Raw genomic sequence first — 127,625 nt, forward strand, 5'->3', positions numbered from 1 at the left:
ACCTGCCCTAAGTAGACCTATTCCCTTACCACTTCCAGTGCCTCGCTACCTATCGTAAACTGCTGTTCTCTTCCGAGACTGTGAAACATTACTTAATTTTTCTGCAGATAAATTTTTAGACCCACCCTTCTGCTTTGCCTCTCTAGGTCAGTGAGCATGTATTGCAACTGGTCCCCTGAGTTACTAAGCTAAGCAATATGATCAGCGCGAGTTACTAAGGTATTCTCAATTAATTCTTATCCCCAGTTCTTCCCAATCCAGGTCTGTGAATACCTCCTATGAACACGCTTTGAGTAGCATTGGAGAGATCCTATCTCTCTGCCTGACGCCTTTTTCATTGGAATTTTGTTGCTTTCATTATGGAGGACTACGGTGGCCGTGGAGCCGCTGTGGACATCTGTCAGTATTTTTACATAGGGCTCGTCTACACCCTGATTCCGTAATGCCTCCATGACTGCTGACGTTTCGACAGAATCAAACGCTTTCTAGCAATCAATGAAAGCTATATACAAGGATTGGTTATATTCCGCACATTTCTTTATCAGCTGATTGATAGTGCGCTCGAAATCACCATATATCTACGCTAGCTTCCTGCATGAAGCCAATGGCGCTGCTCAACACCGCGATCACTGTGGTTGTTGAACCAGCATGATACATATGTAGGTGATGTGCTTCAGCATTGCCTTTTTTGCCCTGTAACGTCATAATATACGAGGGGGATTGCATAAAAAGGATGCGATGGCTATTTTGGAGGAGAAAATTTTCGTAATATTGTGTGAGTGCGGCGTAGAGCACGGAACGAACACAACCGAAAACAAAAGGTCCCTTATCATCCTCTTTCTCGAAAAAGAAAGAGAAAACGGACTAACGCCGCAGTATGACTTCGCATAGAAGCCCCGCACAACGTTTATAGATCTATAAACGTTGATGCCGCATGCTTGAAGCAAGCGCTATAAAGAACACCGATATCTTTATTCTAGCACCTACCACTGCTAAGGATGCTCGCGCATTTCGCAAACGGTCGCATCGCTGGACAAGTATAGTTTACACTGTAAGGTATTAGTAACCAAAATTATTCTATTGATCGGTGGAAACCTCATCCACTGAAACGAATAGTCACGCAATATTATGCAGCTAGCAGCTTCAACGCTTCTCAATGTATAACTGCACAGCTCTCATATCGTAGCAGAACGGTACCCACGCTGCTACGATCGTCACGTATGTTTCATTGCTCCTAAACTACAACACAAAGCTAGAGCATAATACTGCAGTAAGGTAACATTAGTGAACAGAACTTTCAGAAATGCACAGTCATCTCCGAGGCTAATTGTAGGCTCAGACATGCGCGCACACATCGCGCTGCGTGCTTCGTCCACGTCAAGGTCAGGAGAAAGTCCGGCCATGCTGACCTGCAGCACTTCAGCACGTCTCACGGAACCATTTTTCACATATAAGACGCCACGTCACACTAAATAGACAGCGCATGCGCGAGAACAAGCACCAAAAAAGCAGCGCCAAGCGTACACCTGACATGCAAAACGGAGTGCTCGCCCAAGCCAGCATGCCGACTGCTCATAGATTGCGCTATTGAGTAGCACTATGGTGGCGGCCACGAAAGAACGGTGTATACACATGCTCTGAACCACCCCCAACGCAGTGTGCACGACAGCAGCAGCAGCAGCATCAGTGGGAAAATTATAGCAAGAGGCAAATAAAGATTTGCTTTCAGATAACCGCTTCACCGAAGTTCATATACGGAAGCACTCCAACATGTGTGATGAATTTTCTTAATTTCTTATGGGTAAGCTTATCACAGTGATTAGGATCCCACGTAAATTAAACCCATTAACCACAATTACTGCTATGGTTACCTGCTTTGTTTACGTGTCCTTCCCTTTTCACGTCTGTTGATTCTGCCGTGCAGAATCTCTTTCATTTGATAGTTCTTGCATATCTACAGGATGTGTTTTTTTCGGTCTACTTGAACGGAAGAGACGGTGCGGGCCAGATTACGGTGAAATCAGCATTTCGCAAAGGCCCACTCGCGGTGTCGGTGTCCAAATAATGGCCATATCACAAGGGTTTAAGTTCGCATCACGATGGTGCTCATCATATACCTGTTTTTCTGTTCGTTAGAAGCAGCAGGACGCAGTCAGGCAATCTAACATTCATCTACAGCCCTGAAAATGGCGACGTGGGCGTATTCTGACGACGTGTCAAGAAATGCGGGTAGGAGCGTGTCAAATGGTAGCGCGGTGTTTCTTCCTTACAAAAAATCAAGTGCAGAAAATCCTGCAGAGTCAGGTAGGGAGGAATTATAAGCAAATGTTACGAAGGGCAAAGCGATGTCCTATCCACGATTATTGGCAGAAACATACATAACAAGCATGTATTTAATAGTGCTATGAATGTGCTCTGTGAGGCTGTTGGCCTTAGGGTGGTACGCAATTATCAACTTGTGTTTTGTAGCGCAAGAAGCGCATGCGGTCCTGGACAACTGTTGAGATGAAATAACGGTGCCGGTCAGTGAAGAGCTCTCGGGAAGAGCCGTGGTGAACTATAACGAATTATATTAGGAAGTAGGCGACGTCGGTTCCACAGCTGGTCCAAGAAACCCGAGAGGACGCGCACTCGGTCATGCTATTGGTAGCGACTGGTATCCACTTATATCCGCCGGAAGGTATCGGGAAAGGGTCAATAAGGTCAAGATCATCCGTAAAGAATGGCTCCGATGGTACAAGAGGTTGAGGGCGCCCAGCTAAGGGTGCTGTAGGTTTCTTATAGCGCTGGAATTGTTCACAGGTAGCGACGTAACTGCAGACGAAACACTAAATACCGGACTAAAAGAGCAGATGTCCAACGCGGTCATAGATACTATCGACTCCGAGATGACCTGCGGTAGGAACATCATTGGATGTATGAAGGGGGTTTGACACAGATTTGTTGGAATAAACAAGAGCATTTCACCACCGTCAGCGTTCATGCTGTAACGGTACGAGACACCATCCTGTAGCACAAGCATACGCAGTAAAGAGGAAGGTTTCTCTGAAGTCAGCCGGAGAATGACGTCTTTCAAGTAGAGATCACGGCGTTGCTCATTGGAAACGCAGAAAACGCATGAGACGCAGTAAGCTAATACATGCAGCTATACTCGCAGCTGTCGGCAAGCGTCAACGGGGCTACTTAATGGTGTGACATCCTTTCAGCGCCTTCATGCGATCTGCCACTCTTATGCACAACTGTGCATGAGTACTCCTGCAATCTTAGAGCCAACGGACTAAGAGGTCCAGTAGGCTGAATAAAGCCAGCATAAGGCTCGGCGATAACTGTGAATGGCCGGCCCTACAAGTAGCGATATTTACTCAATGTCGAAACGACATTGCGCTTCGCTTGGGAGACAAGACCGCTAACGTGTGCAATAACACGGTGGCGACCTTGCTGGCGCTGAACCAAAAGAGCGCATGTTCCATCACCTCTGGCAGCGGTGAGAACTTGCGTTGGATCGGCCACGTCAAAATGCGCGAGGACTGTAGTGAAGTGCGCCGCATGGTAATTCAGTGATTACCGTAGATTGTTCGGGACTCCAGACAAAAGGCGTGTCTCTCTTGAAAATTTCAATGAGGGGACGTGCATTGTTAACAAAATTCCGCATGAACTTGCGGAAGTATGACCAGAGGCTCACAAAGCTTAGAATGTGGTTGCCACAGGTAGGCATGAAGAAATTCTTGACGGTGCTAACTTTCATGGAATCGGGATGGGCGTAGGAAAACTTGATGAGGTGCCCGAGCACCGTAGCTTGCTGGCGGCCCAAATTGACGTTTTCATTAATTGAGCTGAAGCCCAGCCGTACGAAAAAAAAAACATGTCGAAAGGCGATCGAGGTGCGTTACAAAACTTTGCGAAAATGCGATAACGTCACCGCAGTAGAACCGGCAGAGTGACCACTTCAAACCCGGGAGGAGAGCGTCCATTATACATTTATATATAGCTGGGGTAGTGCATAACCTAAACGACGTCACTTTAAACTGATAGAAGCCATCAGGTTTAAAAAAAAGCGTTCTTTTCACCACCCATGTCGCCAACTGCAATCTCACAAAACCCGGAGGAAAGGTGTATCGAAGAAAAATATTTTGTAAAGTATGAGCAATCGAGGGCGTCATCTTCATGTGGCAGTGGATGCACGTCCTTTTTCTTACTTTGTTTAGTTGACGATAGTCGACACAGAAGCGCCCAGGTCTTGTCTTTCTTTCTGACGAGCACGACCGTGAATACCAAAGGGTTACAAGAAGCGTCAATGATATCGCAGGCGAGTATGTTGTCGACTTCCTTGGGCGTTGGCGTCACCGGCGTGTTCTGACGACTTGTGAACGTCAACACGCAGAAACATGTCAAATGGCAGCTTGGGGTTTCTTCCTTACAACAGAAACGGAGAAAAACCTGCAAAGTCAAATCGGGTGGAATTATGAGCAAATGTCACGAAGGGCAAAGCGACATGCCATCCACGATGCTCGGTAGAAAGATGCATAGCAAGCATGTATTTGATAGAGCTATTAAGATGCACTGTGAGGCTATTGGTCTTAGCGTATGCAATGACACGGTGGCGATCCTATGGACGCTGAACCAAAACAGCGCATATTCCATGACGCCTGACGACGGTGCGAACTTCCGTTGGAACGGTCACGTCAAAATGTAGAGAACTGCTCCGCACGGTAATTCAGGGAACTTCGTAACTTGTTCTAGACTTCTGACAAAATACATGTCTTTCTTGAGAAGTTCTATGAGGGGATGTGCAACGCTGACGAAATTGAGTACGAACTTGCGAAAGTATGAGCGGAGACTCACGTAGCTTCGAACGTTGTTTGCACTGGTAGCCGCGGAGAAATTCTTGTCGGCGCTAACTTTCTTGGAATCCGGATGGGTGCCGGAAAACTCGACGAGGCGTCCGAGGACAGTAGCTTGCTAGCGGCTAAAATTAATTTTTGTTTAATTGAGCTGAAGCCCAGCCTCACGGGAAAAAAAATTGTCGAAAGGCGATGAAGGTGTGTTACAAAACTTGATCAAAATACAATAATGTCACTGAAGCAGCCCCGGCAAAGTGGCCAATTAAAACTCGGAGCTCCGCAGCGGCGTCTGCGTCAGCTGTCGTTTGTGTGTTGCGACACCAGGTGCTCGAGCACACGAGGTTTGGACCCGGCAGCGTGTAGCCATGCGCGGCTTAGCCGTGTCCGGGGAAAAGAGGATCCTGAGGGTTGAACCGGCGCCGAGTGCTCGGACCTTTAAATCCCCTCGACGGAGGCAACACACTTCGTTGGCCTCCCCTTCACGTAGACGGTACCCTTGGGCTGACCCAGCCAGGGTAAATTGGCTGGTTGCCTTTTCCTGTCCCCATCTCCGAATTTTCCTTTAGTGTATACTTTCTCAACTGGCCTGTCTTCTTTTCTCTTCTGTTATTTCTACATTTTCGCAGGCGGCTTGGGTTAACCTTGTGTATATGCCCTCTCTTGGGTATGTTATATCAGGTTATAGCAGCAATGCACGGCTGGCGTCTGCAGCCTTAACGTTAAGTGCTGCATCGTACACTAATTACGTTGTCGCTATTGCCGCCGAAAATGACAGGAGTATTATGGGAACACGTGCCTTAAACACGTCTACTTGATCGTCACTCTGAAAAAAGGGGACGCACAGATGAAATTCTAAGCCTCTTCAAACCGAAAGAAATTTTGCCCCGATTTGAAATTGTACACAGTGAAAGAACTAAAAAACTAGGTAGAACCGTATCCCCAATTCTTGTTGTAAATGGCTTGACTGACGCCCTTGGTCCAGGTTATAAGGTAACCAAAATTGCGAGTGGCAACCTCCTGCTTGACATCTGTGATAAAGAACAGCAAAATAAACTAAACAAATTTGTGTGATTTGGAGACATTCCTATTACCGTTTCACCTCATCGGTCTATGAATACAGCACACGGAGTAGTGTCTGGTGCAGATCTGATCAAGTTGACAGAGACAGAATTATTGGAGGGCTGGAAAGAGCAAAATGTAACCAACGTACAGCTCATCATTATCAGACGAGAAAAATAAATTCCTACAAATCACCTCGTCCTGACCTTTGCCACTAGCGATCTGCAACAAACCATAGAAGCTGGATACACAAAGATAGCTGTCAGACGATACATCCACACTCCCAGAAGATGTTTCCAATGTCAAAGATTTGGCCACGGATCACAGAGATACCGGGGCAGACTCACATACCCGAAATGTGGAGTCCAAGGTCACGCCTCAGAGAAGTGTGAAGCGACACCTCACTGTGTAAACTGTGATGGTGAATATCCAGCGTACTCTCGATCTTTTCCCAACTGGAAAGAAGAAAAGGAAATTATCACTCTAAAGGTACACGAGAACATCTCTTTCAAGGAAGCTCGTTAAAGGGGCTCACCATTCCATACCACAACGTATGCTGATGCGACGCGTCAGGGGGCAGCGCCGCACCGACCTGCGCCACTTGGCCGACCCGCGCACAGCGATTCGGTGGCTGTGGCACCACGCGCCCCCGAGGTGGCAGCAGTCAGATATGTTCCACCCACCAAGACCATACCGGGTATGGCGGGCCTAAAGACCACGCGCCAGCAGGCGAGGTCTGACAGAAAAAATAGCAGCCCACACGCACAGGCATTCAGTGCCTCCCAGAAGGCAATGGACACAACACCGGTAGGTTTGGTGCCGAAAACCGGTGTGGCTCTCTATAGCAGGCGAAATCAAACAAAAACCCATAACTGGGCCAGGCAACAGTCCTGTCACCTAAAATACACAACACCACACCTGAACACAGAACATTTATCATTCTAACAAAATAATAATTCAAATTAATAATTGAAATACTCGTGGCATTCTAAACAACTTAGATGACACGAAGCAAATAATATAGGAGTTTACCCATAGGCTGTTCTGCCTTCAGGAAACACACTTGAAAACGTCAAATGCAAATGTTCTAATACAATACACATTATTCTGCAAAGATCGCGATAATGGCCATGCTGCGTCTGGTGGCGTGGATATTATGGCTCAGAGGTCAGTTCCTTGCCTACACCTGCATCTTCAAACTAATTTAGAGCCAGTAGAAGTTTGGGCAATCCCATTGGACAGGCTGGTTACTATCTGTTCACTTTACGTACCACCCGAACATCGTTTGCAACTTGGGGAAATAGACACGCTTGTCGATCAGCTCCCTGAGCTGTTCATTTTAACCGGTGATATGAACGCCCCTAATACGCTGTGTTGTGACTGGCGCTGCGATGCAATAGGGCGTACAGTGGAAGACTTTCTTTTATTTACCAGTGAAGTTTTTTATCACCTTTTATAGCACCACACATAAGTCATATTCTTCATTAGACTTAACCACAGCCTCTTCATCTCTAATGTCGTACCTTGTTTGGAAGGTCCTAAAAAACTTTTACCATCCTATCATTGTGGGAAAACTTGATTTTCGTGTCATCAAATAAGGGTTCACACTGGCATTCGAAGCAGTGGCTTGCCAGGCTTGTAGATTTCTTGCCAAGAAAAATTCTCGTGATTCGATAGCCTTCCATTATTGCGTTTGCCTATCTGCCCTATAGACGAAATGCCGCATTTAACGATCTGACACTGACATTCAAAGATGTGCTTAGTGGATTCGTCCTTTTGTGAATAAATGTAAAAAAGCTGCCACAAATAAGATAAAAATCTCTCATTGCATTTGGAGCATTTCTTGGTCATTGCTTTAGCTGTTGCCGAGTGAAAGCGGCGTAGCTAAACATGAGATTCGTTGCAAGCTTCTGGAAAAGAAGAACGAATGCATTCAAAAAAGCAAATAAATTGCCCTTCATAACATTCCCAACGAGACCTTAACGATAAGCGTCACAAGGACATCACAATTTTAGCGCCAAGAGGCAGTACGTCATCTGCCATAGGTCGAGTATGTCTTCATTGGCGTCGTGTAAAAAAAAAAGATTGATCATAAGTCTATAGCCATGTCGCACAATTTCTAGCTCCATATATGGATTTGCTACATTGGGCCATGTTTAGCCCGGTTTTATTTCATCGCACTTAATCAAATATACGTGAACCCACCGTGTACACACCCACACACACACTCGCACAGATATACACACACATATATATATATATATATATATATATATATATATATATATATATATATATATATATATATATATATATATATATATATATATATATTATTCATTTCGGCGTGTGGATGCTGTAGACGGTGTGGAACGGTTCTTGCAAAACTTGGCGGTTCTTGGCTAAACTATCTGGCACTTCGAACATTCTCAGGTTTACGAGTTATTCGCATATTTCGTAGATAATTTTACATTGTACTTCTACTAGATGCTAGACGCTATCGGTATCTAATATTTGCCGTATTTTCCACACCATCCATCGTGACACAAATCACAGATAACCATTAGCCCAATGAATGCAGAAATATACTCCTGAGTGTTATTTGGAAAAAAAAAGAACATCATGAACTTTACTGAACCTCAATAAATGTTTTCACTCGAGTAACACTGCGCTCAGCGCCCCTAAAGGGGCATGCGACATGGTAAAAATTTACTTGCCCATCACCTGTACAAGACACATTAAAATAAAGATGCGAGGTGAAATTTTGGCCTTTTATGCGCGACCCTTTGGGGAAGAAGTTCATGGTTTAATGTATTTCTGTACATTGCGTTTTGCATATTGCGTATACAGTATTGGTGGTGCCTTTGCGGCCATACCGTCATCGTCACGCGGTCGTGGTGATTCCAGCGTCTTTACCTGATTGGGACCATGCCGTCGTACCAGTGTACGGTCGTCTTCCCTCCGTCAGTGCGATTTCTTCGTTCTGAGATGCCGCATCCGTATGTTCAAGCAATAACCATCGCTCTTTCTTGGTTATAGACATAAACACTGCACGAGTTTAATAACAGAGAGCTTTAGTTTAGGGGACGCAAACGGCGTGTGCACGCATGAGCTAGGGGCGACGGTAACGCTCATGCGCAGGCCCCTACATCCACGTCAGAGCATGCGTAGTGCCGAGGACCCTGGTTCTCGCGTGCGCAAGTCGCTTGCGTCCACTAAACTAAAACTCTCTATTGTGACCTTTCCGTGAACTACCATAAATATTGTATAGACTATTGCAAGCATCACCATCAATTTCATAACACGAAAAAACTGCATATCCCACGCACTGTGGTAATTTATCTGAGCAAAGCTTTCCGTGCTCGTTGTTTTGATTGACGATAGTTAGCGGTGATGTTGACGGCTGGAGCTTAATTTCTTCAACGTTTAGGCTAACACGAGAATGGTGTGCTGATGTTAAATGTTACCTAGCGCGCACCACTGTCTGCGTAGTACTACAACACACAGGGAGAGGTATTTGCTTGAGGAGTTGGACATTGCCTCACATGGCACATCGCATCGCGGTAGAAGTATTGAACTTGAATTGAATTATGGGTCTATACGTGCGAAAACCACACTCGGATTGTGAGGCACGCCTTGGTGGCGGACTCCGGTTTAATTTTGACACCGTGGTGTCCTTTAAGGTGAGTCAAAATGTAAGCGCACGTGCGTTTTCTATTTTGCCCCCGTCGAAATGCGGCTGGTGCGATAAGGATCAAATCCACGACCTCTAGCAATGCCACAGCCGTAAAGCTCCCGCGGCGGGCACAGAAGTGTTAATTTGACTGTAGACCGCTTCCATAGGGTCTTCTGGACCTTGCGGTGCGTTTCATCAATGCGGCTGTGCTTTTGCGCGCCTTGCGTAAGTTGCCCGCATGACATATTTGCATGGCGCTTATTTTTCAGAAATAGCAGCAACGTACTGTACCGTACCTTGAACTTAACCTTATCCTGTGTCCCCGCAAGCACTGTCGTATAGTAGTGGGGTTCGCTTGCCTTCCCGCGTCACCTCCGCACCGCCCCCCCTCCCGCCCCCACCACATCTCTACTATGGGAACTGCCTCTTCTCGTACTGCACCTTCTATTCTCCTCTCTACAGCTCTAACTGCGTCCCCTCTGGCCTCGCAGGTTAGTACAAAGGGAAGAGCTGCAGTTTCTGCAATGCTTCTGAGGGGAGTGACGGATAATTACAGCTGTCAAGCGGCTAAATGTCGACGGCCAGGGAGCTCCAGAAGTTATTGTGCACAGATGGTTTTGATGCGCAGGGACAAACCGAGCTTCTCCCGTCGCCTTTCCGTCCTTCCTCGCACCTGTCAACTATAGACATTTTCATCGGGCGAGGAGTACAAGGCGCGCGGCGAGCCTTTCCTGCTCTCTGTCTTGTGCGATCCGGCGCTGCACTGCTTGTAAGTATTGCTGTCGCGTTCTGTGGAGCGATTTCGAGATGTTTTAGCTCATACTTTCTGAAATTTACGCAATGTCCGTTCATATAAGATCGTCATGGAAGCCTTTCGGTGCATCGGTAAATACAGTACGCGGAAATATCTCTTGTTAATGCGCGCCAACGTGTGACGCGCATTATCAGCCCCGGTGTGTGCTAGTGTTGTGAATAATTTCGCCGTGTTGCGAGTGCTAATTTTGCTAGTGTTGTGAATAATATCGGATTTAATACAACGTAGTGAGCCTGCGTCTCTGTATCGCCAGCAGGAAGTGATAAATCGGCTCAATATCAGATCGCTTTGCGTTGGGACTAAAACAAAAGAGCGCAGGCTCGTGTGCGGCCAACCTAAAGCACTCACGAAACATCTAAGCTGCAGGCGCTATCAAATATTTGTGGTGCACCGGCATTGTTCTCACGCATTTCAAGTCTAGTGTGTTTGAAATCACTATATGCCTACGCTAGCCTCCTGCATGAAGCCGACGGGGCTGCTGAACACAGCGATGACTGTGGTTGGTGAACCAGCATTATACACATATAAGCTATTTGCTTCGGCATTGCTTTTTCGCGCTGTAACGCCAGAATATCCGAGAGGGATTGCATAAAAGGAATGCGAAGGCTATTTTTGTGGAGAAAATGTCCGTAATACGTGTAAGTTCGTCTTAGAGAGCGGAACGAACACAACTGAAAGAAAGTTCCGTTATCGTCCTCTTTCTGGAAAAAAAGAAAGAGAAAACGGGCTAACGCCGCAGTATGACTTCGCATAGACACGTACCGCATGCTTGCACCAAGTCCTATGAAGACGAAAGATATCTTTAATCCAGCGCCCACCACTGCTTAGGATGCTCGCGCATTTCGTAAATGGTCGCAATGCTGGACAAGTGTAGTTTACATTGTAAGGTATGCTGTTATTACTAACCAAAACTATTTTATTCACGGTTGGAAACCTCATCCACCGAAACGAGTAGTCAAGCAATGTTATCTGCAGCTAAAGTTTCAACGCTTCTCAAAGTCTACCTGCAAAGCTCATATCGTAGCAGAACGGTACCCGTGCCGTTGCGATCGCCGCATATGTTTCATCTCTTCGAAAGCAAAGCATAGATCTAGAGGATAATACTGCAATAAGGCAACATTAGTGAATAAAACTTTCAGAAATACACAATTCAACTCCGAGGCTGACTGTACTCTCAAACATGCGTGCAGACATCGCGCTGCGTGCTTCCTCCACATCAACGCCAGCAGAAAGTCCGGCAATACCGACTTACAGCACTTCAGTACGTCTCACAGAACTATTTTCCACACATAAGACGCCACGTCACATTAAATAGACAGCGCAAGCGCGAGAACAAGCTCCAGAATCCAGTGCCGAGCGAACACCTGCTATGCAAAACGGAGCTCGCGCCCAAGCCCGCATGCCGACTGCTCATAGATGACGCCACTTCGTAGCAGTTTGGGCGCGCCGACAAAAAGCGGTGTATATACACGCTCTGAACCACCCCCGACACTGTGTGCGCGACAGCAGCAGCAGCAGCAGTGGGAAACTCAAATGTAGAGGCAAAGAAAGCCTCGCTTTAAAATAACCGCTTCACCGAAGTTCATCTTCGGAAGCACTCCAACGTGTGTGATGAATTTTCTTATTTCTTATGGGTTAGCTTATCACAGTGATTAATGTGCCACGTAAATTAAACCCGTTAACCACAATTAGTGCTACGGTTACCTGCTTTGTTTATGTTTCCTTCCCTTTTGACGTCAGTTGATTCTGTCATGCAGTACCTCTTTGATTTGGTAGTTTTGCATATCCGCAAGAGATGGTTTTTCGGGCTACTTGAACGGAAGAGACGGTATGGGCCAGATTGCGTTGAAATCAATTTTTCGCAAAGGCCCACTGGCCATGTCGGTGTCCAAAGAATGGCCATATCACAAGTATTTAAGTTGCCATCGCGATAGTGCGCATCATATAAGTGTTCTTGCTGTTCATTACAAGCAGTAGGACGCAGGCAGACAATCTAGCATTCATCTACAGCTCTGAAGATGGCCGCACGGGCATATTCTGACGCCGTGCGTAGAAATGCGGGTAGGAGAGTGTCCAACGGCAGCGTCGGGTTTCTTCCTTATAAAAGATCAAGTGGAGAAAATATTGTTGAGTCAAGTCCGGAGGAATTATGAGCAAACGTTACGAAGGGCAAAGCGACGTCCCCTCCACGATGATCTGCAAAAACATTCATAACAACCATGTATTTGATAGTGCTATTAAGAGGCTCTGTGAGGCTGTTGGCCTTTAGGTGGTACGCCGTTATTAACTTGTGTTTGGTAGCGCAGAAGTGCATGCGCTCCTGGACAACTTTCGACACGAAATGGCGATGGCGGTCAGTGAGCAGCGGTCGGGAGGTGCAGTGGTGAGTTATAAAGCCTTCGATGAGGAAGTCAGTGATGTCGGTTCCATAGCTTGTTCAAAGGACCCGAGTTAACGCGTACCGGGTCATGCAATTGCTAGCGACTGGTACCCACTTATATCCGCCGGCAGGTGTCGGGAAAGGGTCAAGAAGGTCAAGATCAACCGTAAAACATGGCTGCGATGGTACACGAGGTTGAAGGTGGCCGTTAGGGGCGCTGGAGATTTCTTATAGCGCTGGAATTGTTCGCTGGCAGCGACGTAACGGCAGACGAAACGGTAAATACCGGACCAAAAGGCAAGATGGCCAACGCGGTCATAGGTACGAGCGAGTCCGAGATAAAGTGCGTTAGGAACATTGTGTAGATGTATTATGAGAGTTTTACCCACATTTATTGGAATAACCAAGAACAATTCATGACCGTCAGCGTTCATGCTGTAACAGTACGATACACCATCCTCTAGCATAAGCATACGCAGTGAAGGGGTAGGTGTCTCAGAAGTCAGCCGGAGAATGCCGTCTTCCAAGTAGTGGTCACGGCGTTGCTCATCTCCTGTTATGAAACGCAGTAAGCTAAACACGCAGCTATACTCGCAGCTGTCGGGAAGCTCCAGTGGGGCTACTAAATAGTGCGACATGCTTTCAGCACCTTAATTCAATCTGCCACTCTTATGCACAACTCTGCATGAGTACTCCTGGAATCTTAAAGCCAACGGACTAAGAAGTCCAGTAGGCTGGTTAACGCCAGCATAAGGCTTGGCGATAACTGCGAATGGCCGGCCCTAGAAGTAGCGAAATTTACTCAATGCCCAAACGAGGACAAGACACTCGCGTTTAGTAATGGTGTAATTGCGCTCCGCTTGGGACACAAGACTGATAACGTATGCAATAACACGGTGGCGGCCTTGCTGGCGCAGAACCGAAACAGCGCAGGTTCCATGACTCTGCCAGCGGTGAGAACTTGCGTTGGATCGATCACGTCAAAATGGGCGAAGAGTGGTAGTGAACTACACCGCAGGGTAGTTCAGTGAACGCCGTAGCTTGTTCTGGACTCCAGACAAAAGCCGTGTCTTTCTTGAGAAGTACTGTGGGGGGGCATGCAACGTTAACGTAATTGCGTACGAACTTGCGGAAGCGTGAGCTGGGTCTCACAAAGCTTCGAACGTTGTTGGCACAGCTAGGCAGGGATAAATTCTTGACACGCAATCTTTCATGGAATCGGGATGGGCGTCGGAATACTCGACGAGGTGACCGATCACAGAAGCTTGCTTCCCGCCCAAATTGAGCTTTTGGTGAATTCAGCTGAAGTGCAGTCCTACGGAAAAAAATTGTCGAAAGGCGATCGATGTGCGTTACAAAACTCACCGAAGTAGCACTGGCAGAGGAACGACTTAAAACCTGGAAGGAGAGCGTCCCTCACAGGTTCATATGTAGCAGGCGCACTGCGTCACCCGAACGGCGTAACATTAAACTGATCTTATCCCAACTGGGGAAAAAGAAAAGGAAATTATCATTCTGATAGTATTCAAGATCATTTCTTTCGAAGAAGCCAATAAAAGGTGATCACTATTCCATAGCGCAACGTATGCCGATGCTACGCGTCAGGGGCCGCGCCACATCGGCCTGTGCCACCTGCCCGGCCCGCGCGCAGAGATTCGGTGGCTGCGGCACCCTCCGCCCCCGAGGTGGCAGCATTCAAATATGCTCCACCCACCAAGACACAGAGAACAGCTACCCCGGGTATGTCGGGCCTCAAGGCCACACGTACCAGGCGAGGTCTGACAAACGAACTAGCAGTCCGCAAGCGCGGTCATCCAGTGCCTCGCAGGAGGCAATGGACAAAACACCGGCGCGTTTGGTGCCGAAAAACCAGTGTGGCTCTCTCGAGCACGCAACAAAAATCCCATTAAGTAGCCAGACGACCGTCCTGTCCACTAAAATACACAATGCACGCGAACACAGAAAATTTATCGTTCTAACAAAATGACTGTACAAATTATTCATTGGAATGCCCTTGGCATTCTAAACAACTTAGATGACACCAAGGAAATAATACAATAGTTAAACTGTAGGCTGTTCTGCCTTCAGGAAACACACTTGAAAACATCAAATTCAAATTTACTGACGCAATACACATTATGCCGCAAAGATCGAAATAATGGCTATGCTGCGTCTGGTGGCGTGGCTATTATGGCTCAGAGGTCTTTTCCTTGCCAACACCTCCACATTCAAACTAATTTAGAGGAGTAGTGGTTAGGGCAGTTCTATTCGACAGTCTGCTTACGGTCTGTTTACTTCACGTACCACCCGAACATCGTTTGCACCTTTGGGAACTTGAAACGCTTGTCAATAAGCTGCCTGAGCCATTCATTTTAACTAGTGATGTGAGCGCGCCTGATACGCGGTGGGCCGACACGCGCTGCGATGCAATAGGGCGTACAGTAGACGGCTTTCTTTTATTTACCGGTTCGGTTCTGTTGAATACAACGAACCCACCTTTTATAGCACCATACGTAAGTCATATTCTTCAATGTCATAAGTCATAGTCTTCATAGCCTCTCCATCTCTACGGCCGTACCTTGATTCGAAGGTCCTAATAAACCCTTGCGGAAGTAACCATTTCCCTATTTTCTTAACTTTGAAAAAATGATCTGAGTGCCTTTCACAGATTCCGCGTTGGAAAACTGACTCGCCGAAGTGAGAACTCTTTGAAAAGATTACGTATTTACGGGGCTATGATTTGGTTTCTTTAAAAATAGAGGATGCTGCGGCATATTTGACACGTTTTATTATTGACACCACTGAAAAATGCATTAAGCAAACTAACGGACTTGCTAATAAGCGTCGTTTGCCTTGGTGGAACGACGAATCCAAAGAGGCACGGAAAAAGCAAAATAAAGCTTGGGGTCTCCTTCGTGGCTCTCCAACTGCGCAGAATCTAATTAATTTCAAGAAGGCAAAATCACAGGGCAGGAGAACACGTTGACGTGCCAAGCGAAAAAGCACAGAAATGTACATATGTAGTATAAGTTTGTACAAGGATGAGGGTAAGGTGTGGAAAAGGGTGAATAAATTAAAGGGCAGGAAAACACAACCGCTTCCTTTAGCAAACGCTCAAGGCGACACCATGAAATATCAGGCAGATTTCCTGGGCAAAGCATTTTCAAAATATTTCTTGTGCATCAAACTATGTGCCAACTTTCCTAAAGGCCAAGGAACGCTTATAGCGAGTGCGCCTTGAGCCAAAGTGCGCAGCAGATGAACTTTACAACCGTCCGTTTAGTCTCGCTGAACTGAATCCTTCTCTCAATTCCTGCAGCAACTCAGCACCACGTGATGACCGCATAATGTATGCAATGATCAAGAATATGCAAGCAGACACATTGAACACATTTCTGTCTCTTTACAACACCTTGTGGGTATCTGGCCATATACCAAACCTTACGGAAAGAAGCGATTGTCATGCCAATTCATAAGCAAGGCAAAAAACCCAGCATTAGCCAACAGTTATAGACCAATAGCACTAACAAGCTCTATGTATAAGTTATATGAAGAAATGGTAAATCGGCATCTAATATATTTCCTGAAAAGCAACCGTCTGCTTGTTCACATTCAATGTAGTTTCAGGGAAGATTGGTAAACAATAGGCCACATTGTTCGCATTGAGGCAAACATTAGAGATGTTTATATACACAAACAATTTTTTCTCGCTGTATTTCTCGACTTGGAGAAATCCTATGACACAACATGGCGATTAGGAATCCTTCGAGACCTATCTGGGATGGGCGAACGCTGCAATATGTTAAACGTGATCGAAAACTGCTTGTCTAGCAGCACGTTCCGTGTTAGAGTGGGCAATGCTTTGTCCAGGCTTTTCACTCAAGAGACTGGTTTGTCACAAGGGGGCGTGCTTAGTTACACCCACTTCATTGTGAAAATGAATTCCCTTCACACAGCCATTCCAGCCTCAATGTGTTATTCAATATATGTTGACCATGTGCAACTAGGATTTAAGTCTTGTAAGCTTATAGTCTGAGAGCGCCAAGTCGAACTCGTACTGAACAAGGTCTCAAAATGGACTAATAAAATGGCTTCGAGGTAAACCCCCTCAAAAGCTCCTGTGTACTTTTCCGAGAAAGACAGACTTTATAGAAGATTCTGATATTTTGTTACGTGACAACACATGCCACTCAAAACTGAACATAATTTTTAGGCAAAGTACTCTGCTTAAAACTAATCTTCATTCCTCATATCAAGCATCTGAAAGCTAAATGCCTAAAAACAATGAACATTCTGAATATAGAGAGTGCGGGAAAAAAAGCTGACAAGTCAGCTTGACTAGTTCCCTGCTCCCCGGAGTACAAAACAGAACAAACAGAACACTTTTGGCATGGCAACATCAAAACCACAAACAAATAGTAATAGTAATGCAGCAATAACTTGTCCATAATAGTGAGAATAAGTAACTGTAGAAATAAAATTTTCTTTACGGCGTGATGAACCAATGTTAAAGAAAACGTACAAACTTGAAAAAACGGCAAGTAAGAAGCGGTACATAACAGAAGGAAAAAACAAAACATAAAATGGCACGCATTTGTGTAGTATGAAACTGTACATTTGTATATTGCAATGCGTATAGCGTACATGCGCAGAGATGAAAAACCATATGAAATTCTGTCATGAGAAAGAATTTTTCCACAGAAGAACAACTTCAGTTTCTGGTTCGATGCTGTTTCGGGAGTGAATCCGTTGTTATGGCAGAAATTTAGCAAATGCGGTAGCGTTCTGTTTACCATTTGTTGTCCGTATCCGGCTCTGCACGTTTTGATTAGCCATGGCTGTGCCTGACGAAACCCGGAGGGAAGATCTATCGAAGAAAAATAATTTGTAAATTTAAATAATCGAGGGCGTCATCTTCATGCGGCAGTGGATACATGTGTTTTTTTACTTTGTTTAGGTGGCAATATTTGACACAAAAGCTCCCAGCTCTCGTCTTTCTTTCTGACGAGTACGATCGAAAATAGCGAAGGGTTACCAGAAGCCTCAATTATATCGCAGGCGAGCATTTGTAGACTTCCTCTTGTATGACTCAGTAGGGAAGACGCAGCAGGCCCATCAGTGAGTGAGGCTGACGTCGCCGGTATGTATCCGATGTTTCACAAGGTATGTTCGAGCGAGTGACCGGTCATAGATATATAAAATGTCTTGGTACGAATCGAGAAAGCAACGAAGGGTTTCTGCATGGTGGGCCAGCACGTCTGGAGCGACCATTGGCGAGAAAGGTTCTAATATTAAGCTTTATTGTATATCATATTGGCCGCAAATAAAGACGGGGACAGCGGCAGACAACACATAAACAACACGGGTGGTATGTGTTCTTTCCCGCTGTCTCTGTCTTTATTTCCGGTCAATACCATAAACAAGTACAAGTAAACACTGACTAGGCCAAACTGAAATTCGTCTAATACTCAGCTTGTAGGCCCGAACCGGCAGAGGTAGGCGACAGCAGTATCACAATTTAAGGCAGCAATATGATAGTCGAAAGTGGAGGAGAAGGTTCAAAACGATGTGCTCTGGGGTAGCTCTCGAGCGTATAGATCGAAATTCACCACAAGAATACAGGTTACAATCTTTTTTATAGGGACGACCATGTGGGGGAAGGCGACGTTCTAAGACACGACAGTGAGGTTGGGTGACACTACGCAATCGCCGTTGTAACAGGTGGATCCGGTGAAACGGCAATATTGGTCACGGCTCCCTGAGGTAGGCGAACGTGATCGGTAGAACATAGCCTACAGGGCGTAGGATCAGAAGGGTCCACGGGATGCGGAAAGGCGAGGTGGACAACACCCGCAGAGCAGTGAATAACGGCTGTATGTGATAGCAAAAATTCAAACGTTATGATTAATTCCCGTGGCCACCGCTCCAAGATCTAAAGCAAAAGGGAAGTATGGCGTCAGCCAACTGTGAAATGAGCAGCACAAATCTCAGTGACAGCAGGAGTTCAACAGTCGACTACGCAGACGACAGCGAAAGGGGCAGGAGTTGAGACTTTTCTTCAGCGCCTACAGAACTTCCAGTGCTTAACCGATATGCACGCTCCTGCGTGTCAGTGCTAATAAAGGTATACCGTCCAGGTCCAGGTTGATACATCGCGATGGCCAGGCAGTGTAAGCAGAGCGATTTCGGATCGGCTCGTCATGGTAGGCTTACCTCTCGGAGCTGTGCCCGTTAGTTTTCTTAATATCGACGGGAGTGAGAAGGAGACAGAGAACGAGAAGGCATAGGCGAGCGGGAAATACGTGGGCGAGGTGAAGGGGAACGTTTAGTCGTTCGGGCAGAGTTCTTGGAGCGGTGGTTTTGATGTGTGTCGCCGGCTAGAGACCACCTGGTGGGCGACAAGTATTTCGAAAGCTCTACCAAGGCTGCGAGTTCGAAGAACTGCGACAATGGCGGAAAACATGTCAAACACGTCACAAGCAGAAGCAGGTAGGCCTGTCAACAGAAGTGTGCCATTCTTCCAGGTTCCGTTTCGGCAACGAGGACAAGCGTAATTCACGTGCCTGTCACGCGACGTCACAAAACCGCGAAAGCTCACCGCGTCAAAATGATGTGTACGCGCTAAAGATGCATTAATATGTAGAACAAAACAGAATTTTTTCTGCATAGCCGCAGGCTTCCCTGTTCCAAAAGGAATGAAAGATGGCTGCCGCCTATCTTTCAGGCACTGGCTGCTCGCACCTGCCTGAGAGCATTGGTTCATTTGTGCAAAATAAAGGTTTTTGAGTGGCCGTGCAACGTTTTCTAGCAATTCCGGAACATTTACGACCTGGCTCTGCCAATACTTCCTTGCTGATGATATGTTGTAGCAGCATTTTTAGCCTTCCATTGCAGGCAGCCGCGACTTTCGACCAGCCACCACAAGATATTAAAAGGAAAGCGGCCTAATCGCAGACGCTCGCACCACCCCCTTCATCCGCTTATGGATTTTCAGTCCACTGGCTAGGCCCCATCGAATCTATCTCCACTTGAGCGTGCTCCTCGTCTCTTTTCAGTCAATTAGATAAGACAAGGCGCTCACTGTGTGCAAGGTTATTTCTTTTTAAAGCAAACAAAAGTGTCGTCCTAAAGTGAGCAGAGCGCGTGATTGGTCTCTTCAGACAACCCTGCGGTTCACCGCCGACGCTTGTGTCGGCAGTTACGCAAATTTGACGTCAGGAGATTGGAAGAAAAACGTATTCGAATAGTTTTACCTTATAGGGCCCCAGTTATGGCTTCCGATTGATTTTTCGTAGGGGCACCCTAATGATGATTTCTTGAGTTGTAAGTCAAGTAAGTGTCACACATAATTTGAAGCGCGTCTACTAAATGTCGATTTACCGCACCACGCTTGCCACTGCGTGCATGCTTCACACCGTAATCCTGGAGCGTCCTCTGCCGAAGGGCGTACTCCAGCGACGGCATCGGTGAGACAAGGGTGCGTTCTTCCTCGCAAGCCTTTTCTCAGTCGGGCAGAGTATATTTTTTTCCGGTGGATCAAAATATCTACGTCAGACGTACAGCACAAAGCCTCATCGCGCTAATCGGTCTCAAACACATTTTTTCGCACGGGAAAAAGCATTCCTTGTCGCAAAGCGCAAGATCACGAGTTTTTGCCTTGAGGGCTCATGAAAGTTGCTTCTCGATTTGCACTGCCTATTACCTAATATTTTGGATAAACATGGACGAACTATACCCGCTTTCTCCAATTATGACATTTTTTGAGGCATCAACAAGCGGCGATTATATCAAAAAGCCAGCTGATGGATATACGGTGTAATGGTTAAAATGGCTAATAGGTTGTAAAAAAATTTGCAATCGCTTAGCTCGGCTATGCCAAGATATACGTAGCAAAAACTAAGGCATAGCATGGTTTAACCTTTGTTAATATTGATTGCAAGTCCAGGATAGTATGATTGTCTAGCTATGTTACGGCGTTTAGCCAGTCGTTCGGCGCACTGTTCGCCTCTTTTCTGGGCGATTCGTGTCCTCTTCATCTCCTTCCGATGTCGATTCCAGACCTCCTCCTGCTTATCAGAATTGTCACCGTGCATATTGCCGCCTCACCTGTGGTTGCGACGCACACGAGCTCTCCTTTTCAGTCCTCCGACATGTTATCAGGCATGCGACGCAGCTGGCTAAAAGAGCGGAGGCGAGCGCGACGACGAGGAACGTGGTGTGGTATCATACAAAACGGCGGCGAAACAACTGTGGCTCGGTGCTACCAATGGTGCGTGCGCAGTTAGGGACTAGGGAGCGAGAGAGAGACAGAAATATCCGCGGCGAGGCGGGTGTTGTGACATCATGTGCCTCATCGGAGCACAGCCACGGCGAAATGGGAAGTTCGTGGCCAATAAAGCTTTCGCCTTAATAAGGCTGCGGCGTTGGGTGGACCGAGTTTTATTCCCACATTCGAAGAGGTAATTCAATTTTTTCACGTGTGAGGGATTCGGCAAAAGCGCCACCCCAGCCGCCATGCTCGGGCATGTCCAGGTGGCTTCGCCGCGAAAGATTAGCCTTGAGATTTCATTACGTGACGTAAGGTGGGATCGATCCTCACTCAAGCGCAGCAGCCCTATGTTCTAGCGACTAGGCCGCATTTGCACATATGTGTCTGTTTCGCGAACGCCAACCACTTTCAGGTAATCCGCAAGTGCGCCACATTGAATGGCACGGCTGCACTAGACCACATGCGCACACAGCCGTTTCCTCTACGCCAAATGCCCAGGGATGAAATGGGCAAATTTACATAATTTAGTGAGCCACTTCACGAGTTCTTCGCTTCACATAGATACCAAAATGTAGGTCGGATGCAAATTACATTTATTACATGTCCCGTCGGAGATTCCAAGTTTATTCGTTGTTACTCGCGCATATTCGAGAAGGTACAACATTATTCGTAACGCGTGTGCAATTTGTTCTGACAGAAATGTTTTGCTATTGTACTGTCCGAAACGTACAAGTAATTTGGGAAACAAATATCGGGGCTTTTCGCTGAATGACAGCATGCCTGAAGCTACAAGGAATTGTATACGACCTAGGCCTCAAAGTAAAAAAAAGGAGCTCGTCAATATTTCATGTTTATGCGTATTCTTTAATATTTTATCATTGCTTTCACTCCTTTGGCACAAGGAAGCCAACCATGTTCTCACCCGTTAGCACCATGACATTTCTTTGCTCTTTATGTTGATGATTTGTGGTCCATGCATGTGTATTAGCTCTCAGTTTGACATGTTTGTAGAAGTAATTCGAAATAAATCTCACAATAAATGCGGTGTTTTGTGAAGAAAGATGTTTAGTCACACATCTTGCATCTGAAACATTAAGCATCCAATCATGGCTGTACCAGCTAAATTAAAATATTTCTGTAATGTGGCTGTTTGGACTCGCAGATACAGCACATTGCTGAATTGAAGCGCAGATATACGCACAGAGATAAGATACGCTCGTCGGTCGTCTCCTTTCATCTGTACTTGTGCACATCTACGCCGTTATCTACCAGTGTATTTAAATTTTAAGTTACCTCTTCAGGAAAGAACATATTCGATCCAGACGCGGCACCACAGTGCTTGGCCTTGCTGGCATTTCCAAGGTGCCCACTAAAGTACAGTACGTAGTTGTTTACAAATTCGCCTGTATTTCTTCTCTAGCCATATTGCCCTTCTACTCCATTTAAGGAATATTTTTCGCAATGTTCACGGCGGAGACGGTTTCACAAAAATCACTAACATTTAACGATATGCCCGCTGGTTTCATCTTTCTATGATTAAAATATGCAATGCTCCTACAAATAACATGAAATCTGCCACAGCACGTGCAGCTTCTCTCTTTGTGATTGCTTTAGCTTTCTACAACGGATTTGTTTCCAGTTCTCGAAGGCCTGTTTACGCTCCATGAAACATCATAAGACACGCACACATTGGTCAGCAAAAGAAAAAAAGTCCGAAATCCACACGTAGATATTTTTGTGGCCACATTGATTATTTAGAAGTGTGTACGTTCAATGCGACCCGAGAGAAACGACGTGTTTTCTTATTAAATAATAAACAAATATTGAAGAACGGCAGATTGGGGTAGTTTATTTACTTACTTGTTTATTTACTCATTTATTTATTTATTTATTTAGGCCCGAATGCATTACAGAGGGGAGTGGGAAAACGGGAAGCATAATAATGAAATAGCGAAAATAAACAATGTAGCATATTACTAATTCCTAATTATACAATACCATGCAATATATTACCTAATGTTTGTAAGTACGACAGCTTATTTAAACAAAATTGCATATTTGCATATTTCATATTTGCATATATGCATATTTCATGTTAGCACAATGTTAACTAGTGTCGTCCTTACTCGTTTACAAGAACGACAAATAAATAAAATACATGTTAATAATTCCTAATTATGGAATGTTAGCTAATGCCTTACGAAAGAGTTTGTTGTCAACAATAGCTACTATTTCACAAGGAAGGTGTTCCACTGCAGTGATGATCTGGCAAAAAAGAATAACTGAAAGTGTTAGTGTTGCCTGTTTGAAGTCCTACCTTATGGCGAAGATCGATGCGGCTCGACAGGTAATGAGGCTGAGAAATGAAGTTACTGTAAAGGGACAAATGCAATAAAATTTGTGAAACAGCGTCAAACGTGCTATTGTTCTACGAGATGCAAGTGATGGAAGAGGAAGATTGTCCTTCATTGATGTTACGCTAGCGGTACGCTTATAATTTGAAAATATGAATCGGACTTATATATTTTGGACAAGCTCGAGTGAAGGAATAAGGTTTTCATGGTACGGGTCCCACACAGCTGCAGGCTATTCTAATTTCTAACCACATTAGGAAGGCCCACAAAACTTCAACACGACACTCCCTGACCAGATCAGGAATTGGGCTCCCTGGTGCAGTATTCGGCCACCACCTCCCAAATGGCTGACTCAATTACCCAATGGTCCTCAGTCCCCATCAGCAGCGGAGCACCTGACCAAGGCGGCGGCGAGACCTGTAACCTAGCGGAGGGTGCTAAGTCTCTGATTCCGGACAGGCCGCCACTGGAAACTGACCCTTGCAACGTTTAACACCTGAACCCTCTCGCGTGAGGCTAGCTTAGCAGGATACTTTGAAGAATTATCAGACATTGTTCGGGATATTATCGGCCTTAGTGAGATATTCATCACTGACTACATTCCAAGTTTCCACACTCGATCGGTTGAAGAAAACTGGTCAATATTCAAAGAAAAAGCCAACGCCTTAATTAACCGGTACATCCTGCAAAAACGTCTTTATTCTAATTCTCGCGCACCCTGGTTCAACTCGCGTCTTAAACGTTTACTGAACAAAAAGAAAAGGCTTTTCCGAAGAGCAAAATTAACTGCAATCATGATCGTTCGAATGCTCACACAATAGCACTGAGCGACTACAAGAATGCTGTAGCAGAGTCCAAAACAACATTTTATGAGCACACGTTGCCTTCTTTTTTGAAAGACAACCCACAGAAATTTTGGAGTGTGGTCAACGGTAAAAATCTAGTGCCATTGAACTGTGTGATCTTAACAACGAACCTGTTGATCGGAGTGTCTGTTGTGAAGTATTGAATGACGCGTTCATCTCGGTATTTTCGGATTCTGTGCTGTGCGCAAGCGCTGTTTTTTCTGATGTGCATTATTTTCCAATGCTTCCTATTACCATTGACCTTGATGGCGTTGTAAAGTTGATACAGACCTCAAAAGTTTCTGCATTCAGTGGAGTACCTGGTATCAACACGAAATTTCTTAAGGGAACTATTACTTATTCATCTATAATTCTGAGCGAAATCTTTGCTCAGTCACTTCAAACCACCATCCTTCCGAATGATTGGAAGGCAGGGATGGTGATTCCCTTACATAAGTCTGGCAGTCGGTACTCCCCACTTAATTACAGACCTATATCCCTAACCAGCGTTCCCTGCAAATTAATGGAGCACATAATTTACTCACACCTGGAGTTTCATTTCTCGAGTCAAACTTATTTTACCCCCCTACCAACATGGATTTAGAAAACACTATTCCTGCGAAAAACAGCTTTTGTCATTCACTAATGATTTAGTCCAGGCGATGTATGCTAACTTTATTATTGACTGCATTTTTTTAGACTTCGCCAAAGCATTCGATACTGTTTCAGTCGAATTACTTTTAAATAAATTAAGTAACATCAACATTGATCCTAACGTGCTTTGGATCAAGTGCTTTTTGTCTAACCGTTCCCAATTTGTTAATGCTAACGAATACTTCTCTTCCACTGGTCGAGTAACCTCCGGTGTACCGCAAGGCTCGGTTCTAGGACCATTAATATTTTTAATTAATATTAATGACCTCCCAGACCAAATTAAATCATCAATTAAGTTATTCGCCGATGACTGTGTTCTCTATCGTGTCATTTCTAACTCTGGCGACTGCGATACTCTTCAATCAGACATTGGCATAGTAACATCATGGTGTGCTAGATCCCAAATGACGCTCGATTCTAATAAATGTAAGGCGATGCGTGTGTCCCGTGTTGTGAGAAATACCACCCTGCCTACGTGCAATATTAACAACATACCTGTAGAAAATGTATCATCATATAAATATCTTGGTATCTACATTACGCACAATCTTACATGGAACATTCATATAAATTACATTTATGGTAACGCTAATCGCATGCTTGGGTTTTTACAGCGTCATTTTTCATCGGCAACTGCAGCTGTCAAGTTATTTCTGTACAAATCCTTAGTGATGCCTAAACTTGAATATGCATGCTCCATTTTCGACCCTTCTGCTCTAAAGCTAAAACCACCATCTAATCCATTCAAAACCGAGCTGCTCGTTTTATTCTTTCGAATTATTCTCGTCATGCAAGTGTCTCATCAATGAAACTAACCCTTGACTTGCCTAACCTAGAGTTACGTCGTAAATACTTTTGCCTATGCATTTTTCTAACGAAACACTTCGGGATGAACTAATCTCCCCGCCATCATACATAACGTCACGCACAAATCATCGTTACGATTACGACTAGGGTAGCCGTAGTCGTAATCCAACTTAATAATAGGTATAGATTAAAGGTAGTACAAGCGTACGCTCCAACATCCACTCACGATGACGAGGAAGTAGATCAGTTTTATGAAGATGTTGAATTAGCGATGAGAAAAGTGCAAATTCAGTATACAGTAGTAATGGGCCACTTAAATGCAAAAGTGGGGAAAGGGCGAGCTGCTGAACAAGCAATTGGCAACTACGGCTTCGATTCTAGGAACACCAGAGGAGAGATGTTGGTAGAATTCGCAGAAAGGAATAAGCTTCGAATAATGAAGACCTCTTTCAGGAAGCGTAGCAACAGATAGTGGACCTGGAAAAGCCCTAATGGCGCAACAAGACATGAAATCGACTTCATACTTTCTGCTGACCCCAGCATAGTACAGGATGTAGAAGTGATAAGTATGGTAACGTGCAGTGATAATAGCTTTGTGGGGGCTAGGATTCACTTCAATTTGAACAGAGAAATAGCTAAATTGGTCAAGAAGAAACAGGTCAACCCAGAGGCAGTAAGGGTAAAAGCAGACAAATGCAGGCTGGTACTTGCAAACAAATAGTCAGCCTTAAAACAGAGAGATGATGATGACATAGAGCTAATGAATGAAACCATTACTAGCTTGGCTTCATAGGCAGCAATTGAAGTGGGAGGGAAGGCACCATGGCAACATGTATGCAAGCTCTCCCAAGTAACAAAGGACCTAATAAAGACACAACAAAGAATGAAAGTATCCAACTCAAGAGATATGATAAAATTCGTGCAACTGTCAAAAGTGATCAACAAGGCGAAAATAAGGGATATTCGAAACTATAACGTGAGAAAGACTGAAGAAGCCGCAAAAAATAGACGCAGCCTGAAACCTGTGAGAAAAAAAATGGCATAGGACAAACCAAGATCAATGCACTGAAAGATAAACAAGGTAATATCATCAGCTATCTCGAAGATGTAGTGAAAGGAGCGGAAGAATTCTATACGGACCTGCACAGTACCTAGAGCAGTCAGGATACCTCAATTAGAAGCAGCAATGAACAGGGTACAAGTGCTCCTCCTATAACTGGCGATCAGGTCAGAACGGCATTGCACGACATGAAACGAGGAAGAGCTGAAGGAAAAAATGGAATAACAGTCAATTTAAGCAAACATGGAAGAGAAATAATGTTTGAAAAACTGGCGGCTATTTATATGAAGTGTCTATCGACTGCAAGGGTCCCAGAAAACTGCAAGAATGCAAACAATATACTAATCCACAAAAAATACAAACATTAAAGAATTGAAAATTTATAGGCCCATTAGCTTACTCCCAATATTATATAAAATATTTACCAAATAATCTCCAATAGAATAAGGGAAACACTGAACTTTAGTCAGCCAAAGGAACAGGCGGGCTTCAGGAAGGAATACTCTTAGGGGGCGTGAAACCGGCCCCACTATGGCTGTGCCATTCACGTCTTTGCTGCTCTTCATGCAGGTTGGGGCTGACTCACTTATGAGCCGCTGCCCCGTTATCAGCGAAGTGGACATCGTTTAAGAGCCTTCGTCGCAAGTTACCAACTCGTAAGCGCAGCAACACTGTGTTCGTAAACACCGAGTTCAACATCACCGAGGAATACTGCAGTTCCGCTGTTCTTGGACGTTGCGCAACTCGGGTCGAGCTGCCATGGACTGTTGGAACGTCGTGTTGGCGTTCATGTTGTACACTTCTCTTCTTTTGTGTCCTGTCTTCACGCCTCACCTCTTTCTTGCATAGTGAATCCTTACCAATTAGCTCAGCTTTCTGTCGTTCTAAGCAAGCACCACTTCCATGTAGAAAAGGTGGCGAGCTTCAGCGTGGATTGTTGGCGTGAAACCGGTACTACTATGGTTGCGCCATTCACGTCTCTGCTGCCCTCAATGCAGGTTGGTGCTGGCTCACTTACGAGCCACTGCCGCGTTATCAGCGAAGTGGACATCATTCAAGAGCCTTCATCGCAAGTTACCAACTCGTATGCGCAGCTGACACTGTTTCGAAAATACCGACTTTACATCACCGATGAATGCTGCAGTGCCGCTGTTGTTGGACGTTGCGCAACTCGGGTCGAGCTACCATGGGCTATTATCAAGCACCACTTCCATGTAGAAAAGGCGGCGACCTTCAGTCTGGATTGGGGGCGTGAAATCGACACTACTATGGCTGTGCCATTCACGTTTTCGCTGCTCTTCATGCAGGTTGGTGCTGGCTCACTTACGAGCCGCTGCCCCGTTATCAGCGAAGTGGACATCGTTCAATCCCTTCGCTGCAAGTTATCAACTCGTAAGCGCAGCTGCAACTGCTTTCGAAAACACCGACTTCACCATCACCCAGGAATACTGCAGTGCCGCTGTTTTCGGACGTTGCCCAACTCGGATCGAGCTACCAAGGGCTGCTAGCAAGCACCACTTACATGTACAAAAGGCGGCGAGCTTCAGTCGGGATTGGGAGCGTGAAGCCGTCACAACTATGGCGGTGCCATTCACGTCTTTGCTGTTCTTCATGCAGGCTGGTTCAGATGATTTACGTGCGCAGTGTGTTTTTGCCTTGCCAGTTTCACCACCTGTACTTTTCGCGAGTGTATGTTCGCGATGAGGGGCTAGGCGGCCTTCTCGAGAAAGGAAGACTCACTTTTTGCTGCTTTCTTTGCGCTGGATTTTACTTCCTGCTGTTGTTATGCGGTGATGTTAAAACCCTGGGCCCAGTGTCGCGATACTGCAGCAACATTTGGATGGCCGAAATGAAATGAAGCAGAAGCTAACCGCTATTGAAAAGTCCCAAGCAGACAATAAAGCTGCTATGGCTAGTATGAATGCGCGTATGACTAATATTGAAGCAACTATTTACAGGTTTCAATGATTACGGAATAACGGTGCAGATTATAAGTCAATCTGTGATTCCTTCCAGGCTAACATAGCATCGTTGGTACACAAGTTGGACGATCTTGAAAACCGCAGTCGGAGGTGTAACTTAATTTTTTTGTGGCGTCGACCAAAATGACGCGCGGGAACCATACACAAAATCTGAAGAGCGTGTTGTCAATTTCTGCACTTCAGCATTACAGGTCGACCTGGTAGAAATAGGGAGGGCATACCGACTTGGCAAATTTAACGCTCACAAGGAACGCCTAATAATTGTCAAATTTTGTACATATTACGAAAAACAGAAAGTTTGGTAGCTGCGGACAAATTGAAAGGTACAAGAACTTGAATTTTGGAAGACTTTTCTGAGCCGTTACGAAAGAAAAGAACAATGCTTCTTCAATATGCGAAGGAACACCAGACTGAGGCAGATAAAGGGTACGTTAAGCGTGACGTACTCTACTTGCGTAAAATGACGTATGTTTATGATGAAACCACGGGGAAGATTGTGGGTTAGAAGGGATGGACGCTATTAGGAATGATCTTTTCACCTTGTAGGCGTACCTGGTCTACAAATATATCCCAATATGACGGGAGCGAACAGTTCTCAAAATCAACAAAGAAGTTTGAATAAATAACCATAGTTAATTGTTAATGGCTTGAAAGTTGGCCTTCTTGTAATCGCGTATAACTTCTTTAAGTTTTGACTTTTTGGGATAGCAGACTTTTAAGCCAAATGTTAGTAAGGAATGGTCACTAATACCAGGTAGGTATGTTATAGAGGAAGCTATTTGTGGTCGATTATTTACGATCAAATCAAGCGTGTTTGCGGTGTTGATTGATGATATCGTTGGATGAGTAAGCAGTTGGGGAAGTGAAAACATGGAACACAGTTCACAGAAATATTTAGACTGAACGGAGAAAGGCTTTACTGTTGGTGGATGCGTAATTCATAAGGAATTTGGAAAATGAAAATCAGCGAGTAAGAATAAAGGTGTTGTGGGAAAATTCGAAAAAAATTAGATTAATAGCATCGCGTAACTCTTCAGTGAAAGTGGCAGATGACAAGGGCGAGCGGTAGCAAACGCCGAGGATTATCTTCGTGTGACTTAAAGTTAGGCAAGCGTACGTGGTTTCAAGTTCAGTGTTAATATCTATATGAAGTGATGGAATAACTGTAGACATTGCGAAATGTACGCTTCCTCCTCGACGTGCTGCTCAGTTGCAGAGGTAGATAGCGAAATTGCCGGCACCACAGAAAGTATCATATTCGCTCACATGTGCAGGAAGCCAAGTTTCTGTCAAGGCCATAGTTTTAAAGCGAAAGCTTTACCGGCCACGCCTTGCAATTTCGCCGTGGCGGTGCTCAGAGGAGGCACATGACGCCTCAACGCACGACTCGCCGCGGATATTTCTCGCTAGCTCCCTAGTCACTACTGGGCATTCGCCACTAGTAGCCCCGAATCACAGGTGTTCCGTCGCTGCGCAGCGCCTTACCCCGTTGCCGTTTGGTATGACGTCACACCACGTTCCTCGTCGTTGCGCTCGCCTCCGCCCGCTTCGCCAGCTGCGTCGCATGCCTGATAACCTGTCGGAAGCTTGAAAAGGAGAGCTCGCGTGTGCCGCAACCACAGTTGAGGCGGCAGTATCACGGTGACAATTCTGATAAGCAGGAGGAGGCCTGGAATCGACGTCGGAACGAGATGAAGAGGAAACGAATCGCCCAGGAAACGGACGAGCAGCGTGCCGGACGACTGGCTAAACGCCACAACATAGCTAGACAACCAGAATACCCTGGACTTGCAATCGAGACTAATCAAGGCTAATCATGCTATGCCTTACCTTTCTGTGTATATCCTCGCATAGCCGAGCTAATTCATACTTCGCTAATTTTATACTAAGAAGTGTGATTCTTCTATTATGCTCTGCTTTCAGGCTTTATAAGCTCTGTCTCCACCAGGTCGGCGAATTTTTTAGCATCGCACGTGTCGATTGCCGAAGATAGAGAATGATATTTATTCAGAAGACTTCTCATATTTTAAAAAAGAATAGGCAACTAAGGTAAAGCTGCTTGTAATGTTAGGCCACTACCCCTTACACGTCCCTATTGAAACTCACGTAGCCGAACCGAATGATTCTGTAATGTTCCAGATGCATTCTGCGCTCTTTCATAGACGCTATCGGTAGAAGCGTCGTAAATATAGTATGCTAAGACATGCTTGATCTTAGTGAGGAAAAATTGCTTGAAGGTTTTGCAGAACAGAATGTGACCAAAGTTCAAAGAATCATGATCCGTCGTAATGACACCGAAATTCCCACAAAACATGTAATCCTAACATTCGGCTCCACCACACAACCAGACTCAGTCGAAGCAGGCTATGTGAAAATCCGTGTGAGGCCTTATATCCCCAATCCTAGACGTTGTTTCAAATGCCAGAGGTTCGGGCACAGCTCTCAGACATGCAGAGGAAAATTACCGTGTGCCAAATGCAGTTCCAACGATCATCCATCTGATAACTGTAATGCTGTATCACACTGCACGAACTGTGAAGGGGATCATCCTGCATTCTCACGGTCATGCCCAACCTGCAAAAAAGAGAAAGAAATTATTGCCCTTAAGATCAATGAAAACATCACCTTCTCTGAAGCGCGAAAGCGACTTACATTTCCTCGCAACGAAAGTTTTGCCGCTGTGACGAGGCAGGGGGCGCTCTCACAACGGCCTAAAGAGCCCGCTCTGGTCACACGCAGTGAACCACGGGGGACTTCTTCTGCCTCCACAGAGGCAGCACCCAGTACTGCCAAATCCAACAACTCGCAGACCTTGCTCTCGCAGGGCTGCATTACTGTGCAAAAACCGAGGCCCGAGACACGTCTCCCAGAGCCTCGTGACCCCGCCTCCACCGCCTCTGAGAAGGAGATGGAGGTTGACGCAAGTACATCGGTGCCAGCGGCAACAAAAAAAAGCGCAGCTTGCTTGAGGAACGTAAAAACGAAAAAAAAACCCCTCGAATAATTCCACCAAAACCAAAATAATATTATCACTCTACACAGAACACTTCCAAAAACACCTTTGTCATAATGGGTGTTCAGATATTGCAATGGAATGCCAGAGGGCTTTTGCATAACCTAGATGACATCGAAGAATTGTTATCTACGTATAAGCCTAGAGTGTTCTGTGTTCAGGAGACACACTTAAAATCAAGTGACTCGAACTTTCTAACTCAGTTTGGAATTTTTCGTAAAGATCGTGATGATGAACTTGCTGCATCAGGTGGCGTGGCAATAATAATATCAAAGACTGTTGCATGCCAAAATCTCCAACTTAACACGGCTTATGAGGCAGTAGCCATACGAGCTATTTTGCTGAATAGGCTTGTTACTGTATGCTCTTTGTACATTCCACCAGACAAGCAGATCGACATTAACGAGTTTCAAAAAACTAATAGACCAGCGTCCTGAGCCGTATATTGTGGTTGGTGATTTTAATGCTCATAGTGGACTCTGGGGGGACTCACGCTGTGATGCAAGAGGCCGCGTAATTGAAAAATTCCTTCTATCCTCTGCAGCAACCCTGTTTAACAAAAAGCTCCCGACTTATTATAGCACTGCACATAACACTTACTCCTCAATAGATCTGGCGGTTGGTTCTGCAACACTTCTGCCATTGTTTGAATGGAGAGCTCTCACAGATAGCTTTGGAAGCAACCATTTTCCAGTTCTCTTAGAGGCGATACAGACGTATGACCGACCTGTGAATCCAAAAAAAAGGAAGCTAAATGCTGCAAACTGGGCAGAATTCAAAGAACTTACATGTATATCCCTTGAATCCATAAGGCAGCTTGACATTGAAGAAATGACCGCCTATATAACTGAACACATTATTCATGCCGCGAAGCAATCCATACCACAAACCTCTGGTAAAATAGGGAACCCAAGGCCCTGGTGGAATGAAGAGTGCAAGCAAGCACGAAAAGAACAAAACAAAGCATGGCGTACGTTTTCCAAATATCCAACAGAAGAAAACCTTATAAATTTAAAACGTGCAAAAGCAAATGGAAGACGTATTCGTTAGGAAGCCAAGAGAGCTAGTTGGAGAAATTATATCGGCTCAATAAACTCATACAAAGATAGCCACAAAGTGTACAGTAGGGTTCGAAGGCTGAAGGGGAATACCACACTAGCCTTGCCCGTGGTAAATGAAAGTGCTACTACATTAGAAGGGCAAGCAGATTCTTTGGGAGAACACTTTGAGCACATATCGAGTTGCGCGAATTACGAAAAAGCATTCCTAACATACAAAAAATTAGCTGAGTCAATACCCTTCTCCTTCCGAAAATCCCATAGCGATGGGTACAATTGCCCATTCATGATGCAAAAATTAAAAATAGCTTTGCGCAACTGCAAAAACTCTGCGCCAGGATTAGACAGTATTAATTATGAGATGGTCAAGCACCTACCCGAGGAAACACTTGAATGCCTCTTATACCTGTTCAATAAAATTTTCTGCAGTGGTCGATTGCCGTCCTGTTGGAAGGAAGCTATAGTAGTACCAATATTAAAGCATGTAAAAGACCCCTCCTGTGTACAGAGCTACAGGCCTATCGCACGAACAAGCTGTGTATGTAAAGTGTTTGAAAAGATGACAAACCGCCGATTAATGTACTTTTTGGAATACAATGGAATTCTGGATCCCCACCAAGCCGGTTTTAGACCAGGAAGGTGCACAACAGATAGCCTAGTTCTACTTGAGAGTTATATACGAGACGCATTTGTTCATAAGCAATACTGTCTATCAGTATTTTTTGATCTCGAAAAAGCTTATGACACTACCTGGAGGTATGGCATATTGCAAAACCTCGCGTCGTATGGCGTGTCAGGCAACATGTTTAACATAATGAAAAGCTACCTGTCCGAACGAAAGTACAAAGTAAGGGTGGGAACTGCAGTGTCGAGAGTCTTTGTGCAAGAAAACGGTGTACCACAAGGAGGAGTGCTCAGCTGCACACTATTCTTAGTTAAAATAAACACACTACAAAAAACAGTCCCATCATTTATATCCTACTCAGTCTATGTAGATGATATACAGATAAGCTTTAAATCATGCAATCTGTCCATATGCGAGAGGCAGATTCAGCTGGGAGTGAATAGGCTTTCAAAGTGGCCTGACAAGAATGGCTTTCGCTTTTATGAAGAAAAGACGACATGCGTGTTATTTTCTCGGAAAAGAGGCATACATACTGAACCGAATATTACGATGAACGGGTATGTGCTTAGTGTAAAAAAGGAGCAGAAATTTCTTGGCGTTGTATTGGATGAGAAGCTGTCGTTTGTGCAACATATAAAAAAAATAAAAATGAAATGCTTAAAAACTATGAATATCCTCAAAATTCCTTCGCACCAGTCGTGGAGAACTGACAAGAAATGCTTGCTCTCGCTGTATAACAGTTTGATTAGAACACGTATCGATTACGGGAACATTGTTTACCAATCAGCTTCAGGTTCTGTTTTAAAAATTCTGGATCCTGTACATAACCTTGGCATGCGACTAGCCCTAGGTGCATACCGTACTAGCCCTGCTCCAAGTTTGCACGTAGAAGCTAATCAGTGGAACCTAGACCAACAACGTAAGTATTGCAGTTTTATGTACGCAGTTACGATTAGTTCCAACCGAGAATACCCGTGTTACCAAATGTTGAAGAGCACAGAAACGCAAACCGTCTTTGCAAAGCGGTCATCATTAGCAAAGCCATTTCCATTGAAAGCACTGTCGCTATGTCAAGAAAACAACATATTGCTGTCGGACGTTCACCTGCATAACACTAACGAGTTAGTAGCACCATGGGAATCAGTCACCATACATTGTGACTTCTCGTTCACAGAAACAAACAAAAAGCATACACCCCAAGAAGCCATATAACAACACTTCTTATCACTACAGAGTAAGTGCAAGTGTCCAGAATTTTACACTGATGCTTCAAAAACTGCTGAAACAACATCATGTGCTGCAATCGGTCCAGATTTTGTAGCCCATTTAAGATTAAACAAATACACAAGAATCTTCACTGCTGAAGCTCACGCTATACTCCTCGCAGTTAAAGAAATAACAACAAAACAGATCAATCAGTCGATTATATAAACAGATGCCTTAAGTGTGGTCCGGTCAATACACCTTGAAAAACAAAGAAAGAATCCGGTGATAAACACTCTCATCAGCAGCTTAACCTTAGCCTACAAGAGAGGGCTACATATTATAATGTGCTCGGTACCTGGCCATACTAGTATACCTGGTAATGAAGCGGCAGACGCAAATGCGGCCTTAGCAGGTCCCAAATAGACGTAAGTTATGTTCCATATACAGATATGAAACCTGTAGTTCGAGGAATACTGCGTCACGCATGGCAAGAAGCCTGGGACACAGAAAATAATAACAAACTTCACATCATCCAACCCTACATTACCCAAACACCTGTACACCGGCATAGACAGCAGGAAGTAATCATGTCGAGACTGAGGATAGGGCACACACATGCAACCCACTCATACTTGCTAACCGGTACTGATCCACCGATCTGCATTAGATGAGGAAATCAACTCACAGTCATCGATGTTCTTATACAATGCCCTGGCATGGAAGCCACGCGAAAAAAATACTTTCGTGAACTTTACCGCACCAATTTACCTATGCATCCTGCATTTTTCCTATCGGCTGAGCCGATGTTCCCCCTCGACCGGCTGTTAAGTTATCTTAATGATGTGAATTTTTTTAAGAATATATCTTACCGCTTTTAAACTCAACCTCCCTACGCTACCCGAAATCCGACATAATCATCTTAAATTCCCCCAAGAAATGCAAGCCTTATGCTTTTAATTCCTAGGCCTTTACAGCCACCGCAGTACATCACAGGCATTGCAACCTATTATACCCACTGACATGTTTATAACATTCTACCGCACTACTAAACATCGTTGCTGGCGCTCTTTGGCCGTTGTAGCCCTTGCGCCATAAAACACCAATTAATAATAATAATAATACTACGCTGTGAAAAGATTTTTTTTCATTGGCCGTTTGTAACCTCCTTAATGAATGTAACGCATGTCATTATGAAGAATCTAACACATAGGCAAGTCCTATGCTATAAAAGTTCTCTCCTAAGAAGTACATTTCAGTATATATATATACATATATATATATATATATATATATATATATATATATATATATATATATATTTATATATATATATATATATATATATATATATATATATATATATATATATATATATATATATATATATATCAGTGCTCTGTTTGTTTCTCTCATATATTCTGCAGTTTATTACATGGGTACATGTATCTGCACCCTTCACATTGTGAACCCGGAAATTTTGTTTCATAACATTTTTTCTGACCACGTGAAACTACTGCCTTACAGCATCCTAAGCGGCATGTAACATCACCTAAGCACACTAGCAACAACCGTTCTCATTGGGACATTCACATCGCAAGGCGAAGACACAGGTGGCTTTGATAGATTTTGTCCTGCACTTGACTGGTCTTATTCGTTAAGGTTGCCTGGTACAGTGCCCGTTTTATTGCGATAGCGATTATATGGACACTTCAGACACAATACTGGCGTCGCCATCGCTGAGATATTCTGTATAAAGTCCAAGCTCAATAACACCGTCGCCGCGTGCCCTACTTTTTGTGTGCAAGTGAAAGCATCCAAGGGGAGCCGATGATCGCGGCTCCATCTCTCGCGCGCTAAAGGAATGGGAGACGGGAGCGGGCGCGCCGTCTTCCGTCGCGCGCGAGCCATACAACATTGCAAAGCAGCGGGGGGAGGGAGGAGGGGGTCGGTGTTGTACTCCGGCTGCAACGGCACATGTGGTGGCTACGCGTGGTCGCGCGGCCGTGCCTTGCGAGCGATCTGCGTTGGAGGCAGAGTCTAGGTCCGTCGACTGCTCGTAGATTTTTGCGTGTTTTGTTTTCTCGATGCTGTTTGCGCCGAAGCCATAGAAAGCACGAGAGTCACTTCGCTAACTACTGCTTTCACACTTCCTTAATCCAGTGTTTTGACCGCGAGTGTGCGCGTACATCTAGTGACATGTGTTCATGCTTCCCTTTGCGCGCCGACACCTTGTTTGTTCATTTAGTTAGCAAGCGAAGTTGTTAGGGCTAATAAAAGTGTTCTCCCTACTTGGAAGGGGGTCCTGATAATTTCCTATCGCAATCCATGCTTCGCGTTTTTCACGAAACTGCCTCTTTTCTTCTCAGTGAGTTTAAGGCAGAAATTTTATTTATACCTCAATTAAAGCGATTCACCGCACTTGCTGCGGACGTTACTGAGGGTGGTAGTATTTCTATTTATTGTGGACAAACGTACATAAATAAATAGCAAATAGTTTTTTTTTACCAGTGCCATAAAGCCCCATTTTGAACCTTGTTTATTTCATCGAGCGCCTTGCTGTACTTTTCCAAGTTATTGTGTGAGTGAATGCTTGTGGTTTTCTTAGAGTGTGTGTGTTTTCTCGTCCTTTGATCTGTTGTAGCATGTTGTTGTGAACATGTTGTAGCGCGCCACACCTTTTATTCGGCCAGCCTCCCCACCTGTCGTTAAGATTTCTATGACTAGCCCGCGCCTATTTTCTCTGCTGGTTGATATTTATGGAATTTATGAAATATTCATGGAATAAGCAGATTATTTACATAGTGCGTGGGCTACTTGGAGCGAGTTCTATTCTCTGGCAGTACATGCTCAAAATATTATTGGCTAAGGTTGGCTGCCTGCAATAGCACATCATCAGCATTCTGAGCTATTTACCTCACACGACCACACTGCAATATATCTACATTTTTGTTCACTACTGTTTATAACAGATTAACCACTCAATATTATGAAAACCATCCCTATTTCAGAACATTGTATTGTATAATGATTGTGTTCCTATTTTATTCCAGATATTCCTACGAATAACTGAGGATATTTAATACCTCGTAATCTACATCTGAACTCTGCTAAGAATATAAAATGGGGCCGTTGTTTTTAATAATCATAGCTTTCTTGAATGCTGAAACATTTGCCCTTAACTGTGAGTTCAAAATATCTATTGTTTCGCTTCTTGGAATCTATTGCAAGTTCATCGCACCTCCCACGTGTTTCGAACAATATGTATAACCTAATTTGAAAGAAGGCAGTTATTATACATTGCTTCTGAAGGAATTCCTACAATGACAATTATGGATTCACTAACCCGCTGAGGATTCAGGGAGTGTTAGGTGTGTGAGGAATTTTTACGACGACGATTATGACTTTGGCAGAATATAAGGTCCGAGGACGCCTAAGCATTTCTTATTAGTTGTGAAAGTAAAAACAATAATGTGCAGTGGAACTCTGCTGAGTGTTCCTTCGAGTTTTGCGCTGCGAGTAATGTACTACAGCTGTACGTGCTGCCTGAGCCAGGAAACAGCAGCTGCATGGAGCGCTAGCACAGCATGCCACCGACGTCCAGCGCGACAAGAGACCGGACATGCAGCAGCGGCCACCAAGGCCAGCATGGGCGCGCCGTTGCTAAGCCTGATAGTTATAAAATAGATACACACCACGCACAATCTTCCGCGAGCGACGGTGACGTGGCGTCGCGGCGATGCCCTCTCTACTAATCAAACAGCTGGCGCGCTATCGGTAACATGTGTCCCTTTCGCCCGCTTTCCTGCGTCGACGGGCACTCGTGTCACGGCATCGCAGCCAATGGGAACTCCTTTGAGGCGCCTCATGACGTGGCGTCGTAGGCCATGGGAATATAGGTTCCCTTCCACTGCTCCGGCTTTTTCACCGGCTTTGTCGGCCAAAGGGCTACTTGGAGCTTTTGCATCAAAATAATGAATGCTGATAATAAAAAAAATACTTCGGCAGGCAACAGGGTAGGGAGAAGACTCACAACTTTTGGGCTGTCAGTGTTAAATGTATCAGTCCGCCGAGGAAGCGGCCAAAGGCACTGCCCATGGTTCTCTCAGTAGGCAGTCATGGCGAGAAAGAAACCGGTCTGCAGTAATCGCTGGCAATCTGTGTAAAGGAAAGATGGAGCCGGAATGTTTAAGCCGAATTCAGCTATGCTGTCTACATTTATGTCGTCTTGAAGCGTGGACGACCTGAGCTATGGTGAGGGCTGGCGTAGCGGGACGTCAACTGGAAGGAGTAACTGCAAACCTAAATCTTCACTGGTCGCACCTTGCAGAAGTTGACATTTATGCCAGCCTCTACCTTAGCCAACAAGCCTTTTCGTGCTTCGGGGCCCTAACTTTAAAAGAGGCGAACTGAATTGGGATGTTGGCCGGCCTTCCATGTTTGTTCCGGCTGCAGGCAAGTCGGGAAAAGGAGCAGACATTAGTAATTTCTCCTTTCCCTACAATTTCATACTGCGACGGTAGTACTATCCCCTAGCAAAAACTAGCATCGTGTATGGTCAATTCACCTGCCCAATTCTTCAGGAAATCATCGCATTCACACACTACGAGGGACTGTACAAGAACCCAGCGATATTACCACAGTTTTTAGGGGGAAAGGTGCGCTCGCATAAAGAGTCACATATAAAAATATGAATTTCAAAAGTTGTGGTTTCGCCCGAAAGGCGAAGCAACGATTGCGATAGTAAATTTGTAGACAGTTACATGAAGCGACGATAGTTGTTATATTGGCCTTGTCAACTTGGAAGCATTCGCTTACTGACTTAGGCCTTTCACAAAGCTACGCCTCGCTGCCAAATGCCGCCCAGTGTTCAACGGCGCTTAAAAAGCATTCATGCGGAAAGAAGACACGCGGCACAGCGACAAGGAAGAAGACGGCGGCACGGTGATAGAGTCATGTGTTGAGGCCACCACAATAACAAGGACACGGTAAGTTGTTGCAGTTGAAAGTGCAAATTTCCGAGAACGGTAGTACGATCAGGTAAGACTGCGTTACGCGCAGTCGTCCAAAATAATTCGACGCCACACAGTGACGGAGTGCATGTCACGGGTAATGAGAAGCGCACATATGTTTGCAGATGTGCGTCCATAAGCCTTCAAAGCATACTTCAAATCATACGCACTTTCCTGTTGTGGCGCATGCGACTTACCTCTGACGCCCCATTCTTCGTGGGATATGACATTATTATACCCGCTATGTGTGAAGGAAATGCGCGTGGCCAACCCGTAATAGTCTGGCCTCTTATTGAAATGAAGCGTAGACCAAGGGGGAAACTCTACTAAAACACTGAGCTTGCTACCGTTCTGAAATAAAAGGAAAACGGTAATTGCTGATAGCTTCCACGCATCTGTGTAATGCGGCGAAGCATTCAGTGCATCGCAGTGAAGCGAGTGGGAAATTGCGCTCATATCGCGCTCTGAGCTGTCGTCGGCAGTAGCCCAACCAGAAAGCTTTTCAAGCGAAAATAGAATGAAGGTGTGTTGCCCTTGAACATTCGACTGTTCCATTCTTGAATGAAGTGGCCATACCACAATATGTGAGTTTCTGAGCTCTGTCACGGAAATAGGGGGTTGGAGTAGGAATATTATGTGCTCTCTTTACCACAATTTGAAGAAGTTTCTGTTTTTAAAATGAGCAACATTGGCATTATTGTGAAGCTGCTTTAGTGGCCCAACCACGCAAGGCAGAAAAATACCGAAGAGATGACGGCAGAACAAGCGTTTACTTCGGACCAAACCTAATATAGACGAGAACTCCTTTTAACCATCACCCAAAATGAAAAGGTATAAACGGAACAAAATGTGTGTAGCTCAAAATACGAAAACATCAAGGCATTGCAGCTCACACTGCTGTATCAACAAAGAACAAAAAACGAAACCAGAATGTCAAGCCATCATAGCTCGTCGCACCGCTTGAACCTTTACTAAGGCGAGACGTATCACGGTGATATAAGAAAAGTTTTCCACCAAAGTCATTTAGTTGCCTGTTTATTTGGGTTACACAAGGGTTATTACAAGCGCGGCTTAACTTTTTATGTAGAATGTCTCCACTACAATACTTCATCTCACCTTTGCTAAAATTGTGCTTAATTTTGCTCGAATACCGAGATGTGAAGATTAGCAGCAGCATTTAATTAAATTTGAAGGAAGGTGTCAAGAAGTATTCTTCGCTTTAGTGCAGGGGGCCTTGAGCCTAATGGTATGCCACGCCCTGTTTTTCCAATACAATTGTGTCATCTGTCTAATAAAATAGTATGCTAGGCCACAACCTCACGGAATGTATATAAAAAAGCTATCATTCTGGAATACACATTTGCTTGACGTTATCGTTTTACGTAACATACTTCTATGCTGGCATTTAGAGGCTTACCGTTTTCACTACGATTTCATTGAAGACCGAGAAAGGAAGGATTGCGTTGAAGACAAGGGCTGGTTATGCCAACGCAGCAGTGACTACGAACAGCTACTGAAACATCGCACTAGAGATAAAACCCAAGTGTCACGTCTGTGTAAGCATCAGACCATGGGACCGCGAACAGACTACGGTAACTGAGGTTTCTTAGCGCAGGAAAAGGAACGAGAGGCAGAGGCAAGACGAGGACACAGCGCTGTTTCCGCGTCTTGCCTTTTTCTCTCGTTCCTTCTCGTTCGCTAAAAAACTTCAGTTATGGAATACCCACACGCCCTAAACTACGCTCTTTCAAGACAACGGTAGACATGGCTTGGTTCTTCACAGCTAACAACTGATCACGAATGACAAGGCGCTTATTCAGAACGCTCCAGTTTCTGCGGACATTCAGTATCACTCTACAGGCCTTTTAAATTAAAGTAATCCTTCACTAAACGGCAAAGGTAAGATCAGCGCAATCATTTTCTTGTAATTTGAATGACGTTCCCGACAATCGCCACATACTGGCCTGTCTACACTGTTCATCTTTTTCCAGGCAATAATTTCTGACTGATTAACAACTGCTACAAAAAAATTCACCGCAAGACGCGCATTTATGTCTCCATATATTGTGCAATTTTATTGCCAATTGTATAGTGAAAAAATATACAAAATATTACCTGCCTGAAGCAAATAGAGTTGTACACGCTGAAACTCACGCGAGCACCAGCGATTATGGAATACACACAAATTTATGTATAGAAAACACGTAGGCCAGCCTTTGGCGACCGACGGCTTCGCTAACTGCAGTCGTCGTACTCTGACTGTCACGTTTTCCTCTGGGCACACATTCACCCAATGAATGCTTAGGCTAGTGACTTACAGTTTTGGTATTATCCGGTTCTTCACAGGCGACGGATAGGATAGGATAGGAATAACCTTTATTTGTCCAACGGTTATTGCTGTTGGTGCCCGGGGCTAGGCTGCCAGGGGTCCATCGCCCGAGGAAAATCTGAGAGATCCTCGGCAATGGCCCTGGCGCGCTCGACGGCCCGCTATTGGTCTTCGGTACAACGTTGCATAAGGTGCAGGTGTTTAGTCGTTACAGCAGCCGCCACCATTAGGTCGTAATCAAAGCACAAGCCTTGAGTGGCTTGTAGTATCTCGTAATAGTACGTTGTGCTAATTTCTTCATAGCAACGGTATCAGAGCCATAACTTGTGGCCGCTAGTGCAAGTTGGAAACGCTTACCTTTATCACTAGGTAGTCCATGGTAGCCACTATAGCCCGATCGTCTTGGAGCGCTAAAATACTGGCGCTATCACGCGCTTGCTTTAGTATTTCCCTGGATTTTTTAGGAGGAATAAAAAGAGCTTCATCAAGAGTATTTAAGTGGAAACATTTCAGTCGATCATATTTTAATGTGACCTGCGACTTTTTAAGTGGTACTTTCTTGGGTACCCAAGATAGATAAGTTAAAGAGTCAGTTTATACGAAATAATTGGCATTCCAAACGAAACACGTATAGCAGACTTGGTCGGGCGATTCTAAACACCACTTAGCTGGTTTTAGCCACCAAGCGTACTCCGTCGTTTTTAAACCATTAGTTAATTTTAGCTGGGATAGCCTGCATATACGTTCATCCATTCAACAAAGCTCTATCACGCCGATATTGGTCACTGTACATGCTGGACAAGGAAGTACCACGCCAACTTAGAACACTTGGCATGTGTCACTCGGTTTATGTTGGTCTTCAATGAACCCCTTGGATTCCAACTTGGGGTACTGGTTAGGTCCTGCAGGTGCGGACCGCTTTTCAATGAATGTATTCAAAGCCAACTTCGGTAACAAGGTATATACGACTGGAGATTTAGCATCCACAATACCAAAAAAAGAAAGATGCGTTAGGACTCCGATGTTGAGCGCAGTCGAACCAACGTTACTATGGCTTTTCATCGGGGACAGCACCGCAACAGTTTCGTAGTCGCTGCCATGTATACATGTGGTAAGGGCTGCTTTTCTACTAACTCTTTCGGCCCTGGTGTCCAATAAAAAGGGCAAAAAAGACTTTGTTCTTTATTGTTAGGCAAACAGTTAGCAAACTGGAAAAAAAAATTAAGGTATTTTTCATACAACTCCGCCAGCATAGGCGACACTATCTTCGTCTTTGTATTCCTCAGAATCGCCTAGTTGTGAAAACAAAACTGGGGTGGGCAAGAAAGACGACTGCAGCGGAATCAACGTATTTTGATAATACATTGCGTAATAAGTACTGTCTCGATGGCAATCAAATTTCAATGTGCGGTTTCTGATGTGCTTCCGGGTGTATTTAGGTAGGGAACTTTTGCCTCTCGTTTGCGTGTAGCCCTCAGCACGCTATAATTTCTGTGTCATAAATGCGGGACACAGAAATATGGTTGTCAAGGCTCCTGCATGAGTTGAATGTAGAGTGAGGGTGCTGTTCTTTGGGACATCTTCTGTTTTATTGATTTGTCTTATTATTCTAGATGCGATAAGTGAGCCGGAATTGCTGTACTCAGTGGCAAGGCGACTTCCATAGGGAAAAGTCTGTGTATCAAGGACCCAAATATGTTTGCTGCACTATAGGAAGTGTGTGCGCTGGAAGTAGAAGACGATGACGATGAAAATAAGGATATAGAGTTTGTATGTGCAGGCTTGGGGAGCAGTAATTTCTGCACAGTAGACGTGGAATTAGCAATCTATGACGGAAATACATCCGACAAAGCATCTATCAAGTAGATGGAGCACCTTCAAGTGCAATGATGAAGGAAGTGTGCGTGTTGGAGGTAAAGGACAATTAGGATGAAAAAAAGGACATATAGTTTGCTTTTGCAAACTTGGGGATCAACTTTGCTGCATAGTATAAGAGGAATTCGGCATCTACAATGAAAATACAGCTGACGAAGCGGCTATCAAGCAGATGGAATGAATTCAAGTGCTATGATGAGCTGTTTATGGCGAACCCCAAGAACGTTTTAAAGGCCTTTCACACATAAGAACCCCTGTCAGGTTTTGATCATTCAAGTTTTTTTTCTTTTACATTTACATGTTTGATACAGCTGTGAATAATATCGAACTTCGAAATAATTCATATTGCTCTTTACTATCACTAAGCCATGGTGTCCAATATATAGGACATGGCGCCAAATCTCATGCTGATGAGGTACTCCGAAAATAATAAATAGTTTGGTGTTTCTTAGGCGGTAATCAATCCGTACAAAACGACGAAGAAAAGTTCTGCACGTTAACCAATTCCAGGGCTGAAATGGATAACGTCTTTCTAGCCAAAACTTTGACGAGCTGTACAATGAATACACTGTGAACGTCGAATGTGCGGCTCTTCGATGAACCTCTCACCAGCTTGGTTCATTAGGTATGTGCCGCTCTGTGTGCAGTGAACAAGGAAGCAATTCTCAGCATTCGCAGGCACCGGCGCACGACACTTCTTGTGTCGGACGTCCCGCACGGACAGCTCGACAGCACCGCTACATGTCGCAGCCCGCCCAGAAAAAAGTCCGAGATAAGAGCCTCACTGCAGCGTCACTCGTTTGTAAGCGTTCGCGCGCACTCGTACGCCATGCATTTCGAAGTGCACGTGCAGACTTAGAGGTGTTGGCGCTTGATGGCGCTACGTGGTTTCAGGCAAGCGAGATAGAAGTTTTATCTAGCGCCGCAACCTCGAAGGCGCATCTTTATCCGCGTGTGTATGTAATTGATATTGCAATGAATGCTGGTATACGGCGAATATATTCCTCGGCGATAAAACGACGTAAGAATACACGGGCTGCGGCAAAGTGCCAGCCCCGCGTGAAGCAACGGCGCCGATTTGGAGGCATTTGAACACCTGCTACTTCACTGCCCTGCTTTCGCTGTGGAGCGCACGGACTTGTGTACATCCTGTCGACGACTGAGACTACCTTTCGATACGGCGACCGCGCTGCTTCTTCCTGCAGCACACTTGTCCATCGCAAAGCATGCTCTGTCGGCACTGCTTGACTTCTGCAATGCGACGCACTTGACAGCGAGGCTGTGGTCCCCGCACTCGCTTCTTCTTTTTTTCCCTCGCCACCTTCTTTCTGTCTTTCTCTCCGTCATCTTTTTCTCCCCACACCCCTGTCCCCGTGCAGTGCTGTTGAGGCGTCCTCCTGTGAGAGACAAATAAAAAATAAATAAATAAATAAATACGGCACTGCACTTATCTCTTCCATCTTCCATCAAAATCACTTCACACTCGACAAAACGACGACACTGACTGCGGCTACAATAAGCAGTCGCCTAGCAACAGCACATATTTTTTGTGGCATATTTATTTAGAGGTTATAGTTGACGGAATTTGCACTAGGAAAAGCGAAGCACTGAATTAAGTGTTAAAATGTTTTTTGTCTATGCCTAAGGATGTGAAGCAGCAAGTCAGCCGCAGCCAAGCTAGTCAAAATATCGTTGCAAATGGCGGCAGATGTCTTCGCAACACACCTTGCGAACACCAAAACTGCAGTGGTTTTGAGTTTAAGACATTTCGACATATTTATTGCGACGTCATTTTTCATTTCATACTTGTGCGATGTCACGGCTAATGTCGATATGAACTCTTGCTGCGTTTTAGCTCAGTAAAATTCATGTATTTGAATTCGGCATGTTCTTAGATCAACTACTACTTTTTCTGAAGTATGCGGAGCCATATTAATTTATTTAATGATTTTCGCAGGCAGTTTGGATGACTGAAAGTGCACTCTAAAGTCATCTAATGACAAGTGAAATAGAATATGCGAGATTATCAAATGTAACGCTTTGTCGTTTTTATTTTCTCTACAGTCTGCGCTCGATCAAACGAACAATATCTATTCTGCAAATATAAGAACCAGCCGTATGAGCGGCTGTGCCCGCAGGTAAAGCCGAGGCGTTGTAAGCATGTTGCAGAGCGGATGTGCATCTGTAAGGAAGGATTCTATCGGCCGAGGTTCTGGTACCCTTGCGTTGCTTTGAGAGACTGCGGTAAGAGCCTTTACATTTTCGATCGTTCAAGCGAATACCTGTATGATACATTCAAGTTTACTTGAAAGACTGCCGGTTTACTTGACAAATCACAGCTTTTAGCAGCCCATACTATCTACATATTTTCTGAAATGAGCAGTTGCACGTGGCATATTTAATAAATACAAACTGCATGCTAATAAGAATGCGCGAAAATAAATTCCTTGATGGGAGATAAACGTGATGAGCCGTTAGCAGACAGATAAGGCGAAACTTAAGATAATTGAACAGATGAATACCAAAAGTTACTTGTTCACAGTGTAATATTTTACAAGCCAAAAAGCTTGTACGCTTTCACGAGTTGTAAATTTGTATAACGTATATGGTACTTGTGTTTTCTTGTCTCCTAATCGGGCAGGGCCAATCAGAGACAGGACTTGAACAGACTGCAATACATCCCTATATATTACAATGAATTTCTTGCAGAAGACACTGCACCAAAACTTAAAGATGTATTAACTGTTGCGGTGTCATCCATTGCCGTGGGATCATTGCAGTGTATGGCCGCAGAGGATAGGGTGGTGCGACATGATTACGTTCCATTCGTATTCTGAATGCAAACGACTGGCAGATGATTGCGGTCAACACAAATTGGAAGGGGATACCTTCACCGTTTAGTCGATATAAACAGGTTGCTTTTCTTTATAGCTAAACGCACCATCTATATGTAGGGTGTCAATAAATAAATAAATGAAGTGTGGAAGACGTTTGGTGATGACCTTATAACCTATCAAAGATGCATTCCAAGAGTTTCCACTAGATTTCAAAAACGTCTTGTGCTAGTCTGATCAATGCATTATCAGATTACTATAGATGCCTCGTAGCGGTTATGAAGGAAGATGAATTCAATGCCATACATGGGATACCAGAGGTTTTGCAAAACGTCTTGGGGTCACTGCGGTTGAGTTGCGCCCTTGAATGGCACCTTCTGTAGAGTGCAAGGGATCGTCCCAAATACAGCTCGCGTCACTTGAAGCCTCAGCAATATATGAACATACAAATTTTAGCCATCTTTGTTGCTTGTATTTGTTATACTGAGCGGCATTTTGACACGTATGAATGAGAAGTGCTGAGTTCAGGTATTCAAAGTCCCAAGCAATGATGATTTCGTCTGCACATGAAGCAAATACTTCAAACTCCACGTGCGGATGTACACCGGCAATAAAATGAGAGCGGTGGTACAAAAAATTCTCAAATAACCTTCGCCCTAATGGCCTGCAGTGAAGGTCCAGTCGGGGCGTCTTCAGTTTTCTCAGACGGCGAAACAAGTCAGCACATATAACATAAATGGGTCATCGTGTGTCAACTCATGCTTGAATTCCCACACTTTCGACGCGCATTGATAGCGTTGTGGATACACTCTGCGGAAGTATTCCATTCGATCCAGTTACTGCAGCATGTTCCTCAAAAATAACAACTTAGTTTTCCGAGTGGGTAGAAGGGTCTTCGAAAAGGAGCCGGAGCCGTGATATGGGACGTCAATATTTGGAAAAGGAGCACAGCCTTGCTGCACTAGTTCTAAGCGTCTATGTCAAGAAAGTAAGCCGGGCAGGATTGTCGAGTTTAAAAGAAACATTCAACTTGATTTCTCATGCCGGGAACGCGTGTAGCGTGTTCGCGGGTTAAAAAGTGATTGCAAGACGGTCGATCAACACGCTAGGACCAATGTTAGTGCTGAGTGGGAGCGTTTGGTCTAAAGGGCTCAGTGTAGTTTGCAGCAGGCGCACGCCGCGTAGAAACTACAATGGCGGGAGCGTTCGCAAAAGCCTGTTCCTGTTCACAACATTGCACAGGACCCTTCTGGGCCATACTGCAAACCATGTGCTTCAAGTCATCCAGTGTAATGTCACTGCAGCCAGCATTTGAAGAAGTAACGCGAGGAACATGCTGGCGGGGCCAGTCGTGTCCGGACAGCTCTTTGCGATTAATACTCCAATGAGATTGTGTAGCTTATTTTTGGCACTAACACAAAATCAGTAGGCGCTCACGGTAAGCGAATGGACTTTAGCTCGTCCTGGTGCTAACAAGTAGTAATATAGTTGATGACGGTGAATTTATTTTTTTATAGCTAGCGCGGAATGCAACCGCTTTAGTCCACTGTGGAGAATGGCGCAATATTGTGGTGTTGATGCGTCCAAAAGGACAAGAATATCATAAATATGGAAAATGAATGATCCTCCGCTTGTCTATACACGCTCAGCAACATTCTCTTTTCTAATCTCGCATGGTGCAGTGAGGGCTTCGAGAACATAGCAATACAATACTAATAATAAAAACAACAGCAGCGACAACAACAATAAGCACAACCACTGCTAAACAACAACAACAACAACAACAACAATAATAATAATAATAATAATAATAATAATAATAATAATAATAATAATAATAATAATAATAATAATAATAATAATAATAATAATAATAATAATAATAATAATAATAATAATAATAATAATAGCTCCTACAATGCAGAATATATCTATTTAGTTTATATATTTATTTATTTATTTATACAAGGCTGCAGACCCAAACGGGGGCCCAATCCGGAGGGGCAGAACATATGAATACTTAAATGTATAGACATACACATGAAAAAAAAACAAATACGTTGCAGCTTATGCAATCACGAGAAAAAAAGTAATGCACGAATAAATAAGAGAAAACAAAAATAAACTGAAGTAATAAAACTTGACATATATTAGAACAGTATCAGACGGCTCTGAGGCTTCAGGATACAGGCGATTCGTACATACGAGCAGATGAACCATTCTCACCTGAAAAAAGGCAACAAGTACCAGAAGTAGGTTGACAATTCAGCGAACATTGCAGAATACGGAAAATAATCAAGAAAGATGTGGAATGTGCCAAATGAATTCGCGTGTAAAAAAACAAAGAATGAACAAGGTTTGTCAACATAGGAATACCGTTAACATTCAAGACAGATGCGTTAAATGGCATCAGTACTTACCAATTGCAATAATGGGAGGCTGTTCCGATTCCTTATATAACAGTGCACGGAAATAAAGAAAACGGAAAGTGGTTAATTCGGGTGTTATAAAGTGCTAAACAATCAACTTGATGCTGCCGTCTTCGACGCGCTGTAAGTGGTTAAGCATGAGCCTATGGATGCAGAGATAAAAGTTGTTTTTAAGCAAAAAAAATTGAATTTCAGGCTGTATGTTTTTCAAGTAACGGTAGCGGCTGAATAATATGTTAATTCATTAAGCCAGTAGGAGAGTCACTTAATCTATACCGGGTGTTCTAAATAAAGCTTTATGATTTTCTTAAAATGAGACACTACAGGAGGCACGCGAACACCACCTGCGCAAATACGGTATGTGGCCAAGGGGTCACAAAATGACATGAAAATTATCGCTGTGAGCAACCCAATTAATTAAATTGAATAATTTGCTTCATGTTGAATGCAATAAGTGGGTAGTTTTGTATTGAAAAGTTAGAGGCAGTGGTGTTTCTACGCAGTATCAGTTGGTAGAATTCTTCATGCGCGTTTGTGCTCCGAGATGTTTGACTGCAAATTTTAATTGTCGTTCGCATGATTACCCGTGCAAGACAGTGAGGATGGGCGCAAAGCTCCCCCATGATGTGACGCGGCTGTTGCCTGCGGCGTTTAGTCTTACAACGGGGCGGAGGCTTTGGCAAAGATGGTAACTGCCCGCCTTCCCCTCTCGGCTGGCGAAATAAAGAGACAACAGCGCGGTGTGCTGTGCAGTTGTTGCTCTAGATTTAAGTAAAACATACAATACTTGAAAATCAGCTGTCACTTAAGTTACGTAGCCCAGGCAAGGACCACGCCCACTAGGCTAGCCACCATTATGCATGCGCACAGCCCGTCAGCTTCTCCGCTCGCCTCATTATCTCGGCATGGCAGCTTCCGCCATGGTAGCAGGCTGTGCGTTTCCATGTTACGACAGCTATTCCGGGTTCTCCAATTTTTATTTCGCCAGCCGAAAGGGGAAGGTGGACTGTTATCATGTTTGCCAACGCCTCCGCCCTGTTGTCAGACTAAACACCACACGCAACAGCCGCGTCACATCAGGGGGGAGTTTTGTCAGGTGCCGAAAAACAGGTCTCGAACACGGATCGCTAAACCATAGAGCTTCTCGGCTGCGCTGACTCCGAGGTCATCCTTCATTGTTGTTCCCAGCCCCAGTAGTACTACAGGTAGCTTTTCCACCCAGTGCTCCTTGTGGAGCGTGGCGCTGAATCTTGCCATCAGTTGTCGGTCGAAACGTTGGAGAAATGCACTACTTAAGGCGATTGTTAAATTGGCATTGTTTGATCCTCGTGCCCAAGCAGTGTCCAAAGCGGAATCAACAAGTATGACTAACGGTGGGTATGAACAGATGCGGAAGACTAATTTCATATAAGTGGTTTTTTTTATTTACATTATTGTCTCGTCTATGGTCTGCTGAGAAGTTGCTATATGGTGACACGGCACATCAATGTAAATAATGTAAAATTATTCCACGTGGAAATTTCAAAAGCAGACGCAGGTGTACCTCGGCACACAGAGGCATAATCCACCTGCCAAATTGAATCATTCCTTAGCCCGAGGAATGCGAATAGTTTCGTTCCTTTTCTTTTATAGCGTTTTGTTTGGAAACGGATTGCTCGTAACATATACCCTGTTGCAGAAAATATAGCCTGTGTTGGGGGGTTTCAGTAAATCAGGTTTTTTGAGAATTTTAAGAGAAAGTACAAAACATCACGTAGAAAACAACGAATAAAAGGAATATTGTTCATTCTTTTTTCAAAAGAAAATTAGATGTAGCAAATATACAGCACCATTACTTTCCAAATTCTCTTTGTCATATCACATAAGAAAAAAAACACTTCTACAGATTTGGTAAAATGAATATTCGCCATAATGATGCAGACGCTTCACGGAAAAGCCACGAATTTTGAAATTTTATACGCGCGCCCTTGCGCTATATTTGCGTATATTTTGCGTATGTGCGCCTATTTTGCACACAGCGCTTCGTGCCGCTCTCTACAACAAGCATGCGGTAATTTGTTACTTTTCAGCTTTCTATATGCTTTTCCCGCATGTATAGCTGTTATAGGGTGCACCCATAATCTTCTTCATAATGAATGACTGTTCTCGATTGGCATCTGCATTAGAAGCTGGTTGTCAGGCACCTTAACCTTGCGCTGGAGCTTAACCATGCGGTGCGCAATGGTGTTGCTTTGTTGTACAGCATCTTAGAAGCTGCTACATGAACAATAAAGACTATTTTAAACAAGGGCTGTTCAGTATAGTTTACGCTGCAGCAAGGCTAGAACAGAAAGTCTATTCGAAAGAGATTACATGCTTTTGTGTAAATAATAACTCTAATAATGTATCATATTAAGTACACATGGGCTGCTGAAGCACTAATGAATAAAATGAAACCTTCGCTGCCAACATTAAAACAGGACTTCATGTAATACAAACACAAAATTGAAAACAGCCCCCGTTCTTGAACAGTACAGATGTTGGACGCTTTGTTAACGCAACCTTGACATCAGAAAAAAAAAGGCAACCGCGATAGAACTTTTCGGACATTCACCGATGCCGTGATTTTAATGTGGAATGTATGATCCGTCTAAAGCGCAAATATGGCGTTGCTTGGTTGTTGAAATTCTGGGAATACTGTGTGTGGGTTTCGGCGATGCTTCATGACGAAAATTCATTTTTTAAGACCGCCCTATTTCACGGAAAACTTGCAAAGCATATCGAAAAGTTAACGCGCAGTTTTCTTGTTACTAGAGGCTGCATGGCATTGCTGGTAGAAGTGTTCTGTTGATCATGTTTTATAGCGAATCAGGAAGCCAGCGATCACATTGATCGATACCTTTGCGCTCGGTATGAAAGAGGCAAAAGTGGCATTGGGAGGTAGATTTCTCTTTAAGACGCATGAAACTATTTTCCGTGTGTGTTGCTTTGGCCAGAAATTAAACATCCTTTAGTCATCCCGAGGGGCAGTTTTCTTTCTAAAACTATGGAGGAGGAAGAGAAGTGAACGCAGTTATATCCCCTTCAGTCACGAATAATGTTCGACTGTCGATAATTGTGTAAAGTTCACACAATGTTGTGCCAAGGTGCTGGAGGCTTCATTAAAAGCAAGTCAACGAGAACGATAATTATTGTGCATTTCATAGAGAGCTAGCATAATTACATGATAAATATATATTCATTTATTGTACCGTCAGTAATGCTACGTCTCTTCATTAAAAATATAGGATCACCCGCTCAAATTACTGCGCAGGTTAATTATTTGGCACAAAAATTGCAACAAGGGAAAATCATCTTTCGAAATTACAACCGAAACGAACCACTTCAAACGCCCCGTCATAAACACGGTAGTGCCTTCACCAAAGCAGTAGTCTAAACGATAAATTCCTCTCAGAAGTGAAGTGGGTGTACTTTAGGAAAGCAGAATGTTGAGTTTATTCAATGCTTAATTTTTATTGTCTATTCCTTGCAACCAAGGCACAGTAATGGCAAAAATAAGTCGCGTCCGCAAACGTGTACGCCATGACCGAAGATGATATAAGAAAAGTTTGGTTCAAATTACTTGCAAGAAACACGTAAACATGTCATCTATGTTAAACAAAGATGCGAAGTAAAAAGCATACACAATTGTGAATAAAATTGGCTCGACGCAAGAGCTATACACTGGACTAATAAATAAGTGCATACGGGCACAAATAAGCGCGAGCACAACGCGAACAATAAAAGGAGACGAAGTGCCTACTTTTCAATGTACAAAAAGCTGGGCAGTAGCAATTAAGCACCCAAGCAAATCTTTATAGCAGATAGTAATCACTCCACACTAAAAAACGTTTTCGTTGCCGACGTAGGGTTCAGTTCTAGAGTGCGAGAAGGACATTATCAACCTTGAAAGTCACACGAAAAGACGCACGCTATTTTTTTATTATGTATTTTTTTTCAAAATTACAAATGGTGCAGCTTAAGATGGAGCAGAAAGCAACGTTTCCCGTTTTATAACAGTTAGAATGTTTTCCGCGTAATTGGTAATCTCGCAAAATATTCCTAGTGCTTACCACACACCCAACAAAAAAAGTGACTAAGCCCTACCTTTAAACCCGATATTTCTCATTCCTCATTAGAATTTCTTTTTTAGTGCGGACGAAATACTTGCACAAAGGACAATGATGAACCTAATAGGAAGATTTGACAAATAAATATTGGTGTACAGCAAGAAATATATTGTGATCGATGAAAGTAAACTGCCTCAAAATGTAACTTAGAGTTTTATTTGACAAAACCTAGGGGTAGATAAGACTGCAAAAGAGCGTACGTTGTACAGCCGAATATGCAGTACTGTCTTATTTGTTATGCCCTTTGTGTTGCGCTCAAAATGAGCTATCCGAGCTTTTCACTACGGCAAAAATATAGCCTCCTACTGAATAGGCTAGAAATGTTGAGCGTCTGGCAATATGACTGTGCACTGGCGTGCCCATCACTTTGGTGTTAACAACATTTGTCTTTTAGCCTCGAATTATTCTACGTTTTTCATGTAGAACAAAAACTATAATAGCCAAGCAATTGTTTAGTTGAATTTGTAGAAGCTATTATTTTGTAAAGAAATAAATGATAATATTCCGTTCTCCATTGCACCAATATCAACAACTTTATGGTGATCAAACGCGCCCTAATGGTAAAGATAAATGACAGTTTGGACGATCATACTTTGTGTTACGTCAGCGTTAACCGGCTATGGTTGTGATGCTTCCGTACTTTCTGCATAACCCTGAACTATGGGTTAGCGTTACACATAGTTCAATAGTTACCCATAGTTGAAGGCGATCCAATAGCTACTAGGCCATAACGGCGTGTGCTTCAACATTTCAACACATTTGTGGCTTCCCTGTTTACTTCCCATTTTATTAGGACAAATCTTGGTTTACATCTTTTTCATGAACTTATTAACGTAGATACGAGAGTCTGAATGTATACTCTTCATGTGTTAATATGTGAATGCTTTCAGTCATACTATTGTGCTGATAATGCTTATGTGTAATGTGTTAATGTGTAATTGTGCTTTCTTTTATTGTTTCATATTGCTCTATGTTTATACGGGATTCAATATAAAGCCAAGAGAGAACTCGTCCACGCAATGGTAAGGACAATGTTTCGCTGCATTAGCGGTTAAATTAGCCCTTTAAAATGAAACAACTGCACCAAAAATACGTAGAATATGACGATAATATGGTGAAATATCATTACGCTTGGCACACAAGTTTCCACTTTCTTGTACTTACAGAAAAACGCGAAACAGCTAAAGCCATGCAGAATTTGAACGTTTCATGTCAGCAATACACTACAGTTCTGTAGCCATCGTGGGGCATGAAAGCATTCTCTGATTATGTGCAGGCGCAATCTGTATCCCCGTTCTTTTTTACCAGAATTACTTGACGGGTACAAGTTCTACGCGGCGTGCAAAGGTTCTCAGCACAACAGGTAGGAAACAATGAAGGAACCCGTCGATCTCAATGTATTGGCCAATTCTAATGGTGGAGTTGGTGCCAATTTGGGGCTCTCTCTGTAGCATATGAATAGTAATGAGAGAGTGTGGGTGCGAGTCGCATGTTCTATTGAGAAATCTAGGGCAAATTTCGAGCCTCAACCAAGCAGTGGAGCAATCGCGGCGGCTCTACGAAATCAGACGAAGCGCACCAAAACACTGCGCAACATATTTCACTGGCGCGTGCTCTTTCATTCCTTTACTGCTCAGTGCGCTTAATGGTGCTGTAAGGGCTACATGAGCACTTTCTTTCCTTATAATCGTTTTAGTGCGTTTCCCTAACAGATACTTCCCAACTCACACAATACGCCGTTCTTGTTCGCAGAATTACTCTTCGAAAGAACACCATTTCATAAAAAAACGATCGCAATGTTCTGCGCATGCATGAACTTTTTACATTTGAGAACTCAATAAGCGCAAGCAACTAAGCGGGATCAGGCTGTAGTGTATATGCGTGCACACCGAGGACCGCGAGAAACGTTGCTCGTCGTTCATCATCGTGGCTCTACGCATGCAAAGTCGGAAGCAAGCGTCGGAACATCGTTTCTAGGGCTTCTGCATGACTGTGACTTCAAAATCCTGCAGCATGTACGTTACCAAGCATGCATAAAAATAAGGAAACGTGATACAGGTTTTATGGCAGGAATCTTTGCAGTCCTACAATGGTGAAGAGACCGCCACGAACAGGTATCGGTCCCGGTTTCTTTTCCCGGAACTGTACAACTTGTTCCTATGAGTGTGATGCTTCCTTTCATAGAAAGATGTAGTGAATCATCTTAGTAGCTTTGTATACTGGCTCCATATACTGATTCGGGCTAATGACGATGTACGAAAAGCGTGCCAACACTACACAGCACAGAATATCATTCATCTCACACTGGGATTAGTTCAATATTTACTCGATCCTTCACATCACCAAGATTCTGTCGAAGCTTCCGTCTAAGAAAAAGTTACACAGGTTACACGAGCGGAGGACTTGTTTTGGTTTATTTACGCATGAGACGTAAGTAATGTGGGCCTCCCTTCCGATTGCCTGCGCTGCACGAGCCCGACGGAAAGCTCGTGACAAGCGCAAGTCGAGAGTCCTGTCGTGCGAGTGTAAGTGAAGTTGTTTTTTTTTGTCCTCAGGATTGGCGCAGATCATTTTAGCCCTCGCGATGATGAGTGACATACCAATATAGCACTTCTGTAATATATGAAGTAGAAACGAATAGCGGAGGTAGAGACCTGTGCATGTGTGTTTTAGGCCTACTAGAGGACAGCCTGACTGCGCCTCTTCCAGGACATTGGCGGCTGCAATGAATATCTTCTTCAACGGCGAATTTCGCCGCGGGTTCAGTTCTCTTCAGATGATTTGTGTAAGGCTTAAGAGCGCCCTTTTCAAACACACAGTAGAAATCATCTACATGTTGCAAGGTTGTTTCGAGACCTCATATGGAACTGTCAGAACTTCAGGTCTCAAGAGCTTTAACTTGAAAAAAATTCTGGGAACGTACGCGTGCCACAAGCACAATATGATAATGAGGTACGTGTTTGTGGGAGACTCAGGATTATTTTGATAATTTCACCAAACAACGGGTCTTTCTGCATTTCACTGCAATCGAAATGCACTCGCCGTGGTTTCATCCCGTGCCCTCGTTCTTAACAGCGCAACACCAAATCCACTACGTCACAATGGTGTGGGCTTCAGTTAAGGTTACCGCAGTGACGCGGCAGGGAGGAAGATTGCAACTTTCGTGGTGCTGTTCTGCATTACCTTCAGCAATGTGATCTCAAAAGGAAAATATAGTTCTGTGAAAAAAAAACACCGAAATCCCGTCGGGCAAATGAAGAGGTGATCGTACTGCTATGCATGCGCCTCTTTCGACAGAAATGGCACACACATCTACGGAAAGTCGAATAGAAAAACTTATTAAACAGTGATGTGGTATCAAAGAAAATGATGACGTCGCACTCAGTAATTTTTGTGTGTTCTGCCTTTGTTACATAGTCATCATCATTGCGGATGCGGCTGCCGCTTCTACTAACGAGAGACTTTGTGATGCAGTGTTAGATATTAGGGAGGGTATTTAGAAATCGTATGCATTCTTCCATGGGTGGCAACTGGACGTTTGATTTCTGCTTTTTAGGAATGATATAAAGAGCAGGGTTGGGCTCCATGTGACAAAGTAATTGAAAGCAGAGTGGCTAATTTTTTGGAAACGCCTTGCCAAAACTTTATGTAGGGTCTTGTGTAACCATCTGTACCTTCAGCGTTGGGTCGTACTGAAAATGGCAGTAGGTGTGCGGATCGTACATTAAGGCCACAATTTTTCTTCTTTTAGTCTTGTTTGTCAAAAAGAGTAGGGTTTCCCTTGTCTGCTTGCAGTATCACATATATGGTTTATTGGGCATTTTCCTTGTAGCGATGTAGTAACGAAAAGATAACGGTTAGACAGTGGTGGCTACTCCATGCTTCTCAAGGCGGTCCACTACTTTCGCCGGATTAGAATTTATATTGAAGACAAACTTTAACATCGCATTCTTTTCTTCTGTCGCATAACAGGATTAATGGTACACAGCATTCTTCAGCAGTTTCCGCACTTTTTTCATCAAGGATACGTCGTCCTTTCCAGCTCATTATCAGCGGAGCGCTCGTCTTTCAGAAAAGAAAACGAGAGCTTGCATCCAACCTTTCGTCGTATTTCCACAATGCGAACAATTTTATTCTGCTGCAGCAGTTATCCTGTAACCAGCACCAACTCCTATCAACAGTTCTGAACATCCCAGGACACTGCAGTTTTGTGATAGCCAATAAATGTTATAAATTCATCATGAAATAATACTTTGCCCTGCCTTATCTTCAAGGCTTGTCCTGATTTGGTTATGTTCACTATAGGGGACTGACTTTGTGTTTATCGATTCATGGTATTTAAAAAAGGTTAGTGATACCTGTCGCGAGCAGCAGACAATTCCCACTTGCATGCATATCTCCAGAAAAATGCTCATGTGTAAATGTGCATATAGGCGGCTTTGGCGTTCGTCACGCTAGTACAAATATCACATTTGATGTTTTCATCTAAGTAACAAAATCGCATCCGCCTCCACGCAGCTGTTGGCGATCATTGAGACAGTCTTCAGCATTTTACAAGCACCTCTTGATGTATGCACAATATTGAGTGGCGCGAATTAACCTCTGAAGCTACTTAACGGTGTAATGAAGTCCCTATTGTGTGCTGGCGGTTCACAGTGCCGAGCTACAAACTATAGCGAAAGAAAATGATCATTGTATTACATGTCAGACTGGTCTACATGACAACGAACTGTCCAATGCCTAAGCGTTGAAGACCTTTCAAAGTCTAAACCCACTGCTAGTGATCTTATTTCTTGATTGAGAGGCAACAGCCTTCTCCCAACCGGGAAGTCACTCCAGATGCATCGAGATATTGGACTATAATGTAAGATTTCAGCTGTCACCATAAATTCAGTGCCGCAGTACCTGTTTCTGCAAATGTTTGGGTCGGAGTGGCATTTATACGTCGTGACGTACAGCAGATGTGACGTAGTGGTCTCCGGACTCAACTGTGCCATGTGGGTTAGCAATGTGTTAGGCACACGAAAGAGGGAGCAATGTCTACTTATTAGTTTACATATATGACCCCTTATGACAGACAAGCTTGTCAGTTCACATATTCTTCGGCGCTTGGCTTGTCCGCATATCCAGGTTTCAGACTACAGGTAAACTTGGTGCTTCAAAAAGTGTAAGACTACAATCCAGGATATCAGAAGGCTTGCTTATTATGCTCTTGGCCTTTTCTTTATGTCGTAGTGGTCACCAATGCTGTGATTACTTTACATCGTTTCATTTCCCACAGAAGCAGTTAGGAGGCTATAGGATCGTACTTCAGGTTACCATCTCTACCGTTGCTATTGTTGAACTCTTTTTTGTGCTCTGAGTGCAGATAAATGGTTTTGGTATTCTTTCTGCATCTGCCTTGGCATGTGTTTTCTTCATACTGCCTAATTATTATTCTTTCCAACTTGCCTTTCCAAGGCCGTTCAAAAACCTAGATTTAGGTATGCAGAGCCAGAGTTTATCAAACTTGTATACACGTAGAAATGCTTGAGATAATGCAATATGCATTTTGATGTGCATGTGCACGCTGTGTCGAACAGCCGTTTATGATATATAATGCATCCACAGTGTTTAGTCACTGAATTCTTAGCCGAGAAGCTTTCGTGGCATTTCAGAAGAAAAGCTATTACTGGGTTGCATGCATAAAGCAATGAAGGTGATGCGGAAGCGACCTCATTCGCAGCTGCGACTAAGAGGGCCACCATGTCTGCCAGATGTACAGTTGAAAGTGCACTTAGAATGAGCCGTAGATATTTTAAGAGGAAGGAGCATAGATTGTGAATCCGAATGAGAGAATAAAGCGAAAGTGTGGGGAATGAAACTCTAACGAAACGTGATCTGTGTCACACACCCATTGGGCAGCACTTCACATCTACCAAATGTTCTTCAAATTAGAAAAAGAAAACAACTAGAGTAAAACGTTTGGCTACAGTCAGGTGTCCACATTTGTTCCCTCTAAAAACGATAGCTAATCTGCGTCTCCCTGCTTGATCACATTTGGACCGATGACCAGGAAGCAATGCGATTTTTTTTTTCATCGTGACGAATGGTAAGCCAAGTAAAATGTGATCCCCGTAAGGCGCAGTTTGCTGTTTATTACGTACTTTTTTATGCCTTTACTAGAGAAGACCACGATATGATTCTTACGCGCACCCATTGCACGGCATTCTTGCATTTCGCTCTCATAGAAACGACAGCGCCGCGCTCGGGATTTGTTCCCGCCATGTCATCCATAACAATGCAACGCCCTAGCCGCTAAGCCACAAGGGCGGGTGACTAAGACCTAAGAGAACTTCTTGTTTGGCAAGTTGGTATCGATTCATTATAACTATTTGAAGGTGCCAAAGAACCACACGAAGCAAACAAGACAACCGGCACAGACTGCTACTCACAACTGCTGTCTTTTTGGAGAAGATGAAGGTCTGATGTAGTGTGTGAGTTTTCGTAAGCTGACGGTGACTTCGGTTATTACTGTTCTCTCCATATTGCTGATTTATTTGATTCTCTTCCCCGTGAGGTTTTATTTGCGGCAGTCAGTTAGTGTATTGACGGAACTGACCCTGTTTGTTTTACAGCGAAGCTGCATACCTCTAACATCCAAGAAAATTTTCGTGTTGTTGTTGTTAGCAAAAAACATGGGCCCATCCAGGGGACAGCACAATGCCGGGCCGACCCGCGGCGGAGGTGAAGCAGGCGCTAAGCACTTCTCATACGTGGGCCGATCCCGGAGATTGTGCAATGCCGGGCCGATGCGCGGCGCAGGTGAAGCAGGTGTTAAGTACTGCCCATACGTGGGCCGATCATAAAGATAGTGCAATGCCGGGCCCACATGCGGCGGAGGCGCGGTTCGCAATTAAGGGGCCTGCATGCACAGCTTCTCTGGTCATCCTTCATCACAGAGAGGAAGGGCACTGAGTTTCTTGTAACTATGCCAGTTTTTTTTATTGATGGCACTGTTGACCTCTAAAAATTTTACTTAGAGTCCACTGTTGTAACACTTGACGAGGGGTATTTCTGCAGAAAGTTGGCACACCAATAGGATCCTGCATCGCGCCAAGGTTATGTAATATATTTACTTAACAAATGGACGAAGTTTTGCACAAAATTTTAGCAGCTAATCAATTTCTTAGAGTGTTTGAATATGTGGACAATTTCTCGACGATTGAAACCAAGCACGGAAGCTTGAAGATCGCACAAGTTGTGGGCAATGTTTTATCGCCATTTAAATAACATGAATAGGCTTGGATCTCACAACTGCACTGCCTCAGGGTAATGTTTTCCAGTTTATTGATCTGAAAATAGAGTTCTGTGCAGGTCTGCATTGTTGGGGTTATGCTCCGGGTGCAAAGAAAGGGCTTCTGCAATTGAGCTCCTCCCATTTAAAACTGGTAAACAGATGAATTGCTTCACTCTGCCTTGAATCCGCGCTCAGGGAATGTCTTTAAAGATACAGCAGTTGCGAGTGGCTCTTTGTCCCATTGTTTTCTCTCGTGTGCTGCGTTGTTCTTCGGTGCCTTCAAATAGTTATGACGCTGAGTATGAGTTGAAGACCTGAAAATAAATGTACAAGTGTTTCAGTCATATAACAAAAAGCCGTGAAAGCAAAGAGTGCTCGGAATTCCTAGCTCAACCGTTCATCCATCTGTGCCCATTTTACACGAACCTTCTGTTACACACCTCTAACGAAGCGACGTAAAGAGCGACCTCATGCAGGAAAAAAAAGTGGGGAAACTGTAAGTCGCTTGTCAGCGTGCTTTCCGAGAAGGCGGCTGTGAATCAGCAGTCATACATCATTCATTCGGCAGAAAACTTCGTAATATTACCACACGCATTCCCCAGAGAAATCATCAGACCACCTCTTTATTGCTGGCAATATTAACGTGGGATGGTATCAGCTGGCAAAATTTAAAAAAAAATCACGAGGACACCTATGCACTTCTCATGACTTATAAATGAGAACACATCAATGCCCAATGGAACGCAGCTGAGCAGTCCTTCGAGTATTTCACTGCGGGTATTTTACCAGAGCGGTACATGCTGCCGAGCCAGCAAGCAGCAACAGCCTGCAATGCCAAGGCCGCGTGTCACTGGCGTGCTGTGCAACGAGAGGCTCTCCCGTCAGGCAACACCTGGAGCCCTAATGCAGCAGCGGGTGTCCTCTTTCATCCGATCTGCTCAGTCGAGGCGGGCTCGAGACGTCTCGTCGCAGCCAATGGGAACTTTTTCGGGGCGAGCTCGTGACGTGGCATCGCAGGCAAGGGTTACCCAGGTGCCATTTCGCTCTTGCGGACAGTAGGCGCGGGCTTTTTGGCTCAATGAGCCATTCGATTGCTTCGCATCACTATACCACGAAATGCACAGACTGAGCTGGTAACGCGATGCGCAATAATGATCTAATTTCATGGGGGATGTACACAATAAAGCGCTGCGCGCGAGTGCAGGCAAATATTTACTACACAAAACGACAATCTGAGTGCAAAACAGCAACTGCAAATCATTGTACAGTTGAATTCACGTCATGTACTAGTTATGAGGAGTAGAATTAAAATTAGATTGATATCTGCTTACTGAGAAAATAAGTTCCACCTTTCAGTTAACACATTCTTTCTGTAAAATACAGATGCTCTGCTTCCGAGACACCCTCCACTTAGTAGGAGCATCCAAGAATGTACTTGATGCAAATAAGGTGAAATGTGTGAAGGCAAAATTTGATCGTCTTTTCGGTAAAGGATGTACCCGTGACGTGGATTTCCAACAAAAAAGTGAACGTCCCTCATCTTCACAGGTATGGTAAGCCACAATTTTCATGAGTACTTTATTTTCTTCGCATGCTCTGAAATCCAGGCTTCGAGCACATTATTTGCTTAGAAGCACAATGTGTCGTTGGTATATAATTAGTGACGCCTCGCGATAGGTGTAGCAGCATCTGGCACACAGCAGCGCTGCGACACATTGTGCGGTCTGATTATAGCTGTTACTGTCGTTCATGTATCAATCCTTTTTCCGCATATAATGTTAAAGTTGGCCCAATAGATTGTGATCCATCAACCTTCTTCAATTTACCAATCGGCCATGTGCTTCAAAACAGTGATTGTACAAGCTCACTATGCTGTTGGGGCATTGCTAAGAACTTTTTATATAACAAGCAACCTAGCCGCTGCCTGTTTCGTCCGTGGTTGTTGTTGGGTCATATAGAGGAGTTTCATTTATCAGAAAATATAAAGAAAAGTATGTGACCGAGTCCAAGCCCAAATTTGCGTACTTGTAATATTTGCTGCAGGTCGTTTGTAATAATTAACATCATATAATCACGAGCCTACAGAATACTCTTGGGTATTTTAAGAAAACCACCCAGCAGCGGACTCTTGGAAAGTGCGTCCATCGCGGTTGGCTCACGAGCAGGAAAGGCGCGCGGTCTTTGCTCTTTTGGGCTCGACCCACTCTTGCCCTCGACCCATACTTACATGTGGCATTATCCACCCTTCCGAACAAAAGCATCGTTTCGATGCTGCAAAATAGACGTAAGCTATAAACACGCAACTAGATAACGCAAAATATAACCCCACACCGACAAATTGAAAATACGAAAAAAAAGGAAACGTGCCACTGGCACAGTGAATGAACAGTTAGGCAAGCTCACGAAGATAAAGGACAGCGAAAACAAACAAGGATGAATGAGACAAAGAATATTATGAACGCGCAGTGTACGGCTTCATGCGCACAGTGAACTATGTCCGAGCTCGGTTGCCTTTGTGTCCGGGTCCGTCTCTGCGATGTTGTGTCCGAGACCACTTCGGAGTTAACGTCACTGACGCGGCGTTGTACCTTATACGCACCAAAATACCGGCTCAGTAACTTTTCACAGGGGTCACGGCGGGGAACAGGAGTCCGCACCCAAACTTCGTCTCCGGGGTCGTAGGACACGTACCTGTGGCAGATGTAGCGTCGTGCGTCCATCTGCTGCTGCTGGCCGATGTGCAGCCACGCGAGCTGCCGAGCTTCCTCGGCACGCTCCGCAAATACATCGGCGTCAGGTGTCAAGTGGTCGCCTTCTTGGCACGGCAGCATAGCATCCATCATCGTCTGGACTTTGCGACCGTAGAAAAAGCGGAATGTTGCGAATCGCGTCGTCTCTTGCACGGTGTTATACGCTAAGGTCACGTAAAGCAAGATCCGTTCCCATGTTTTGTGTAGGACGTCAATGTTCATGGAAACCACGTCGGTGATCGTCTTATTCAGTCGATTGGTAAGTCCCTTGCTCTGTAGATCACAAGCAGTCATCGTTCGATGCCTTGTGTTGCCTAATTCAAAAACATCATCCATGAGCTTGGCAGTGAATGCTGTTCCTCTGTCTGCTATGACAATGGAGGGAGCACCGTGGCGCATTACGATGTGGCGCATGAAGAGCTGCGCTACATTTGAAGCCGTGGCTCCTGGGATCGCCTGCGTCTCAGCATAACGTGTTAAATAATGAGTCGCGACGATCACGCATTTGTTGCCGTCGCAGAAAAAGGAAACGGTCCGAGAGTGTACATGCCGGCTTGGTTGAAAGGCGTGCGAGGTGCTTGGATTTGCTGAAGGAAGCTCTCGGCTTATCGGAAGGTGTCTTTCGGCGCTGTCATTCACGACAGCCTTGAACGTGCTGTTTGACGTTTGCCGAAAGGCCGGGCCAATTGTACATCTCGCTTACTCAAGCGAGTGTTCGTGAGAAGCCTAAATGTCTAGATGTGGGTTCACCACGGAAAGCGAAGAGGACGTCATCTCGCGTGTCTCTTGGGTGTACCAGGAGTTGAGCACGGCTGCTCGAACGGTCATCCTCCTTATACAGCACGTTGTCTCGTAGACAGAAGGACGTCAACGAGTGGTACAGATGGCGCGGTATGGCTGTGCCGCGGCCCTCTGAATGATGGATGATTGGTCGAATCTCATCGGCGTCACTCTGCCATCTAAACAAGCCCGACAAGCTAATGGCGCCAAGGAAGCCGTCATCGTCCTCTATTTCCTGACTGACAGGATCAATGGGGTGCATGAGACAGCGCATCAGTGTCTTCATGCTTACGGCCAAACGATAGTGACGTCAAATTCCCGTAGCCCGAAGCTCCACCGTCACAGTCGTCCTGAAGGGTCAAGCATGGTTGCGAACCAACAGACGGCATGGTGGTCCGTCACTACTTTGAAGGGACGACCGTAGTGGTAGGGGTGAAACTTGATCATAGCCCACACGACTGCGAGGCTCTCCTGCGTAGTCGAACATTTCACCTCTGCGCGGGACTGTGAGCGTTGGCATAGGTATCTTTCCACTCCATCTTGATGCTGGACGAGCACTGCGCCAAGACCTATGCTATTTTCGTCGGTATGCACCTCTGTATCGGCATCACCGTCAAAATGCGCAAGAACGTCTGCTGACTGTAGGCGATGTCGTAATTCAGTAAAAGCTGTTTGTTGCTCATTATGACAGACGAATGGTGTGTCGTCCCTTGTAAGGCTAATAAGAGGCTCCGCTATTTTCCAAGAGCCCTTAATAAACTGGCGATAGTAGACGCACACACCCAGAAGCGCCGGACGCTCTTCGCATCGGCACGAGCAGGAAATGCGGCCACAGCGACAAGCTCGTCCGGATCGGGTCGGACCCCTCGGGTCGGCCCGAGGAACTTGAGCTCTTCATAACCGAAGTGGCACCTTTGAGGCTTGTGTGTAAGGTCTGCCGATCAGATGGCTTCCAGCACAATCCGCAGGCGGTGAAGTTGGTGCTCGCACGCTTCAGAAGATACGACCACATCCTCAAGGTACACAAGACAAGTCTACCACTTCAGTTCATTGAGCACAGTGCCCATCATTCGCTGGAAATTAGCCGGGGCTCAAAACAAGCCAAAAAGAAGGACACAAAATTCGTAGGGAGCGTCTGGAGTCATAAAGGCTGTTTTCTCACGGTCTCGTTCATCTTACTCGATTTGATGGTAGCCACTTTTTAAATCGAGAAAAGAAAAATGGAGGGCACGCCATAACCTATCTAACGAGTCGTTGATACGCGGCAGTGGGTACACGTCGTCTTTAGTCACGTTTTTAAGCTTCCGGTAGTCGCTACAGAAGCAGAGCGTTCCGTCTTTCTTTTTGAGAAGAACGACCGTGGAGGACCACGGGCTATTGGAAGGTTCATTGACGCCATCGTAAAGCATCTCCCCTACCTGCACACGTATGGCTTCGCGCTCTTTTGCCGCCACGCAGTAAGGCTGCAGGTGTATCGGGCGTGCGTCCGCGAACGGGATGATCCTGTGTCTAGTGATGGAAGTCTCGCGTACATTTGAAGAACTCACGAAGAAGGTCCGGAAGGAAGGAAGGAAAAACTTTAATGCTCTATTTATAGCTTTCAGGGGCTAACAGATGTCTTCATGTTTTACTTAAGTCTCCGTCGACTTAAGTGGTCGGCGCCCCTATTCCAGAGCACCGCTGAGCCTGGCCACTTTGAGAGCGTGTTGCACCAATCGTTTTTGGAGTGAGAGTACGCCGCTGGGGATCAGGCCCTCCCACTGTTCCGCACTGTGGTTTTTTTTCTTTGTGGAAAGAGACGATATTTCTGCGCTCCCATGTTATGTGGTATAGTGTTGGGATGGCCCCACACCATGGGCATGTGTCCCTGTATTGACTGGGAAACATTTTATGTAGGATATGTAGATTGGAGAATGTTCCTGTCTGCAGCCTTCACCAGCCGACTGCTTCGTGTTGTGTTAAATATGGGTGGGGTGGTGGATATATTACCCTTTTGCCTCGTGGATGGTTTAATATTCCCGCGTACGTTGGGTCCACCGTCCTACTGGTATCCGGGTCCATTTAGTGTCCCACTCGGTATAAGAGCTCGCGAGCTAGACTGTCGGCCCTCTGGTTACCCTCTATTCCGGTGTGATCCGGCACCCAGAAAACCGTATGCAGTATCTTTTCGTTGGGAAGCCCTGCCTCGAGGAGGATTCGCAGCGCCCGTTTGTTGATTGTACCTGCCGTGTAATTTCTACATGCTTCTTTGGAGTCTGTCAGTATTATCAAGGATCTGTTTCTACGGTAACCCTCCGCCGCTGCTAGAGCCACAGCTGCTTCTTCCCCCTCTGTTACCGTGCAGCTCCTTGGGGTTGCGCTGCTTATCAGCTCTCCCATGTGATCAACGGTCACTGCCGCAACTCTATGTTCTTTGGTGTTGTGGTCCCACGGGTATAGGGCCGGAATTTATGCACAAGCTGGTGCAGAGCTGTCCGGCTGTCAGTGGACAGTTCAGAATTATTCTCGATATGGCTCAGATACGTGGCTGCTGTCTCCACTAATTCCGACGGGGAACAGTTGTTAACGTTTGCTACATGGTCTGCAAACGCTACCGAAGTGCCGCGGTAAAATTGTCGGTGCTCGTTGCTACAGTTGGTAACGAGCAATTGCGACTTGCCATCCCGAATCTGTATAACGCTTCTAGCCACACAAAGACCTTGCTTCAAAAGGTGTTCCAAATTAGTTTCGGCCAACGCTTCGTCATCGCGTAAGCCACAGCTGTGAAGTCGACGAGTACACTGGCTCGTGGAGGAAGCGTTACACTGTCTCCGGAAACACAGAGTACGTCGGCACGCCGTTGACAGTCCTGCACGTCGATTGCTCTGTCGGCCAAGAATGTGATACAACGCTCTTGAAGATTAATAACAGCGCCATACTCCTGCAGGAAGTCAACGCCAAGAATATCGTCGCGAGAGCATTCGCGTAAGACAAAGCGGCACGCTACAAATGTAGGTCGTTGAATTGCAACTCTAGTCATGAAGTATTCCACTAGGCAGTAACGACGTCGCCACCAACTGTCCCAATATGCGAGTTATGCCAGGGCGTGATTATTTTTTTCAGCTGCGTTGCAATTTTCCCACTTAGTACCGAGTAGTCTGCACCGGTGTGCACTAAAGCGCTAACTGCGTAACCGTTAATAGTCACTGTTCTATCGAGAGAAAGCCGGTTGTCCTGTCCTGTTCAGCTGTAGGTGGTTTCGGATCGCGGTCTGCCGTGTCTGCGTCGATCGGGGGTCTTTAGCACTTCGATCGTCAGCGACCTCGCCCCCAAATATCGCTTTAGTTAGTTTTCGCGGCGGGGATTGGCGTCCACGTGGTAGAATACCGCTGGGGCGGAGGTAAAAATCGTCTCGGAGACGGTGACCCAGACTGCCGCCCGGCAGGCGGTGGCAAGTGCTGCTGAGGGAGGCAGTCCTTAATCTCCGCTCGCTGTATCGGAGCAGCGGCGAGTAGGCGGAAAAGCCACGAAGTCCAAGGCGGCGATAATGGCACCGCCGGTATAGGTGGTCAGGCTCACCGCAGTGAAAGCACAGAAGGCGGCGATCGTGGGCACGCCAAACATGTGACTTCCGAGGGGACGTGCGTGTATCGTGGGTGTAGTGGGCTGGTTGCTTCGGACAATGTGCAACTGGAACAGCATAAGCAAAGGGTGGCAGCGCGTACCCAGCTTCGCAGTACGATATCGGCTGCACCGACTGAAGTAATATTGTACCGACAACTTTGTACGGACAACGTTGTACGGAGTGACGGCCGAACAACGGTGGAGAGGAAGCAGGGTGCCTTAAGGCTTTCGCGTAGGTCGCACGGCGGTATACATTAGATCATGCCGTAGCATTATCAGCTGGCAAGTCATCACGAAAGGCCTGGTGCAGCTCATCACTGGTGACACTCGTAAGGGAGCTTACCGTAGGGTGCAGTGTTGGTGTGACGCCGGCTTTTTGCAACTCTTCAGGCACTACAGAGCGAATGAGCTCTCTCAGACAGTCACTGTTGCTTTAGAATGGTCGTTAAAATGACAGCAGCGCACATGCTGTTCACGGGCTGCTGATACTGGTTGGACCGATGCAGCAGGATCAACTCCGTAGTCACGGCCTCGGACAACTCTGCCACCGACTTCGGAGGGCTCCGCACGAGACCAGCAAAGAGCTGTTCCTTGACCCCGCGCATTACATGGGGCAACTTCTTCTCCTCCGTCCTTCCTGAATCAGCTCGTCTGAGTAGGCGTGTCATGTCTTCGATGTACGTGGCCACAGTTTCGTTTGGAAACTGGCCTGAATCACTCGTTGCACTCGTTCATGGCGATCAGCATTGGTGTAGGTCTCAAGAAGCCGACGACCAAATTCGGGCCACGACGTCAGTTGCTCCTCATGGTTCCGAAACAATGTACATGCGCCGTCCTCCACGTAGAAATAGGCGTGTCTCAGTTTTGCCGCGTCGTTCCAATGGTTCAAGGGGGCCCACCGCTCGAAGTCAGCTATCTAGTTTTCGAGGTCATCGAACACTGCGCCATGGAACGTCATCGGAGCCCGTGGGCTCCCAAGTGTATACCGGTTCAATATCATGCTCTGCGTACCTGTTGGAACGGGTTGAGTGCAGGCGCTGGTCATACAGGTTGACGTGGTGGGCGTAGCGTCCACGACTTCCGGATCTAGTGCCCTGATCTTGCAGCTGGCCCGATGCACGGGAGTGTCAACTGCCACTGGATTCGTCGTGCGGATCCTTGGAGGGGTTTGCAGCATCCGTAAGAGCAACCCAGAACCTCCACCAGTTAGTTACAAGCCTTCAGAATACTCTTGGGGTTTTAATAAGCCGCAGAGCAGTGGGCTCGTAGAAAGCGCGTCCGTCTGAGTTGGCTCGCGAGCAGGGAAGGCGTGCGGACTCCTTTGTTCTTTTGGGCTGGACCCGCTCTTGCCCTCGACTCACTATCTACATGTGGTAATATATCGAACAGTATATCAAACTTGCTGATGAGAATGCCTGTGGATACAGTGCGGGTCCGTCACTAACACCAGTACTATGCTGGCCGAGTGAATGCATAAGTATGCGATGTACGGCGGCCCAACATAAAAAGGATACACGAGGCAAAAGCAAAGCGAAAATTCTTTATTAGCAGTTCTCCGCCACTGAAGAACTCTTCTAAATGTAATTTTCTTTCGGTTGGGGATCAGCGATAGCTCTGGGACTATATTCGTCGTTAAAGGATTCCTTACGTTGACTATGGTTGATTGATATCGGTATCTATATTTGCGCCATCCTTAACATTTCGTTTTTGTAATAATAATAAGTGACGCGACATTTCATATTCTTACGGAAAGATGATAGAAGAGAGAGGAAGAAGAAGATCGTGAGACGCTGGTGGCTGCGTGTTGTTGCAGGTCAGCCACCTTGACCACGTTGACTTTGCTTGTATATATACTGTAAATATATTCATTACATACTGCCAACATCCACGTAACATATTGGTGGGAGGTGCGGGCTACCAAGCTAGAAACGGAGCTGTGAAGTGGACGTCACAGCACTGTTCTCACCGTGAATCACGGTGAGCACTCGGGATCAACGTCGATGCCGCCTCCAACGTCACCATCACCCGCTACGAAGATGTCCCCTTCGGTTGTGGTTGTGCAACGCAAGGATCCCAGAACTTTCTGCGGGACTGAACGCGCCGACGTTGAAGAGTGGGTGACTATGTACGAACGTGTGAGTGGAATCTACAGCCGGGAACGTACGCTTATGCTAGCTAACCTGTTGTTCTACCTACAAGGCACGGCAAATGTATGGTTCGAAAACCATGAAGGCTGACCAGCTGGGACTGGGGCTGATCATGGGGCCGACCTGTTGGGACCAATACAAAGAGAAGTTAACGGAGTTGTGTGGCAACCTAGCCGGCCGTAAAATTGCCGCAAAGCAGGAACTGGCCTCTCGTGCCAAATCCCCCACAGCGTGCTATGTTTCGTACATCCAGGACGTTCTGGCGCTTTGTCGCGAAGCCGATTACGACATGAAAGAAGCTCAGAAGGTAGGGCATGCGCTCAAGGTAATTGCTGACGATGCTTTCAATCTTATCATGTATAAAGCTGCCCTACAGTTGATGCTATCATCAAAGGGTGCCGACAATTCGAGTAGGCCAAAAGCCGACGCGTCCTGCACCCATTCACCAGACTTCACAATAGTGCCGCAACGTCGACGTTTGAAGATCAGCCCGCACAGTAGCATGCGTCGCGATGAGAAGACGTGGTGCGAATCGTTCTACGTGAACTGGACGCGATGGCGCCCGCAGCTTTCTGTTCGCGTAGCCGTGATGTTACTCCTATTTCAGTTCCCCTCGTGCAAGCCATCGTTCGACAGAAACTGATTGTTGCCGTTGGATGCCACGCGAAGAAAGATTCTTAGACTAAAGCTCCTCTTCCGTTTTGTAAACGGAGATGTTGGTCTCAACACCAGTCAACGCCATGCGATGTCAAGACCAGTCTCAACGCCTATGCCGCTGTAATAACCTAACTGAAATTACCATTCAGGAAGCATAGCCAGCACTTGTTAAAGAAGGTACACTTTAAAACTACTTTTTTTTCCTCCTATACTCTCGTATACAGGGAAAAGCTCCAGGCTGAAGTCTTATCAGCAACTACTAAAGACACATTCTCGAGAAGCATTGAAGTTTTCTTATATAAAATCGTGTGAAATGAATTCGTTTTCTTCTGAGATTGTGTCCCTTCTGTGCGCTTTCGCGTGCATGTCTTATCTTTACCTTGTGTCCGCACTACTTTGCTATACACGTGAACATGTTTATTCATATTTATATGCCACATTGTTAGTTTTTACGTATTCCGATTTCTATGTAATCAAGTTGTGCGCACATTTCTTTCTACTATCGTAGTGTTCCCACAAGTACTGCTTAGTGAATTGTCGTATAAATAGAGCTTGTATTTTTCCAATTACTTGAGTATACTGGTTTTTATAGCGGGCGTTTTTGAGTTTCTAATCATATTACCGCGCGTTTTCTTGTTACACGTTGGATACTAGCTTCCTTGGCCTTTGGAGGGGCGCTAGCAGCGTACGCTGCAAATAAATATAGTTATCAATTCAGCAGTTTGCGCTTACTACATCATATGCAAAACTTCATACATAGTACATGAATTCCTCTTTCCCAATATTCTTTTCAGGCAAGCAATCGGCGTCAGTGGGTGCACAGGTACGTAAACCTAAAGAACATGAAATTTATAGTGAATGCGGTGTAGAATGTCGTAGAAAGAGAACAAAAATTGAGTTCGCTTTGATGACGGTTTGAAACATGTCTACCAGCGCCATATTCATATACTTGAGCTGTTCTGTCGCTTAACCTTCGATACTGTGTAAACTAATAAATAAATTTGCATGGTTTAGCTGAATTGAGGTGTACAACCTCATATTCGGCGTAAAGTGGACACCAGTAACAAGTAAAATATTGCAATTGGAAGTCCTTTTTACACTATGCCTGGTAATTACACATGAAATGCAAATTTTTTAGAGCCTCTAGCGTCGAGGAAATAATCAATGATAAGTAAATGTACGCGCTATTAGAAGAATAACAAATGGTGAGGTATTAAGATAGGACGGCAAAAAATACTAACCCAGGTATCCGTACTAACTGTATCCTAATACTCTCTGCATAGAGTGCTTAAAAAATGAGGAAGGGGCATGACCGTACCAACCTCACTTTCTTCATTCCAAAGCACCCGTTTGACCTTTAATATTAGTGGCAATGGTCCATCACAAGGCAGGATTTTATGCGGGCATTATTGCGTAACCAATTTTTTTTCAATATGCCGCAGTGAAGATCGGCGAAAAGAATGAATAAAGAATAAATAGAACATTTCTTGATAAATCGTGCTTGAGCGATACAGAATTTTTCCAGATGTTGCCAATAAAAGCCAATTGAATGGATGGTCATATGTAAAATGCGGTTTTAAGTGGCTCCGTCATTATCGACAAGGCCGTGGAGACCTCAAGGAGGATGTAAAATGAGGGCGGCTCTGTGGCTTTTGGGGAGATGAAAACATTTTTTGTGTGCGTTATCTCGTGCTCAGTGAGTGCAGAATCGCTTTTAGAATGATAGCAGAGGCGAGCGATAGGAGAAATTCGTCCATTTAAAGGATTTTTACGAACATATTAAAAAAGCTCGCGCCAGGATAGCGCCGAAAGTGCAAGCTCCTGGGCAATAGTTGCGACGAAAAAAATGATGATAGGTATGATAACTTCAAGCGACATTGACGTATTTACGAATACTAAAATGAGCAGAACTAACTGAGCAAGGAGTGCAAAATCCAGGAATAACCTATTATAAAAGACAACTAAGGAGCATGAAGCAAGAAAGCTCCTTCGTCGATGCAGTTCTCTGTGCGATTATCAGACTGAGCCTACAAACCCTGTTTGAATCTGCTGTTATGCACTCGCCCCCCCCCCCCTCACACACACCTATGGCATGAGCATGTTAAAAAAAAGAGGTGCTGTATTCAGCTTTGAACAGGGGTTTTATGGCACAGCTGCCTCATACTCTATACATGTAATCATTATTTTTATGAGATATTGATCAAGCAGAGTTGAGTTTTGCAGGAACAAATAAACCAGCTTATAAGGCCATTTTATTTGTACGCCCATGAAGACACACATACACAAAGCACCAAGCGTTACTCGTCACCCTAAACGGACTACCTAGGCAACGTTCAATCTTCACTTGAAATACCAAAACTGAACTTAAGATGAACCCCTCACCAATATAGAATAATAATCTGGACGAACATCGATTTGATCTCACACGTTTTGAAGCCACGTTTCTTAGGACCTGGTTAAGTTCTAGAGATATTTTCGTGTCGTGCAATAGTTGCAGGCAGTTTGATGCACCTGAATAAATGGAACAATATTTTATAAGCTGGAGAGATGCAATTTTTTTTTGTTGCGACAAGCTTCAACGAACAAATTTGTTAATCGACATCTTCATCCCATACGGCACCAATTGCAAAGTAGTGGCGACGATGTGCCAGATATATTCCAACTCATTAGAAACGGTATCCTGCGGAAGGCTTGCATGTCGGAGTGTAATGGCGGACCTGTAGCTTCGTCAACAACTAAGCTCATTCATTTTATCGTCCCTATAGAACAATAAACAATGGAGGCGCGAATAGAAATCCCACAATCAACTGAGGACCCATTTGATGAGGTTGCGGGAGAGAAGTGTGGTGTTGTAATCTGCGAACACCAGACGGGGAAGTTAGTGAAAGAAAGCGTAGAACTATCCCATGTCAAAGGACAGGTTAATAAGTTCACTGTACATTAGCGTTCGCACGTGGTGACACTGGTGTTGCATTGAAACGGCAAAAAAAAATAGATGCGCGACAAGAATTGGTCAGCGTCAGCTTGCCTGATGATCGAAAAGGCGAGTAATTTTTTCGAAAAATAAGCGATTCGTACAACACCACTTCGTACCATAATGTTGACCGCCTCTCATCTGTCTTCTGGAGTTACGAGTTGATACGCGCAAGTGGCACCCAGTACTGTTCCTACTAGATGTCATGTGCGCCGGCGCTGTTGATGCAGGCGAAGGCAAGTTGCGGGTCTACCCTATTTATATTGCTTTTATCATACCCACCTTCTTCCCGTCCTTGAAATGTAACCCGTTTCTTGTGTGGCCGGCAGAACGCTCCGCTTTCTTTATTTCTTTCAAGACAGCTTCTAAGAAGCGTTGTCCATAGACACATGCCAGCTCACGTGAACGCCTCAGGACGTGTCGATTTTGAAGGAGTGAGTGAAACTGAAATCAACTAAGATACAACTGAGATTGTAATTGCAAAATTACGAAATTACTGAAAAAGGCAATTGATCACATGTGATATTCAACGTGTAATTCGTTACGCACTTGTGTACTAGCTACATTGTTGGATTGCCCATCGCATTACCCTTGAAAGTGGTTGTGAGATTGGTGCATCTACACTTTTTGCACTGCGTTGTAATTGTGTGCCACAAAAATTTGTAATTGAAGGCCAAAGTGCCACAGCAGCGTCCCACTTTGCAAGCCAGAAGCATCTGAGGCTTTGTATGCGCCGCATGCCGCAACGTTGGTCGTAAGAGGACTTCCGTGTTCGGCACCATGTTTATGCCCCTGCGCACTCTACAAAAATATTTCGCGAGCATGTGTCCCGAAATTTGATCACAGTGCTTGCCCACGCATCCAATCAGCAGAATTTATCGCCTCGAAATTTTTCCCTAATACGACCTTGTTCTCCGAGGGTACAGTTTCGTAGATCTGGTGGCAATTCAAAAGGAAAACGACAGCGCTGCTGAAGCGCTCACCCAAAGGCTAATTCCAAGTGTGTGTTTTGTCTAATGGACATTATAGAAAAAAAGCCTCATTGCTTTATCTGGAGGTTTTGATATTATACTTTAAAACGTACGACACAAAGTGCATGTGTAGACATTTTAGGTAACTAGATACACTGCACCTTCAAATACGAGTCTAGTGATGGACTGTGGTCTGCGCTTCCCGAATTGGAGTGTTTATTGTGACAGAGTACTAAGGCGAGAAGACTGAATCTCGTTCGCCGCTGTGCTTCTGCGATGGTACTAAGAGTATGCGCACACACACGTAGTGTCTTCCTGCCCGAAAGTCGCCTGCTAGGCTGTTACATTAGGCGTGGTATAGCCCCCGCTGCTTATAGGCACATCTCTTACTTGCAGCCGCCTTTTTTAACCACTGCGGGCGGCGTACAGCAGGCATGGCAAAGGAAGGTGAAAGGTTGGAAATGTCAGCTATGTGGGGCGCCCACGTGCTTGCATTTGTGCTTGCCAAGAAAGCGGATACTAGGCGCGATCGCGACGTAGCGCCTGCAAGTTATTTGCATTCAATATGCCTGATCGCGCTCTATTGTTGATGCATTTCGTTACACAGCGCTGGCCGTCATGTAGTCGAGCTCCCGCGGTATTACTAAACCCTTGGAAATCTGTGCTGCCAGCACCTAACCAAGTCAAACACTAAGAACCCTGCCTTCATTACGCTTGAAGGTGAGTTCTCCATAGTGGAGATACTATGATTCAGCCACAATATAGTGGCGGTGAAATCAAACCTGCCGAAATAGTTTCCGCGCTTCAAAAAAAGAAGAAGAGGAGTTTTGCACATCCTCACTAGGTGCGACATTGCGCTTTCTTGTGTTCACCGGAGGAATAGTACTGAACTGTCAGCTTAAGTTACTCTGTCCATCCAAGTCACACAGAATCACCCACATTTTGCAATGAAAGACGCAATCTAAGAAGGTGTGAAATGCAACGTCTTCGAATTATCAAGCGGTCAACTTTTTCATCTGATTGCCTATATGCAGCAGGTAGAAGAAAGGTAAATTTAGGACTCTTATTAGTTATTGTTAGTGGCGCTACGTTGTCATCGCTTTGCAGAAGCGATGGAAACGCAGGGCTACTTCCTTTGACCTCCATTTGCTCGCGCTTCTTTCAGTGCTTGATGATAAATTCCTCAAAAAATCTTGAGGGACCACGTGGATAAGCTGGGCGTTCAGGCACCACCGCTGGTTTCAGAAGCTGATAGTCAGTCAAATTATCAAAGTAGCCTCACTTTTCAGATCAGCGCTCATTGCGTTTTCAAGTCCTCCACGAATTGATGGATATTTTCAACGCCTCTTAGGTAATTGGGTGTATTGTTATCTGATAAGACATTGAAACTTCTCGCTTCACATATTTGTTAAAAATGTAGTTCTAATTTGACCGCAATTATTTTCAGGCACTACAACATTTCCATACGGCTCATAACCATGAACTGGGGCGTGCCACACATTGAGATTACAAGTCTTGGTGAGATAGAGTAATTATGTCAAGGAAATGCATATAACGCTAATATGAAGCGAACAGCCAACAAAGCCAATGCAAAATATGACAAAGCTTTCTGCTTTATTTTAAATTGGTCATCAGGTGAAATGAAATGATAGAGGTCGAAGAAAAGGTGCTGCGGAGATTCACGGTTTGGCGGCTAGTTGTTCTTTTGTAAATTTTCATGTCGATTCAAGTTGTTATTTCTACATTTTGATTATTAGAAATAATTTCGGAAGTGCTTTTGTTGGCTGCCATATCTTTTGGCTTCATATTACAGTTACAAAATGGTAGTCCCTCATTCCTCATCCTCGCGTGCAGATATACACAAACGTCTATATATGAGGCGAATATATATATATATATATAATGTGACCTTGTGGTGACGGTGAACAGCGACACAATGCAAGCGTCAAAATAAGCGGTTTTCTGCACGAACCTGCGCGCAGATCAAAGAGCACTTGGTATAATTATGACGTTGAGCACGCTTGTCCATCGTCGCAAAGGTTATCTGAGAATCAAACGCGCCTGCTTTTTATACATGGCTCAATGAAACTACCAATGTAATCGTTCGTGCTCCCGTAAGTTCTAGAATGTACATCAGCATTCCCGTCTCACACAGAATTTTCATTGCAAGAGGCTGGGCGACAGCACAGGCAACAGATAGAACCATCAATAACGTTCGAGAAACTGCCGATACAGAAAGGTGCGTCTTGAGCAGAGGAAGAAACTTTTTAACTTTTGTGACTCAATGAAGTGCGGTAACCGGAAAAAGATGAACTGGTACCCATTCAAACCTATGCATTTTCCCAGTATTGCATTTCTTAGCCCTACGGATATCGTTTTGGATTACAGAATGAGCAAACTGCACAAGTGAACGAAATTGATTCGCAGCAATGTCTTGCGTTCCATAACCGACAATCTCTGCAATGCCCACGGTGCGCAATGTGTACGCAATTAAGGAACCAAGTAACAACTCTCCAAGGCCATGGCTGTGTTATTAATTGAATTGTCTATTTTTTGCCTCTTTAAACGGCAACCTTTTCCGACTTTCCCCGGTGTGGTAGCATGTTATAACGGAGCCGCAAAATTTTCCGCTCGTGTTTGTTTTTACTTTAAACCAACGCAATAATAAGGGAGCTTCACTAATAAAAGGTAACACTGTTCGTGAACTAGGAAATTCATAAAGTACGAGATTCGGTGGTCTATGTTACGGTCTAATCCTCTCGTTTACCCTAATTTATAATGACTTCTCCTATAGCGGCGATTCTGAACTCATCCCTACTTAAAGTGGTGAACGTGTGTACTTAACAAACAAACTGACAGACAGGCACAGACAGACAGACAGACAGACACAGACAGACAGACAGACAGACAGACACAGACAGACACAGACAGAGAGACAGACACAGACAGACATACAGGCACAGACAGACAGACAGACACAGATAGACAGACACAGACAGACATACAGGCACAGACAGACAGACACAGACAGACACAGACAGACACAGACACACAGACAGACAGACAGACAGACAGACAGAGAAATGCGTGTATATTTATGGCAGAGAAAATAAGCGTAAGCAAATCAATGATGCAAAACAGGAACAAGAAGAACATGGCAAACACAAGTTTTTTGCGTATAAATTGTAACTTGTGTGCTTGGACATTGAGTGTACGTTGCCGTTAATCACGGGAGCTGTATCAGAGGTAAATAACATCATAAGGGTACTATATTGTTGCAGCAAGGAAGCAGGCCCACGAGTGTAAAATAATGTATGTTCACAACTGATGCATATGGCGTTCGGGCAACTTCCCTACTTCGTTCTCCTCTAGTCCAATTCAACTTCTTCCTTCCCTTCACGGTAACATCACCCTCCCGGTGGAGTAGTTGCGTCCGGGTGTAAGTTGTAGAGCCTCACTTATAGGCGCGACATGGGGCTTGAGCCTGACGACGTGAACAACACTGGGGCGATTTCGCATGTCACGTCGGACAGTTGGCGTAAGATCTGGTACGGGCCAGAGTAACGGGAAAGTAGTTTTTCCTACAAGCCGACGCGACGCGAAGGCGCACAGAGGTGAACAATGGAACCAGATGTAAAAGGGTAGTCTGGGTGCCGAAGGGCGTAGCGTCGCTTTTGAGAGCTTGCGAAACTGTGAGGCGATGAGGGGCGAAATCTCGGGCATGGGTGGCTAAGTCAATAGCATGGCGAGCGTAACCAGTGCTGGGTAATTGTACAACTACTGAAGGTAGCAACGTGTCAAAGGGCAAGGTGGGGTCGCGGCCATACAAAAGGTAAAATGGTGAAAATCCGGCAGTGTCTTGACGGGACGAGTTGTATGCGAAAGTGATGTATGGTAAAGCGACGTCCCAGTCGCGGTGATCGTCGCAAACGTACATGGCCTGCATTTCAGTTAGCGTGTGGTTGAGTCGCTCGGTGAGGCCGTTCGTTTGAGGGTGGTACGCGGTAACAGTCTGTTCTGTTAAATAGGAGTGGAGCAGATCATCGACGACCTTCGATAGAAACTAGCGGCCGCGATCCGTCAGCAACTGGCGAGGGGGGCCGTGGTGCAGGATGACGTCGCATAGTAAGAAGTCGGCGACATCTGTAGCGCAGCTGGTTGGTAGCGCTCCTGCGACGGCCTATCTCGTGGCATAATCGGTTGCTACAGCGATCCATTTGTTTCCATTGATCGAAATAGGGAAGGGGCCAAGGAGGTCTAGGCCCATACGGAAGAAGGGCTCTGTAGACATATCAATCGGTTGAAGGAAACCAGCGGGAGGCATTGCAGGCTTCTTCCGGCGCTGACACAGGTCGCAAGAAGCGACATAATGGCGCACAGAGCGATAAATGCCGGGCAAGAAGAAGCGGCGCCGCAGGCGGTCGTATGTACGAGTGATGCTCAGATATCCAGCAGTAGGAGCGTCGCGAAGTTGCTGGAGCTCGGCTAGTCGAAGGTGCTTGGGAACGACTACGACAAGCTCCGGGCCGTCAGGACGAACGCTACGACGGTATAAAGTTCCATCGCGCAAGGTGAACATCCGGAGGGACGGTTATTGGGTGAGGAGCTTAGGCGTTCCATAAGTGTTCGAAGAACAGGATCTTTGCGCTGCTCGTCGCCAATATGGAGGAAGCCGGAGAGGGATAGAACACTGATGTACGAGTCTGCATCGGTATCTTCTGGTTGATCGACGGGATTGCGGTACAGGCAGTCAGCGACTTTATGCAGACATTCTCTCTCAGTAATGGAGTAATTTCGCTCGGGCGTAGAAAGAAGGCGGCTAGCGTAAGCGATGACATGGTCTTGGCCCTGTTGACGCTGAGCGAGGACAGCGCCGATGCCATGACCACTCGCGTCCGTTCGCACTTCAGCGGGCACAGAAGGGTCAATGTGTGACAGAATTGGGTAAGTAAGCCGCTCAAACGGGGTAGAGAAAGCTTTCGCCTGCAGTGGTCCCCAAGAGAAAGAGACGTCTTTCTTAAGAAGGTTAGTGAGAGGGTGAGCGATGTCGGGAAAATTTTTCACAAGTCGCCGGAAATAAGAGCATAAGCACAGAAAACTACGGCCATCGTTTGTTGAACACGGTACAGGAAAATATTGCAATGCGTGAACTTTCTGTGCATCAGGTTGGATTCCGGCGGCGTTTACGAGATGGCCGAGCATGTTAATTTCACGGCGACTGAAATATCACTTGGAGGAGTTTAGCTGAAGGCCAGCCCCGAGAAACACGGAAAGTATGGTTGTGAGGCGCCGCACGTGGCTCTCAAAGTTCGGCGAGAACACATTCACATCGTCGAGGTAACAGAGGCTTATAGACCACTTCAAGCCGCGTAAGAGAGAGTCCATCATGTGCTCGAATGTAGCTGGCCCATTGCATAATCCAAAGGGCATGACTTTAACTTGGTACAGACCATCCGGTGTGACGAAGGCGGTTTTCTCGTGGTCCATCTCATCGACGCTAATCTGCGAATAGCCGGAGTGGAGGTAAATTGATGAAAAGTGCTGGGATCCGTGAAGGCAGTCAAGAGCGTCATGAATGCGAAGCTGGGGATAAAGATCCTTCTTTATTATCCTGTTGAAGTGACCGTAGTCAACGCATAATTGCCACGAGTTGCCTTTTTTTTACCAAGACAACCGGTGATACCCATGGGCTACTGGAAGTTTCAATGATGTGCTTGTCTATCATCCTGTCTACCCCTTTCTGTATGATGGCCCTTTCTGTTGCGGAGACACGATATGGCCGCCTATGAACGGGGCTGGCCTCACCGGTGTTGATGCGATGCGTGACAACAGATGTCTCGCCAAGTGGACGGTCGTCCAAACCAAAGATGGCCCGATAAGATGACAGGAAGAGACGAAGAGCTGTTGCTCGCTCGCAGGGAAGTTCAGGGTTGATCATCTTGGAAACATCGTCCGCAGGCGTCGAGTACGGAGGAGTGGGTGCAAAAGGTCCATTGGTACTGAGGAAGGATTCAGAGGTCAAATAAGAAACCTCAAATTCTTCCAATTGAGTGGTATGCGCCATGGCGGTACCGTGTGGCAGCACGTGCGACGAAAATCCAAAATTGAGGATGGGCACGCGAGCGCAGTTTTCGGGGATCCGGATAAAGGTACTCGGTAGGGCAATAATGCGCTACAAAACTACGTCAGTAAGCGGCGACACGACGTACTCGCCATCAGGTACTGGAGGCCAGGGCGTCAGGAGGACATTTGTAGCCGCCTGTGGAGACAGCCTTGCAAACTGAGCAGAACATAAGCGGTGTGAATCCCAAGCTGTTGCGTCGGCAGAAAGCGGCAGATCCAACTGTACAACACCTGCGGAGCAGCCAATTTGGGCAGAGTGTTTCGGAAAAAAGTCGAGGCCGAGAATTAGGTCGTGCAGACAGTGTTCAAGGACGATAAATATAACAACGGTATAATGGCCCCCAATGGTCACACGTGCTGTACAAATTCCAAGGACTGGTGAAGCACTCCCATCGGCGACTCACACAGTGCACGCTACGGCGGATGTCAAAACTTTTTTGAGCCTTCCGCGGAGAGCAGCGCTCATAACTGAAAGCTGCGCTCCTGTATCAACGAGAGATCTAACAGGAACGCCGTCAACTTCGATGTCCAGTAGGTTTCCACATGTAGACAGGGTCAACAGAGAATTTGTTGGCCGGGTAGGAGTTGCAGCTTCACCTCCGGGAGCTGCACCGCCTAGTTTCCCGAAGTGAAGCGACTGGTTGAAGAAGGGGACGAAGAGCGGTGAACGAAAGGCGAACGGGGACCTACGACCTTGCGTAGGCGGGCAGCGGCAGGATCTTGGTGGAGCACTGTCGGCGTTGATGTTCCGTGGCAGCGTATAGGGCGAGAAAGTGCGATTGTCTGGTACTTGGCGGTAGTGACTCGGAGGCGACCACCGAGGAGGCGACGACCAGTGGTTGCGGCAATGACTGGCGATCTGTCCAATACCGGAACAATTAAAACATATGGGTTTATCATCCGCTGTTCGCCAGTCAGCTGGGTTGCGTCGGAGTGGCGGAGAGCTTTGCGTCTGGGAGCGAGCTGACGGAGAAATCTGTTAGGTGTTTGTATGGCAGACCGAGCTGAGAGATGGGATGCCCAAACTTGCTATTTCCTCCGGAACGACGGCCTGCTTGAGGGAGATAGCGGGCGCGCTTTCCCGACAGTCGGAACGAACTGTCGGGCCTCAAGCTCACAGCGAACGATGCGCGTGATATCATCCGGTGCTGTGGGCTGAACGAACCGCGGCGGGTCTTCCGAAGAAGATGTCGCGGCGGTATTGGGCAATTGGTCGAAAGTTTGAGCGACGCGGCTTTCTTTCGCTTGTTCGAAGTGCCGGCACTTCTTTATAATTTCATCCACGGTGGCACAATCCTTACACATCAGGAGGTTGAAGGCGTCGTCTGCAATACCTTTCAGTATGTGTCCAATCTTGCCTGCCTTGGTCATGTTGTCATCATCCTTGTGACAGAGCCAGCACATGATGTTTGTACACGACATAGGATTCTGTGGACGTCTGAGCGCGGCACACAAGTTCGTTTTTTGCTGCCAGCTGGAGACCGACAAGTCTTCCAAACAGGTATCGCATTTTTTCTTTGCATACATCCCAGTTCATTAGGTCAGCTTCGTGTGTGTCGTACCATTCCTTCGCAGTTCCTCTTAGATAAACTATCAAGTTTTCTAGCGTCATTGTTGGATCCCACCTGTTGTTGTCGCACACTCGCTCGTACATCGTAAGCCAGTCCTCGACATCGGCGTTGTCGGTGCCAAAAAATGTCCCTGGATCCTGTGGATGAGTGAGGATGACCGTTGGCGCGGGCTGCTGAGGCGTTGTCGCTTGTGTTGGTTGATTTGCCATTGTGGCGGCAGGTACATGACGTCCGCTGCCAAGTTCCGTGATTGTACGCCGCACCTTCCACCAAAATGTTGTAGGAAGAAAGCAGGCCCACGAGCGTAAAGTAATGTATGTTTACAACTGATGTATATGGCATTCAGGCAACTGCCAGACTTCGTATTCCTCTACTCCAATTCAACTTCTTTCTTCCCTTTACCGTAACGCTATGTATATTGCAGAAATAATTTATATTCATAGCTAAATGTGCCAAACAATTTAGAACGAGCATAATCAACAAATAAAATGTTTTGCAGAATTATGTTTAGTGTTATAGGACAAACACATGCAGAAAATTGCAACTCGAATTTCCTCCAAGTTCCTTATGACTGAAATTTCTGCAGACCTGTGTCATCATATGTGACACATAGGTGCATATTTTGTAGACTGATATCACATCAGCGATACTGCTGCACTCCGAGACCTTGCATAGGTCTGTCACTCCTGACCCTGCTTTTAAAGAAAGCGAGTCACATGCCACCTTTTTTACTGGTCGTGTCATGTGTTCCTGCTCTCAGCCAACGAAAACACCTGCTGGTGTCATTGAATGTTGGCAGGAGTGATTAAACCAAAGACTTCGCTCTCAAATACCAGAAATGCAAAATTTCACGTTTCTTTTACTTATTTGAAAGCAGCTGTTTAAATTGGCAATTTCGAGGCAGTCACATTGTATTTTACTATTAATTTTTTCCAAATCTTAAGTAACGCACCTAATTCACTATATTCGTCACCACATTGCCGTGGTAAATGTAGTGAATATCCGAACCGAGCGTGGTCGGAGCGCAGGAGACATATATCAGACGAAAACTCGCCGTGACGGGAACCGTGACAAACATTTCAAATTAACCTCTCGCCCAGTCGCAGTATAAGACAGGCTTGATCTGGCAAGCAGGTGCGGCTGTGTTTCGTGCAAGGATTTCCGGGACATGCTGTCATTAAAACATCGTCATACACTTCATTATGGACCGTTGCAGCTTGACGCGCTCGGTTTTTATATCGCATCGTTGGAGCTTTGACATTCAAAAATGCATACCTAGCGTGAGATGTGATGTTGACGATGGAAAATTGGGGTGCATGAAAATTACCTTCCTCCAATTTCGCTACTTAGAAGAACTGTACCGAATGTACCATGGAATATAGAAGTACAAAAAAGAAACAAATATCTATTGAATCAGAAAATTGTTTCATAGAGCCATGCGTTTGGAAAATGCATGCGAAGGTTCTTCGGCAACAAGTTATTTAAAGACGGACATTTCTTCAAAATGTCTAGGAGATACTGCTGCAGTGACTGCTGTTTATAGATTGCAAGACATATCTAGGAATACACGACGTCAGAATTTCTTCTATTTCCTGCAGTCCGTTTTGGAGCTATAAACGTTGAGAGAACAAAGAAACGTTTGAAAGCTCCGATTGGAAACTGTAATGGCTTCAGGACAACGTAGGGATATATATCGTAAACATTGTCTATAGTGTCTTCTCAAAGTGGAATGTAAATTGCAATGAGTGAAAAAAGTTTGTGTTATAAATGTGAAAGACATTGTTTTTATAGACAAAGAGATGCATATAACATTGGTTTTAGTTGTGGTACCCACATAAAACTGCAAAAACCCATGCATGAGGCAAACAAGGGATCATAAACACTTTGCTTGACTCTAGCAAGAAGCAGCTATCTAAGTCTACTTAACACACACCGTTAACTGTTGAAATTTTTTCGGGATATCCTTAATGTGTTTAACTCTACGAACCCGTAAAGAAAAGGTAACGCCGAAAGATTTACGTTTGTTTGCTTGCGAAATTTTCTGCCAAGCATGATTCAAGAAGTGTTTTAAGTAACCAGAAACACTGTTGCTTGCGTGGCAAAATTGCTTTTAGTTTTGATACAATATTACTCGATCAGCAGAATATCATAACACCACCGACCGAAACCACAATGTACATTATACCAACTTTATTTAGTGTAAACTTTACTACTTATAAGAGCACAGATATGTTTCACATACAAAATAAATGTTATTCTTTATGAATATTCATATCGTCATATATATTTAAACTGAAGGAAGTGGGCTATGAACGTGGGCCAGTTGCACTTTGTTAGCCATATGGAATAAGTAGAACAGTTAGTTATAAGAAAACAAGTTGCTGTGAATTTGTTCATGTGCGAATTCGCAGTAAGACAAGTTCAGGAAGGCAATTTGAGATTAAGGTAATTAGAGGTTGTATAAAATAAAATAATTCAGTACAATGTCTTTAAAAGTCGTGAGAATTTTTTTTCTGAGAAACCCCTATGTGTTTCATTTGAATCTCCGGGCTGTATTCGCGTGAACAACAATTTCCTCTTTTATGTCACTTCATCCACCTTGCGGGATTCCAAATACTTGATTTATTATATTTAGTATCCAAGTGTTTCGTGTTATCGATTCATTCACCCTTGCAATACCGTCGGCTAGGCTCCGTGTTAGCTCAGATGGCAGATAGACCACATGGTACGGCGTTTGTCCCGTGTTCGGATACCAGACTGAGACAACTTCTTCCTCAGCTGCGAAGGTTTATCTGAGAATCACGCAAGGGTTTATATTGTAGCTTAGTGCTTCATTCGGGTAGACGACAATGTTCCGTTTCATGCTTCGTCCTTTTTGCGTGTTTCTTCTGGATAATGCGTGCAGGCTCCACCAGGGAAAATACAAATTGTCAATTGAGCTAGAGCTCTCGGCTGAGCTCGTCAGCGCTAGTTAGTTTTTTAAGCACATCTTTGAAAAGTGTTCGGCATATTCACTTCTTCGTTTGCGTGTCCTTTCGTCGATGCTGATGTTCCACTTGCTCACCGTTGAGGTTCGCAGCGGCCGCAGTGCCCAGCTGTCGGCCACGGCTCCCGGTGTCAAAGTATTGAACGAAGACTCTGACTACAACGTACGCCACGGTTACCATTCCTCGCCATCTGTACACATTCTCCAACCAACCTAAATTAGATGTCGAGTACCAGATTGGCATGTAAGAGCGCGTGAGCCAGAACAACGACAGCGACTTTGCCTTAATGATTGAAAATGCAATATTATGTTCGGGCGGAACACTGCATGTCTGGTTCAGCACACTTGAAGACGGATTTTCTAGCTGCGATACCTTCAAACAGAAGATCTGCGATCGTTGTGGAAACCCGGCCGGTGGCCAAATGGCTGCATGAGAAGAGCTCGGTACACAAGTGCAGTCGTCCAGGGAATTGTATATCTCGTACACACAGGACATACTGGTTATTTGTTTGAAAGTCGAACAGCAAATGGGGAAGGTTGAAAAACTAGCCCACGTTTCCAAAGGGATGGCGGGCGAAGCGTTCAATTTGTTCATATGCAACAAATTTTGTACCACCGGATTTAATTTCAAGAAATCCCACTGCTTCATGCGGCCCAAAAGGCAAAGCCTGATTCCCCAGTTTTTCCGGTTCCCTAACACCGCATGCGACGTCAACCGGCGCAGACCTTACCACCACACGGTGATTGAATTAGAAGGCGACACGTAGAGCTCACCGCGAGCTTGAGGTTGCAAGGGCGCCCCCTTTCATCAACACCCATTTGACCACACGTCTGAACAATAATATCCTTCACTCATGCATTCTTTCGGCAAGAATTTCACGACCTCAATTTCCCTACCTCCTGATGTGCCGCCAGACCTGACGCCAAGCCGTAATCGACAGCTGCGCCTTGCGACGACCTGCATTCTCCTCGCAGATTCCACAATCCTACTCAGTGGAGAAATTCCGTCGTCAAAGCGACCTGCTTTCTTTGACAACAAATCGGCAATGTAGCCTGAGCGCATCTCCTGGACATCCGCCTATTAGTGCTATTTCCTCCCTCTCCTCGCCCATATGCCGATCTCCTACGTTATTCGCCCCGCTGTATGTTTCCTACTCCTTACGTCCCTGTAGATGGCGCTGTTTGCCATTATATCTGCAATATCAGTCCCCTTTACCCCAGTCACACCGCCATTCCTTGCAGACAACAATAGACTCTCCCGGATGTAAATTCGGCCATGCAGCTCCAGAGTGTAGGGCTGCATTATTTTTATCGAGCAAAATTTCTACATTGGCGCTCCCTACTAACCAATACTTACTCGAAGTTCGCCAGATTCACTGATACTTCTGGGCAAACTTTGCGCGCTCCCTCCGAATAAACGTTGCGGCAGTTGAGAAATACAAATGCCGAAAAATAGTGTTGACGCTACAAGTCGGGTGCCTTGAACCACTCCACGTACCACAGAGCAGTACTTTCGCATTGGCGTGCAATACTTGACCCTTTTCGTCTATCATCATCTGGCAACAAGTGCGTCGCTGTGGTGACTGATTGCGCGATCCGTTATGTAATCACCGGACTGCTTCTAACAAGCTGCGCCACAGAAGTTGCCAATTTTTCCCAATACACGCGTTTTTAAATCATGGAGCTTCGTGCCAACTGCTCCTGACCATAGCTGGACATCCGTTTCTAAAGGTATCGCCGACATCCTGCATTCCTTCTCGACTAGGCGTTGACTGACTACGTGTTACCCTCGACAAACAAATGGTTTCACGGGGCTTCTGAACCCAACCCTGATATACATGCTTGAATATTGCATCTTACACCTAGTTCTTCCCTGTGTCACATTTGAATCTATTTATTCACTCCACAGCAGTGCGGATTGCATTCTTTTCTCCCGGTTATCGGCCGAGAACCCGCATTCCAATTGCACAAATCTGTTATGTTTGCCAAAGCACAGGCCAGAGCATATGCGCGACACTATAACCCAGTTGACCGAGTATGAGAAGAGTGCCATGCTCGCATCCTGACCTCTGAAGAGTCAACGGTGTTTGTACAATCTACAACATGGAGACGCGGATATTTCTCCTGGTTCCCTATTACCGCTGTGGTCATCTACCAGTCACCTTGGTCTGCCAGAAAAACTCATGTTTCGATACGCAGGCCTATACCGAGTGCTGCTCATGCTGCGGCTTCGGTTAAATAAGAAATTTTCCTAGTCCCTACCAGTATCTCATCTGTGCCGCATTCCACTGACGCTATGCATGGCGCACGCATCAAGCCTTGTTACTTCACTGTTAGAATCGATATTTGAACTAACCGGGGCGCTACTTCTACTGCCAGGGATACTGCCACATGCATAGTGCGTGTTTCTTATGGACGATGCATGCGGGCGCCCTAGCGAAGCAGAAGTCTTCCTTGGGCTCAAGCTTTCAGCTGAATTGACCAACGCTGAAGTGGTTGTAAAAATACATTCTGTAAATATTCTTCAGTTTATTTATTGCACCATATGCGTAGAAAAATCTTCACTGTGTCATTCACGTTTTTGAACAGGTTTTATTGGAAAACAAAGATGACTGCAATTTGTGGAAGATGCTTCGTACAACGAACATCTTATGTTTTTGCCTTTATCTGGCAAGATAGAAAATTATTTGCCAAGCAATTTTCGATCACTTTATATATTCTTCTTGATATAAAAGTAAGTACGTAATGAAATATCAAAATATTCCTTCAAAAACAAAGCGACATGCAGTAGGTCAACATTGCTGTTGAGCTTCCCGTTAAAGGCAAATAAATCGTCCAAAGCTGGTGCTTTGTGCTTGCCTATGAAACGAAGTGTTGTTATGAAAGCAAGCACACCACATTTGACAGTTACATTAATGATGAAAAGAAACAAAAAGGTTTTTTGTACTAATCAAACACATAAGATTTTAAAAATTTGAACGTAGAAGTGCCTTTGTCTGCGGCGGCATTTCCAACAGGCCAAAGTGGCTTCTCTGATAAATACCGACTGTAGGGAAACTTAATGGATACTTTACTGCAACAACAACGGTATTTTCCACAATCTTTCGGGGCATATACATTTAGACCACTGGTCTTGATTCCTTGTTCTCAATGTGGTCACATAGCAATCTTTCCCTTTCAATGCCTTGTCATCAGTAATTCGATCAGTACACAACTGTAGCTTTCTTTCTGCCGTCGAATAGGTGCGAGTTTGCTTAGCCTATAGGAATGTTTCTTGAATGGTGGAGTCAACCCGCCAACAAAAATAGTACAAACACATTTCGGTGCCAGCTGACACCTTTGTCTTTTTAGGATAGGCATTTTTATTAGCTGCATTATCGTTATTTCAAGGGCATTCTAAGTGGCTCGCGAGCAGTGGATGGTTTTTCTACGCCCCGCTGCCTTTTAGCCGTAAGGAATATCATTTTCTTGTCGGCTAACTAGAGACATCATTATCGGAGTTACTACAAGTTGACAAGTCGTCCTTGTTATACCATTGAGTTTCAGCGACCCACTAGGTATATACTTCTTATTCGCACAAAATATCATTTAAGATGTAGCAGTGACACCCTCTATTTCATATCAATACACTATCCAGTAAATATGTCTGCCCAGGTTTAATCACCGCTACGGAAGGCTATGGAAGGTCCTGTACGCTGCGTCAAAAACATGCCTCAATCCTTAACTGGCAGTTCAACAATACTCTTCATTGTCACTGCGCACCACCAACGCCACATCTAACCGCAGTAACACTTTCACAAGGTGAATGTGAGTTCTTGGGACTCACCACCATGCACATGGAAAATAAGGTCTTTCTTGGGCAAAGGAAACACTTTTTTCAAATTTCTCAATGTGACATCTACTTGCTCTTAGAAAATAACGACACAGCCTCGAGTTTTAGTCTTAAAAATGTGCTCGTGCTCACTCTTCCTTTATTTTTGAAGACTACTGTCGAGCAAATATGTGAATAATGGTAAATATTATGACACACACTCAAATTTAAATTTCCCTTCCTTTTGCAGCCATTTTTGTTAGGCCGACAATGTTGTTCAGGTGCCCGGTAAATGGTTAAGACAGCAAATTCATCAGAGATGACACACCAGCTTGCCTGCGCTGACGTTCGAGCTGCGGGGACTCTCTTGCGGCTGCTATTTACTGTTAGCTCTTTACGTATAAGTGCACGTATCGCGATTCAGCCGCCTCTTACATATGTGTCATATTGCTTGCTCGATGAGATCTCATGTCGTCTGCTTTCGTAGCCAACTACTGCAGGCTCACTGTAGTGAGGATTGTGCAAGTAATAATATCGCAGAAAAAGGGTTCCTTACTGTTGAGGCTTAAACACTACACTACATGAGGTAGCCGCTAAACTGAACTTCACATCCAATTTTTCCCTGTCGGCTCTTAAATTGCAGCACTGCAACCGCAATCACAAACACGGTTGTGGTGCCGAAATGTGCAGACGTGGGTTGACAGTTGCGACCGCGTTCTCTGATGTTTCCTGCTTACAGCTAGAAGACATCTTTCCTCTGTAGCGTTCTTACTTAAAAGTTGCCGATGATTTGATAGAGACTGTTAATGTGCATCAGGACAGCAGTAGCAAAAATGTTTTATGGTTGTGGCACTGTTTGTAGGAATCAACGGCCCAGTTTTTGTGGTATCTTTTGTGACGATTGCGCAAGCCTATTTTGCACAATGCCCACACATTCAGTTGTCGTTAGAGTCCTTTAATTGACACAAAAGGACGCCAAACACGTTCATGTGCAAAACAATAATGCAGGGTTCCAACAGTGTTGCCCCATGACTCGACATGTCTCCAGCGCAAGAGACCACCACGTCCTAAAAAACCTTTCATTTAAACAATCTCTTTTGCCGGGACACAAATTGGGTCGTGAAAATAAATCACAGAGATGCTTTCAAAATTAAAAAAATGAATCCTAATAGCCATCACTACCTTTTAACATGAATATCGCTCGCCTTAAGCTAAAGCTCTCTCTCACGCCTTCGTTGACCACCTCGCAAGCATTATACGATTTTGGTATCGCAGCGACTTTTATCCTCCGCTATTGCGTCAGGTCTATCAATTCTTATTCACGCGCAACTGCATTTAGGAGCGTCGCGTCATGAAAACTGGAGACGACTGGTTGCCTAGAACTATACAAAGCCGACTCTCAATGACGTTTTGCTTAGTACATTGAATCTTACCATACAATGTGTGGATGGGGCTAAGGACGTCCGTTTTTAAAAATGTCGAAAAATCATGAAGAGAAGCATGTCTCCATATTTGTTATGCGCTTATCTATACACCGTCCTTATGCTGCATATATAAAATGTTTTATTTGTGCATTCGAACTTTCAGGCAGACAGTCCCTACCTACCGGTGTCGAGCATTATTACGGTCTTTTGCACGCAAATAGCCGTTGCGTCATTACCGGGCAGTATCCTAAGCTGGGAGGTAAGACAATTCTTTGATATAACCAAAATTATAGTTTTATTACAACTCGTAGAATGTCCTTCATTCTCTTCTTGTTATTGCCTGCTTTGTTATGGTAGGGAACCAAGTCTTACACGTTGTGTGCAAATGTAACTTACTACCGTTTGTGTTCACTAAAACTACACATAAATAAATGCAGACAGGCGAGAAGCTAGCCACCTTAAAGAGGAGATGACGCTGAAGCGGTGGATGCTAATGTCATTTTTTAAGAACAAAGAGGGCATGATGAAGGCGAAGTTGTTCTTAATAGGGGAAAAGTGTAGCAAATGCGTGTCACAATGGTAGACACCTAAACATTCATGTCGGGAAAAGTCAACGGGCCTTAGCGGAAAGCTCAAAGCACAGATGGTATTTGTTAAGGTAAAATTTTGTGAAACGATGCGTACCCATGCGTAGATGAGGCGGTCAAAGAATGCTCCGCCGCAATGCATCCGTAGGACACATATAAATGTAATATCAGAAAAGAATGTATATTGATAAATACATGGAGGAACAAGGCAAATCATTTGCTCAGTGACATCCTTACACTAAGGAGCTTGCAGTGTCATGGCACCTCCAAGCGAACAAGAATGATTCCAGTACTTCATGTTTAACATATTGAAAAATTTTCTCCACGCCGCCTTTTATGGAAACCGAATACCCAGTCCCGATTCTCTATTTCTGTGTTTTAAATGCATCCTTCGAGGAAGTGGACGACTTTTGCTTTCGTGCCCCTTTTCGATATCCGTGGTCTCTAGAACCACTATTCTTTTGAAGGGACAACCTACTAGGTTTTAAAAATCGTTCCTAAACACTAGGTGCACCCAAGTGAAAATGACGAAACTATAAAGTAAAGGCGCGTCTTCTATTTTCCCACTGCTCTGCTAACCTGACCACGATAATTTGCCCAAACATGTCATTTCTCACCCCAACTTTTAGCTTTGAAATATTTATATTTTCTTAATTTTTGTCATGTTAAATATTCGCAGGGGTGACACTGATATAATGCGCATAGGTTCAACTGCCAACACATCTCAAAGTACGCAGACAAGGCTAGCGAATTTTCCTGACAGTACGTTTTCTTTTTAAATGTCTTGAAAAGCTTCGTCCGCGCAGCTGCATCTTTGGATCCTGTTTCAGAAACGACCGACTGCACTTACTGGGTCACAGAGCATGACGCTAAAACAAGGCATCCAGATTGTGACTACCTTTTTATGAACTACTGCACCTCACCGCAACTTATAAACTCAACAACTATAACTGAATGCTTGTAACGCTGTACTGCACAAATAAAAGGATTCTTGTACATTTGTACTTATTTCGGGAGACCGTATTTACTAACAGGGTTCTAGAGAACAAAACGAGTTTCGTAGTGACAACTCCACTTAATCATTACATACAACATCGCAGAATAAAAATATCTAAGTGCTCCTGCTACACATGACGCATTGTAATAAGATTGTGCATCCCAGCACTGACCATGAATACAAACTCTAGTTCACTTCTGCTATGGCTGAAGAATTTTTATGCCCTAAAATTATTGAGTTTGAGACCTATTACACCTACTCCCCTCTATTTTTTCTTATTCTTCGACCTCTTTGTCCAAAGTTTGACATGCCAAAGATTTGTTTCCGAATCCATACCTACTTTAGAAACTGTATTGCTTGGATTCTCCGCCAACACAACCTTTGCGGCAAGCCCTCTCTACAACTACTTCCGGTACGTGGTACACTATTTCCCCATACATTAACAGCCTTGTGTACCAGAATACACATTAAAGGAAGATAATCGATGTCGGTAGCTACAGGCTGATCTAGCCTTCCGCAAGCTTTCAACGATTGGTCCGCTCAAGTACATCATGTCAAATTCGGAGGAACATCGAGCTCTACACAACACCGACAAGGAAGACGGCGGGTGAGTGCGAACTATAGCCTCAAGACAAAGCATGCTGCATTGCAACCGTCTCTCTTTCTTTACTTCTATACTTATCAATTTGGGTTCACTTACAAATAAAAGAGGAGGCCCAGGTAAAATATGTTATGACGAAGCATGAAGAGCGCTGGACCACCTGTTCCAAACGGTATGTGACGTAACACTTACAACACACATATCTAATCCCGCCATGCAACATTGTATCGTTCAAGGTAGGAATTTCACCTCCACACATAAAAAGTTGTAATCTAAGTGAAAAATGCCAAATGTGATTTAAATGACGTACTCAAGAACAGAAATGAGCTGCGATTTTGTCGCGGTATTTACGTCGGGACCACATTCGAGCTGCGACTACACATGCCTGGGCATCGTGTTTCTAATCCGTAGCGAATTCTAGAACCATGTATATGCCAATGCTCAACATGTGCGCATGTTGTGTACATAATTCTTGTTGTGACAAACTTTTCGTCTCATGTAGTGCATTATTTATTTCTGCTAGAGAGCGGTATTCACCTGTTTACGCGCATGGAACACATGTTTCCCCTAATTTCAATCGAGGCTCGATAAATTGGTTTCTTCCCTAGAAACCTACTGGGGGCCTCCTATAGAAATAGGAACATAGGTTTCCGAGATATTTTATTTCAATCGCCAACGGTATGAAAAAATGTTGAGGAAAGTTGCTGCAGTCACACAAAAAGGACCTTTTCACCTTTGTCGAGTTAAGTAGTTGCTTTATATGCCATTTTCCCAAAAATATGAAGAAAGATAAAGTGTGCAATATAAATGGTAGTGTTTAAGACATTTTAGCAAATTTTATTATTTAATTCCGATGAATATCACCAGATTTTTATCGAGAAAGAGGCATTGAAAAATATGTGTCCAATTGTACCATAACGGAATGTTGGGTATCACTTGGCGGCGTTCACGTGAGGTTGGCAGTCTGCGTTATAATAGCCGCGTGAAACTAGCGAATTTCTGTATTCAATGGCATGAAAATATTTATTTTTTCAAGTAATGGTTTTAAAATAACCCAAGATCACTCGTATAGGAAGAATTTGTTATATAAGGTTCAGTTTAACAATAGCCACTACGAATCTGCATTAGGGCTTGTCGAAGGAGGTGTTGGCAACATCGGCGCATAAAGTCATGTGGAACATCCAGAGGAGTCAGTACAATAAAAGCCACTAAAATCGAATGCAGGGAAGGTGTTCCAGTGAAAAGTCTCGCAAATTTCAGCTACCAGCGATGAAATGTCAACTGAAAGGGTTATCGAATGGAAGGAGACGTACAAAAATTTGGAGGACGTTTAAGATTCACCTTTAAAAGTGGAACGGGATAGCATTCAAAGATCCGTCGGCACTTCTCCCGTTACCCGCCAACTGTAGCTTATGTAACCGTAATGTTCACCGGGAAACGCTGGCTGCGAACGCTATGCGCAAGGTGAGCTTTTTTTCTTTTATTGATAGAGTGCAAGGAAACGAGAGGGCGGCGCCGCTCCTATTCAGACAGAGCTCAAGCGGCACTTGGAAACCACTCTCGCGTTACAAGGGGTTCGTGTTTTTGTTTCCGCGTCACATAGTTCTACATTATCGTATTATCAAATTACAATCCGTCGCCATCATGTCGGGAAGTTGCGTATAAGCCGTACGTTACTATTTTTCTGACGCATTTTACTCTGAGAATCTGAACTACTTGAGTAACTTCTTTGCGCATCGGGGAGGGCCTGCGTCGGCTGGATATTCGTGGTTCGGAATGATAATCCTCGAAACCACGGCCGACGCTGCGATATGGCACCCTTAATGCTATCGCGTTAGAGCTAAGCCATTTAGAGCTCGTTCCCGTGTGCCACGTGGAGAAATAAAGTGCATTCTTAGTGCAAACAACCCACGTATCTTATAAACCAAGAACTGATTTATTTCACTGTGACGTTGCAGGCCTTGGCAAAATTATTATTTTTTTAATTACAAAGGCACTTAAGTCTCCTTATGTGCCTACAATGACAAGATGTTATGACTCTTACGCACAATAATTTTCTCTCGCACATGTGCTCAAATTGGGAGCATCCATTTTGAGGATGGGCCTCCCAAATTTTGGGAGAGCACCAAGCCAGTTTTCGGAGTGGGCCAGGTCGGTTTTGGACGTTGTTGAACTCATATTTTGAATTGGGCAGGGTCAATTTTTGGTGTCGGCCACACAAATGTTGGTGGTGGGTCAAGTCAGGTCGGTTATGAGCGTAGACCTAGTCAAATTTCGAGTTTCGCAAAGCCAAATTTGTTGTTGTAGGCCACGGCGTCCGTCCGAAGCCGTGGCTGTTCACGTTGAGATTTCGAAACCTGAGCCGTTGGAGAACCAGCTCCTCGAACCGGACGTCGTCGCTTGGCCGATTGGGTGTTGGTACCATCGGATGTCATTGTTGAAGGCTTGCCGGATTTCTGGTTTCACGACTCATATTATGCTTTCCCATTAAAATTTTCACGATAGGCTGAAAAAGACGGGAACGGCTTCATAAGGTTGGCAGCAGAAATGGAAGCCTCTACCTTTCAAACTTGTGATGAGCTATCATCATCATCATCATCATCATCAGCCTGGTTACGCCCACTGCAGGGCAAAGGCCTCTCCCATACTTCTCCAACAACCCCGGTCATGTACTAATTGTGGCCATGCCGTCCCTGCAAACTTCTTAATCTCATCCGCCCACCTAACTTTCTGCCGCCCCCTGCTACGCTTCCCTTCCCTTGGGATCCAGTCCGTAACCCTTAATGACCATCGGTTATCTTCCCTCCTCATTACATGTCCTGCCCATGCCCATTTCTTTTTCTTGATTTCAACTAAGATGTCATTAACTCGCGTTTGTTCCCTCACCCAATCTGCTCTTTTCTTATCCCTTAACGTTACACCTATCATTCTTCTTTCCATAGCTCGTTGTGTCGTCCTCAATTTGAGTAGAACCCTTTTAGTAAGCCTCCAGGTTTCTGCCCCGTAGGTGAGTACTGGTAAGACACACCTATTATATACTTTTCTCTTGAGGGATAATGGCAACCTGCTGTTCATGATTTGGGAATGCCTGCCAAACGCACCCCAGCCCATTCTTATTCTTCTGATTATTTCCGTCTCATGATCCGGATCCGCCGTCACTACCTGCCCTAAGTAGATGTATTCCCTTACGACTTCCAGTGCCTCGCTGCCTATTGTAAATTGCTGTTCTCTCCCGAGACTGTTAAGCATTACTTTAGTTTTCTGCAGATTAATTTTTAGACCCACTCTTCTGCTTTGCCTCTCCAGGTCAGTGAGCATGCATTGCAATTGGTCCCCTGAGTTACTAAGCAAGGCAATATCATCAGCGAATCGCAAGTTACTAAGGTATTCTCCATTAACTTTTATCCCCAATTCTTCCCAATCCAGGTCTCTGAATACCTCCTGTAAACACGCTGTGAATAGCATTGGAGATATCGTATCTCCCTGCCTGACGCCTTTCTTTATTGGGATTTTGTTGCTTGCTTTATGGAGGACTACGGTGGCTGTGGAGCCGCTATAGATATCTTCCAGTATTTTTACATATGGCTCATCTACACCCTGATTCCGTAATGCCTCCGTGACTGCTGAGGTTTCGACTGAATCAAACGCTTTCTCGTAATCAATGAAAGCTATATATAAGGGTTGGTTATATTCGATGAGCTATCACATCTTTCCAAAAGAAAATTGTTACCTACGTAGTGTTCTGGAAGTCAAAAATAATATGTTCGATTCCTGTGCGCTTTCAATTCTTGGGCATTGAATTATACAATGCCTACATTACGTATGTTGAAGTGCTTGCGGCCGAGCATCATGCCCACTTGGACGCTGTTCCAATTCTGCCAAGCAGCGGCATATGTTCTTACACAAATCTTTCCAGACGAAAGCCGAGCAGCAGGCTTGTGCATAAAGATGCGCGTGGCAAGAATATATTGCAGTCAATATTACTGGAGCTGTCGGTTTTAAAGGAGCGCGACTTGTGCAAACTCAACGCTCAAACACCGCAGATTACATTTCGGCAACACTTGACTTGTTCACTCTTGCTGCCACAAGTAATTGCTTCATGGCACATAACGGTGGAACCAGTCAAGACGTTAACGTAAACGTTTAGTTCTCTGAAGGTTGATAGGGATCTATTATTCCCAGAGAGTTCCATGTATGATAGAAGTAATATATTTATTTTCATAAGTGCCGCAATATTGCATAGAACACCCAAATGAAGGAAAGAATATATTGATGATTTCTCGGCTCATTGGACAATATATTTGAGAGGGTCAGCTACGCAATAAAAATAGTTTGTACAGTTTCAATACTAGGTATAATATTTTTGCAACAAACTAAACAGCATGATAATTATCTGATACCTTTGTTATACGGCAAAATCTTTTTCTGCTCCAAACAAGATTATGAATATTTGATGGTATCATGATGACCGGAGGCGTTTATTGCGCACATATTGATTGGGGTTTCCAGAATACTTCTCCCAGAGGGTAGGTTCTCATCGCACAAGCTCAACAGCCTCAGGTCACGGTCTACTATGACTTTGATTTCCCCACCAGAGAATGTACAACAGCAATTACCAACCCAAGTCCAGACTTCATATTGACAGACACGTCCACAACCTGGAATTGAACAGAACAATACATACTTTAGGTAGTGACCGCTATATTATCGAAGTTCAAATCTCAGGTCCTCGAGCATTCCGAACGCGAATAAAGCATAAAATAATCATCAGGGATAAACTTACAACATGATGCAATGCCAATCCAGATGGATTGTCCAAAAAACTCTGAATATTTGCTATTGCACGTTCAGTCTCTTTGGGTACTCAGGCTCATTGCACTTTCAGGCCGCGAGCCCATCGAATATCACCTTCTCTTTCTCTCTCATACACCGCAGGAAGAAACGCTATGCTGACCACCACAACGAAACCAACTGACTAAATGGCCGAAAAGGAATGTTCAGCGCGAATGTTGATTCAGTGCTCCAATGACATATTTTGACCAATCAGAAGAAAACATACGGTCGCGTTCGGAAATCCAACGCTCCTTTTCCTGGTGGTTTTATACAGGGCGTATTTCTTTAACCGGACCAAATTTTTAGATTGCCTACGGAAGATGACACTATACTAACCCTCGGTGAGGCGTCCATTACCACTATGAGAAATAAATATATTAAAAAAATAGTTAATTAAATTACGCCAATTATCTTTTTAATGAACCACTTTGCGCCACGTATTTCAACGTACGAAATATAGCCACTGAGTTCGCACAGTGTATCCATGTGCAACGAATTCTCTGGCGAGCACCAGTTCCGATATATTATTTTCAAAGCATCCGTCGAAATGCATTGGTGTTCCAGTTACTTTTGTGCTTTAATGAATGACGCATCAGTTTCTTAAACAAATAGCTGGGATGTCAATGTATTTGGCTGACGCTTTGAAAATTATTACCTCGGAACTACTGCTGTCTGGAAAATGTGTTGGAAGTGAATACGCCGTGCGAACTAACTGTCTATAACTCGTAGATTGAAATATCCAGCCCAAAGTAATTTAAAAATGTATTTACTGTAGTTAAGTTAATTATTACATTTAAAATTTTATTTTCTCGATGAAGTAATGGTCGCCTCATCGAATAATTTAGATCGAGGGTTAGAACTGTGCTATCTGACATCAGCAATTAAAAAAAAATTGGTTCATCAAAAAAATAAAGACGCTTTATAGCTACCCGCTTCCAAATCTGCAGGATCTACATCGTTGGTGGTCGCAACTTTGGCAGTACAGAAACGTCGGTGGCACGAAACTTTCACACTGCAGGCTGCTGCTTCTTGCTGGCTCGAGCAACACGTACCACTGTGAAGTCTCAAGCATCTACATCGTAGGCAGCTGCAACCTCGGCAATAGCAAAACATCGGTAGCATGTGACGTTGGCACCACAGACTGCTACTTTTTGCTGGCTAGGGGAATACGCACCGCTGTGGACTCTGAAGCATCTGCATCGTCAGCCGCTGCAAATTCGGCACTAGCAAAACATTAGTGAGATGCGACGTTGCCACCGCGGGCTGCTGCTTCTTGCTGGATCGGGCAAGACGTACCGCTGTGGAGCCTGAAGCAGCTAGATCGTCGGCGGTCTCTACCTCGGCAATAGCAAAACGTCCGGGGCATGTAACGTTGGTACCGCAAGCTGCTTCTTCTTGCGGGCTAGAGCAAGACCTACCGCTGTAGAGTATATTTAGCAGTTCTAACTGCTCGTTTGTATGATAGTGTTCAGGCACTTTCTAATAGCCTAGGATTGCATTTCGTTCGTGACAACTAAACTGTTTCCAGATGAAAGAGAACAACCTGCCTTCAGGAAGAGGAGATTCTGCCATGGTTCACACGCATGTCATCAATCAGGTAACTGAAAAATTCGCGAATCGATCTGTCTATATGGCTTTCGTAGATTATGAAAAGGCAATATATTCAATAGAAATAGCAGCAGTCATGGGATGCATTGCGTAATCAAGGAGTACAAGATGCATACGAGTACATCTTGAAAAATATTCACAACGGTTGCACAACTGCCTTGGCTCTCGACAACAAAAGCAAAAAATTATCCATGAAGAAATACATCAGGAAAGGAGACAAAGTCTTGCCAGTGCCATTCACTACATTCTTGGAATAAGTTTTCAAGATATTAGACTGGGAAGCTCTAGGAGTGAAGATCAACGGCGAATATATCAGTAACATAGGGCTTGCAGATTACATTCTCCTTGTTCAGCCAGATTAGAAAAAAATTGGAGCAAATTATTGATAAACATAACCAAGAATGTTTAAGAGTAGGGTTAAATATTAATATGCAGAAGAGAAAGGTAATCTTCAATAGCCTGGCAAGGGAACACGAGTTCAGGAGCGCCAGTGAGCCTCTAGAGTATTTGCAGGAGTACGTTTACCTTGATCAATTACTCACAGGGGGACTCTGATTATGCGGGGGAAATTTACAGAAGCATGCAAATTGGTTGGAGTGCACGCATCGGACATTGTCAGATCCTCACGCGAAGAATACCACTGTCGTTGAAAAGTGTGAGTTTGTGCATTTTACCAGTGTTAACATATGGGGCAGAAACATTGAGGTGGACAAAGAAGCTCTAGAATAATTTGGATACCGCACAAACAGTAATGAAGCCCAAAATGTTAGGCGTAAACGTAATAGACCGAAAAAGAGCAGTGTGGATTACGTGGCAAACGGCAATAACAAATATGCTAGGTGATATAGGAGAAAAAAATCGATCCGTGCAGGCCATGTAATGCTTACTGGAGATAACCGATGCACCATAAGAGTTACAAAATGGGTGCCAAGGTAACAGACGCGCAGTCGTGGAGGGCAGAAAATCAGGTGGAGGGAAGAATTGGACGAAATTTGCAGCTGAAATTTGAAATCAGCTAGCGCAAAATCGCTGGCAGATGCCTTCATCCTACCGCGCACATGAAAATAGTCGGCTGCTTCCACTAAAAATAATGATAACAACCATGGCGTTTCCACATTCGAATAACATTACCACAAAAATCAAATATGCTGCTAATTTTTTTTCAGAGATAGAATGAATTCCTTTTAAAAGTAAACTGAAAACCTTGGGTACACTTGTGAAATACAAACATTGTGCACTCCTTCAATCCGTACACAGTTATATACGTTTGCACCTATGGGGCTTACCTTGTCCCACAACAATGAGCGTCATTTATTTCGCCCACATTTCAGTTTTGACGCAGCGCCCGTTACATTTAGGTCACGAACAGCAAGCGAGCTGTCAGCATGAGAGAGAATTATCTGTAGGAAAGTAGCCAGCACGCACTTTTCATGAAAGGAAACATCAGCAAGGCGGATGACCATTATTGTTGTGGGACAAGATAAGTCCAAAGGGGTGAAATCTTTTTAATTGTGTAGAGTCAGACCGAATGCCGGCCCTACAATAGATGAGACGCACGAAAGGTAGAAAACCCTTGCGCTGTAAAGAACATGTTCATTCACGAAGGCGCCATCATGCACCATGAATAACTAACTATACATGAGCGCGCATGTAACGCCATCGTTGATAAATTATAAAACATATTGCTAGAATAGTATTTCCAATGACGAAGATGCGAGCAGTAAGAAGACGACGACGACGATTGAAGGCTACTGCGGACAGTTGCCTCTTGGCCAAGTGCGGCATATTACGTTGTAAATATACTTGTATATAGCTTTTCATCTGCGTCTTCTTACGTAACATATCTGGTGGAGGTGGACGTTCCCTGTACCTCGTCGCGGAGCTTCGCAGTGGACTGCACGTCGAGCCTTCCTTCATGGCTCCCGGCGATGACAACTCGACTCAGCCGCCTCTGACACCTGCTCCCACTTCGACGACCTACATCACTCTCCCTGCTCCTCGTGATCCTGGCGTATTCTCGGGCAAAGATGGAGAAAACGTCGAAGACTCAATCAGCCTGTACGAACACGTCAGCCGCAATAACCGGTGGGACCCTAATATCATGCTCGCCAACGTAGTTTTTTACCTCGGTGGCACACCTCGAGTTGGGTTTCGGACGCACGAAGATGAGCTCACCACTTGAGATTCGCTCAAGCAAAAGGTCCGAGGCTTGTTCGGCAACCCCTACGGTCACCAATTTGCCGCGCAGAAGGCGCTTTCCGGCCGTGTGCAGACGTCAAAAGAGCCCTACGTCACGTATATTCAGGACATCTTGGCTCTGGGCCGCAAATTTGACGCACACATGACTGAGTCAGACAAGGTATCCCACATCCTCAAAGGCATTGCCGATGACACCTTCAACTTGCTCGTATTCAACAACATTGCGATGGTGGATGCAGTTATAAAAGAGTGCCACCGCCTAGAACTCGCCAAAGCCGACGTATCGACTAGCAGTTTGGCCGTCTGCCCAACACCCCAGCGACATCTTCCTGTGCCGACGCTCCTCGTCCGAACAACACTGGCGATATTACCAGGATCGTCCGGCGTGAGATCGAAGCCCCCTATCTCGTTGCCTTCGACTCCAGGCCCACCAACGCACCTGCAGTCACGGTTTCCTTGATCCATGCAGTTGTCCGCCAGGAGTTCGAAAACATGGGTCTTCGCACCATCTGCTCGGCCCATTACCCTGATACCCACCCGGCTTCTTCGATTCCGCCCCGTCCCGCACCTTCTTACCCACTACGTTTCCGCAACCCATCTGAATGGCGCACTGCTGAAGACAAGCCTATTTGTTTTCACTGCCGTCGGATCGGGCACATTTCTCGGCACTGTCGCAGTCGCTGGACTTCCCCGACCCGGTCTGCTTATACTTCCTACTCTCGCCCCTCAGGCGGCCGTTCTCGTCCCTATGCCGCACACTCCGATAATGCCGCCACTGATTCTCCTGCCCCGAACCTCCCCTATTCTCGTTCACCTTCACCCCAACGACGGCAATCTGGCTCTCCCCAGCCCCGACACTCCTTTTCGCCGACTCCCTTCGGACGCCGCTCCCAGCCGGAAAACTAGATGATGTAGCGCCTCGAGGTGACGCTGCATTATTCCCTACGCCGCCAAATCCTCTACTAACGTTGCCCACTCATCTGAGACTTCTTGACATGTAAGTCAACGGTGTGTCTGTATCTGCTCTTATAGACACTGAGGCGCATTCATCGGTAATGAGCGCTGACCTTCGTAACCGCCCGAAGAAAATAATCACGCCCGCCATGACGCCTGCTGTCCGTGTCGCTGATGGCGGAACAGCACCCGTAATTGGTATCTCTACCGCCCGTGTCTCCTTCGCCGATCGCTCCACAATTGTGCTATTCACAGTCATCGCCCACTGTCCCCACGACATCATCCTCGGCTTAGGCTTCCTCTCCGCGCATTCTGCTCCCATCGATTGTGGCGCCAGTAGTGTTCGCCTTGACCTACCTGTTCTGGATCCAGCTGAACCACACCCCAGTCGCCTCAGTTTCATCGACTTCGTTCGCGTGCCAAAATCGGCACTGACATACGTTAACTTAGTGTCATCCCACCAGTGCCCGACAGTCACTAGATCGCGGCTCCTATGGAAGACGTACTCCTTACATGCGGGATCACAGTACCTCACGCCGTTTTATCTATTACGGCGTATTGCGTCAGCCTTCCATTGGTCAATTTTGGCTTGACGACACAAGTACTGCCACGAGGGATGTCTCTGGCCCAGCTCTCCTCATTCGAGGATCACTCAATAGCATCTATCCCAGCAGACGACAATTCAGCTGATCCTCCTCTACCATCGCAGTCGGCAACTTGTACAATCGCCGACTTACAGAAAATGATTTCGCACGACATGCCGTCCGAGCACGCTCGTGAGCTCTACCGCGTTCTGTTTTCCTACCACGGTACTTTTGACTTTGACGATCGTCCTTTGGCCCAAACTACAGCTGTTAAACATGACAATAATTCGGCGATGCCCCTCCTATTCAATGCCGCCCTTATCGAGTGTCACCGGTTGAGCGTCAAGTTATTCACGCAGAAGTTTTCAAAATACTCGCGAAGAACATCATAGAGCCGTCGAGTAGTCCATGGGCGTCACCTGTTGTACTGGTAAAAAAGGGGGATGGTTCAAGGCGCTTTTGCGTGGATTGTCGGCACCTTAATAGGGCTACCAAAAAGGACGTGTATCCCCTACCTCGGATTGATGACGCCCTTGACTGCCTCCATGGTGCTCGCTAGTTCTCCTCTATTGACATTCGCTCCGGCTACTGGCAGATTGTTGTGGACCATCTCGACCGCGAGAAGACTGCTTTCTAACACCCGACGGTCTTTATCAATTCAAAGTGATGTAATGTTCCTGCCAATGTTGAACGCATGATGGACTTACTTCTTCACGATTTCAAATAGCCCACATGCCTGTGCTACTTGGACGACGTTATAGTATTCTCCCCAACGTTCGCTACGCACCTAAGGCGCCTCTCGGCAGTCCTGGACGTTTTTCGTCGAGCCGGTGTGCAACTGAATGCATCGAAGTGCCGATTCGGCCGTCGCCAGATTACCGTCCTTGGGCATCTCGTTGATGCGAACGGACTGCAGCCGGACCCAGGCAAGATCCATGCTGTTAAGCCCTGCCCTGCTCTGAATTGTGTCAAAGATGTGCGCAGCTTCATCGGCCTTTCACGGTGATAGCAAAACCACTAACCGAGCTTTTGAAAAAAGACGCCCCTTTTCAGTGGGGCGATAATGAGGCCTATGCATTCTCGCACGTAATCGACCTTCTCACAACGCCTCCCGTTCTGGCCCATTTCGATCCTTACTCTAAGTCCGTGGCCAGTGACCACAGCATTGGCGCAGTACTGGCACAACGCCAGCGCGGCAACGACCGTGCTATCGCTTACGCCAGCGGGCTCCTCTCACCCTCCGAGCGCAACTATTCCATCACTGAGCGTGAGTGCCTGGCCCTAGTTTGGGCGGTTGCGAAATTCCGCCCATACTTATATGGCCGACCCTTTTCCGTTGTCACAGACCATCACGCGCTTTGCTGGTTATGCTCACTGAAAGATCCTACAGGAAGACTTGGTCGCTGTGCCTTACGTGTCCAAGAATATTCCCATACTGTCACCTACAAATCTGGCCGACTATGCAAGGACGCTGACTGCCTGTCTCGTTACCCGTAGACGAGCCTGACGACGGCGACAGTAGTACCACCAACGACATTTTCTCTGTGTCTGCCTTCGCTAACATCGCCGATGAACAATACCGAGATCTATCGCTACGAGCACTCATCGAGCGTCTGCGCTCTACACTTACCGACGCATCTGTTCGCCGATATGTCCTCCAGGGCGGCATTCTGTACCAAAGGAACATTTTCCCTGATTGATCTGATCTTCTTATCGTGCCAAAACATCTATGAGAGACAGTGCTCTTGGGGTAACCCGTACGTAAGACCGCGTCCCCCGCTGCTTCTATTGGCTTGGTCTCGCTCGCTCCGTGCGACGCTATGTTGTTGCCTCTGATACCTACCAGCGTCTCAGGTGCTACCCGCCTCAGGTGATACCTGCCGGTCATCCCCAGCCGATCACCGTCCCTGTGGAACCGTTCTTTCGTGTTGGAATAGACCTCCTCGGTCCCTTTCCCACGTCATCCTCTGGAAACAAATGGGTAGCCGTCGTAACTGATTACGCCACCCGATACGCTATCACGCGGGCTCTCCCTACCAGTTGCACCAGTGACGTGGCGGACTTTCTCTTGCGTGACATTATCTTGCATCATGGTGCCCCGCGACAGCTGCTTACTGACCGTGGTCAAAACTCCCTCTCGAAAGTTATCGCACACATTGTGCGTTCCTGCTCCACTCAACACAAGCTGACTGCCTCATACCATCCTCAAACCAATGGCCTGACAGAGCGGCTAAACCGTACTCTTACCGATATGCTGTCGATGTACGTTTCCAAGGACCACCACGATTGGGACATTGCCCTTCCTTGCGTCACATTTGCTTATAAGTCTTCCCGCCACGACACCGCCGGATTATCTGCATTTTATCTACTCTATGGTCGGGAACAGACCTTGCTCCTTGACAGGGCACATCATCCTGCTGTGATCTCAACAAGCGAGTATGCGCGTGACGCCATCGCCCTCGCCGACCATGCACGCCAGCTTGCCCGTTCTCGACTGAAGGACTGGCAAACCACCCAGCAGCGTCAGTACAACGCCCGCCACCGTGACGTGCACTTTTCGCCAGGTGCGCCCGTGCTCCTGTTGTCGCCCTCTCGTCATGTCGACTTTCAGAAAAGCTCCTTTCGCGATACACAGGGCCCTACCGCGTGCTGCTCCAGGGGACGCCTGTGACGTACGAAATTGCTCCTGTGAGCTCAACCTCATCATCTACTCTGGCATCTAGTGATGTCGTGCACGTCAGTAGGCTCAAGGCCTACTACACTGCTTCCGATTCCGGCCTTTAGTCGCTCCGGGACGGCGCTTTTGTCGCCGGGGGTAGTGCTACGGAATAGTATTTCCAATGACGAGGAGGCGAGCAGTAAGAAGACGACGACGACGATTGGGGGCTAGCGTTGGCTATTGCCTCTTGGCCAAGTGCGGCATGTTACGTTGAAAATATACTTGTACATAGCTTTTCATCTGCGCCTTCTTACGTAACAATCTTTTTGCGCTATTCGCGCACGCGCAGTACTCTAACCACGAACACGAGGAGGGAGGCTGGTGCGAGGTTCATGTGTTTCTTATTCCTCGCATTTCCTACATTCTGTTCGTAGTCTCTAAATATATATATTGACGAATTTTCATTCATTCTTTTTATTCACGATGTTGCAGGGAGAGGTAAACCAAAGTGCCTAGTGACTGAATTTGACAAAATCTCTTGGTGCCACGTCCTAGCATAGCCCTAGAAAATCTGCTTTTCATTGACTTTTTCTTTTTCGTAGAGCGCTATATGGTTGATACGTTAACACACTTTGTCTCTGCTTTCATTGTGCACAATGCATGACTAAATTTTCTGTAAATTACTCTTAAAATGTGAAGAAGGAAATTGTTCCACATAAAGCATTTCCAGCATACATGTTCGGGTAGTGGTATGGGATTATTTTGAACAGAAATGAGCACCTGTGATAACATTTTATTTATTGAACGTTTTGTAGAAATGTGATCGTTACACAATTTGTCCCACATAACTTCAGCCAAAGTTGAACCAAACGCATACTGTTCACTTGTGTAGAGTCACTTTGGCTATTTTTGTTATTTTTATCTTTACTAACGGATTAGTTATGTTTAATTAATTAACTTTTTAGGTATTGGCTGCAGGCACCAAGTTTGATACGCAAAGTTGTGGAGCACCTTCAGAAACCTCTCAATAAATTGTTTCCAAACGATATATCCCACGCGGTCCTTTTTTCCGCTTTCCGAAGAAAGCATGTGACATATGAAAAGAATACCACGTGACGGGGCGCTTGGGCACTGTTATTGTGCCCAAGCGCCCCAACAATGTCGGCTACAGCGAGACTGGCCCATGTAGGGCTTTATGTTTGGTTTAGGTATCTGGGCATGCGGCTCTTATCGCCGGATGGTGCAAATGAATGCTGCTGACCGAGCGTTGCGGATGCGCTAAAGCATGTAAGGCCACGAAAAAGAACAAACGAAAGCAGCATTTTGATTCTGCTTGAAAGAAGGACGATGGAAGGCGATGATGGTTGCTACTATTTTGCCATCTTACGCAAATGACATTGTAATAATTTGCAAATTGAACAATGATGCTACAACTTTAAGTGTTAGGGCTCGAATAACAGCGAATAAATGAAAAAGAAAACCTTGGCTTTAGTCAAAGAAGATTACGCATGTCTTCTTCAGATGATTACTATTTTCCCACTGACCCCGTCTGCTCTCCTTCTCACACTTACTGACTACCAGACGTTCTTTTTTGATCTCGCACCCCGCACGTTCGCATCGCTTCGTGGTCGCAGTACTGCTTGGCCGCGTCTGGATTCACACTTGTGCACTGTGACCGGTGCGTCAGTCCCTGAGAGATTTCACCCGCAGACTGTTACAGTTTACCCGATGTAGATCATACCTTATATACCTCGTTTGAACCAATCCCAGCGAACTGTATTATATCAAGTGCACCTCAGGGGCTTGTATCCCTGCGTGTTCTCCACAACAACGCTATTTCGGTGTGACCAACGTTGTGCAGCAGATATGGCTTACTCCAATGAGAAAACAGCTGATATGGTTTTGGCTTTAGGTGAGTGAAGTGGACAAAGAAGGCGCGCAGTTGATATATTTCAATGCTGGCATCCAGGTACACCTCCGAGCCTAATGTCTATTGTGCGTGCAAATCTTGAAAATGGCCGTATGTAGTATTCCCGCGGCAGTGGATTGAGCAACATGGGCCCATTGCTTGGCCAGCAGGGTCGCCAGATTTAACTCTCCTCGATTTCTTTCTCTGGGGCTAAGTGAAGGATGAAGTTTACTGAACACTAACCACAACATCAGATAACCTAAAAGAACAAATAAGACAAGTCTGCAGGTCCATTCCTGATACCATGTTCAAGAACGCATCGGAAACTGTGCATATGAGATGCCAAATGTGCATCCCAGTAGATGGTGACCTCTTCCAATAGGCATTATAATCAAAGGGCGCTGTTTCGATTGAAGGCTGCTAGAAAATCACCCCGGCACCAACCCCGCCTCCCAACCAAACTCCATTACACTCCCTTGGTAGGCTGCCAGCTCTTAGCCATTTCAAGCGTCAAAAAAATAAACCTATCTTCTTGTTCTTTTTCATCTCCTTAGATGTTTTATCGCTTCGGCAACGCGCGGCTAACAGCACGCATTTGCAGTGTCATGCGAATGCACAGTCATTCGGAAGGCCCATATAGCTACACCGGGAATAAAGCCCTGTCGCGGGCCAATCTCTCTACAGCCGCCCTTGTTCATCCATCGCATGCTTGAGAGCAGCACAATAACAGGACGCAAGCGCCCAGTCACGTGGTATTTTTGCATATTTCGTGGGCTTTCTTTGTAACGCGGAAAAAAGGACTACGCAAGGTATGTCGTGTTGGATACAATTTATTGAGAGGTTTCTGAAGGTGCTCCACAACTTTGCGTATCACACTTGGGGTCTGCAGCCAATACCTCAAAAGTTCGTTAATGAAACATAACTAATCCTTTAGCCAATGGGAAAATAAAAGATAGCCTAAGTAATCGTGCTAAGGTCGTGCTTCATAGGATCATTTCTATAGTGCGATCACCGAGACGCTTCCGCGAACTCGGAACACACTCGACCACGATGAGGAGTCGAGGGTCTCCGCCTGAGCGCGAAGCCGGCATCGGAACTCAGGGTTCCGACCCGGGTTCCTGCCATTGTTGAACGTTCCTATCGGCTAGGGGGCACAACACCGTTTCGAACATGGAGTGCTCACCCGTGCTCACGCTTCAGGTGTCCCTTCTGGCGTTGCCTGCTGCCCTGCGCGCAACTGGCCCATTTATCTGGAAACAGCCACCGGACCGCTTCATGAATCGCACGCAACTGCCAGCCTTGGATGGTACTCATTTCATCTGCTGGCAACCGGGATCTTCAAAGCCAACTGCTTCGACAGACAGCATCGGCTGCACCGTATTTAAACGACCATTTGCATCCGCCGCGCTTGGGCACAACACCGTTTCGAACATGGAGTGCCCACCCGTGCTCACTATTCCAATATGTTTTTATTCCAATTTCCTGACATCACATTTGCTTAACCACCGACGCAAGCATCGGGACGTGACTCGCAGGGTTGCCTGAACAAACCAATCAAATGCTCTCCATGTTTATAGGTCACTTTTTTGCGTTTAAAATGAATACCTTTCCCTACAGTCAGCGGCTTATTTTATCCTACAGGCGGAGTCGCCATTTGCTTTTCTCAGTCATAACCTTCGATATCGGTCGGTTCACGATCTCGGAGGCAACACCTCAACAAACGCTAAAATGGCGGTGAGGTGGCTCTTTCTGATAACTGACCCTGATGGCACCTGAAATGTGCATGGGGGCCGCCTGTGTTTAGTGAGCAAGGAATAGCGAAGCGCTTTTATTAACTGGGGAATGCCTCGTGTGTAACAAAATTTCATTCAATATGATGATGCGCTTGTATACTCCCAAACAAATATTTTTAGTATAGCGTAAGATCCTTGCGTGGAGCATTAGCAGGTTCCGCAAGCCGAAGTTTTGCGGGACGCTATTCGAGAGAGAGTTAGTATAGCGTACAAAAACGAAGCTCCGCAAAGGGGAAAACATCACCGTGCCGTGTAGGTGCGACTAGACAACGCACTTAAGCTGATTGCCTTGTCATCTACTTAAGAGTAGTCAAAGCGTCATTTTTAATAGTAGAGCGGTCTAGAATAACATCTGTCGGGTTACGTGCGTTAGATGCAAACCCTTTTGCGGTACGTTATGTTAAAATACAGGGCGCCGTCTGGTGCCTCATGACAAACATATCCAATCCATGACAATCCATTAGCAATCATTCTGTTGTTGCTATGCAGACGCGTTTCGTGCGGGCTACGGACGCCAGAATCGCCGAACGATTCAGAAATTGGATGTGCTATGCGCTCATAACTAGCCTTTCAGGTGAGCTTACCGGAAGTGAAAGTGCATTGGAGATCAACCAGGGTGAGTGCGTAGCCATCACGAGAATTTACGCTGTAGCGGGAGCCTTGGGCGCCGCCACATTTGACAACGCTATATTTTAGAGGCCGTGCTTTGCGAGCGTCAGCGTCTGCCACAAACTACCGAAAATTTCGTGCGGTCGCAAAACGCCAACTTCCCTGTTGCGTACTGCGCATGCGCGCTAGGGCGCACGGAAAGCATTACGTGCGCAAAAATCTAGCTCGAGCTATACTAAAACTCTCTATTAACCACATCGCGCCCCACTACAACCCTCGTATTTCGAAAGACTGAAATACCTGCCCTTGAAAACTTGTGTTGCAGAACTTCGTAGAATATTGTTACGTGTAGCTGATGTACAATATTTAAAACATATTTACACGTAGACTAACGGTGGCAAGGATGGCGACGCTATATCAAGTGGTGGCCACGTCGTCTTCTTTCTCCTCAGTGCAGCCACACTGTGGCGGCTGTTCCGTAGCATAACCCCCGGCTGTAGAAGCACCGTCCCCGTGCTTAATCTACACATCCGCGGCGAAAGGTGTGTGGTATGACTTCAGTCTCGCCACGTGAACGATGTCACTTGCAGCCTATGATGGCGCTGAGAGGCTGGCGGGGACGACTTCCTATGTGACATCGGTCACTTGTCGCACCACACGGTATGGGCCAGTGTAGCGCGACAACAGCTTTTCGGAAAGGCCCACACGTCGAATGGGGGACCAGAGAAGCACCAGAGAACCCGGAGTACATTGTACGTCGGGATGATGGCAATCATAGAGGCGTCTCTGATGCTCCTGCGAGGCCTCGAGACGGGTGCGGGCGAGCTGGCGCACGTGGTCGGCGTGTGCGATCGCGTCGCGGGCGTATTCAGTGGCTGAACGTGTGGCCGAGGGCAACAAAGTGTCTAAGGGCAACGCGGGTTCTCCGCCATATAGGAGATAGAATGGTCAATAGCCGGCGGTGTCGTGACGGGATGGATTATACGCGAACGTCACATATGGTAAGTGAAGATCCCAGTCGTGGTGGTCGGTCGCGACGTACTTGGATAACATGTCGGTGATGGTCCGGTTGAGGCGCTCCGTGAGGCCGTTGGTCTGTGGGCGGTAGGACGTGCTGAACTTGTGTTTAGTCGAGCAGGAGCGGAGGATGTCCTCGACGACTGCCGACGGAAAGCTGCGGCCACGGTCAGTGAGTAATTGGCGCGGGGCACCGTGCACTAAAATGATGTCATAGAGCAGAAAGTCAGCCACTTCAGTAGCACAACTTGTCGGGAGGGCTCTGGTGATTGCGTACCGCGTAGCATAATCAGTAGCGACGGTGACCCATTTATTTCCGGAGCCCGAGAGGGGAAACGGTTCAAGAAGGTCTATACCAACACGGAAAAAGGGTTCCGGTGGGATGTCGATGGGCTGAAGACATCCAGCTGGAGGTGTGGAGGGCTTCTTCCGGCGTTGACAGGGCTCACAAGCGGCAACATAGCGCCGCACGGAGCGGGTGAGACCCGGCCAAAAGAATTGACGGCGTACACGGTCGTACGTGCGCGAAACGCCCTAGTGTCCAGCCACGGGAGCGTCGTGAAGTTGTTGGAGGACAGTCGAAATGGGTGTGATGGAATTATGAGCAGAAGGTCATGGCCGTGTGGATCGAGATTGCGGCGGTATAGTGTCCCTTCCTTAAGGAGAAGCATCCGGAGAGAGGCGTCGCCAGGCGTTGACTCTAGATGGTCGATGAGGGCTCGTAATGAAGGATCGCGGCGTTGCTCGTTGCCGATTTCAAGCAACTGGGACACAGAGAAAACGCAAGCGATGGTGTCCGCATCAGACGGGTCGTCGACGGGGTAGCGGGACAAACAATAGGCATCCTGGTGCAAGCGTCAGTCTTGTATACCACGGAGAAGGTATATTCTTGGAGGCGTAACGTCCAGCGAGCGAGTCCTCCCGTGCGGTCCTTGAGCAAGGATAGCCAGCAGAGCGCGTGGTGATCAGTGATGACACAGAAGGGGCGTCCATACAAGTATGGACGAAACTTGGCAACAGCCCACACAAGAGCGAGGTACTCGCGCTCTGTGATTGAATAATTGCGTTCGGCGGGTGATAGAAGTCGGCTGGCATAGGCTATAACGGGATCATGTCCACGCTGGCGTTGTGCTAACACTGCTCCTATCATCATTATCATTTATTATCCTGATGCCGTGTCCAGTGGCATCAGTTCGAACTTCCTTTGAAGCAGACGGGTCAAAATGGGCCAGAATTGGAGGTGTGGTAAGGAGAGCAGTGAGCTGCGAAAAAGATGCGGCATGGTCAGGTCCCCAAGAAAATAGGGCGTCTTTCTTCAAGAGGTCGGTAAGGGGACGGGCGATGGTCGCAAAATCCTTCACAAAGCGTCGGAAATAAGAGCACAGCCCTACAAAACTACGAACATCCTTGGCAGACTTCAGAACAGGAAAGTTCGTAACGGCGCGAATTTTTTCCGGATCAGGTCGCACGCCTCTGGTGTCCACGAGGTGTCCAAGGACGGTGATTTGGCGGCGAACGAAGTAACATTTTCGTGAGTTCAACTGGAGGCCGGCGTGGCGGAACACGTCAAGAATCGCTGAAAGACGGTCTAGATGCGTGTCGAATGTGGTTGAATAAACGATGACGTCGTCCAGATAGCACAAACAGGTGGACCAATTGAACCCCTGAAGCAAAGAGTCCATCATTCGTTCGAAGGTGGCGGGCACGCTACAGAGACCGAAAGGCACCACCTTGAACTGATAAAGGCCGTCAGGGGTAATAAATGCAATCTTCTCTCGGTCCATGTCGTCGACGGATATCTGCCAGCAGCCGGACCATAAGTCGATAGAAGAGAAATAGGTGGCACCGTACAGGCAATCGAGAGCGTCATCAATACGTGGCAGAGGGTACACGTCCTTTTTTGTGATTTTGTTCAGGTGGCGATAATCTGCACAAAAACGCCACGTGCCATCCTTCTTTTTGACAAGTACGACGGGAGAAGCCAAGGGACTGCAAGAAGGCCTGATGATGTCCTTTGCAAGCATCTTTTTGACTTCCTGTTGGATGACAGCATGTTCGGACGCAGAAACACGATATGGACGTCGGTAGATAGGGTTCGCATCGCCAGTGCTTATGCGATGGGTCACGACGGACGTTTGACCTAAGGGTCGATTTTCAAAGTCAAAAATGTCGCGATAGCCTTCAAGAATGCGGCAAAGAGCTTCAGCTTGAACAGGTGTAAGGTTAGAGGAAACCATCTTCTCAATGTCGACGTCAGTACCGTGCGATGACGTCACGGTATGGGCTGAGCTATGACGATCTTCCACTGTGAATGGCTCAATGTCACCATCCTACAAAGCGCTAATTATAGCCAATGAAATCCCCTGAGGCAGAACTTGCGCGGTTAGCGCGAAATTGACAAGGGGAAAGCAGGTGCGGTTACCAGTAATTGTCAGCAGAGTGTGTGGCACCGTAACACCATGTGTAAGTATAACTGCCGGAATTGGTGCGACCACGTAATTACCCTCACGTACAGCTGGTGAGGACAACAAGTCGACGTGTGTCACAGATTGAGGCGGTAGGCGAATAAAACCCATGCAGCTCCAACGGCTTGGAGGCGGGTCCACATGGTCGGCAAGAAGAGGCAAGTCAAGGCGAAGTGAGCCGGCCGAACAGTCAATGAGGGCAGAATGATTGGCAAGGAAATCCAGACCGAAAATGAGTTCGTGAGGGCAATGCTCGATGACGGTGAAGAGAACGAGGGTTTGTCTCTCAGCAATGGTGAGGCGGGCAGAGCACATGCCAACAATAGCGACAGTCCCTCCATCGGCGACTTGTAGAACTCGGTCCGGGGCGGGCGTCAGAACTTTCTTGAGCCGACGGCGAAGAGCAGCACTCATAATGGACACATGCGCCCCGGCGTCAATCAACGCGCACACAGGAACATTGTCGACGAGAACGTCCAAAAGATTCTTGTTCGTGGGTAAAGTGAAGCGAGGATTTCGTGCCAATTTCGTCATTGCAGCTTCACCTCCAGAAGCTGCACTGACGAGTTTTCGTGTCGGGGGTGCGGCGAGTAGGTCGGAGAAGGAGCACGGCGTGACGGGGGCGAACGAGATTGACGACGGGAGGGAGAAGGCGAGCGGATGTAGCGGGGTCGTGTCAAAGGTGTCGCAGGGTCACATGATAGAGCGGGTTTAGAAGGGGCGAAGGGAAAAGACGCGCTAGAGGGGCGAGAGTGGTAATCAGGAGAATAGCGCACCGGTGAAGTCCAGCGGCTGCGGCAGTGGCGAGCGACATGTCCTATGCGTCCGCAGTTAAGACAGATCGGCTTGTCGTCCACGGTTCAGCATTCGGAGGGGTTGCGCTGTCCATAAGAGGAGTAAGAAGGACGCGGTGGGGACGTGCGTGGAGAGAGGTTACGAGCCTAAGGAACGAATGGATTGCAGGCTGACATTGGACACCTCTTGACGGATGACGGCCTGGATCAAGGAGATTGTTACCGGAGAATGATCAGGTGACGTTAATGAAGGGCCCGCCGGTTGTGCCGCTTCGACCTCACGACGAATGATGGGAGTGAAGTTGGGAGTGGAAGAGGTCGTCACAGGATGACGTAGCAGCTGTGTTGGGAAGTCACGTGATGTGCAGGGATACCCGGCGGCTTTTAGCATGCTCAAGACGGCGGCACTCCTTGAGGATCGTATCGATGCTAGTGACGTTGGTAAACACCAGTAAATTGAAGGCGTCGTCAGCAATGCCTTTGAGGACGTGATTTACCTTATCGTCCTTAGACATGGTCAGGTAAGCCTTGGCAGAAAGGGCCAAGACGTCGAGAATGTAGGACACGTAGGACTCGGTCGACGTCTGTACACGTGTGGCAAGGGCTTCCTTGGCATTGACTTGACGACCGAAGGGATTGCCAAAAAGGTCGCGGAGTTTCTCTTTGAAGAGATCCCAGCTCGAGATCTCCTCTTCGTGAGTCTGCAACCATGCAAGTGGAGCTCCGTCGAGGTAGAAAAGAACGTTCGCAAGCATAATAGTCGAATTCCACCTGTGACTGGCGCTGACACGTTCGTATAAGCGGAGCCAGTCGTCAACATCAGGACTGCCGACTCCGTTGCAAACACCAGGATCCCGAGGGGGGGAAACGGCGACGTAGGTCGGGGCTGCAGGCGGAGACGGTTGCCTACATGAAGTGCCGCCAGCAGGAGCCGAAGTTGCACTGTCGCCGTTGCGACCGCTAGGAAACTCCATGACGGGTACGGGGAACGTCCACCTCCACCAAATTATTGTTACGTGCAGCTGATGTACAACTCTATTTACAATATATTTACACGTAGACCAACGGTGGCAAGGATGGCGACGCTATATCAAGCGGTGGCCACGTCGTCTTCTTTCTCATCAGTACAGCCACACTGTGGCGGCTGTTCCGTAGCAATATTAGCGGCTTGCATGCCCCTTGAATCCCCTTCACTGACACTCTTTTTTTTGCGATAGCAATTATGTGGACACTCCAGGCGCCTTATGGCCGTCGCCGTCACCGTGATTTTCCGTATAAATTCTCGGGCCGATAACACTGTCGCGGTGCGTCGTATGCGTATGTGCGAGTGCAAGCAAGCAAGGGAAGCCAACGATTGCGGCTCAATCTGGCGCGTGGGAAGGAAGGAAGCAGAAAACAGACGCGCAGTCTTTGGTCGCGCAAGAGGCCGGGGGAGGGAGGGAGTGAAGGAGGCACGGAAAAAGGGGGGCGACGTTGTTCTCTGGCAGCAACTGGGCATTTTGAGACCTGGTGAAAAAGGGAACTGACGATCGCGGCTCACTCTAGCGTGCGATATGTGGAGGAAAGCACGGCGGCAACGTGGGACGGAGGTTTCGACTCCACCAACAAGTGCATACGTTGCATGACTGCGTGCTGCCACGCGAGTGGTATGTTGAAAGGGATCGGAAGATGGTTCACAGCTTTGTCGGCGCTGTGTTCTCGCCGTTCTCGCGCTGAAAGAACAGACCGCGTGAAGAACACTTCGCTCGCTGCTACGGCCATGTTTATGCACACCAGCCTATTGACAGCCAGTGTCCGCGCTGAGACCATGCTTCTTAAGTCAGTAAGCAGATGTTTACAAGCTTATACGGCCGGTAGAACTACTGCCGGTACTTCGTATAGCTGCCTACAAATTTGCTATCGCAATCGATGCTTCGACTTTCGGAAGAAACTGCGACTCGTCTTACGCACGTGAGGTCCATACGAAACGAAGACAGAATATTCAATATGTTAATGAACAAATAAACAGGGAAGGCTGCTGCAGGGGCCAATTACCGATTCAGACCCACCCAAAGGTAAATACTGCTTTGTGCCCGTACGCTAGGGCGTCATCTACGGTTTCCGGCAGCACAGACACAGCCTTTCCGATCTTGCGAGCACAAGTCTGCAGAATACCTAAGAAAGCGCGGCAATGACAACAGTGTTGAAGCTTTCCTGAAATTGATTCTTGTTCACCATTAGCAACGCTGTAAAACATCCAGATCAATGCGTATTATTATGCTCACACGTTACTCTAAAGTTTTTCATGATATACGCTTCTATGTAGAATTTGGCAGCTTAAGCATCCTTTATATATCAACACAAGGACAGTGCGCAGGAGCGCTGATATTTAAATGTGGAAGTTAACTTTCACAATTACCTCCACAGAAATAAATTTAACTTGGGGATTATGTACCAAGGCCATTTTTAGGCATCAGTATGAATATATCGTGCAAGAAAACGATATGAGTATGTATTGCTATAGGCCCATTTTTACCATAAATGATTTTTAGTCGCCCACACGGTCTGAAAAATACTTGTATAAAGACGAAAATAACTAAAAATTCGAACACAGTTCAAATCAAACTTGCTGAATTTGGAGGTATGGCTCTTATCGCGAGTTATCGCTTTGATACCCTGTGACCCACTTCAGTATCAACATGTATGCCTAAATGATTTTTTAATAATAATAATACTTTATTGATGACTTGAGAATCATACAGTGGAAGAATAGGGCCTGCCAAAGCCGCAGTGGGCTTGAACGGCAGTGCCTGGCAGACAGCGACATAGCCATCAGTAACACGTTATTAGACAACAGTGAGGAAAAAAACACACACACATGACAGGCTTTCCATCACGCATTAATGTGTCTAAGAGCCTTTCTAAGACCATATTTCGTTTGCACATATTGTATGCTTTGAGGAAGTAAATTAAACATTGCTGGTACATAATAGTTACGGAGTCTTCGACCATATCTCGTCTTACAGCGGAAGTAACGTAAGGGTTCTTTGGTCTCAGGGAACGAACAGGGACATAAGGGATTTTATACTGACTTATCCAAAAAAGTGTTTTAAGAAAGTACTTAGCGTTGAAAAATACGCTGTCTTTTGTTCCTCATACGGCCAAACGACGTGTCATACGGCTAAACGACTGATGCAAGTTTACGAATAGAAGTACTTGAAAGTAACAATTTTATCAGGCCAGAGCCAGAAGTAGCAAACTAATGGCACATGTTCAATGCCGTCAAACCTACTTCAATTACTGTGGAGAAACTCGTGGCACAGCAATCGAGCGTCTAAATTTACATCTTACACGTGTTTCAATCAGTCCATGCTGGGGTTTACAAAGGCAGTATGGGAATCTACTGAAGATAGCATCAACGTACTGGAACATATTCAGAAGAAGGCCCTTCGTTTTATGTTGAATCGGTACAGCCCAAAATCGCGTATTTTAGAACATGATCGTTTATCATTGCTGTGATTGCAACCGACACAAAAAAGCATCCTTAGACTAAAGCGCCTCTTCAGTCTCGTAAACGGCGATGTTGGTCTCAACACAAGTGGACACCATGCGATGTCAGCACCAGACTCAACGCCCATGCCGCTGTCATAATCTAACTAAAATTACCATACAGGGAGCGTAGCCAGCGCCTTTTTTACCAAGGTAAACCATAAAACTAGTCTTTTTCCTCCTATACTCTCATATACAGAAAAAGGTCCAAGCTGAATTCTTATCAGCAGGCACTACACATATATTCTCAAGAAGATTTGAACTTTTCTCCTCTTAAATCGTGTAAAATGAATCCGGTGGCTACTAAGAATGTGTCCCTTCTTCAAGCTATCGCGTGCTAGTCCTATCTTCTTCATTTATCCGCACTGCTGTATTGTACAGGTGAACATGTTTATTCTAATTTACAAACAGCTTTGTTAGTTTTTAGGCATGCCTGCTTTCTATGCAATGAAGTTGTGCGCAGATTTGTTTCTATTTTCCTAGTGTTCCCACAAACATTTATTTGTCACTTTTTTAGAAAGAGCTGATATATTTTCAGTTAGATGAGTGTTGCTAATTATAGTTGTTCCTTTTTGAGTTTCTCATATAATTTACGGCTGTTTTCTTCTCAAATATCGGATACTAGCTGCATTGGTATTTCCAGGTGCGGCTAGCAGGTCACACTGAAAATAAATCAAGTAATCAATTCCGCAATTTACGCTTATTGCACTATCTAGAATATTTCAAACATAGTATGTGAACTGCTCTTTCTTAATATTATTTTCAGTCAAGGAAACAGCCGCAGTGGTCGCACAGGTACGTAAACCTAACGAATATGAAGTTTATAGCGAAAGTAGAATGTCGTTTATAGTTTATAGAATAGTTTATAGAATGTTTATAGAATAGTTTACAGAATAGCTTACAGAATGTCGCAAAAACAGGAAAAAAATTCCATGTGTTTTCATGACTATTTGAAACAAGTTTACCTGCGATACCTTCGCATACGTGTGTTCATCTGTGGCTTCAGCTTCGGTATTTTGTAAACTAATAAGGTTGCATGGTTTAGCTAAATTGAGGAACACTACCTATCATTCTGTATGAATTGTACACCCAGAAGAAGTAAGCACTTACAGTGGGAACTGTTATTTTTCTAAAGATATGTCTCTTAGGAAGACATGAAAAGCAAACCTAAAAGAATTTGTTTTCTTTTTCAAATGCAAAATGGTGCTCCCAGGGTGCACTTTCGTGGATCTGGTGGCAATTGAAAAGGAACAGGACATCGCTGCAGAAGCGCTTGCCAGAATAAAACTTCCAAATCTGTGTTTGTTCTAATTTGGCGGCACACAAAGGAAGACACATTTTTTTATATAGAAGTTTGGATATTATGTTTTGAAACGTCGGGCACAAAGTTTGATAAAAAGCAATAACAAAATTAATTGTAGGGTTTTACATGCTGAAACCACTTTATGGTTATGAGGCACGCCATAGTGGGGCACTCCGATAATTTAGACAACCAGCGATTTCTTAAGGTGCACATAAATCTAAGTACACCACAGTTTTTGCATTTCGCCCCAATCGAAATGCGGCTGCCGTGGCCTGGATTCGATCCCGTGGCCTCGAGCCCAGCACCATAGCCACTAAGTAACCACAGCGGGTAAAGTTTGAGGAAGATCTCGTGTGCACGAGTATGCATATTTAGGCTTACTAGATACACTGTACCTGCAAATGCGAGTCCAAGGACGTACTGTGCTGTTAGCTTCCCAAATTGGCGTCCTTATTGTGACAGAGGTCTAAAGGCCGCCCCACATTCCGCGTTTTCCCGGCGTTTTCGGGCGTTTCGTCATCCCGTGTCGTTCGGCGTCGACGCTGAGGCTAGCGCCAAGCCGAAACGTCGGCCTCAAGGGACCCCAGATCTCGCAGCCGCCGTCGGAAGCGGCTCGAGGAGCGCCGACCAATCAGCGCGGGCCATGGCGTGGCCGCGCTGCTGGTAACGTTTGCAAGAGAGCCACCAGCACCGGCGTCGTCGCTGTTGCCGTTTCAAAATGAGAAGCCGCAGCTTCTTTCTTAGCAGCAAAAGCTGCTGTCTGCTTTCCATGGTGTGGCATATGGCATCTAGAAAGAAAAAACGCGTACTTCGCTCCATGCTCAGCCAGCTCAGCATTGCACGCCGGCGCGCCGACCGCTCGTGATGTTCGCGTCGATATCGCTGCCATTTTTTCTGAAGCCTAACCTTCTGTAATTTTTCTAAACTGCCCTGAATATTTTATTTACCGTAAAACTATGCATACGCTATAAATATTGCATTGAAGAATACTTATTAAAGCTCTTTTCATTGACATTATACAATTCCTTAAGAGGTTTCTGGTTAACTGTCACATTGTGCGACGCTGCGCTGGTGCTGGTCCGGTGGTGGTGGTAAACATTTATTGCTTGAGCCTTTTTACAACATTACTTGTGAGGGGGCTCAGGAGCGCGTAGGGTGTCCAGGAGTTTGTGCCCCTCGGCGACCCTCGGAGCCAAGTTCACCAGCCGTATTTGGTCGGCTGGGTTGGAGCTAGACACCGCGGTCTCCCATCCCTCGACGTCGGTGAGTTGCCACTCAGAGGGTGACTGGAGCTCAGGGCATAAGAACATAATGTGATGGAAGTTAGCTCTAGGCGCGTCGCAGAGCGTACGTTCCTGTTGATATAGGCCTGGATGAACCAGGGCGAGAAAAGCTGGAGAAAGAAAAGCTTGTGCCTGAAGCTGGCGCCAGGTACTTTGTTGGAATTTTGTTAAGGATTTATCTCGGGGAGGGTATCTCAACCGCATTTCGCGGTAGTGGAGGGTGATCTCGTGATATTCGACCAATCGGTCTCTGGCGTTATCCAGGTCATCGGACGGCGTGGCTCGGTTGACGGCTACTCGAGCGATAGAATGGGCCATCTCATTGCCTGGATGGCCTGCGTGCGCGGGCACCCAGATGAGCTTAATTGGTCTGAGGGGGGTCTGATCATTGAGAATTTTCAGTGCCGGTTCATGAACTCGGCCTTTCGAGTAGTTGCGGATTGCAGTTTTGGAATCACTAAGGATAACCTCGGCAGCGGTGGTTGAGATGGCCAGCGCTATGGCAGCCTCCTCCGCCTCTATGGACGTGCGCGCCTGTATTGTGGCAACTGTGATGTAACCAAGTTGATGGGACACTGCACTTACGGCATGGGCGGGTTTCTGTGGGTAGCTAGCGGCGTCGACACACACAGTGAGATGGTCGTGTTGGTGTTGTTTGTAGAGGGCTTTTGCCCTAGTCTGCCTGCGTGCCTCGTGATGCACGGTGTGCATGTTTTTAGGCAGAGGGAGAATAGTGATCCCGTTTTGTATGTCCGATGGTAAAGGACATGTCTGATGGGCCTTGGAAGTCGGGATTAGTCCTAGTTTGTCCAGGATGTGCCGACCTGTGGTGGTAGAGGACAGCCTCTCAATTTGGGCTGTGCGATGGGCTTCCGTGAGCTCATCAAATGTGTTATATACCCCCATGCGAAGGAGGCGCTCGTTTGGCGTGTGCCTGGGGAGATTAAGTGCAGTCTTATACGCTTGACGTATAAGGGCATCCACTTTTTCCGTTTCCGTCCGGTTGAGATGTAGGTATGGGAGCGAGTATAGTACTCTGCTTATGACAAAAGCCTGCACTAACTTTCTCAAGTCATGCTTTCTCATCCCATTGTGTCTATTGGCTATATGCTTAATCAGGCGCATAGTGTGGTGTACTGTGGTGGTGAGTTTGTTCAAGGTCGCCGTATGTCTGCCCTTGTTCTGCATGACCATTCCAAGCACTCGTAGCTGTGTGACCTCTGGAATGGAATACGTCTTCATGTGGATACGGATGCTGGGGTTTGGAGTTGGGTCTGTGCGACTCTTCGGGGGGTGAAGAACAAGAAGTTCCGACTTGATGGGGGAGCACGCGAGACCTGTTGCCATAGCCCGCTCCACCACCACATCGGCCCCTGCTTGTAAGGTCGCCTCCATGTCGCCTATGCTGCCTGTAGTGGTCCACAAGGTAATATCATCTGCATACAGGGAGTGCGAGAGGTTGGGAATATTTGCCAGGTCTCTGGCCATGGGAATGAGAGTAAGGTTGAAGAGGAGTGGCGAGAGCACTGACCCTTGCAATGTGCCTCTGCTACCCAGTTGGACCTTGTCTGTTGTCAGTTCTCCCACAGTAAGGACCGCAGTCCTGGCCTGTAGGAAAGCTGTGACATAGGCGTGAGTTATTCCGCCTACGTGTAGATCGGATAAGGCGTTGAGCACTGCGGTATGTTCCACATTGTCAAAGGCCTTGGTCAGGTCGAGTGCTAGTATGGCTCTTGTGCGTTTGGCATGCCGGGGGTGCAGGACTTCTTCAGAGAGCTGAAGCATGACGTCTTGCGTGGATAGATGCCCGCGGAAGCCAATCATAGTGTGAGGGAAGAGATTATGTGTTTGCATACGCTGTTGGAGTCTTTCTAGTATGACATGTTCGAAGAGCTTACCTAAACATGAAGTGAGTGAAATCGGACGTAGGTTTTTTAGATCTAGCGGCTTGCCTGGCTTGGGAATAAAGGTTATCTTTGCATGCGTCCACTGTGGTGGGAGGGTTCCTGCGGCCCAGTACGAGTTAAAGAGTTGGGTTATCGCCTGTATCGACCTGTCATCAAGGTTTCGAAGGGCTTTGTTCGTGATGTTATCCTCCCCTGCAGCGGATGTGGTTCTGAGCTTATGTAAGGCTGCGCGGACTTCCCAGACAGTGATGTCTGCATCTAGTTCTGGATTGTCCTGGCCGGTGTAAGTAGGTAAGGGGACCCTTGTGCGGTCCGCCAGATATAGGGTTTGCAGAGAGTACAGTAGTGCTTTTTCTTCCGCTGGGTTGCTGTGCAGCAGCCGCGAAAGATTCTTGCGCTGTTGGATCTTGTTATTTTCGGGGTTTAGCAGGCATCGCAGGAATGACCACGTGTCCTTTAGGCCTAAATTCGCACTCATGTGGTCGCAGAGCTGCCCCCACTGTTGGCGTGTTAGGTGTGTTGCGTGCTCTTCTATTTCCCTGACAAGGGCCGCGATTCGGGTTTTGGGTTTGCGATTGAGCTTATTTGCTAGCCAGCGTTTCTGCGCGCACCACTCGTGTGGCTGGAAGCTCTCCCTGGCGCCGTTCATGCGACCACGCCTGGAGGCGCAACGCCAAAAAACGCCGGTAAAAATGTTGAATATGGGGCGGACTTAAGGCGACAATACTCAGCCTCGTGTCGGGCAGCGCATCTGCAAAAATAACAAGAGTAGGCGCATGCGCACGCAGTGTCCTACTCTCTGAACACCCTCTCCTAGGCCGTTACATTGAGCGTGGCTCAGCCCCTGCTTGCTATATGTACATACAGCTGTTTTTTGCAATCACCTATTGTATCTTCTGCGGGAGAACAATAGGCATAAGAAACGATGGTCGAATGTATGAAATCGGAGCTATGTGGCGAGCGCAAGTGTTTACATTTGTGCTTGCCAAGAAGGCTTAGACTAGCCGTGGTTTGACGTAGCCCCTGCTAGTTATCTGCATTCAATACACGTAATCTTGCTGGTTTTGCAGTTGCGCTTCGTGACACTTCGCTGGCTGTCATGTCGGTCACGCTCGCGCGGTATTTCTAAACAGTTGGTGATCTGTCCTGCTAGCGCACAACAAAGTCAAAGAATAAGAACTCCACCTTCATTACCCTGGAAGGTGAGTTCTCCAAATTGTTGAGAACTACGCGTCAGTACAGTCACAATGTAGTCACGGTCGAAATAAAACCGACCGAAATAGTTTCCCTGCTTCAATAAAAGTGTCTGGCGCCTCCTGGGTAGGTGCGACGGTGCGCTTTCAGGTGGTACACGGAGGAACCCGGCTGAACTGTCAACTCAAGTTACTCTGCGCTCGTCCAATTCGCACAGTATCGCCTGCCTTTTGCAGAGACAGACGGAATGTAACAAGATGCGAAATGGACCGTCTTAGAATTGCGGAGTGGTCAACATTTTCGTGCAATTGCCTACCTGTAGCAGGGGGAAGAAAGCGGAATTTAGAATTGTTCTTGTATTTTTTTGGTAGTGCCGCTGCATTGCCATCGTTTTGCAGAAGCCACGCTGCTCGCACTTCTTGCAGTGCTTGATGATATATTCATCATATTTTGAGGCAACGCGTGAATAATATTACTGCTAATTGCAGAAACCGATATCCAGTCAAATTTTCGAAAGAGCCTCGCTTTTCAGATTCTCGCTCATGGCGTTTTAAAGGCCGCCGCTAATGGATGGATATTTTAGCGCCTCGTAGGTAAAAAATAGTATTCTCATCTGATAAGACATTGAAACTTTTCATGTAACCAATTTGTTCAAAATTAGGTTCCATATTCACCACAATTTTTTTCAGCAACTATACCTTTTACGTACGGCTTATATCGATGAATTGGGGCAAGCCACACATTGAGATTACAAGTCGAGGTAAGATAGAGTAATTATTTCCTGAAAATGCGCATGACAGTATTATGAAGCAAACAGCCAATAAAGCCAGTGGAAAATATTAGAAAATTTTGTTGATATATGTGAAATTGATCACAAGGTAAACTGAAATGATAGAGGTCGAAGAAACGTTACTGCGGAGCTTCATGGTTCCGCGGCAAGTTGTTCTTTGTCTAAATTTCAATGTCCATTCATATATATATATATATATATATATATATATATATATAGCATGACATTGTGGTGACGGTGAACAGCGAGAAGCGATTCATTGCAATGGCAAAAATAGGTGATTTTCTGGACCAACCTGCGCCCAGAAGATCAAAGACCACTCAGTAGAATGATGACTTCGACTACGCTGTCCATCGTCGCAGACCTTATGTGCGCATCTAACGCGTGTTCTTCTTATGCATGGCTCAATGAACCTTCCAATGTAATCTTTCGTGCTGCCGTAAGTTCTGGAATATACATTAGCACTCCCGTCTCGCACATGATTTTGATTCCAAGAGGCTCGGCAACAAAGGCAACAGCTAGAACCATCAATAACATTCGAGAAACTGCCAATACAGAAAGGCGCGTCTTGCGCAGAGCAAGAAACCTTTAACATTTGTCAGTCGGTGATGAGCGGTAACCGTAAAAAGATAAACTAGTACTCATTAAATTATATGCATTTTCCCAGTATCGCATTTCTTAGCCTTACCGATATCGCTTGTTGCCATAACGGTTTTTCATTACGAGATGAACTAACCGCATTAGTGAACGAAATCGAGTCGCAGCAGCAGTTTTGCGTTCAAAATGGGCTTTTCTCTGCAATGCACAAGATACGCAATATGTACGTAATTAAAGAACCCCGTGACAACTCCGCACGACTATGCCTCTGCTTACTAACTGAATTGTCTATTTTTTAACGCCTGTTTAAACGGGAACCTTTTCCGTCTTTCCCTGTTGCGGTATCATAATATAAGTGGCAAAATTGTCCTCTCGTGTTTGTTTTATTTGAAACTGACGCAATAATAACGGAACTTTACTAAGGATAGGTAACGCTGATACTTTCATTTCTAAGTTCATTAACTACGTGATTCGGTGGTCGATGTTACGGTCACCTAAATATTCTTGTCTTTTACCTTCATTTAGAATGGCTTCTCCTATAGCTGCGATTCTCAAGTCATCCCTACTGAAAGTGGTGAACATGTGTATTTAACAGAACAAAATTATATCCGAACGTTATCACTGCATGTAGGCGCGTATATTTATGGCCGAGTAAATTAAGCGCAAGCAAACCATTGATGCAAAAGAGGAATCAGAAGAACACGGCCAACACTTTTTTTCCCGACTAATTTCTATCTTGTGTGTTTGGCCATTGAGAGTACTTTTCTATTAAGCACAGGAGCTATAGCGCTAAAGAGGTGAATAACCTCATAAGTGTACCATATGTGTATTCCAGAAAAAAAATATTCTATAGCTAAATGTGCCAAACAATTTAGAATAAGCAAAATGAACAAAAAAATGTTTTGCAGAAACATGTTCGTGTTATAGGCCAAATGCATGCAGAAAAATGCTAGTGGGATTTCCTCCAAGTGCCTTGTGACTAAATTTTCTGCAGACATGTGTCATCATAAGTGACACATGGCTGCATATTTTGTAGACTGAGATCATATCAGCGATACCTCTGCAGATCGAGACCTTCCATCGGTCAGTCTCTCCTGACCGTGCTTTAAAAGAAAGCGACGCACATGCCGCCTTTTTTTTACTGGTCCTGGGTTCCTGCTACGAACCACCAAATGACACCTGCTGGCGTCATTAAATGCTGGCAGAAGCCATTATACCAAAACCGTCGCTCCAAAGTACCAAAATGCGAAAATGCGACACTGGTCCAGACGGGTTTCACCACTCAAGGCCTTAAGGGCTTTGCTCAAGTTCTTAAGGACATGTGAATTGTGCGAACGCCTTTGACTATTGTTGCGCGTAACATCGCATTACTGTACGCATTTTCTTGTTTTTTTTCTCTGTTCCTTCTCCTTTTATTCCCTTTAACCCTTTCGCCAGCACAGGGTAGCCAGCCGGTATTTACACTGGCTAACCTCCCAGTCTTTCCTTGCTTTTTGTCTCCCTCTCTTCTTAAAGAGGTTTTGACTTACTTCGAAGTGCAAATCTTTTTCTACTTTATTAGGAAGCGATGTTTTTTGATATATCATGCATTATTTTTCATTGTTTGTCCGTGTTATTGGCATGCATCGTTCTTGTTCTCTAAAGTAGTAAGATGATTTGTCAATGCTGCTATTTATGTATAATTTTTCATGATGCACAAATTGTAGTAGCTTGTAATAAAATATTTGGTCAGTTCTTGTTATATCATGTTTTAAACATAAAGGAGGTGTTCTGAGATCAAGTGGGTTGCGTTTATGACGTTGGTAGCAGCTTAGTACTCGTTTTTGTAATACAAATAGTTTATCGTAATTACCACGTGTTGTTCCCCATATAAAATTTTCATAACATATTTTCATATAAAACAGTACGTAATAAGTGGATTTCATTAGCCACACCGGAATGAAAGCGGCCGCTTTTTATAAACCCCCCACACACTTTGGAAGCTTTACTGCTATATGAGCCTACCAGGATAGGTGCTGTTCAAATTTTATACCTAGAAACTTTTGTGTAGTGATTGTATTAATATACTCTCAGTCAAATGTAATTTTCAACTCTTTGTTTGTCATTTTATTCAACTGCACGAACTATGATTTATGTCGTCTTTTTTGTATTTAATTGCATGCGATTGACCCTTAGCCAGCATAAACGAACTGACAGATAATGGTTTACATTTGTTTCGAGTGTCTGTAGCTCTTTCGATGTGAAGAACGCGCTTGTGTCGTCTGCATACATAATTATTTCAGGGGAATCAGGAGTATTTATTAGATCATTTACATAAATTAGAAATGAAAGTAGGCCTAGAATCGATCCTTCCGGTACACCTTGTGCTAACATTTGCTTAGAAGAAAATATGCGATTTGATAAATCATATATGATCATATATGATAAATCATATCATATATATATATATATATATATATATATATATATATATATATATATATATATATATATATTATGTGACAAATCAGGTGCACTAGATTATTCAGTAAGAGGGGCAGATTTGTAGTTCTACCTTACATCAGAGCGAACCGCACTCGACAGAAATCAAGGGCAGCCGCACCGTTATAGCTAAACAAATTAAGGACGCCGCGTCTTCACACTTCGAGCACGCTCCGACAGCCTAACGATAGGTACTTAAGACGCAACCCCACTCGGACGAGCGAATTTTGCTTATGCGAAGAGAACGTAGCCGGTATTTCAAGGCGCATGCTAAATTCATGGCTGTTTTATTCCATGAACTTACCGGACGCAAAATTATTAGTGAGCAAAACAGTTATTATTCAACACAAGGAAAGAAAACCGAAACTAGGGTATTGCGCAGCTGTGCGCGTACAAAATTATCCAAAGCCGAAGCCGTCTATAGCATGACGTCATTTTGCAGTTGCGTTTCATCATGCGCGAGTACGTTGTTGTTGAGTGGTTCTGAAAGCGCTGCGTTAGGCGCGACTGCAACCAGGCGTTGCGGCAAGTTACGGTGGCACCTTTTTCCGTGCTGTGTGATTGCGACCAGGGGGACCGCCGCCAGCAGC

At 45.5% G+C, this 127,625-nt stretch overlaps 1 protein-coding gene, 1 long non-coding RNA gene and 1 other non-coding gene across 3 annotated transcripts; all 3 read left to right on the top strand.

Annotated features, from left to right (window-relative positions):
• Positions 1–10,145: 10,145 nt before the first annotated feature.
• LOC142563372 (uncharacterized) lies at positions 10,146–75,600 on the top strand. Its single transcript, XM_075673932.1, has 7 exons — positions 10,146–10,345; positions 37,694–37,824; positions 45,921–46,100; positions 54,264–54,289; positions 61,930–62,094; positions 71,278–71,306; positions 75,594–75,600. The coding sequence occupies exons 2-7, from the start codon at positions 37,764–37,766 to the stop codon at positions 75,598–75,600; spliced, it is 468 nt and encodes a 155-aa protein (XP_075530047.1). The 5' UTR covers positions 10,146–10,345; positions 37,694–37,763.
• Positions 75,601–75,853: 253 nt separating this feature from the next.
• Positions 75,854–91,918, top strand: LOC142564751 (uncharacterized). Its single transcript, XR_012824669.1, has 3 exons — positions 75,854–75,946; positions 90,507–90,602; positions 91,761–91,918. It is a non-coding gene; the product is annotated as an uncharacterized LOC142564751 (long non-coding RNA).
• Positions 91,919–108,246: 16,328 nt separating this feature from the next.
• LOC142565112 (small nucleolar RNA U3) lies at positions 108,247–108,449 on the top strand. Its single transcript, XR_012824798.1, has one exon. It is a non-coding gene; the product is annotated as a small nucleolar RNA U3 (small nucleolar RNA).
• The last annotated feature ends 19,176 nt before the right edge of the window (positions 108,450–127,625 follow it).

Source organism: Dermacentor variabilis, chromosome 11, assembly GCF_050947875.1.
Source record: "Dermacentor variabilis isolate Ectoservices chromosome 11, ASM5094787v1, whole genome shotgun sequence".
Classification (NCBI taxonomy): domain Eukaryota; kingdom Metazoa; phylum Arthropoda; class Arachnida; order Ixodida; family Ixodidae; genus Dermacentor; species Dermacentor variabilis.

Excerpts from the sequence above, each read along its gene's own strand:
- LOC142563372 (XM_075673932.1), top strand. The coding sequence starts at position 37,764 with ATGGGGCCGTTGTTTTTAATAATCATAGCTTTCTTGAATGCTGAAACA. Across the intron at positions 46,101-54,263 it reads CGTTGCTTTGAGAGACTGCG|CCAAGAGAGAACTCGTCCAC; the intron begins GTAAGAGCCTTT and ends TTCAATATAAAG. Across the intron at positions 62,095-71,277 it reads AACGTCCCTCATCTTCACAG|GCAAGCAATCGGCGTCAGTG; the intron begins GTATGGTAAGCC and ends TATTCTTTTCAG.